At 42.7% G+C, this 126,149-nt stretch overlaps 1 protein-coding gene and 1 non-coding gene across 2 annotated transcripts; one reads left to right on the top strand and one right to left on the bottom strand.

Annotated features, from left to right (window-relative positions):
* Positions 31,703–121,642, top strand: BLM (Bloom syndrome RecQ like helicase). The gene is made up of 22 exons (XM_005694992.3): positions 31,703–31,801; positions 58,175–58,276; positions 59,501–60,201; positions 62,213–62,375; positions 64,891–65,009; positions 68,575–68,707; positions 69,634–70,337; positions 72,263–72,454; positions 73,897–74,015; positions 74,949–75,062; positions 77,844–77,942; positions 78,159–78,307; positions 86,825–86,931; positions 88,444–88,604; positions 97,331–97,526; positions 100,887–101,077; positions 105,372–105,519; positions 111,487–111,686; positions 112,146–112,338; positions 115,082–115,204; positions 117,200–117,401; positions 121,319–121,642. Exons 2-22 carry the CDS (start codon positions 58,179–58,181, stop codon positions 121,494–121,496), a joined length of 4,290 nt encoding a protein of 1,429 aa, XP_005695049.2. The 5' UTR covers positions 31,703–31,801; positions 58,175–58,178; the 3' UTR covers positions 121,497–121,642.
* On the bottom strand, positions 45,210–45,281 carry TRNAS-GGA. The gene has a single exon. It is a non-coding gene; the product is annotated as a tRNA-Ser (tRNA).

Genomic DNA, 126,149 nt, shown 5'->3' with positions numbered 1-126,149 from the left:
TGCATCTTTCTCCTCTTAGTTCTTGGTATGGGTTACACGGTGTCACAGCTTGAGCTGCCGTAACAAAATACCATAGATGGGGTGCCTCAAACAACAGACATTTCTTTTTTCACAGTTCTGGAGGCTAGAAGTCCAAGATCCAGGTGCCAACAGGTAGGTTTCATCCTGCAGCCTCTTTTCTTGGCTTGTAGAGGACGGCCACCACCTCCCAGGTATTCACCTGACTCCTTTCTAAAAAATATTTACTTCCCTCCTGGCTGCGCTGGGTCTTAGTTGCTGAGCCCGGGCTCTCTCTAGTTGTGGTGTCTTTACTCGGTGCACTGGCTCAGCTGCTCTGTGACATGCAGAATCTCCCCAGACCAAGGATCGAACCCATGTTCTCTGCACTGGCAGGCGGACTCCCAGCCACTGTACCACCAGGGAAATCCCTCACATGACTTCTTATTTGTGTGTGTGAGCAGGAGAGGGCTAGAGAGAGAGCTCTGCTGCTGCTTCTTCTGATAAGGACACTAGTTCTATCAGATTAGGGCTCCATCCTTACAATTTCATTAACCTTAATTACATTTTGCTTGCATGCTAGGTTGCCTTAGTCGTGTCCGACTCTTTGCGACCCCATGGACTGTAGCCTGCCAGGCTCCTCTGTCCATGGGATTCTCCAGGCAAGAGTACTGGAGTGGGTTGCCGTGCCCTCCTCCAGGGGAGCTTCCCAACCAGGGATCGAACCTATATCTCTTATGTCTCCTGCATTGGCAGACGGGTTCTCTACCACTAGCACCACCTGGGCCTCCATCTCCAAATATATACATTGGAGGTCAGGACTTCAGTATATGAGTTATGGGAAAACACAGTTCGGTTCACCACATGTGAACACCCAACCTGCTCATAATCTGATTTTCAATGCCACAGAGTAGAAAGAGTAGATTTTCTGTAGGTGCTGGAAATGGTCTGTGTCTGGGTGATAGTTATATAAGGCTATGTGTGTGTGTGTAAATTCTTTGACGTGTGTACTTAATATTTGTGTACTTTCACTGATTTCTTCTATTCTGTTTTCTATCTATTGACTTCTTCCTTTTTGGATTTATTTATTTATTTGGCTGTGTCAGGTCTTAGTTGTACCACTTGAGCTTCTCTCGTTGCTGCGCTTGGGCTTAGCTCCCGCCTGGAATGTGGGGTTTTAGTTCCCCCACGAGGGATCGAACTCGAGTTCCCTGCATTGGAAGGTGAATTCTTAACACTGGACCACCAGACAAGTCCCTGATTTCCTCTTTAATCTTTGTTATTGCTTTCTGTTTCCTTACCATAGACTTAACTTACTCATCTTTTTCCAATTTTTTAGAGTAGAAGTTGAGATCAGTGATATGGGATCTTTCTTCTTTTGTAACATAAGCATTTAGTGCAATGAGAACCCAGGTCCTTGATGACATTCCTGATCACTGGATCAAGCCTCATTTGAGGCCAGCCTAAATCCAGACTGGGGTTCTCAGGTTGTGCTAGTGGTAAAGAACCTGCTTGCCAGTGTAGGAGACACAAGCAACCCGGTTGGATCCCTGGATCAGGAAGATCTCCTGGAGGAGGGCGTGGCAACCCACTCCAGTATTCTTGCCTGGAGAATCCCCATGGACAGAGGAGTCTGGCAGGCTTCAGTCCATATGGTTGCAAAGAGTCGGACATGACTAAAGTAACAACATACACATACTCATTAAATTCAGACCAACAGTTCTCAACTCTTTCAGCATTAGAACTGCCTGTGCCTAGACCCCACCCTGGGCCAATTAAGTAAAAATCTCTAGAAATGAGCTTCAGTATGACTAGTTGTCAAAACTCCCCAGGTGAATCTAAGGCATAGCCAGGATTTTGAATCACCTCACTAGAACAGTGCTTCTCAAACTGTCTTGATAAAGGCAGTTTTGGTTTCCATTTCCAGTTTTATATATTTATTATCCCATTGACTGATACTTTCATAACATGCAGCAAAAATGAACCATATGGTTTCTAGATGTTTCCCTTATGAAAAGTGTTTCCTTTGCCTCGTAAACTCAGGCGCTCTCACTATCCTTTATCATTATCATTATTTCATTATCAACAGTGGAGCAAAAGAAGTTTGTAGAAAGATGACGTAAGGGGGCTTCCCCAATGATCCAGTGGTTGAGGGTCCGCCTTCCAGCGCAGGTTCAGTCCCTGGTCAGGGAACTAAGATCCCACATGCCCCAGAGCAACTAAGCTAACGCGCTGCAACGCTCACCGCAACCAAAGACCCCACATGACTCATCGAAGATCCTGAGTACCACAGCTAAGACACAACGTAGCCAAATAAAGAAATTTTTTGAAAAGGTGATGTATGAACTACAGGCTGTTCAAGATGGCTGTTCTCTTGCTGTCTGTGTATCTTCAGCTTGACCAGTCCCTGCTTCATCTACACCCTATTCACATGACCATCCAATCCTCTTAATCACAGGGCTTAATCAGTAACTGCCTTCATGCTTGCCCCCCAGCCCCAGCTGCTGGTTTCCTCGGTAACTGATGAGCCAACCTGATATCAATTCCCCCTATAACTGGTAACCTCCCCTCTCCCTGCTGAATTTCAAAGACTGCTGCTGTGTCCTGCTCGCCATCTGCTATACACGGTGGGGTGTTGCTCCATGACTTTGCTTTGGACGCATAAGATACCCTGTTCAACCCATCACTGAAGTCTCTGTCACTGTCCCTGGGCTCTTTCTGCTGTCTCGCAGCTGGGCAATTACAAGGCTTGCCGGCCTGCCGAGTGCAGCCGAACAGATGGCCGTGCGTGTAGCTGCTTCAGCAGTGTAGTTCTATCCCAGGACTTCACTGGCAGTCCAGCAGTTGACTCTGCACTTCCATTGCAGGGGGCGAGGGTTCAATCCTGGGTCAAGAAACTGAGAATCCCACATGCCATTGCAGTGTGGCCAAAAAACCAAACCAAACCCAAAAAAAAAATGTGGTTCTATCATTGTGGACCATTTGAGTCTATGCTTTTAGGAGCACTGTCTAGATCTCTTGGTTATGAGTCAATAATTGCTTTGTATTGTTTAAACTTACTTGAGTTGGGTTTTCAGTTATAGAGGGAGATTCCAACTGAAGCACCCTACCATAGACACATCCATCCATTCTGCCGTCACTTGCTCACACAGTACTCTCTCTTTCTAACTCTCTTTCCCACACAAAAGATGAAGTCATCCCAGACAATGGCTGTGGTTTCTTTGAAGACGACTGTGTGGTCACCCTGCACCCTCACCTTTCTGGAGCAGCTTTCCTACAGGACGTGAAGCGTCAGTCGCTCAGTTATGCCCGACTCCTTGTGACCCCATGGACTGCAGCCCACCAGGCTCCTCTGTCCATGGGATTTTCCAGGCAAGAATACTGGGGTGGGTAGCCATTTCCTTCTCCAGGGGATCTTCCCAACCCAGGGATCGAACTCCGGTCTCCTGTACTGCAGGCAGATTCTTTACTGACTGGGCTGTGAGGGAAGATTACAGGACCTTAGCTGAGGCCATATAAACTTCCTTTCCTCCACTGTTGATAATGCTAAAGAAAAAATGAGAACACCTAGGTTTAATAAGCAATGGAAATATCATTTTTTTAAATAAAGAAAATCTCTAAAAGCTGCACAATTGCAGATATGAATTTTGGCACATTTGCGTTGTTCCTTTTAATGTTTGAATTACCCCTTATGTGACCACAGGGAGCCTCTTCAGGTTGGCTCCTGCGTCCTTTTAATCCAGCCTCATGGTCTCTGACACCTTCCTTCCCTGCTCATCTGTCCCAGTCTTAGAGTTGCTGTTTCTTGGGATCCCTGGTTCCTTTCAGTGGAGAATGCTATTTAGAGACTAAGATCTAGGCAAGATAGATACACTTTTTAAACAAAGAAATTACATGAATTTCAAAAGATCTGTTTTTACCATAACCAGTGGTCTTTTCATTGTCAGTTAATGACCTGAAATCATCAGGTCACTCGGGATCTAGAGGGGTTTGGATTAAAGCAGTTTCTCAGCCACAAAGCTCGGAAGTGCTTTACTGTGGACACGGTCCTGAGCCTTTGTAGGGTGTTTAGCAGCATCCTTGGCCTCTACACACTAGATGCCAGTAGCACCCTCCCAGTTGTGACAACCAAAAATGTCCCCAGACTTTGCCAAATGCCCCTTAGGGTGACAAAATCATCCTCCATTAAACACACTAGATGCAATTCTAAAGAAAATAAGTCCTGAATATTCATTGGAAAGACTGATGCTGAAGCTGAGGCCCCAGTACTTTGGCCACCTGATGTGAAGCGTCAACTCATTGGAAAGCACCCTGATGCTGGGAGCAGAAGGGGGCGGCAGAGGATGAGATGGTTAGATACTATCACCAACTCAACAGACATGAATCTGAGCAAACTCCAGGAGAGAGTGAAGGACAGGCAGCTTGAAGTACTGCAGTTCACGGAGTCCCAAAGTCAGACACGACTTAGCAACTGAACAACAGCTATACAAAATTCTAATTACGGTGAATACAGCAATTCTACTTCAGTGTGTATGGAGAACATCAGCCTATGTCTAATATGTAACTCACCCACCTCAAATCAATTGTAAGAAATGTTCTGTCAAAAAAAAAAAAAAGAAAGAACCACTGAGTGGTGGCTGTGGCCTGTGGCTTCTACGGAAAACATCCCGAAACAAACCAGAGAATCTGGCCCGCAGTGTGACACGCGTGACAGCTTCCTGCCTCTATTTCCCCATCTGTCTTTTGGGACATAGGCTACAGGAATAAAGCAGCACATTGTGGGAAGCAATTTGACTTGCAAAGACTCATTGGCGTAAAGGTGAGGAACAGACATTGCGTCACAGGCAGCACCACCCCGAAGCCGCACGTCGGGCTTTTGCCAAACCTTGCTGAGACCGTACAGCTTTCTGAGTGAACTGCCTCGAGTGCCGAAGATTGCTCAGACTCCTGTGTTCCCACCAGGCCTCTTTTAATGTCAGCTTTGTTTGAGACCTTTCGTTTTACTGCCGCCGAGAGAAAGTCCCGTTTAATTCGTACCAGATGCTGAGTGAGTCGTCGTGAGTCAATACAACATCATCCCAAACCCACCAAAATGAATCATAAGGACAAACAGGACTTTTCCTCCCCGCAAAACGGTGACTAAAATAGTGTTTTGCTCTTTTAGGAAAAAAAAAAAAGAAAAAGTAACAAGGTTAAGATGAAGCTTTGGGCCCTGCTTGTGTAACACGCGTGTCCGTGGGTGTGAAGTGGTTAAACTGTGTGTCTCCAGCAAGACAGCGTATGGGGCCTCCAGCCCAGCCAGACAGAGGCTGGGGAGAGGGGATGAGACTTGGACATCAGGGGCTCTAGATGGGGTGTCCGGCGATGCCCAGAAACTGTTACGTAATCCTGTCTCCATCCAAGTGGCAAGGGTGTCTGAGACTCAGAGTTTAGGAATCTCTATCATGGAGGGGGGCTTGAGGGAACTGTGGAGGGTCTTTCAGGAAATAAGCAACTAGAATCTTCTGGCAGAGCCGACAAGATCCCTAACCCTTGTTTAGTCAGCCCTGCCTGTTCTCCAGATTCTGGGAACAGCAGTTGTATTACCTATGGGAGTCAGAGATTGTCTGTCCTCCCTGGGATGGGAGGGCTGGGCCCACCGAGACACTCTCTCCTGGACTCTGACCCTTGAATGGAGAGAAGCAAAACCAGAGAAGACGCAGGGGCTGACACACCCCCGTAGTGGCTGGATGAGATTCTCAACTGGGGCCTGCTTCTGTCCCCAAGACCTCCCTGGCTCCTGTCCTTTGCAGACTAGGTTCTTCAAGTTTCCTCTTTATTATGGGTTCTTGTTCAGTAGCTAAGTCACAGCCGACTCTTTGTGACCCCACGGACTGTAGCCTGCCAGGCTCCTCTGTCCTTGAGATTTCCCAGGCAAGAACACTGGAATGGGTTGCCATTTCCTTCTCCAGGGGATCCTCCTGACCCAGGGATTGAACCCATATCTTGTACACTGGCAGGTGGATTTTTTTTACCACTGAGCTACCTGGGAAGCCCTTTGTTATGGGAGGGACTCCTACCCTTCCAATGGATTTCCTTTGTGACAGGTCAGTGTCTGTTGCTTAACCAACCCAGCACCAAGTCACTGCTGTCAGAGGCACTGAGGGCTTCGTGTCCCACTCGGAATCTTGAAGACTCCCGTGGGAGCCTGAGCACACAGGCTGCAGAGCTGTGCTCGACGATATTCACAAGCTACAGTCAGGTCTCCCCGCAGTGAAGGCAAAATGAGAGCGACGGAGGCCGAGAGCTCCCTGCAGTTACTGTATCAACACTGATCAAGGAAGTGAATCATCACACGATGTCACACATATGTGGAATCTAAAATACGCCATAAATGAGCCTAAGTGCAGAACAGAAGCAGACTCACAGACACAGAGCAGACCTGTGGTTGCCGAGGGAGAAGCGGGGAGCACGGGGTAGACAGGTGGTTTGGGATTAGCAGGCGTGAACCACCGCATTTAGAATGGATGAACTGCAAGGTTCTCACCGGGAACTGTGTTCCATAACCTGTGATAAACCGTAACGGAAAAGGATGCAAAAAAGAGAAGGTATGTTTGTGTGTGACTCAGCCACTTTGCTGTACAGCAGAGACTGGCACAAACATTGTAAATCAGCTATACTTCAATCAAAATAAATACATAAGTAAAACTACATTTATCAAGATTTTTCTACTTTAAAAAGGAACTGCGTCATTGATGTGGGGGTGGTGAGGGACTCTGAGGTGGACTAGTGGACCGTAAGACCTGTGGCACCAGAAGAAGAGCAGAGAGCCCCTGGGGGCCCTCCAGGTGTCAGCAGTGCTCCGTGGGGGGGCTGGGCACACAGGCTCTGCCGCAGGACCCCCGAGCCCACGTGCCCCGCAGGGGTCTGTCTGGATTGTGCCTTTGGACCCGTACATTCTCTGGGTGTTTGGCAACCCTACCATGTGTCGGCTAGCTCCCCACTCCTACAAGCACTATTTCCATTCTCCATTCTTTCAAATCTCCATGGCCCTCCCATGCCTCTTACTCCCAGCAGAAGGTGAATTTCTAATTCCGCAGAAAAATTTAGACCCTCATATGGGGACTCTTTCAACTTCCCAACAGCAAACCTGCACGGTCCTGCCCTTGACCTTGCCCTGACCTGTGCTTTTTTGGATGAGTAGCAGCATGCCCGGCCTTGCACTAGATGAGCCTTGCTTGCAGCGCCTCCTAGAGGTGTTGCTCAAGCACGTCTCCAGACATTGCCAAATGTCCCAGGGGTATTAAGTCACCCAGGTGAGAATGCTTTTTGTTTGTTTGTTTTTAAGTATATATATATTTTTTTGTTTGTTTGTTTTTAAGTATATATATATTTTTATTTGGCCGCCCTGGGTCTTAGTTGTAGCATGTGAACTCTTGGTTGCGGCATGCGGGATCTAGTTCCCTGCCCAGGGATTGAACTCAGGTTCTCTGCATCCAGAGCTCAAAATGTTAACCGCTGGACCCCCAGGGAAATCTCTAAGTGAGAACTCGACCCAGAACAGCCACTGGCTGCTCTGTCTCGAATTTGTAGCCCACGTCGGCCCCACAGGAAGTGCACACACAGAACCGACCTTCACCTAACCTCTCATATAGAGCACTCTCTAAGAGCCAGGCCACTGACAGCCAAGCCCCCGATGTAGGCCTCCTCCCCGGGTTCTAGGGACCACACTTCAAGTTCTCCAGTTGGCCCTCTAGCTGATTTCAGAAAACAAGAAGTACACCCCCACCACCACCACCACCACCACCACCCCCGCTTCTCTCCACAGTAAAAGCCTCTCTTCCAGAAATCTCCTTCGGAGGGTCTGGTCCTCTCTGGGGCTTTCCATCCATCCTCTTTATAAGCTGGAAGTGGGCGGTCAATATAGTGACTCAGAGCTAGTTCTCAGACATTTCCCTTTCCAGTCTGCTGAGGGGGTCTAGTATCCCACGTTGGAACAGTGGGGCAGCTGCCTTCCTTGCGGGGACCTCAGCCAACAGAGTGGCAGAGAGAGCTTGTAATAGGTTTAATATTATTATTAACATCCTTGTGTTCCTTAGAAATGCCTTCTCTCTTCCTCTCAGGATCCTTTCTCACTTCGATTTATTCAACCTCTACTTCCTGATTGGAACCTTCTCACTGACATTTAAACAGCTTTAAGTCACTGCCATTAAAAAAAAAAAAAATGCTTTGACCACAAAGCTCCTTGCAGCTACCACTCTAATTCTCCTCCCCTTCAAAGCCAAACTAGTGGAAAAGCTGTCTACACCCACCGTCTCCCTTTCCTCACCTCCCACTCTTTCCAGTCTGGCTTCCACTCTCATCAGTCCCCTGAAACAGCTCTCGCCAGCGTGGTCAGCGACTTCTGCAGAGCTGAGCTGAGGCCGGAGTGCAGGAGGCTGACCTGATCCCACTCAGGACACCGGCCATAAGAACAGTGGCAGGGGACGGTTGATGCTTGGCATTACCCGGGGGGAACCACAGATGACAGAACGGAACTTCTGAGATGTTCTAGAAAGAACATCGGGCCATGAGTCCTGGGAAAGCGCGCCCACCTCCTTGCCCTCTTTCATTCGTTTGGTCTTGACTGAGCATGGCTTGAGTCAGGCCCTGAGGCAGGCACTTATGTTACACTTTGAAGGGTCCAGGTGTGGTCTCTACCTTCACGGAGATACCCATCTATTTAGGGGAGTGGGAATTAGTCAAAGAGTCATGAGAATACACCATGACAACCTAGACATTTTATAGAGGAAAAATACACAGTGTGGAATGATAGGATCTGATCTCACTGGAAGGAAGACGTGAAAAGAGATTTCGAGGCTGAGATCAGATTGATGGGCAGGAATTAGCTAGTCCAGGCAGAAGGAAGAGGGAGACGTTAAAAGCATTGGGAGAAACCAATACAGCATGTAAAGCACTTATCTTCCCATTTAAAAATAATTAATCAATTAAATTTTAAAAAGGTTTGGGAGAAAGGGACTTCCCTTGTGTTCTAGTGGCGAAGACTCTGCACTTTCGAGGCAAGGGGTGTGGATTTGATCCCTGTGTCAGGGAACTAAAGCCCACATGCCATGAGGTGCATCCAAAACAGTGTTAAAAGAAAAAAAAAGTGTTGGAGGAAAGGAGTAAGAACAATGTTCCCCCCAGAGACCAGGGAATCGCCTCCCCCAACCCAGAAACTGGAAGCGGGTGGGGGAAGGGGGTGAGACACGCTGGAGAGAAATTAGATTTTTGTCTCTGCCTCAGTCTTTGTGCCATGACCTTCTCCTGCCTCATTCTAGGGACTTTGGCCCTCTGGGCCCCCTATATGGTTAACCCCTTTTATTCCCTTTTAGCTCCCAAGGCTGTGTGTTCATGGCCTGGCTCCTGCCGGTTCTCCTATAACCTGAAAGAGTTCCACACAGGCCTTACCCTCATCCCTACCCACTTCTTCCTTGACGTTGTCTCCCAGCCTTATAGACTACCACTCCCAACACATCTCCAATCTCAGAAATCTCCCCCAGGGTTTCAGGGGGTGTTTTTGTTTTGTTTGTGGCTGCTTTACTCGGCAGCAGGATTTGGCTCCCTGACCAGGGATCTAACCTGTGCCCTCTGCAGTGGAAGCTCAGAAGCTCTAAACACTAGACTGCCAGGGAAGTCCCAGGTTTATAGTCTCATTTGCCCAATGGTCAACTCCATGCAGACATCCTGCCACCATTTCAAACACAGTGGATTGTAGTTTTAAAATGTAACCTTCACTTTTGTTGAAAGACATATAGACAATAATGTAACATCACCTTTTTTTTCCCAACCGTGATTAATAATGTGGGAGGAAACAGACAGAACAGGCTCCATCTTGAAAGCAGGACTCCATTTTGGGCTGGACTGTGGACTTGAGCTATATGCCCAGTATCTATGGAAACGACATACCAACTGGAAAACTAGACCTCCCGGATGGAAGAACCTCAGGGCTCAAACCTAGACTCTCCATTGCCTAAAAGAATACCCTAATTATCTGTGTAACCAAATAGAATCATAAATCCTATTATGCTTATTGGGGTATGACCACAGGCCTATTGATCATTTTCCACTGTTAACTACCTAGGCTTAAGGCATATGAATCACGGGTTAACGTTGATTGTATATTTCTCTTCCTTTGTTCAGACTAGTTTCAGGGAATTTGGGGAGGTGGGTTTGGGCACGTACACTTAGGGTATATAAGGTTTTCACAAAAATTGGTTGGGGTCCTTGGCTAAGAGGAGACTCTGCCTTGGGCCCGCCAGTGTAATAAACGGCACTTCACTATCTGCATCGTCCTTCTGAGTGAGTTTGTTTCCCGGAACACGTGGCTACAACAATAAGACAATCTTGAACAGAACTTGAGAATTTGACCCAGACCTACAGAAACTTGGTGCAGTTGTTGAGTCATGAATAGCCTTTCTTTACCATGATAAAGAAGCTGAAATTAAACAAAGAGCTTTGATTAGCTGATTAATCAAGTTGGAGCAAGCTCCCAGTAAAGCTAAATTTAACTGTATCCCAAACTGCAGACTTCTTCTTTTATGATTTCTTCCAACTCAGTGTAATTGGATTGCTCATTCTGGGTGCTGGTTATGTGAGGGGGACCATTGTACTTTTCTGTATATGTTTGAAATTTTTCATGATAAAAATCTGAAAAAGAAATAATATCTCTCTCCTAAAAAAAAAAACAAAAACTGGTCTTAACTGGCTGGTTAGCACTTATCTGAACATAATCCTTAAACTTCTGGTTTGAGAGAATTGCCTGGGCTTTCATGAGCATGCTTTTTGCAGGAAATCATGTGCTATGAAACATAGGACTGTGCACTGAAGCTGCAAATGACATCATCAATGAATTATTTTTCCTTGTGCTCCTTTTCTTTGTTCTTCTAACCATATGTGTATATAAATGTGTGTGTGTGTGTGTGTGTGTGTGTGTGCTCTGAGAATTTCTGAGCAGGAGGAAGTGGTTCAATCTGCTTGTCTATGAGCAGCTGTTGGCTTTCAGAATAAAGGAGTGACTCTGCCTCCTTTCTGATTCACATGCAATATGAAATTTGCTTTCATCCACATCTAAATTTAGATGCTTGTCTTCTCCCCCTCTAAAACTTAATCCTCTTCCCCATAACACTGTAGGAAAAAACCTTGGCTTCACCATGGTGTTTAGGTTAAAGGTACAAGAGGAGTTTAAGTGTAGAGTGCAAGAAACATCACGGAGAGAATGCAAACTGGCATGGAAACCTGATGCAGGGGAAACTGCATTTGATAAAGACGCTGCACAGCCTCTGCAGGTCTCAGGGTTAGAATGGCAGGGCTCTAGAGCCTAGCAGTTACGGGCATCATTGTGATACATCGAAGAACTCAGCCCTCCCATTTCTTCAGCCATAACTTTTATCCTTTCCCACACCTTCCCCACTCCTAGCTTCATTTTCACAGAAAAAGACAATCTCTCTCGGCCAAAATCTGAACTTTTAAATATTACCAGTTTGCACATTTCACCCGCTTTGTTTACATTTTTATTTCGACACAATATGAAACGTACAGAAAACCTGTGAGAACAGCGTGAAGGAACCATGGCATAGCCTTTACCCTAGTCTTACTTTTATTTTCCCTCTATTTTTCTTTATTGCTAAGTCTTGCTGATTTTATCGATTTCATTAATCTTTACAAGGAAATAATTTTTGTTTTTCTCTCTTTTTTATTGGCTTTCTCTTTCACTGACTTCTGCTCATTTTTATCAAATTTCCTTTCTTCCTGCTACTTGTTTTTCTTTAAAAATTTTTTTTATTGGAGTATAGTTGATTTACAATGTTGTGTTAGTTTCAGATGTACAGCAAAGCGAATCAGTTATACACACACATATATCCCCTCATTTTTAGATCCTTTACCCCCGTAGGCCATTACAGAGAACTGAGTAGAGCTCCCTAGGCTTTATAGTAGGTCTTCATTCGTTATTAATTTAATATATAGCAGTGTGTATATGTCAGTTTATTCCTGTTACTTTGGATTTAATCTGTTCTTTTTCTAGCTACTTAAAGTGGAAAGTTAGATTATTGTTCGAAACTTTTCTTCTTCTGTAATATAAGCATTTAAAGCTATAAATTTCCCTTTAGGCATAGCTTTAGCTATATCCCACATATCATGATATGTTGTACTAGCTTCCGGTTTAAGATATCTTAAAATTTCTCTTATGATTTTTTGATTAGTAGTGTGTTATTTAATTTCCAAATACTTGGGGCCTTTCTAGATTTCGTTTACAACATAGTCCATAAAATATCAGTGCTTTAATATTTATTTATGTTATCATGCAGCATATGGTCTATCTCAAGGAACATTCTTGTGTCCTTGAAAAGAAACATCTGTATTCTGCAGTTATCAGGTATAGTGTTCTAGACACAGAAATGGACAGAAGGAAGACAATGTTAAGATACAGGGAAGACAGGCTCCAGAGGGAACTAACACAGCCAGCACCCGGATATCACACTTCCAGCCTCCAGAACAATGAGAAAGTAAATTTTTGTTGTGTAAGCCACACAGTCTGAGGTACTTTGTATGGCCCTGCTAGCAAAGTTACATAGCTACTGAGTGCACGTATTTAGGATTGTTAAATCTTCTTGATGGATTGAATCTTTAATCAATATTAAATTTCTCTTTATATTTAGTAGTATGCCTCATCTTGAAGTCTACTTTGTCTAATATTAACATGACTCTACCAGCTTTCTTTTTTTAAAATTAAATTATTTTTTAACTGGAGGATAATTGCTTTATAATAGCGTGTTGGTTTCTGCCATATGTCAACATGAATCAGCCAGAGGTATACATATGTCCCCCATCTTCTTGTGTCTTCTTATTTTTGTTTCTATTTCACCTTATTATGTGTATTACATACATATGATGTATTTTTCCATCCTTTTACTTCGGCTTTATCAGTGTCTGTATGTTTAAAGTATATCTCTTCAGACAGCAGAGATTTGGGTCATTTGTGTCCAATTTGATAATCTCTGCCTTTTAATGGAAGTGCTCAATTCATTTTACAACTAATGTAATTATTGACATGGTTTGGCTTAAATCTACCATCTTGCCATTTATTTTATATTTGTCCTGATTTTTGTTCTCCTGTCTTCAATTAATTAAATATTTTTAGTAGTTTATTTTATTTCCTCTATTTGCTTTTTTAGCTCTACCTTTTTGTACAATATTATCAGTTTAGCTCTAGGGGATTACAATATATGCTCTTAATTCATTACATTCTGCAAATCCAAAGACTTCTTTTCAGCAGCGTTTCAGTGACATTTTTTGTTGGTAAACTTTGATGTGTATCCCAAGCTTCTGTGGCAACATGGTTTATCAGGGGTGGTTGCTTTCTTAAGCTGGGTTCCTAAAAGCACATGTTGAAACAGGAGGGAGGTACAAATGATTTATTAAGGAAGTGTTGCCGTCCAAAATCTTGGCTTTCTCTGCCCACCGAAGCCGAATGAAAAATACGGAGACAGAGTTTAGAGGAAATAGAAAGGTGGCTTTTATTCTCAGCGGGCGGAGAGGGGAACGTGGTAGGTCCATGCCTGAAGAACTGTGCGCCCCGCCAAGAGAGGTTTAGGGGCTTATATAAGGCAAGGGCTCGCAGTCAGGAGAAACAAAGGTGATAGGATCTTGATTTCTTCCTCTCGCATTGTTTCAGCGACAGTCATAAACTGGTGTCAGTTTACTCAATTACAGCAACCCGGGAACTGAGTCTGGCAGTTCAGGGGCCCTGCCGCCTCCCTTCTGATATGCAATTACACAGGGAAGGGTGTTGTAAGGATAAGCACCAGAGAGGGGGTGTATTTAGCAAAGAGTCAAGGGAAAAGAGATGTGAAGTGTGGCTCCTGCAGAGTTAGGGGGCAGAAGAGCAAAGTTAGTTACAGACATGCAGAGTTAGGAGCGGTTAAAGTTACAAAGAAAAAACTAGGACTGTTCAGGCCTGCTCGCTGTTCTCTTATATTCTTTGTTCTCAGGAAAGGGAAAGAGAAAAACTCATTCCTCTTTTTCCCTTTTCACTGCAACAGAAGTGCTCCAGGGAAAACAGGAAAGGAATGGGGAAAAGAGGTACAGAAAGGGAAGAAGCCAGGAAGAGTATGATGTTGGCCAAGCCCCAGCTTCAGCCTGATCCAGGGGGCAGTGCTGAAGGGTAAATTACACCTCACGTAGTTCATCCTTCTTAAACAAGAGATCTGTGCGTTCAAACTCCTGAACCAACCAGTAGCATGGACCCAGCAGGGAGAAGAACACAAACTCTCAGGGAATTCCTGTTCTGTTTGTATGGTGGTGTTCAAAGTAGCCCCCATAGCCCAAGGGAGATCCTCTGAATGAAGTCGCAGTTATAAGCCATTAGATACCCAAGGCACGGAAGCTGGAGGATGACAAAATAGAAAGGGTGAAAGGAATTGATATTGTGGTTTATAATAAGAAATATATATTTGATCTTTGACCCTGTTCCTGGCGTAGGACTCCGAAAATCCTTGGGACTTCCTATGTGATAAAGACATCATAAAGGTGTCTTTTCAAGTTGTGTTAATGAAGTGACTTGGGAAGCTGTTGGGTCATCTAAGGATGAGCTGGTTGCCAGGGGAACAAACTATGTGATTAGAGGTTTTGAACTTTGAGTTCCACCCCCCTGACCTCCAGAGAGGGGAGAGAGGCTGGAGATTGAGTTCAATCACCAATGGTCAATGATTTAATCAATCATGCCCAGGTAATGAAGGTTCCATAAAAACCCCCAAAGGACAGGATTTGGAGAGTTTCTGGGCTGGTGAACATATGGAAATTCAGGGACAGGTGCTCAGAGAGGGCATGCAAGCTCTGCACCCTGCCCACATACTTTGCCGTGTGTATCTCTTCTATCTGACTGTTTCTGAGTTATATCCTTTTATCAAATACTGGTAATCTACCAAATAAAATATTTCTCTGGGTTCTAAGCTGCTCTGGCAAATTAATGAAATCCACGAAGGGGGTCATAGAAACCTCTGATCTTGAGTGATTGGTAGGAAACCCAGGTGAAAACCTGGAATTATGATTGGCATCTGGGGTGGGAGAGAGTCTTGTAAGATTTAGGCTTAAACTGTGGTTATCTATTTTTAGGTAGGTAGTATCAGAATTGAGTTGAATTGTAGGACACACAGCTGATGTGGAAGAATTGCTCGATATATGGGGGGAGAAAACACACATCAGAATTAGAATCAGAGGGACCCAAGGGGAGGTAGGTGAAGCACCAACAGCATTTGCTACAACAGGACAGTTATGAACGAAAGGCCCTGACAAAATTTCCAAAAAAAAAAAAAAAAAAGCTTTGCACAGCTTCAGCAGAAAGTCAGTTAAACATGATTTCTTTTCAGTGTGTGCCTCTGGGAGCATAGTGGGAAGTTTCATGGGCCAACCCATTAATATATCAAGATGAGAAAGTCTTGCCTCTTTGATAACCACTCATGTTATACTCCCAAGAACTAAGAGCAAGATCTAGGCCATCTGACTCAGGTTTCTGTGTATATATTGGCCAACATAGTTTTTAAGATACTATTTTGTCATTTTACCCCCTTGAGGAATCTACAGTGAGAGTTGACAGTTAAATTCTTGCTGTTTCTCAAAGACTTCCAGTTTGACCAATGAAGTGTGTGTTCCATTATATTAAATAATAGTAGTATTTCAAATCTGAGTGTGGTAACTTTTCACAGCTCTTTGATGATGGAAGTATATTATATTTTGCATGTGGTGATATCTCATGAATATATATTTATGTGATCAGCATTTGTTCATCTGGATGAAACCAAACAGAATGATTCTGTAGTGGATTGTCCCCTCCAATTATATCCTTAAAAGTGGCTGACATGAAAGTACTACCACTCACGAAACATGTTGGAACACACTGATAACGTTTATCAGACTTCCTTTACCATACCCCACCGCTTAATTCACGTGAGCCATCCCCACCGTTTATCTTGCCACTAAAGTGAAGATTCTTGGGCGCCATCAAGTGGCCATCTGGGGAATGAAGGTGAGCTGGTTGAAGACCATTTGGCCTCCACAGATGTCCCTGTAAACTTGGAGCCTGGTTTCAGAGCAGAGCAACATTCAAGAAAGTTAAAGCTTCCGAGGAGCCAGCTGAAAAGTGAAGGAAATAAAGCCATGGCCCAAGAAGAAAGAAAATGGTTGCAGTAGCCATGGCATTTTGACTTGGAGCACCTCATAGGATTTCTTTAGAAGACAGGTAGAAGGCACGGAAAGTCATTAATCTAAAGACACTTGGAGACTTTTCTTCACTTTGTTGCTTTCCAGTTGGCCACAAATATGAGCAAAGTCAGCTGGAACAAATAAAAACATTGGCAGATTTATATGAAGGGTGTGTGATTTGAGGAAAGCAGTCAGTTCATCACTTTTGCAGACGTCGCACATCCAAGGGGAACATCGAAGGGGAAAGAGCACTGAAACCAATGAATAGATCCATCAGCGTGAAAGTCGACAGTACGCTGTCCTTCCATCTTCCTCCTCTGCCCTCCTCAGCCCAGATCACCGTCACAAGAAGGTGGCTGCAGTTCCAAAAGAAAATGACTCTTTGGGGTCTATAAGGGGGAATGAAGAAACTTTTCTCAGAAAGTTTCCCCAGGAGATTCCTCCCCATATCTTACTGGCAGAACTGTATCCATATTGGCTCAATCCCCGTTCGGGGGAATGGTACACAATTAATCAAGATTTGCCCCTGGACTAGGAATAGTGGTAGCTTCTAGGGGAGGAGGGATGTGTATAGAGATATCTGCAAGAAATCAAGATTCTGTTAACAAAAAAGAGGGGAGAAGGGTTGTATAAAGGCAAACAGGTATGTTTTCAAAAACAGTAAGACAAATACGAGGTTTTGAATATGTTGGAGTTGGAAGTGAAATTGCTGGATTTAGCTGCTGGGACAATGTGTAAGGGCAAAATGACCAGCCAAGATGAGTGAAATGTAATACTAACATACTTGGACAGTAGATAGGAATTGTATTTTGGTTTTCAGAAGGAGTGCTGTACCTGAAGAGGAGCAGACCTCTCCCCATTTAGAGGTAGTCATGGACAGATGTGAGAGTTGGCTCATAAAGAAGGTGGAACACCGAAGAATTGATGCTTTCAAACTGTGGTGCTGGAGAAGACTCTTGAGAGTCCCTTGGACTGCAAGGAGATCAAACCAGTCAATCTTAAAGGAAATCAATCCTGAATATTCATTGGAAGGACTGATGCTGAAGCTGAAGCTCCAGTACTTTGGCCAACTGATGGAAGGAGTTGACTCATTGGAAAAGATCCTGATGCTGGGAAAGTTTGAAGGCAAAAGAAGAGGGTGGTAAAGAATGACACGGTTAGATAGCAACCCCAACTCAACGGACATGAATTTGAGCAAACTCCAGGAGATAGTGGAGGGTCGAGGAAGCTGGTGGGGTACTGTCCCTGGGGTCACAAAGAGTCTGACACGACTTAGTGACTGAACAATGAACAGCAACAAAGACAAAAACAGGAGACTGCAATGAGACAGATGTCCTAGTCAGTGTCTATGGTTCTGGACAGAACTCAGGCTGGAGGCACATCTGGTGCCACCGACTGTACAGAGGATTATAACAGCAATGGGAACTTGTCTCCATTAGTCTTTGTACAACAAATGCAAATATTGCTTTTTAATGGCAGAAAAGAGTGAATTGCTTACTATAGAATCAAGGGTACCTAATGCATAGGCTGAAAGGACTTGTTTAAGGGAAGAAAATCCATTTAGATTTTAAGACCTAGGTAATTATTTAATGTGGTTAGCTTGAGTTATACGCAGTAGAGGTTTTATATTTGAAGTATAATTTAATATTTACTGTCAGCAAAAGCCAGACATGTCTAAGAAGGTATGCATTTGTGAGACTGTGGTGAGCCCGGGTCCCTTGAGGATGGCTACTTCCCTAGAAGGAAATGAACGTCTCTCTTTTTTTACTGATTTGTCATGTCCAATTAATGGGCTTGGGACAGGCATAATTGTAATTTATTTTAGAGTCTTTGTGGCCCTTGACAGCACAAGACGAAAGAGAATAAGAAATCTCATTTGGGCCTTTTAGTGAGGAGGAGGCCAACAGAAGGCTGTTAACATATTGGATGAGAACAGTTTCCAGGAAACGTTACATTATTTAAATCACTTTTAAGAACTAATACAGGAGTTGCAGGCTGAAACTGCAGATTAAACATTCACATCTAGATTCATTCCCTCTAAAACTCCTGCTAAAATCATAGTAATTTTTTTAAACTACAATATATCCACAAAGATGAGAGAACATCTTTAGAGAACTGCTGTCTTCTCTAAGACAGCAGTAACAACATTTTGGAACTTAGACAGCAGAAGAGGAATGGTGACTTTTAGCAGATCCAGGAAAAGACAGGTCCTGGACTAGTAGTGGGAAAAAGTGAAAACCAACCCAGTTAATATGGAATTCTGAAAAGGCACAGCCACTGAGAGAACCAGGTATCTCTGGAATTGGGAGTAAAGAAGTGTATAAATTAATGAGGATTGGGCAAAAGCAGTTTGAAAGATCCCTAGATTCCCCTACCCCACTGCATATATTTGGGGTGGATTCCCCATTACTTCACTCCTTATGACCATATTTTCTTTTAATTCCTTGAACACACTTTGTTTTAGGTTTTTGAACGTATTTATAATGATTTCCTTAAAGTCTTTGCTAAATTCAGCATCTGGGCCATCTTGCGGTCAGTTTCTATTGACTCTTTTCTGTTGTTTTTTACTATGGTTCACATTTCCTTGTTTTTGTTTTTGACATATGTAGAAATTTTAGACAATTTAATGGACACTGTGGCTGGTACATTTTAGAGGCTCTAGATTCTGTTATCTGCTTGACTTCTAGTATCTATTTTACCCTTAACTTAGTAGCAGTCTCTCTCTGGAAAGCCTCAGGTTGTCTTCTCGTATACATGTGCATCCCGGGAGCCAAGTATTCACAGGGGACCCCTGCACACACATAGACTTTTGCCTCCCCCACTCCGTAGCAACATCTTTGTCAGGGCCATGACCTGTAGCCTGTAGCTGTTTCAACAACCCTGAGCTCTGATCTCTGTCTCTTCAACTCAGCAAGGCATTCCTACTTTGCTAGGACTTCAGCTTGCTGTGCTGTGGTTGAAAACTGTTTTCCAGCAGAGAACAAAAATGATTTGGGGGCACATCTAATGAGTTTCCCTTCTCTCAAGGATCAGTGGCAGGTACTGGCTGTTGTCCAAGGCAAATGAGAATGGTTGCCCATATTTTTTTGTCAGTATTATGGTTGTTTATGGGAGGGAGGCTAATCTGGTACCAAAGATTATATCATAGCTGGAACCCTTCCTTACCTGATATACTTTAAAAAATGAATTTCTTTATTTGGCTGCACTGGGTCTTCGTTGTGGCAAGCAACTTTACCTGTGACGTGCGGGCACTTAGCTGTGGCATGTGGGCTCTAGTTGCTCAACCAGGCATCAAACCCAAGCCCCCTGCATTGGGAACACGGGTTCTTAGTCACCATACCACCAGGAAAGTCCCTTACTTGATACATTTTTATTTATTTCTTTTATCATCCTTCCCCTCCACTTCATCAATTTAAGCCAGTTCTGTGTTTATTGGCTCAGAGGAAAGATAAAGTGATAATAAAAGCAGAAAACACTAGTCCACAAATATAGTCAAAAAAACTCAGCCTATTGAGAAGGTAGGGTGCTCCAAGGAGACCAGACAAAAGCCCCGTAAGCCTTAAGCAGGGAGAAAGAGAAATGAGAGATTGATTTCTAATAGCAATAATGAAGTGCGTTCAAGAAAACAAAGTCCTGGGCTTCCCTGACAGCTCAGTGGTAAAGAATCTGCCTGCCAATGCAGGAGACACGGGTTCAATCCCTGGTCCGGGAGGATCCCACATGCCGTAGAGCAGCTAACCCTGTGTGCCACCACTACTGAGCCTGTGTTCTAGAGCCCTCGTGCCACAACTACTGAAGCCGGTGTGCCCAAAGTCCGTGCTGTGCGACAAGAGAAGCCTGAGCACTACACTGAGAGTAGACCCCTCTCGCTGCACCAGGAGAAAGCCCAAGAGCAGCAACGAGCACCCAGCGCAGCCAAAAAGGGAGATAAGCAAAAGGTTTGCAAAAATAGTCGAGAGCACCATCGTATCTCTTTATGGAGAGCTTTATATCCCTGATCTCATTTAAGCTCCCTTCATTTAATGAAAGTCCTTTACCTCATACTCCCTCTGATGCTTCTTCTGACATACAGATGTACCTGCTTGAGGAAAAAATGCTAATAAAAGTGTACATTTACATTTATTATGCTAAGGGCTTTATGTCACTTAATCTTCATGCTAAAGCTATGAGATATATACTATTACCTTCATTTTGCAAATATGAAAACTGTATTTCAGAGTTAGACAATGAGTGTGATTTTTAGACTCAAATCCACTAGAAGCTTTACTTTATATTACTTGCAATCTGTGGAAGAAAACTAGGTCCAAGAGTCTAGTAGGAATGTCTGTGATAGGATTCACAAAGTGAGTTTACTTACAATTTAAGTAAACAAATTCCCTTGTATCTGCTACAACAAACATTCAAAGATGAAATGAATAATCTTCTTGGCTAAATATTGTATGCTGGGAAGACATCAAACAAAAACTTTGTAGTTAGCATTGTTCTTTCTATTCCTTTATCTTTTTGTACTTTCGTTTGGATATTTTCAATTGGCCTGTCTTCAAGTTTACTAATCTCTTGCCTCTGCTGCGTCTGGTCTGTTGCTCAGCACATCTGAATGCTTCTTTTCAGATATTGTTAATCCTAGAATGTTCATTTGGTTTTTATATATTTACATATTCTCTGTTGAAAGTTCATAGCTTGCCACCATTTGTTCTTTGATCCTCTTATTTTCTTTAACATATTTCAATGGTTATTTCATTGTTAAAATTTATTTTATTGAAGTATAGTCGCTTTACAATGTGTTAATTTCTGCCATATGGCAAAATGATTCAGTTTTATGTATATACATTCTTTTTCACATTCTCTTCCATCATGGTTTATCACAGGACATTGAATATAGTTCCCTGTGCTATGCAGTAGGACCTTGCTGTTTATTCATTATATAAATAATCATTTGCATCTGCTAATCCCAAACTCCCAATCCGTCTCTCTCCTATCCTCCTCTACTCCTTGACAACCACACATCTGTTCTCTATGTCTGTGAGTCTGTTTCTAGTTCATAAAAGTTTATTTGTGTCATATTTGAGGTCCAACAAAGGTCTGTCTAGTCAAAGCTATGGTTTTTCCAGTGGTCATGTATGGATGTGAGTGTTGGACTGTAAAAAAAGCTGAGCACCGAAGAATTGATGCTTTTGAACTGTGGTTTTGGAGAAGACTCTTGAGAGTCCCTTGGACTGCAAGGAGATCCAACCAGTCCATTCTAAAGGAGATCAGCCCTGGGTGTTCATTGCAAGGACTGATGCTGAAGCTGAAACTCCAATACTTTGGCCACCTCATGCGAAGAGTTGACTCATTGGAAAAGATTCTGATGCTGGGAGGGATTGGGGGCAGGAGGAGAAGGGGACGACAGAGGATGAGATGGCTGGATGGCATCACTGTCTCGATGGACAAGAGTTTGGGTGAACTCCCGGAGATGGTGATGGACAGGGAGGCCTGGTGTGCTGCGATTCATGGGGTCGCAAAGAGTCGACAAGACTAACTGACTGAACTCAACTGAACTGAAACATAGGTGATATTATATGGCATTTTCCTTTCTTTCTGACTTCACTCAGTATGATAACTTCCTAGTCTATCCACGTTGTGGCAAATTGCATCATTTCATTCTTCTTTATGGCTGAGTAGTGTTCCAATGTATATATAGGCCACATCTTTATCTGTTCATCTGTCAATGTGTTTGGTTGCTTCCATGTCTTAGCTATTCTACATACTGCTGTCATGAACATTGGGGTACATATATGTTTTTGAATTATATTAATAGTTTTTTTCTGAATATGTGCCTAAGACTGTGATTGCAGGATCATATGACAACTCTATTTTCAGTTTTTGGAGGAGCCTCTGTATTTTCTGTAGTGAAAATATGGCTGCACCAGTTTATATTCCCTTAAATGCTTATTTTAAAGTCCTTGATATCCAGATCAGATATGGGTCTACGTCTATTGCCTCGTTTTTCCTCTTGATTGTCAGTTGCATTGTCCAGCTGTATTAGTTTCCCACTACTAGTTAATAAATTACTGCAAATTTAGAAGTCTAAGACAACAGTGATTTATTATCTTATAGTTCTGGGGGTCAGAAATCCAAAATCAGTCTCACTGGGCTAGAGTCAAGGTGTCAGCAGAGTGGGTCCCCTCTGGAAACTTAGGGAAGAATCCCTTTCTTTGTCTTTTTCAACTCTGATGGCCACCTGCATCCTTAGGCTTGTGGCCCCTTGTCCACATAACTCCAAACTCTCATATCCATCCTTTCACCTACTACTGACTCTGACCTTGTGATTTTTTAGGGCCCACCTGGATAAGCCAGGATACTGTCTCCATCTCAAGATCCTGAGTCACATCAACAGAGTCCCTGCAGGTTCTAAGAATTAGGACAGACACATCTTTGGGGGGATATTGCTCAGTCTACCATGCTGGCTTTTTCTATGACTTGTAATTTTTTTATCATATGCCAAATATTGTGTATGAAAGAATCACAGGCACTGAAGTTAACCATATTCCCCACTAGTGTGCGTGTGTGTGCTCAGTTGTGTCGGACCCTTTGTGACCCCATGGACAGAGGAGCCTGGCAGGGGTTCTTCAGGCAAGAATACTGGAGTGGGTTGCCATTTCCTACGCCAGGGGATCTCTCCAACCCAGGGGTCAAACCCACGTCTTTTGTATCTCCTGCATTGGCAGGCAGATTCTTTACCAATGGGGTCAGCTGAGAAGCCCATTTTCCCCTGGAGGGTTGACTTCTCCTCTGTTAGACAATATATCTTAAAGGGATGGAGGCCTCAATGAAATCAGGAACTGAGCTGAGTTGGGGTGAGCTGCAGCTTTCGTTGGATTCAGTCCACCTCTGATTTGTTATCTTGAGTGTGAGATCTAGCTTGTGTTTTTGCAGGCTCTTCTTCCCAGTGAGACTCCACCCTCCAGTTACCAAACGACTGCGGACCTCATGCTACCTTTCCAGCCCAGGCCCCCAGCCAGGCCTTACCCCAGCCCCACCATCATCACCCCTAGTCCCCCTGTCACTCAGCAAATATCCCGTAGGAGAAAGAGCCTCGCATCTAGATTCTAGTCTATAATAGGAGCCTGAGCGGCCTCAATCGTTCAGTGTAAACCAAACCCAACCTTTAGCACGGCAGCGACTCAGGGAAAAAATGACCAACAATCTCAGCTCATCTAGAACGAGACCTTCCTTCTCTGCTCCTACTGCTCTCTGAAGTCTTTTCTGACTCTTTTTTTAATGCATTTTGGCTGTGCTGGGTCTTCGCCGCTGCTTGGGCTTTCCTCTAGCTGCGAGGAGCTGGGGCTACTTGCTAGCTGCAGTGCATGCCTTCTCACTGCAGTGGTTTGTCCTGGTGTGGAGCCCAGGCTCTAGGGCGTGGGGGCTTCAGTCGTTGCCACTTGTGGGCTCAACAGTTTCTGCACTTGGGCTCTAGAGCACAGGGCCAGTAGCTGCAGTTCACAGGCTCAGTTACTCTGAGGCATGAAGGACCTTCCCGATCGAACCTGTGTCTCCTGCATTGGCAGGTGGATTCTTTATACTGAGTCACCAGAGAAACCTTCTGATGTCTTTTGAATTGTGAGTTTTGTAATTTATCCTTTTTTTTTTTTCTTTGCAGTTGTTGCCACACAAATGAAGACCTACTGATACTGACTACCTCCTACACAGAAGCAGAAGTTCTTTATGGATAACATTGAATATTCTCGGAAGAACTTCGTAGTTACCACTGGGTATCTCAGAAAGCTTCTTGCATCTCCTTAGCAAACATAACAAAAGACGGACTATGCATAGCTTTAAATTTAATTAAGATCTTTTCCCATCTACTTGGTCTCTTGACTGTGTTCTGTTTACCTTGCTCCCAAGTGGTTAGAACTGTAAATATACTTATCTTACATACTTTGAAAATTTAATGTATTTGGTATAATAGGATTTGTTCTTACTAAGGCTTTTACAATACCATTGCAACCTATAGTTTTTATTTTAAATTATGTAATTAGTCCTATTAAAAGGTAACAATCCCAAATGTACAAGTGTAAAAAGATATGAAAGGTTATATAGTGAAGCTATGGAAGCTGCTATTTTACGCCTAGCATGTATAGCTGAGGCCACACATGGCCCCTAGCACTGGCTGCTTGGAAAATGCCCCTAGGTGGAGAGGGGTTGCTGTTTTCTTAGACTCTGCATTTGTCTGTTTAATGTCTACTAATCACAAGGCCAAACGAACAGCCAAAGTTGTCTAGCTCTCCTCTGGGATCTAAATCAAGGCCAGGTACCAGACATTTAGGGACAGCTCCAAAGCCGTAAAGTTCAAAAGAATTCTTTAAACTAGCTGATCCTAGACTATTGGGCTGGAAGTTTCTTAGAACTTCTTTGCTAACCCAATATTTTCCCTGATGGACCTGCCCTTTCCTGGAGAAACCCTGGTAAAGGCTTTGACTGGGGCATCCCCTTGTTCCTTTCTGACTCCTGACCAGATCTGGTGCTTCCTCATATGGCCCCATGGGATGTTTCTTGGGAAACATAAGTAATAAATGCTTCTTCGAATGGCATGACTTCTTTTCATGCCATCACTCAGTCACTTCCAAAAATTAAAATTCTGCAGTTATAGTCGAGACAAGAACTGCCATTGCCGAACACCAGCCTTGTGTATATATGTGTGTCTGTGTGTGTGTTAAAGCACATGTGATATAAACTTTACTACTCTGACCATTTCTAAATATACAGTTCCATGGCATCAACTGCATTTGCATTGTTCTGCACCCACCACTACTGTGCAGCTGAAGAACTTATCACCACCCCAAACAGAAACGCTGCCTATTAAACAGTAACTCCTTACGACACCCTCTCACCCCCAAATCCTAGTAACCATTATTCTACTTTCTCTCTCTGAATTCTAAGTACCACATATAAGCGGAAATCATAGAATATTTGTCCTTTTGTGACTGACATTTCACTTTAGCATAATGGTTTTGAAGTTCATTCATCAGTTCAGTTCAGTTGCTCAGTCATGTCTGACTCTTTGTGACCCCATGGACTGCAGCATGCTAGGCTTCCCTGTCCATCACCAACTCCTGGAGCTTATTTAAACTCATGTCCATCAAGTCAGTGATGCCATCCAACCATCTCATCTTCTGTCGTCCCCTTCTCTGCCTGCATTCAATCTTTCCCAGCATCAGGGTCTTTTCCAATCAGTCACTTCTTCACATCAGGTGGCCAAAGTATTGGAACTTCAGCTTTTAGCATCAATATTTTCAATAAATATTCAGGACTGATTACCTTTAGGATTGACTGATTCAATCTCCTTGCAGTCCAAGAGACTCCCAAGAGTCTTCTCCAACGCCATAATTCAAAAGCATCAATTTTTTCGCACTCAGCTTTCTTTATAGTCCAACTCTCACATCCATAGATGACTACTGGAAAAACCATAGCTTTGACTAGATGGACCTTTGCTGGCAAAGTAATGTCTCTGCTTTTTAATATGCTGTCTAGGTTGGTCATAACTTTTCTTCCAAGGAGCAGGCATTTTTAAATTTCATGGCTACAATCACCATCTGCAGTGATTTTGGAGACCCCAAGATAAAATCTGTCACTGTTTCCATTGTTTCCTCTTCTGTTTGCCATGAAGTGATGGGACCAGATGCCATGATCTTAATTTTCTTAATGTTGAGTTTTAAGCCAACTTTTTTCACTCTCCTCTTTCACTTTCATTAAGAGGCTCTTTAGTTCTTCTTTGCTTTCTGCCATAGGGTGGTGTCAGCTGCATATCTGAGGTTATTGATATTTCTCCTGGCAATCTGGATTCCAGCTTGTGCTTCTTCCAGCCCAGCATTTCTCAAGATGTACTCTGCATGCAAGTTAAATAAGCAGGGTGACAATATACAGCCTTAACATACTCCTTTTCCTATTTGGAACCAGTCTGTTGTTCCATGTCCAGTTCTGTTGCTTCTTGACCTGCTACAGATTTCTCAGGAGGCAGGTCAGGTGGTCTGGTATTTCCATCTCTTGAAGAATTTTCCACAGTTTGTTGTGATCCACACAGTCAAAGGCTTTGGCATAGTCAATAAAGCAGAAGTAGATGTTTTTCTGGAATTCTCTGGCTTTTTCAATGATCCAACAGATACTGGCAATTTGATCTCTGGTTTCTCTGCCTTTTCTAAATCCAGCTTGACCATCTGGAAGTTCATGGTTCACATACTGTTGAAGCCTGGCTTGGAGATTTTGAGCATTACTTTGCTAGCATGTGAGATGAGTGCAATTGTGCGGTAGTTTGAACATTCTTTGGCATTGCCTTTCTTTGGGATTGGAATGAAAACAAATTTTTTCCAGTCCTGTGGCCACTGCTGAGTTTTCCAAATTTGCTGGCATATTGAGTGAAGCACTTTCATAGCATCATCTTTTATGATTTGAAATAGCTCCACTGGCATTCCATCACCTCCACTAGCTTTGTTCATAGTGATGCTTCCTGAAGCCCACTTGACTTCACATTCCAGGATGTCTGGCTCTGGATGAGTGATCACACCATCGTGGTTATCTGGGTCATGAAGATCTTTATTGCATAGTTCTTCTGTGTATTCTTGCCACCTCTTCTCAATATCTTCTGCTTCTGTTAGGTCCATACCATTTCTGTCCTTTATTGTGTCCATCTTTGCATGAAATATTCCCTTGTTATCTCTAATTTTCTTGAAGAGACCTCTAGTCTTTCCCATTCTATTGTTTTCCTCTATTTCTTTGCATTGATCACTAAGGAAGGATTTCTTATCTCTCCTTGCTATTCTTTAGAACTCTGCATTCAAATGGGTGTATCTTTCCTTTTCTGTGAGAGTTGGACTACAAAGAAAGCTGAGTGCCGAAGAATTGATGCTTTTGAACTGTGGTTTTGGAGAAGACTCTCGAGAGTCCCTCGGACTGCAAGGAGATCCAACCAGTCCAGTCTAAAGGAGATCAGTCCTGGGTGTTCATTGGAAGGATTGATGCTAAAGCTGAAACTCCAGTACTTTGGCCACCTCATGCGAAGAGTGGACTCATTGGAAAAGACTCTGATGCTGGGAGGGATTGGGGGCAGGAGGAGAAGGGGACGACAGAGGATGAGATGGCTGAATGGCATCACCTACTCGATGGACATGAGTTTGGGTGAACTCCAGGAGTTGGTGATGGACAGGGAGGCCTGGAGTGCTGCCATTCATGGGGTTGCAAAGAGTCGGACACGACTGAGTGACTGAACTGAACTGAACTGAACTGCATTTTGGACTCCTGTTGACTATGATGGCTACTCCATTTCTTCTAAGTGATTCTTGCTGACAGTAGTAGATATAATGGTCATCTGAGTTAAATTCACCTGTTCCAGTGGAAGTCAAGAGATACCTGGAGTAACAGGCAAATTTGGCCTCGGAGTACAAAACGAAGCAGGTCAAAGGCTAACAGAGTTTTGTCAGGAGAATGCACTAGTCATAGCAAACATCTTCACCCATCTTGCCTTTTGAGATGGCAGAGTAGAAGGACATGCGCTCATCTCCTGGGAGAACACCAAAATTACAACTCGCTGCTGAACAACCATCAACAGGAGAATGTTGGATCACACCAAAAGAGATACCCCATGTCCAAGGGCAGAGGAGAAGCCCAAGTAAGACAGCAGGAGGGGCAAAATTGCATTTAGAATCAAACCCCATACCCACCAGAGATGATTGGAGGGCTCTAACAAACCAGGTGAGCACCAGGACACAGAGACCCCACAGAAACTGAGCCAGAACTGTGTTTGAGTGTCTCCTGTGGAGGTATGGGTCAGCAGTGGACTGCTACAGAGGCAGGGGCTCTGGGTGCAGTAGGACTGGGTATGGCATAAGCCCTCTAGGAGGAGGTTGCCATTAACCCCACCATAGAGCTCCCAGAACTTACACAGGACTGGGGAAACAGACTCTTGGAGGGCACAAACAAAAGCTTGTGCACACCAAGACCCAGGAGAAGGGAGCAGTGCCCCCACAAGAGGCTGACCCAGACTTGCCTGTGAGTGTTCAGGAGTCTCCAGCGGAGGCATGGGTTGGCGGTGGCCTGCTGTGGGGTCGAGGGCACTGAGTGTGGCATTGCATGGACCTTCTGAAGGAGGTTGCCATTATCTTCATTGCCTCCACCATAGTTTGGCCTCAAGTCAAACAACAGGGAGGGAACACAGCTCCATCCATCAACAGAAAATTGGATTAAAGATTTACTGAGCATGGCCCCACCCATCAGAACAAGACCTAGTTTCCCCCTCAGTCAGTCTCTCCCATCAGGAAGCTTCCATAAGCCTCTTATCCTTATCCATCTGAGGGCAGACAGAATGAAAACCACAATCACAGAAAACTAACCAACCTGATCACATGAAACACAGCCTTGTCTAACTCAATGAAATTATGAGCCATGCTGTGTAGGGCTACCCAAGACAAACGGGTCATGGTGGAGACTTCTGACAAAATGTGGTCCACTGGAGGAGGGAATGGCAAACCACTTCAGTATTCTTGCTTTGAGAACTCCATGAACAGTATGAAAAGTTCATTCATGTTGTGGCATATATCAGAAATTCATTCCTTCTTAAGATCGAATAATATTCCTTTGCATGTACAGACCACATTTGTTTATCCATTCATCTGCCAATGGACACTTGGGTTCTTTCCACATTTTGACTATTGTGAATAATGCTGCTATGAGCTTTGGTGTACAAGTATCATTCTCTACATAAGAGCCAGAAAGAATTTTCTAAAATGTAAATTTATTCAGTCCCTTCCTTCATAGAAACCTTCTATGGTAATGGTGAATTAAACCGCAATGAGAAACCATAGAATAACTACAGATAGCTAAAATGAAAAAGATTGACAATTCCCAGTGTTGGCAAGGATGCAGAAAGTAAGAAACTCATATGGTGTTGGTGGGAGTGTAAAATGGTACAATCACTTTGAAAACAAGTCCGTTTTCACCAAAGTTACTCCATGACTCAGAAATTCCATTCCTAGATACTTACCAAGAAAAATTAATGCATTTATTCACAAAAAATGTATACAAAGGCATCCATAGCAGCTTTATAATAGGCAAAGGGAAAAAATTAAAATGCCCATCAGCAGATGAATGGATAAACAAACTGTACTGTGTTCATACAACTGCAGACTGTTGTTAAAGAATAATTTTAAAAATCTAGTTTAATCAAGGCTCTCACATAGATGTAAAATGAATGTATCAAAGGTTTTATTAATATTTAAGTCATTAATTATTGAGACCCAGGAAGATATTAATGAAGTTCAAAGAAAAGTTCAAAGTACTGCAGGCAGGCACATAATAAATAAGGAATAATGAAATGTTTTACAAATAGGTGCAAAACCTGGCAGAACTGATCAAACCCACAGTGCAGTAATAAAATACATTGCACTGAACACAATTTGCATTTCTGTACACAGTATTAGATCTTTAAAAACACCAAGTTATTTCCACGACAATGAAAGGTATGGAACACTCATCAAGTCAGATATCCCCAAAGGGTGTGCTAGCAGCACCATGGTTTCACTGGATACTCAATTTTTAAACCATTTCAGAGCTCATGTTTTTAGACCATTTCAAAATTTTCCCGTTTTCCTCTACGTTACACAGTAATAAAAGAGAATGAACTACTGGTACACACACATGTGCAGCTTGAAGATACTATGTTCAGAAAAAAAAAAAAAAGGCAGAAATTAACTCCACAATGGAAGTTCCACAAGAGAATCTTTGGGGTGCTGGAAATGGTATATAACTTGAGTGGTAGAGATACATTTATTTATATATATGTATACATAGCTATATATATATATAAAATCATTGATTTTACTCAAGAGTAGTACACAAACGTCTCCCTATCTCACTTGCTATTTGTTTTCAGCGTGAAGTCCAAACTGAGGTGTGTCATCTGTTTCCTGTAATGCGTAATTTCTATTTTCCCCTTTTCTGATAGTTTCTTAAAGCTACCTTACATAGCTTTCCGTCTCCCGGCCTTTGCCTACAGATCATACATGCTATTTATCACTCAGCTATCAGCACACCTTTTGAAACCCTCACCTAACCTGACAAATCTGTCCTCCTAGTTACCTCTGTAACATAGGTCAGCATTGTTACCGCTTGTGTTGTCGTCATAAAGTGTACAAGTGTCTGCCTCCTCGAAAGATGTCTAAACGAATGTATGCTCCTTAAGGACACTCTCCAGGGTCTGGCACAATGCCTGGCACTGGACAAGAGCATAAAGTTGAAAGACAGTGAAGAAAAAGGCGAAAGGAGAATTCAGGCAGTGTGTGGTTTAGGCGATTTCAGCTGAGCGTCAAACTTTATTGAATTCTGAGAGAGGATCCTACTTGTGGAACCCTTTGAATTTAAAAGTTACCGCTTTATTCTTTTGGTAAATTATTCACTCTTTGTTCTTTATCCCTATCCTGCTTCCTGTTTGATCATTTTGGTATTAAAAGTCTGCTTGGCTGACTCTGCTTTTGCTTTTTTCCTAGAGTAATTCAACAGCGATGTGTTCTGATTGTCCCATTCGGCTTTGTTTCTGAACATTTAAAAAACAGATTTAGATAGCTAATGGGAAGCTGCTGTATAGCACAGTCAGCTCAACTCTGTTCTCTGTGATGACCTAGAGGGGTGCCCTGGGGGTGGTGATGAAGGAGGGAGATTCAAGACAGAGGGGATATTATGTATACATACAGCTGATTCACTTTTGTTGTACAGCAAAAACACAACATTGCAAAGCAATTATACTCTAATTTTAGAAAATGGAAAAAAAAAAAACCTAGCAGATTTCACTCACAAAATAGGACTGAAACAGATTTTTCAGTTTTTTTAAAGGAGAAATAAATTCATTTCTTTAGGAAGTAAAGAAAATCTGGCATCAGAGGGCCCACAGTCCCCTGATGGAAAAAATCACTTGGAACCTCAGCACGGGTTTTCACTCAGCTACTGCACATGTCCCTGCATGCATCTGAGTTTGACACCCTTTTGTCCATCAGTGACAATTTCCAGTTGCTCACTTAGAACATACTGTGTGGGGTAGAGGCCAGAGTTACAAAGCAGGTGGAGAGGACAGGAATCAAAGTCTCAGAGACAGAACCAAAAAGACCAGGGCGCAGAGCCTTGGTGGGGCCTATGGGAACTCGAAAATCTCAGGCTCCCCTTAAACGCAGGGGTTTTCAATTCAGCCACAGTCGGGTTCCAGGAGCCTTTCTCATTGACGGCCTTTTGCAACACACTCTGTAACTCACTGAAAACGAAGGACTCTGCCAAGGCCGGAAGCCCGGGGGATTAACTGTAGTCATCTGACCTCGAATTCCGGGCTTTGATTGGGCTTTGCGAATACGTGCCCCTCTCGGCCCTGTACGCGCATCCCGCCCCAGCAGCCCACGGGGCGGGGGACAGGTTGCCACCGAGGGACAGTATTGGTCGGCTTCTTCGGGACGCAGCCAATCGGAATGTGTCGGCTTCCGGCGCGAAATGAGCTGGCGCGCGGTCCCCGGGCTGTGGCAGCGACGCGGGTAGTTTAGATCCTGGTTCCGCCCGCTTCCAGAGTGTAGGAGAGGTGAGTTCCCGCACACGCCGACTTACGGGTTGTCCGCCTGGCCCAGCTCCGTTCCTGGCTATCCGGCCCAGGGATGGAGAGGGAGGCCTCTCCGGTTCCTCCCGTTGTCTCCCTCGGTTCAGCTAGGCCAGAGTCCGGAGTCCTCCAGTCCCGCGAGCGGCTTGAGAGGAGATTCTGATTCGGATACAGAGACCCGGGGGCGGGGGATAACTTTACCAAGCTGTCCCAGGGCGTCGGGGGCAGAGCCGGCCTAGCAGCCACTATGTTCTTGTTCGTGTGCTCCAGTGCTTGCCCTGATGCCTGGCACAGAACAGTCACTGTCTAGATGCCTGGCACTACCTCGTTTCTCTACCGAGGGAAAGCCAAATCACTGTACTTTTCTAAATGGCCTCCCACACGCATGAGCCAGGCAGTGGTGTTTTGAGTGTCTGTACCAGGTGCCCGGCACCTCTTTATCTTAACTGTAGCTTAACCCCAGCAAAGGGAAATGGTTAAGGGCACAGACTGTATCAGGTTTCCTGAGTTCAGATGCTGGCCTCTGCACATACTAGGTCTGTGACTCTCCAACTCTTAAAGTACCTCAGTTTCCTTCTTATATGAAGGAGATAACCTATTTTACATCTTGGAGGTTTTGTTAGTATTGAACCGACTTAATGCTGTATATGCCAGTAAATGCTTCACACAGTGCTTACTACTTAGTAAGGGTTCTTTTATCACCACCCAGAGAACTAGATAGGATTGTTCTCACTTTAGCCATTGAGACTAGAGCACAAACCAGTGTCTTTGTGAAAGGGCGTTTGGTTAAATGCTAGAGATAGGATTTGAATTAAATTGAACTGCCAGACGGCAAAACACCTTGTACAACCGGGAGATTCCTCCTGTACCCCTTAGTTGCCCTTAGGTTACTTGCGACTTTGGATGTCTAGTGGCCTGAAATGGAGCAGGTACCTGACAGCTTGGGCTTCCCTGGTGGTAAAGAATCTTCCTGCCAATGCAGGAGACATGGGTTTGATCCTGAGGTTGGGATGCCCTGGAGAAGGGAATGGCAACCCACTCCAGTATTCTTGCTTGGGAATCCCATGGATGGAGGGACTTAGCTTGGCGGGCTACAGTCCATGGGTTTGCAAAAGAGTCAGCCACAAGTTACGGAGCAAAACAACAGCCTGACAGCTCCTGGTGCCACCAACGTGGATAAATAGCACTCCTGTGCCCCTGTCAAGAGTAAGGAACAATTTATGTAACTGATTCGCTTTCTCATACAGCAGAAACAAACTCAACATTGTAAAGTAATTAGACTTCAATTAAAAAAAAAAGTTAAGGGACATAGTGAGAGAGGCTAGGTGAGAAAGCTGAAATTGGAGAAGGAAGAGGCAGAGTATTCTGTGTGAAATAATAAATAGAATTAAATTGAAACAACATTTAGTTAGCCAGGCTGCTAACTGTCAAAAAGTAACTTACAGTCTAGTAGGAGGAGAGGAAATTTCTGAATCTTGAATCATTTTCAGCGTCAGTCCCCATGATAACCACCTTATGCATAATATGTCTCATCCTCCCAGCAACCAGGAGCTATTGCCTTCATTTTACTGATGAGGAAACCCAGGATTTAAAAATTGGAGAAAGACTGTAGTATTAGATGTGCAGTAAAAGAACAGTGTGCAGGGAAATTATACACATCCACTTTAGGATAGTCACAGTCTCTGGAGAGGAAGATAGGGGAAGTGAATAGGATTTTAAATATATCTGAATCGTTTTATGCCTTTAAAAGAGAAATAGGATAGAGTTTGGACTTTCCTGGTGGCTCTGTGGTAAAGAATTCGCCTGCCAATACAGGAAATGCAGGTTTGATCCCTGGTTCTGGAATATTCCCTTGGAGATACCCACTCCAGTATTGCCTGGGAAATCTCATGGACAGAGGAGCTTGGCGGGCTACAGTCCCTGGCTTCTAAACAACAACAGGACAGAACTTAAATTCTTAAATTTGGTTGGTGGGTACATGGGAATTGTTCTATTTTCTGTAAATTAAAAAAAATTTTAAGGAAATATATAAAATTAAATGTAAATACTATATTAAATATAGTTAAATAAAGTAGTACTAGTTGGAGAAGGAAATGGTGACCCACTCCGATACTCTTGCCTGGAAAATCCCATGGATGGAGGAGCCTGGTAGGCTGCAGTCCATGGGGTCGCAAAGAGTCGGACACGACTGAGCGACCTCACTTTCACTTTCACTTTCCTGCAAGGAGAAAGTGCGAAGTCTTAACCACTGGACCAGCAGGGAATAGTCCTGTTTGTCTTTCTCTCCAACCAATAATTTATTATTTTTCTTGCATATGTTAGTAATGCCCTAATTTACTTCTAAGGTTAGGAGAGAGACCTTTGATGTAGATAGTAGGTATTTTGGAGAAGGCAATGGCAACCCACTCCAGTATTCTTGCCTGGAGAATCCCAGGGACGGAGGAGCCTGGTGGGCTGCCGTCTGTGGGATCACACAGAGTCGAACACGACTGAAGCGACTTAGTAGTAGCACTAGTTAACTATATATTTTAATATGTAGTATTTTTCTTTGAAGTAGAGTTGATTCACAGTATTCTATTTGTTTCAGGTATACAGCATAGCATTTCAATATTTTTGCCGATTCAGTTCAGTTCAGTCGCTCAGTCGTGTCCGACTCTTTGCGACCCCATGAATCGCAGCACGCCAGGCCTCCCTGACCATCACCAACTCCCGGAGTTCACTTAGACTTGTGTCCATCAAGTCAGTGATGCCATCCAGCCATCTCATCCTCTGTTGTCCCCTTCTCCTGCCCCCAATCCCTCCCAGCATCAGAGTCTTTTCCAATGAGTCAACTCTTCGCATGAGGTGGCCAAAGTACTGGAGTTTCAGCTTTAGCATCATTCCTTCCAAAGAAATCCCAGGGCTGATCTCCTTCAGAGTGGACTGGTTGGATCTCCTTGCAGTCCAAGGGACTCTCAAGAGTCTTCTCCAACACCACAGTTCAAAAGCATCAATTCTTAAATGTTATTGCCGGATAATGGTCGAAGTCCACCCATATTGCTGCACATGGTGGAATTTCATTTTTTTTTATGGCTGAGTATTATTTATTTCTGTGTGTGTGTGTATATATCACATCTTTATTCATTCATCTGCTGATGCATTACTTTGATGTTCTGGCTGTTGTAAATAGTGCTGCTATAAACATTGGGATGCGTGTATCTTTTTGAATTAGTATTTTGATTTTCTCTAGATACATGCCCAGAAGTGGAATTGCTGGATCATATGGTAGTTCAGTTTTTGAGAAACCTCCATATTGCTTTGCTTGATGGCTGCACCATTCCCATCAATAGTATACAAGGGTTCTCTTTTCTCCACTTTCTCTCCTATATTTATCGTCTGTAGGCTTTTTGATGACAGCCATTCTGACTGATATCTTGAGTCAGATATCACTGATATTGTGAGGTGTTATCTCATTGTTTTGACTTGCATTTTCTCTCATAATTAGCAGTATTGAGCATCTTTTCATGTACTTGTTAGCCATCTGTATGTCTTTGAAAAATGTCTGTTTAAGTCTTCTGCCCATTTTTTGATTGGGTTTTTTGTTTACTCAGCACCACTTGTTGAGGAGACTCTTCTCCATTATATATTGTTGCCTTTTTATTATAAATTAATTGATCACAGGTGTGTGGGTTTATTTCTGGGCCCTCTATCCTGGTGCATTGATCTGTGTGTCTGTTCTTATGCCAGTACTGTGCTGTTTTTATTTCTGTGGCTTTGTAGTCTAGTCAGAAGTCTGGGAGAGCAATACCTTCAGCTTTGTTCCTTTTTCTCACAACTGCTTTGGCAGTTTGGGGTCTTTTATGATTCTGTATGAGTTTTAGAATTATTTGTTCTAATTCTGTGAAAAATTTCATGGGATTGCATTACAGCTGAATGTTACTTGGGTTGTATTTTGTATTTATTCCGTTTGAGGGAAGGAAGGATAGAAAAAGAGGTCCATGGATAACTGCCGAGTATTTTGAGGAGCAGAATGCCAAAGCCGTTGTGGGTCTCCGTTGCCTGTAGCTTGGTACGTGAGGCCCTTGAACAGTCTCCTCTAACCCTTGTTGGTCCACGCCAGTCTTGGCACAGACAGTGCACTGACTACTCTTCACAGCTTCCACCCTGTCTGAGAGGTTCCAGTTGTCCTTCAAGATCCAATTCAGTATTCTTTGGAAAGCTGCTCCATGATTTTCCTGAATTTTACCTTCATCTGGGAAGTCATAAGACTTTTAAGAAAAGACTTTATTGTAGGGCTTACCCCATTCCATTATAATTATTTATTGGCATGTCTATTTCCTACTTGTCTAGAAGCTCATTGAGGGTAATAATTATGTCTTGCCTGTCTCTGTCCTCTAGTGCCTCCTACAATCCCTGGCACAGAGTGAAAATACAAGTTGAAATCAGCTAGTGGAAGTTCTTGGCATTGTGACGTAGGGACTTTGTTCTTAAAGAATAGCAAGGAACTATTGAGTTCACTTTATCTAAAAAGCCCTATATCTTAATGAACCATGTTCTCAATATCAAGAAGAAACTTTGCAGTCATAATCCGTCTTTCACTCACTTCAGCTGTTTTTATTTTCTCATGAAATTTAAATTTTAAAATTTCTAAATAACCTTAGTGTATTCATAATTTGTTCCACGTAGCTTCTCAGTCTTAGTGGTTGTCATTTATCTTGTAAATTATCACCGTATTCCATTCTTCTTCTTGTTTTAATAGGTGTGAAATGTTGCCTCATGGTATTAATTATTAGAAAAGTTGATCAGGGCTCCTCCCTGTAGCTGCTGCGTCGGTATCGGTGGGAGCCCCAGCTCGAGCTTGGTAATAAAAATTCTCTTGCTTTTGCATCAAAAAAAAAAAAAAAGTTGAACATTTTTCCATAAGATTATTTTGTATGTGTATATTTTGGTTAACTATTTATACTCCCTGATCATTTGTTCTTTGGAGCTTTGTGTGTTTTTAATATTAATACTTTGTTATTTGTTGCTGTTTTTTCAAAAAACAATTTGTGTGTGAAAGTAGATACATTTTTTAAGTACACTGTGTGTGTATATATACATATAAAGAATATAGAGTTTAACTTTATATTAAAATTATGTAAATGTAAACAATAATTATAAAACTGTAATTACATGAAGAAATGTAATATTTTCCCTCATCATAACATCCTCCCTACACTGGAGATAACTATTTCCCTGTTTTTTATAATAATAATTTTATTAACTTACCCATGTATGCACCTATAAGTAATGTAGTTAATTCAGTTTTGCCTGGTTTTGAACTCAGTAAATGGCTTGATGGTTTATGTTTCTACTTTGTCTTTCTTCTTTGATTCAATGTTATGTTTGTGAGATCCTTCCATATTGTAGATACAGGTTTTCCTTTTCTTCTTTAATTTTTTGGCCATGCCATGTGGCATGGGTGATATTAGTTCCCCCAGGGATAACTAATAGGAACCTTTCTTTGGAAGGAATGATGCTGAAGCTGAAACTCCAATACTTTGGCCACCTCATGCGAAGAGTTGACTCATTGGAAAAGACTCTGATGCTGGGAGGGATTGAGGGCAGGAGGAGAAGGGGACGACAGAAGATGAGATGGCTGGATGGCATCACTGACTCGATGGACATGAGTCTGAGTGAACTCTGGGAGCTGGTGATGGACAGGGAGGCCTGGCGTGCTGCGATTCATGGGGTCGCAAAGAGTCGGACACAACTGAGCGACTGAACTGAACCCCAAAATGTCAGCGTCTCAGAATGAAAGCAAGTGTTAGTGCCCCACGTAGGCAAAAGGACCTTATTGGCTTAAGGGATCGTACCTGTGCCCTCTGCATTGAAAACATCGAGTCTTTACCATTGGCCCACCAGGGAAGGCGCAGATAGAGGTTTTCTAATTTTTAAAATAATTTAATGATTTATAATAAAAGCTTATTTCGTTGCCATAGAATATTCTGTTGTCTGATTGTGCCTCAGTTTACCCACCCTGCTTTCGATGGCATTTGGGCTGGTTTCCGAGTTTGGCTGTTAATGTTGCTCTGAATGTTCTTGTGTATACTCCCTGCTGCACACGGTCTTTAGTTTGTGTATAACTAAAAGTAGAAGCACTGGGTCTAAGGGTATGTATAGGCTTTACTTTTCTATCTGAAGCCAAATGGTCTTCAGAAGTGGTTGCACTCCTACCAGTGTGTTAAGACTTTTCATTGCCCCACATCCTTTCTAGTATTTGATACTGTGATTTTGTTTTTGCCTGTCAGGTAGGTGTATGTATTTTCTTAAGGTTTTGGTTCCCTGGATTATTAATGAAGCTGAGCACCTTGTATTTATGGACTGTGTCCTCATTTTTAAAGTGACTCTTCAAGTATTCTGTCTTTTCTGTGGAGTTGTCTTTTTCTTGTTTTATAGGAGTTATTTTTACATTCCACATAGTTGTTTTTGTTATACCTATTGCTGATATCTTCTCATCTGTGGCTCTTAAAAGTGGATTTAATATAATTTTAGTCATTTTTAAACATTTTTATTATGAAAAATTTTTTGAATTTTTATTTTATATTGGAGTATAGTTGATTAACAGTGTTGTGATAGTTTTAGTTGTTCAGTGAAGTGATTCAGTTATACATAGACATGTATCTATTCTTTCTCAAATTCTTTCCCCATTTAGGTTGTTACATAACATTGAGCAGAGTTCCCTGTGTTATACAGTTTGTCCTTGATGGTTATGCATTTTAAATATGGCAATGTGTACACTCCCAAACTCTTAAGTTCCTCTCCTCCACCCTACTGTGAAATAATATATATTTCATGGGAAAAAGTGCAGAAAACATCCATGTAAACTGTGTTGTTGTTTAGTCGCTAAGGCATGTCCAGCTCTTTTTTGTGACCCCACGGACTGTAGCCCACCAGGCACTATCTATGGGATTTCCCAGGCAAAAATACTGGAGTAGGTTGCCATTACCTTCTCTAGGGGATCTTAACAACCCAGGGATCGAACTTGCATCTCCTGCCATTAGCAGCTGTGTTCTTTACTGCTGAGCCACCAGGGAAGCCCATAAGCTTTGTAGGAATGAGTTAACATAGTAGGCCTGAGAATTATCCTTAGAAAGACCTGCACACAAGATTGGCCCTTGACTGGTGTCTAGGAACTCAGCTTTTGGAACCTTTCTTAAGCTGATAAAGTCCTTTTGCCTATGTGGGGCACTAACACTTGCTTTCATTCTCAGAAGCTGACATTTTGGTGTTAAAGGGTTCCTATGTGACCAGCCCTAGATAAAGACCCTAACCATTGCATCTCTGGTGAGTTCCCTAGGGCAGAAGCATTGCGCACATGTAGCTACGCTTTCCTTGAGAGAGAGCATGCTGTCCAGGAGGGAGAGCGTATGTAAAGCCAGTATGGATTCCTACAGACTGGCGTGTCTTTTCCCCTTGCTGATCTGATGGTGTGTCTTTACCGCCTGTTGTAATGAAACTTAGCTGTGTGTTGGGACTGTATGCCGGGGATCCTTCATCACTGAACATGAGGGAGCAGCCTTTGGGGACTCCACCGACAGCATGTTAATGATATGTATCAAAGGAAACACATCTGTACCCATGTCCCAGGTTATAACATTGCTAGCACCTTCAAAAGCCTCCTCTCTGCCCGTCTCATCCTCATCCCCAAAGAGAACAGTCATCCTAACTTGTGTGCTACTCAGGACCTTGCTTGTGCTTGCGTTCAGTCGTGTCCAACTCTTTGCAACTCCCTCCACTGTAGCCCACCAGGCTCCTCTGTCCGTGGGGTTTCCCAGAAAAGAGGACTGGAGTGAGCTGCCATTTCCTCCTCCAGGGGATCTTCCCAACCCAGGGATCTAACCTGAGTCTCCTGCATCGCAGGTGGATTCTTGACCACTGCGCCACCTGGGAAGCCCAATCAGGATGTTATTTTTCTTTATTTTCAGGTGTCAGGTCCTGAAAGTGCAAGTCGCTCAGTCATGTCTGACTCTGCAATCCTATGGACTGTAGCCTGGCAGGCTCCTCTGTCCATGGAATTCTCCAGGCCAGAATGCTGGAGTGGGTTGGCATTCCCTTCTCCAGGAGATCTTCCCATTCCAGGGATCAAACTCAGGTCTCACATATCGCAGGCAGATTCTTTACTGTCTGAGCCATCAAGCAAGTTATTTTAAACTAGTTGGCACACAGAATATTCTTAATTAAAATGAAAGTTCAGTTTTTCTTATCTTTATCTTTTTTGTTAGTGCTTTTTATATCTTGTTTGATAAATCTCTTGGTGGGTGATTATAAAATTATTCTGTATTCTTTCCCAGAAACTTTATTGTTTTGCCCTTTACATTTAGAGCTGCAGTTCACTTGAAAATGATTTATGTGTGTGGAGTGAAGTAGTGTTTAAATTTCATTTCTTCTCATGTAGATCCAGTGCCCCGGCCCCATTTACTGAAAGACTCCTTCCCTAGTGTTCTGCAGTGCCACTTTTGTCTTAAATTAACTTTCTGTATATTGCCTTGCTTGTGGATTCTTTAGTCTCTTTAGACCAAAGAGAGACTAATCTATTTGCCTATCCTTGCATCAGTATCTCACTGTTTTTAAAGTAGGTTTTAGTAAGTCCTCATATGTCTGCTGGCGCTAGTCTTCTGACCCTGTAGGTCTTCCAGAGTGTCTTGGCTATTTTTGGAATTTTGCATCACCATGTAAACTATACATTCATCTGTTAAATTCCTTCAAGGGGAAAAAATAGAATTTTGATTAGAGTTGCATGAAGTTATACATCAGTTTGGGGAGAATGGGCATCTTGATAGTGTTGTTGTCTTCCAGTCATGACTATGATTCAAATATTTGTTTACTCCTTGTGGGCTTCCCGGGTAGCTCAAATGGTGAAGAATCTGCCTGCAGTGCAGGAGACCTGGGTTCGACCCCTGGGTCGGGAAGAGTCCCTGGTGAAGGGCATGGCAACTCACTCCAGTATTCTTGCCTGGAGAATTCTTTGGGTTCTCAAAGAGTCCTTTGATTACTCCTTGATTTCTCTTAATAATTATTTATAATTTTCTGAACAGAATCATAGACATAGTTTGGTAGATTTATTTTTTGGACTTAAAAATTTTTATGCCATTGTAAATGGTAAGCTTTCCTGAAATTTTGTTTATTGGTGATATATAAAAATAGAATCAATTTTTGTGTGCTGACCTCACATCCAACAGTCTGCTTAAACTCACTGCATTTGTTTTCTGCTGTAACGAATAACCACAAATTCAGTGGCTTGAAACAACACAGGTTTATTATCTTACAGTCTGTAGTCCCAGAGTTGAATGGGTCTCTCTGGGTATTGGTGTTCCCTGTGTTCTTTCTGGAACCTGTAGGGAAGAATCTGTTTCCTTCCCCTTTACATCTTCTTGAGGCTTTCCCCCTCTGTTAATCTGAAGATCTTCTAGTTGTTCTGTATACACAGTTGTGTCATTTGTGAATGTTAATGCTCTTGCTTCTTTCCAGTCCTCCTGTACTGTTGATTTACTATTCTTGCTGTTCTGCTTTGGCTTCAGCTTCCAGTGCACATCATACGGAAGTAGTGAGAGTGGGCATCCCTGTAGTGTTCTGATCTACAAGGAAAAGCTTTCTAAATTTCATCCCCCTGAATGGAGGCTTGTTTATTTTTTAATTGTATATCCCCTCTGTAGGGTTAGGGAAGTTCCCTTTTATTCCTTCTTTGATAAGAGTTTTCATAAAGAATGGATCTCATTGTGAATGGATATTTATTTGATTTTACCGTATGCTTATTCTGCAGCTCTTGAGAAGAATCATAAGATTCTTCTGCTTTAATAATTTGATTTTTTGATGTTGCCAACCATGCATTCCTGAAACAGTGTGACTTGGTCGTAGTATATTTTTTACATGACTGGATTTGGTTTGCTAACATATTGTTTGGGATTTTTTGCAGCTACATTCATGCATGAGAATTGACTTGTAATTTTTCTTGTTAACTGCCCTTGCAGAATTCTGTACCAAAATTATGCTAGTTTCATAGAGTTGGGAGGTTCAGTCTTTCTGTACTTTGGAATCATTCATAAAATTAGGAATTTTAAATAAAGTATTTAAAAATTAGAATATTTTATTGTCATAAATGCTCAGAAGAATTCACCAGCTCTTGGGTGTTGATAGTATCTTTATGGGTAGATTTTTAATCACAGATATTTCTTTAAAATAACTGTAAGGCTGTAGGCTTTCTGTCTTTTTGAGTGAGTTTTGGTAACTATGTTTGTAAAGAAATTTGTCCCTTTCATCTAAATTTTAAATTTCTCTGGCTCAAAGTTGTTCATAACAACCTATTATTATATTTTAATGTCTATATTATATGTGATTGAGTTTCTTCTTTTAGTCCTGATAGTGAGTTATGCGTGCCTTTTCTCTTGTTTTTGGTAAGTCTTTTTACAGAACAAACCTTGTTTACTGGCTGTATTATTTGTTCATTATTTTGGCTCTTTATAATTTTCTTCTATGTTCATTGGACTTATTTTGTTTTTCACTTGTGAAAATGAAAAACATATGAGATAGAATAGTTAAGGCTCTGCATTTCCCTGTAATTGCATCTTTAGTTGCATAGCACACGCTTTTTATATGTAAACTTTCATTATTGTTCAGTTCAAACATATATACTAATGCCTACTCTGTTATCTTATTTGATGCATGCTTTTTTGATAAGTATATTCCTTTATTTTCAAACATAAGGATTTCCTGGATCTCTTTCCTCCTTTCTCTTTGTTTTACTTTGAAAAATTAAAGTAATTTTTATGGGAAAATTGTAGGATTAGTCCAGTAATAATGTACCTACTCAAGTGTGCATTTTACATTCATAAAAATAGTTCATGTTATCAACCTTAAAAATAAAATAGCTATTTTACTGGCAAAATGAACTTATTCAGGAATGGCAGAGGAATTGTAATTTAGGACATGCAAACTATAGCAAACTGCAGGTAAGCCTAGAAAACATAGGAGAACAACCGTACTTTATATGGAAAAAGAAGTTGGAAAGGGATGCCCTGAACCCAAGACCATTGGAGGAAAGCAAGAGCTCAGAGGGGCTGAGTTGCAGATCTCATTGACTGTCCTGTTGCTTAACAAGGAGAAAATCGGGTGATAAAGTAAGCTTCCTGCCCAGGAACGTAAAGTAAGCTTCCTGCCCAGGAACGTAAAGCAAGCTGTGAAGGAAGGTACATGTGAGGAGAGCAACCCTTTCAAGACTTTGCAACTCTGTTTTCAGTGAAATTTCTTCCTTTTTTAATTTTTGCAATGTTTGGTCACAAAGAAAACATTAGTATTTCCCCAAAAGTACAAATATTTTGAACTGTTCTTATTCATCTGGAAGATTAAAAACTTTCTGTTAATGTACTGTTGGATACAAGGGAAATACAAATGGAAATAAAGGATTCTTGAAAATTAATGAAAACAACAAATCAGATTCTGTAAGACACATATAATGTAGTGATGAAGGGGGAATTTATAGCTTTAAAGCCATTATAAATAAAGGAAAGAAAATAGATGAACTAAATTGCAAGCTTGGAAAGTTAGAAAAAGGACAACAAAGTAAACCAAATGAAAGCACAAGAGGCAAAAATATAATAAAGACAGAGGCAGAAATTAATGAGATAGAGAACTGCAAAACACAATCAATCAAAATCTTGTATTTTGAAAAATTCAGCAAACTAGTAAACTACCGCCTAACTTAGGAGAATAGGAGGGGGGATTGGGCTTCCCTCGTGGTCCAGTGGTAAAGAATCTGCCTGCCAATGCAGGAGACACGGGTTTGATCCCTAGTCTGGGAAGATCCTACATGCCACAGAGCAACTAATCAGTGCGCCACAGCTACCGAGCCCACGCCCTGAACTACTACTGCATGCCTGGAGCCCATGCTCCACAAGAGAAGCCGCTGCAGTGAGAAGCCCACGCACCGCAAGGAAGACAGCCTGTGTTCACCCCACCTGGAGAAAGCCCACCTGCTGCAACAAAGACCCGGTGCAGCCAAAATAAATAAATCAAGATTAAAAAACTAAAGAAAATGGGGGGAAATCGCAAATACAGAATGACAAATGGGGAAAAACTCACTGATAGAAAAGAAATTTTTTAAATTATGAGATTAATTTGCATACCTCTAAACATATTCGAATATTTATTTGAAATGAGTTCAGTTCAGTTCAGTTGCTCTGTCGTGTCCAACTCTTTGCAACCCCATGGACTGCAGCACACCAGGCCTCCCTGTCCATCACCAACTCCCGGAGTTTACTCAGACTCAACGTCCATTGAGTCAGTGATGCCATCCAACCATCTCATTCTCTGTCATCCCCTTATTCTCCCGCCTTCAGTATTTCCCAGCATCAAGGTCTCTTCAGATGAGTCAGCTCTTCACATCAGTTGGCCAAAGTATTGGAGTTTCAACTTCAACATCAGTCCTTCCAATGAACACTCAGGACTGATCTCCTTTAGGATGGACTGGTTGGATCTTCTTGCAGTCCAAGAGACCCTCAAGAGTCTTCTCCAACACCACAATTCAAAAGCATCAATTCTTCGGCGCTTAGCTTTCTTTATAGTCCAGCTCTCACATCCATACATGACCACTGGAAAAACCATGGCATTGACTAGATGGACCTTTGTGGCAAAGTAACGTCTCTGCTTTTTAATATGCTGTCTAGGTTGGTCATAGCTTTTTTCCCAAGCAGTAAACATCGTTTAATTTCATAGCTTCAGTCACCATCTGAAATGGGTAGAGAAATAGATTCTGACAAAATGGATCCTCATAAAGATTACAAGTGAAATAGCTCAATTTCCATAGGATAAAGTTTTGAAAGAACCACTTCATTGAAAACAAAAAGCATTAGGTCCAAATGGTTTCATAGGGAAAATTCTGCTAAACTTCAAAAGTCTAGGTAACCACAGTGCTAATAAATTGTTTCAGACCAATGAAGGGAAACTTCAAAAAAATCTTGTTAGGTGCTTCGTATTACAGTTATTGATTTAGTCATTTAGTCATCTGTCTCTTGTGTTCGTGCTCAGTTTTGTCCGACAGTTTGCAACCCCTTGCAGCCCCAAGGACTGTAGGCTGCCAGGCTTCTCTGTCCATGGGATTTCGCAGGACAGAATACTGCCATTTCCTCCTCCGGGGGATCTTCCCCACCCAGGGATCGAACCCTCGTCTCCTGCATTGCAGGCAGGTTTTTTTTATCACTGAGCCAGCAGGGAAGCCCCAAGTAATCTGTCTCTATTGTTATTATTATTATTACTTTTCACTCAGTCGTGTCTGACTCTTTGTGACCCCATGGGCTGTAGCCTACCAGGCTCCTCCCTCCATGGGATTCTCCAGGCAAGAGTACTGGAGTGGGTTGCCATTTTCCTTTTCCAGGGGATCTTCCCAACCCAGGGATCGAACCCGGGTCTCCTGCATTCCAGGCAGACGCTTTAACCTCTGAGCCACCAGGGAAGCCCTGTCTCTAGTTGTTATCAAACAGCTAGAGTGAAGTAAAATTCAGTCTTCTAGATGCTCCTTGAGTTTGCCTTTTTTAAAGCTGTTTTGTTGACCTATAATAAACTGCACGTATTTGAGTTATGATTTGATCGGCTTTGATATATATATCATCAGCACAATTGGGTTCGAGAACATACTCATCTCTGCCAAAAGTCTCTGCATGCCCCTGTGCCATGCCTCACTCCTGCTCCCTTTCCCCCAGTTCAGAATCTATAATATATGTAATCCATATATGAAACAATTTGAGCATCAGCATAAATAATGACAGTATAGATTACAACCCACTGAATAAATGAAGAATCTTTACTGATAGAAAATGAATAGGGGAGACAGGAAAGTTCTTGATAGTAGAATGCCAGCTACTAAATGGTAATGCCAACTGCTAAAGAATGGGATTAGAAAAACTTTCATTATATAATCATATTATTTCTTCAGGTATGAATCATCAATGGACATGAAAACAGTTTTTTTTTTTCCTAGATATCTTCTTATTGCTGATTTCTGGCTTAATTACAGTTGGTTGGAAGCATGTCATTATTATGTTAGTCCTTTGAGATTTTTTGAACCTTGCCTTGTGACCCTGTACAGGGTTGGCTTTTGTAAATGTCTGTTCTTGAAAAGTGTACACGGTGTAGTTGTCGAGTTTGTGTTATTCAAATTTCTGGATTGTTACTGATTGTTTAGTTACTTGTTCTGTCATTTACAAAGAGCTAATTTTAAGTCTATAATTGCAGGCTTTTTTCTGTTTCTACTTGTCATGCTATCAGTTTTGCTGCATGTATCTTTGCAGTTATTTTATGAGCCATACCAGTTTAAAGTAGTGAGTCTTCCTGGTGAATTGAATTCTTTATCATTTTATTCTTTATCTCTACTGAAGCTTTATGTCTTAAAATCTGTTTTCTTTGATATGAATATAGCCATCAGCTTTTTTGGGTCAGTTTTTGTATATTTTTTCCATCTTCTTGCTTTCAACCTTTCTATACACCTAATTTTTTACATGTGACTCTAATAGTCTGCAAATATTAGGTACCATTTAAAGAATTCAGATTGTAATCTTTTAATCAAAACAGTCTATTTACATTTATTACAATTTATAAATTTTTGGATTTAAATCTCCTACCTTATTTTTTCTTTGTATTATTTTTTTCCTCTTTTATGTGGCTTTCTTACAGGTAAATTTTTTTGTTTGTTTTTAATCACTTTTCCCTTCTAGATTTTAAGTTACATACTCTGCTTTTGTTCTTTGGTAGTTACCCTAGAAAGTGCAAATGCATATTTATATAACTTATGATAAGTTTTAAGCTTATCAACGCTTATTATACTCCTCGCAGACAATACAAGGGCCTTGGAACACATTCACTGTCTTTGCCTCCCTCATTTATGGGTCATCTGTTGTTGGGTGTTTTAACTATTTTTTTTTAACCCCACTGGACATTGTTATTTTGTACAGTCAAGGATTGCATAGCTTTAACCGAATGTTCGCCACTTTCTTTGTCCTTCAGTCTAGCTGTCATCCATCCAGGCTCGCTTTTCTGCTACATGAAAGTACATCCTTCAGAATTTCATCTAATGAGAGTCTGCTGGTGGTAAACTCTTGGTTTTTGATTATCTGAAAATATCTTTATTTTGCCTTGATTATTTTTTAAAGTTTTTTTTTTTAATGTGGGCCATTTTTTTAAAAGGTCTTTTTTGAATTTGTTACAATATTGTTTCTGTTGTCTGTGTTCTAGTTTTTTGACCACAAGGCACGTGGGAATCTCAGCTTCCTGATGGGGGAGCAAACCCGTACCCCCTACATTGGAAGGCGAAGTTTTACCCACTGGACCACCAGGGAAGCCCCTGGCTTGACTTTTTAAATAACAACTTTGTCAGATGTAACTCCCATACCATAAAGTTCTCCCATTTTAAGTGCAGAATTCAGAGGCTTTTAGTATATTCGCCTGTGCAGCAGTTGTCACACTGAATCTTAGAACAGTTTTGTCAGCGCAGAGAAGAACACCACACCCCTAGCCATCAAACCACAAGCTCACCAGCACCCCTGCCCCAGGCAGTCACTAGTTACCCTATAGGCTTGCTTGCTTTCGACATGTCATAGAAATGGGGTCATACCATCTGTTGTTCCTTGTGACTGGCTTCTCTCTCTTAGCATAGTATTTCAGCGCTCATCATCATTGTAGTGTTTATCAGCACTACCTTCCTTTGTATGACCAAGTAATATTCCGTTATATGGTTACCCACATTTCCTTTATCCATTCATTCATCAGGTGATGGGCATTTGGGTTGTTTCTAGTTTGGGGCTGTTATAAATAATGCCCCAATAAACATTCAGATACAAGTATTTGTTTGAATACCTGTTTTCAACTTTTTTTGAGTGTATGTCTAGCAGTGGAGTTGCTGGATCATATGATAACTCAGTGTTTAACTTTTTGAGGAACTGCCAGACTGTTCTCTAAAGTAGCTGCACCATTTTACATTCCTGCCAGCAGTGGATAAGGGTTTCACTTCACATCCTCACCAAAACTCTGTTTCTTTAATTACGAAAAGCGAAAGTGAAGTTGCTCAGTTGTGCTCCTCTGTCCATGGGATTTTCCAGGCAAGAGTACTGGAGCAGGTTGCCAAATGGAGTGGATTCCATTTCCTTCTTTCATTATAGCCAGTTTAAAAAATAACAGCCTTATTGTGATGTAATTTACGAGTCAATCTCAATTTTTGAGGGATATTTTTGCTGGGAAAAGAGTCCTAGCTTACTTTCAGCAGATTGAAAGATATTAATCCACTGTGATTGTCATTTTTTAAAATGGAAGTATAGATTTATAATGTGTTCTATTCCACTATCTTATGATTTCCAATTTTACTGAAGAGAAATCCATCCAAAACTCTATCCAAACATGGTATGATTAGGGGAAGTCCCTGGCAGTCCAGTGGTTAGGGCTCTACACTTTGAATGCCAGGGCCCAGGTTCAGTCCCCACAAGCTAAGACCCCACAAGCTGCTTGGTATAGCCAAAAAAGAAAAGGGGGAAAAAATACCCCACAAATGCAATTGATATATTTTGGTATGGATTTATTTTTATCTGTCTTGCTCAGAATATGTTTCCTTTCTTGAATCTGAAGATTTGTGTCATTCATTCTGGGAATGTTCCAGCTGTTATGTTTTCAAATATTCTGCCCCAGTTTCTCCTCTTTCTGGAGCTAGATTTATGTTAGACTTTCTTACTCTTACCTTCCGTGCCTTTTAACTTCTCATATTTTCCATCTCTTTTCTTTATCATTCTGTGATAAGTCAGAAACTATGAAGGATCTTACATTTTACCCTGTTTTTCAGCTCACAAGTTAGCCAGACACATACAGAGATGCTTGCACATGTACTGATGACACAGGACACCTGGATGAGGGATACAGATGGTTTATTATAGCAATACCTTGCATCCATTCCCTACACCCTAATTCCCACAAGGTGATGTGATAAGAGCTACATGATACCTGTGCATACAGTTGCATGCATTCCAGGAAAGGAACTCCAAAATTCAGAGACTATGAGCACTTGAGGGTTTCTGGCTTATCTTCCAGAGAGATTACTTTTTTACCTTGAGATGTAGGTAAATCTCCCCTGGCTGAGAGAGGAAGGGACCTTGAAGTTTATTATTCTGAATGGAGGGAAACATCTCCAGGGAGAGAAAAGAAAGGGCTTTATCTTTGCTACTGTGAGATGTCTCTGGGGAGTGTGTGACCCCAGACTGCTCCAGAGGAATACAGCCACCAAGGCCATTTGCTGCTTAACATGTCCTTTGCTCAGAAGGCTTGGACCATGCAGGAGTGTGAGAAATCCGTGGAGACAGATCCTGGACATTTTCTTCTGATTTTCCCCCCACGTTACTAATTTCCTCTTCAGCTCTGTGTTGTCTACTGAAACAATGCACTCGTTCAAAATTGGGAAAGGAGTACATCAAGGCTGTACATTGTCACCTTGCTTATTTAGCTTATATACAGAGTGCATTATGCAAAGTGCTGGCTGGATGACTCACAAACTAGAATCAAGATTGCTGGGAGAAATATCACAGATATCTAGATATGTAGATATATATTGGTGAGAAATATCACAAATATCTAGATATGTAGATGATACCACTCTAATGACAGAAAGCAAAGAGGAACTAAAGAGCCTCTTAATGAGGGTGAAAAGGAAAGTGAAAAAGCTGGCTTGAAATTCAGCATTCAAAAAACTAAGATCATGGCATCCGGTCCCATCAGTTCATGACAAATAGAAGGGGGAAAAGTGGAAGCAGTAACAGATTTTATTTTCTTGGACTCCAAAATCATTACAGTGATTGCAGCCACAAACTTAAGCTGCTTGCTCCTTGGAAGGAAAGCTATGACAAACCTAGTGTATAGTCAAAGCTGTGGTTTTTCCAGTAGTCATGTACAGACGTGAGAGCTGTACCATGAAGAAGGCTGATCACTGAAGAATCTATACTTTTGAGTTGTGGTGCTGGAGAAGATTCTTGAGAGTCCCTTGGAATGCAAGGAGATCAAACCAGTCAATCCTAAAGGAAATCAACCCTGAATATTCATTGGAAAGACTGATGCTGAAGCTCCAATACTTTGGCCACCTGATGCTAAGAGCTGACTCATTGCAGAAGACCCTGATGCTGGGAAGGATAGAAAGCAAAAGAAGGGTGTAGCAGAGGATGAAATAGTTAGATAGCATCACTGACTCAGTGGACATGAATTTGAGCAAACTCTAGGAGATAGTGGAGGACAGAGGAGCCTGGTGTACTGTAGTCCATGGGGTTGCAGAGTCGGACACGACTGAGCAACTGAACAGTTTACTGTTCTACAAAGTCTATCTGTTGAATTCTGAATTTTGGTTATTGTAGCTTTCATTCCTAAAAGTTCTGTTGACAAGGTCAATCTAAAGGTTGTGTTTACTGCAGATATTTTCAAGCTTGTCTTTTATTTTTGAAAACCTAAGTTTAATAGCTTTATACTGCTATGTCTGATATGTTTATTTCTGTTACAACTAATTCTCATTCCTGGTGCCTTGTTTCCATTTTGTGCTTGACTATTTCTGTTTGCTACACATTGTCTCGTGGTAACTATTTAAGGCATAAGGTAAAGGGCTTGTCCTCCAGAGACGTTTCTGCATTTGTTTCTGCCAGGTGCCTTGGGGTTAGGATTGCTTTAATCTAAATTCATGACTTGAATTTTTTTTAAAATATGTGATTGATTAAAATTGGGTTGAGAAGATTTTCTTGGGCTTGTGGTTTGAGGGTCTTTCCCACTCAGCACCTCACTAATTGGTAACTTTATTTGTAGATACCTGGGGATAGAGGTGGGGTTTAATTTTAGTTTACCTTTGCCCAAATGGTAGAGCCCTTTGGGGTGACGGTTTTATGGGGAAACAGTTCCCACCATGGTTTTGCCTTGACTTTGATTCTCTCCATCTTTTCCCTCCAAGGCTAGCAAAACTGATGTTCAAATTCTCAGAATTAGACAGCTGTCCTCAGGACAAAAACAACTGTCAGTATTCTCCTTACCTCTCTGGGTTCTCACTTTTGACTTGATCATTTTATCTTCTTGTCAGAGGTTTACTGTATATAATCATTTCTTCTTTTTTTTAACTTTATAAAAAATTATTTTATACTGAAGCATAGTTGAATAACAGTGTTATGTTAGTTTCACCTGTACAGCAAAGTGATTCAGTTATACATACTTACACATGTATCCTTTTTCAGATTCTTTTCCCTTTTAGGTTATTACAGAGTATCGAGCAGAGTTCCCTGTGCTATACAGTAGACCCTTGTTGGTTATCAGTTTTAAATAAAGTTGTGTGTCCGTGTCAATCCTGAGCTCACAATCTATTCCCCCAACCCTGTATTTAATAATTTCTTATTTTATCCAGCACTAATCTAGTAGGATCAATTGTCAATAAGCCTTTTCTGTAAGGGGCCAAATATTTTAGGCTTTGCAGGCTAGACATTCTCTGTTATAACTTCCCAACCATGCAGTATGTGAATAAACAGGCATTGTTGTGTTTCAATAAAACTTTATTTAAGAAACATAGGCTGCAGGCTGGTTTTGGCCTGTAAGTCATAGTTTTTTCAACACCTAGAGTATATTGTGTGCTCATTATGTTAATAACATTTGTTAAATATTGCTTACTTTCCTTATTTTGTTATGTTTCTCTCATTACACATGAAACATTATATTTTGGTTTTTCTTTTTCAAAGTTGAGTACCATGCTGTTTAAATTAGTTACACTTAATATGATTATAACTAGTGCTAGTTCCCATCCCAGTGTTATTTTGCATTCTTGCCTCATGCTTTTGTCAAATGAAGTGTTTTTGTTGAGTTTTGTGAAATATTCTTATGGCAGTTTAATTGGAATTATATTAAACTCACTAATATAGAAAGAAATATCTTTGCTATATTTAAACCTTTCTTTTAAGAATATGAAATATATTTCTTGATCCAAATCTTTCTTTATTCTTCCCAGTAATATTTGGTCATTTTCTTTATATCATGAAGATGTATGTCTTTTGTTAGGTTAATTGGTAGCTTAATGTTTTTCATGCTATTGTTAATTGAACACTTGTTAAAAATTATATTTCTAGTTAGTTATTACTATTACATGAGAATACATTTGACTTTTATGGATTTATATTTATCTTTTATTTGCCCACTTTCCTGAAGTTTTAATTGTCTGTTGTTAATGACTGATTTTCTTTGGATTGAGTTAGTATATAATCAGATTGTCTACATGTAATGATATTCTCATCCCTTCTAGTATATTTCTCCTTTTGCATATTTTTGCATTGGCAAGAATGTCCAGCGTGAGAGTGAAAATAAGAGAACAGTCTCATTTTTGCCCCTATTTTTAATAGATTCACCTCTGTTATAAAATATAAGATATTGTATTGGATCTTGATTTTAAGTACTTCTAATTTTATGTTTTAGTGTACCTGTTAGAAATGATTTAACAGACACCATTTCAAATATACATTGATAATACATACTGTGTGAATCCATATATACGAATCAAGAAATTCAAGAACAGGCAAAACTAATCTATGGTGATAAAGTCAGATAGTGGTTATATATGGTGTATATTAACTGGGAAAGAGCATGGGAAAGCATACTAATGTGCTAGAAATGTTCTATACCTCTTCTTAAAAGCGTTACTGCTGAAGGCTGTGGCATAGGAAAATTATGTCCTTGCTGCTGTGCTTCAGAATATAATTGATTAGAGGATGCCACCCTGTGAGGAATAACCAAAGAGCAGTGTAGCTTGAAAGTAGGGAAGGACACATTAAGATTGAGATGGTAAAGAATCTGCCTGCAATGCAGGAGACCTGAGTTTGATCCCTGGGTTGAGAAGATCCCCTGGAGAAGGAAAGGGCAACCCACTCCAGTATTCTTGCCCAGAGAATCCCATGGACAGAGGAACCTGGCGGAGCTGCAGTCCATGGGGTTGCAAAGAGTCCGACACAACCGAGCAACTAACACTACTACTGACTACATACTGACTGTGAATCCACGATATATCACTACAGTTAACAAAACATTTAGTCAAACATATGTACTATTAAGATGGTTAAATATATCTATCAAATCGTGCAGTGGAATAATGTTAGAAATCTTTATTATAGACTACTGTGGCTAGTTTTGATCCAGAAATCAATAAAGTATGGGAAATTTGCAGAAGGATGAGACAGGAACAGTAAAACCTGAGAAGGAATGTTAGGTCATGTAATGATGCCGTGGACCCTTTGTCCTGCTTGTCTTAAGGCTGAAGGTCGTAAAGTATTCTCCACTGGGACTTCCTTGGTGGCCTAGTGCTTAAGACTTCACCTTCCAATGTAGGGAGCATAGGTTCAGTCCCTGGTCAAGGAGCATAAGATCCCACATGCCTTATAGCCAAAAAATCAAGACATAAAATACAGAAGCAATATTGTAAGAAATTCAGTAAAGACTTTTTAAATGGTTCACATAAAAAAAATCTTTTAAAAATAAAAATATATATACCTTCCCCACTAAAAAAAAAAAATCAGGGTGGGGAATTCCCTGGTGGTCCAGTGGTTAAGACTGTCCGCTTCCACTGATGGGGGTGAGGATTCAATCCCTGGTTGGGGAACGAAGATCCTGTATGTTGTGCAGCATGGCGTGCACACACACACACACACACACGTGCAGCATGGCGTGTGCACACACACACCCCCCACCCACCCCCCACCCCCCCCAAGGCTCTTTGGAGAGATGCCTGATTCTGAGTCTGGGGCAAAAAGCTGCCACAAGAGAAGTCTGGGACATCTTTTTATTCCAGGTAGTAAAGAAGCTCTCAAAGCCTAACTTTATGTCAAAAGGACTGAAGAGCCAGTCCTGGTATCTGAGTGATCCCCTGGGCCCAGCAAAGAAACCAAGTTTCCAGAGTCTTGAAGGCAAGGGGTAACACCCCAAAATAGGGACACATTTTCCACTCTACCTTCATTGGCTAAGCTGCTGCCAAGAACAAAGGACGCATCTCCTGATAACCTGGCAAACAAATGCAGTATTGCCTCACAAATTGACTGCTTCTCTGAGGTACTGACTGGTGTATTTGGGGAGAAACTTCAAAAACAAGTTGAGGAGCATCTGTCCTTCTGTGAGACTGGAGAAATTCCACAAAAGAATCTGGGTGTCGTGACGGAGGCAATGGTTCAGGCAGAGGAAGCGGCTACTGAGATCACTAGGAAGCTAGAGAAACAGGAGAAGAAACGCTTGAAGAAGGAAAGGAAAAGGCTGGCTGCAATTGCCCTAGTATCTTCAGAAAACAGTCGTGCCCCAGAGGAGTATGAGGAGACAAGTGAGAGACCCAAGAAGAAGAAACAAAAGCCCCAGGAGGCTTCCTTGGTGGCTCAGATGTTAAACCGCTTGCAGTGCAGGAGACCCGGGTTCGATCCCTGGGTTGGGAAGATCCCCTGGAGAAGGGAACGGCTACCCACTCTAGTATTCTTGCCTGGAGAATTCCATGGACAGAGGAGCTGGCAGGCTGCAGTCCATGGAATCACACAGAATCAGACACAACTTAGCGACTATCACTAACGCTAACAGGAGGCTCAGGAGGCTCCTCTGGAAAATGGAATGGAAAACCTGTCTTGTCTCTTTTTCCAAACCCAAGAAAAAAAAAATCTTTTTCCAGGGAGTAGCTGGTCAGTAGTGATCTTGAAAAGAGGTGGCACTGGAAGTCTTCCCAAGAGGAAGAAATCTTTCCCCAAAAAGAAACCAGTTAGTGACCCCAAGAGTCAGGAAATAAGAGGGTGCCCAAGAAAAAAAGGAGGAGCCTCTCAGCAGTGGACCTGAAGAGGCTACTGCCAGCAAGAGCAACAGCTCCAAGAAAAGAAAAATCCCAGGGAAATTAGAATAGACATCTCCCTCGTGGGGCGTAATGTGTGGAGGTATTTCCCAGCCCATCCTCTAGAGCCCAATAAAATCAAAACTAAAGAAGCACAAAGGACTGAAGAGTCAAACTGGAAAGGCTTCCTCTGACCAGTTTTGAAATAATTTGAGAATCAGTAAGGGTGATAATGAGAAACCTATATGCAGGTCAGGAGGCAACAGTTAGAACTGGACATGGAACAACAGACTGGTTCCAAATAGGAAAAGGAATACGTCAAGGCTGTGTATTGTCACCCTGCTTATTTAACTTCTATGCAGAGTACATCATGAGAAACGCTGGGCTGGAAGAAGTACAAGCTGGAATCAAGATTGCTGGGAGAAATATCAACCTCAGATATGCAGATGACACCACCCTTATGGCAGAAAGTGAAGAGGAACTAAAAAGCCTCTTGATGAAAGTGAAAGAGGAGAGTGAAAAAGTTGGCTTAAAGCTCAACATTCAGAAAACTAAGATCACAGCATCTGGTCCCATCACTTCATGGGAAATAGATGGGGAAACAGTGGATACAGTGTCAGACTTTATTTTTGGGGGCTCCAAAATCACTGGAGATGGTGATTGAAGCCATGAAATTAAAAGACGCTTACTCCTTGGAAGAAAAGTTATGACCAACCTAGATAGCATATTGAAAAGCAGAGACATTACTTTGCCAACAAGGTCTGTCTAGTCAAGGCTATGGTTTTTCCAGTGGTCATGTATGGATGTGAGAGTTGGACTGTGAAGAAAGCTGAGCACTGAAGAATTGATGCTTTTGAACTGTGGTGTTGGAGAAGACTCTTGAGAGTCCCTTGGACTGCAAGGAGATCCAACCAGTCCATTCTGAAGGAGATCAACCCTGGGATTTCTTTGGAAGGAATGATGCTAACGCTGAAACTCCAGTACTTTGGCCACCTCATGTGAAGAGTTGACTCATTGGAAAAGACTCTGATGCTGGGAGGGATTGGGGGCAGGAAAAGGGGACGACCGAGGATGAGATGGCTGGATGGCATCACGGACTTGATGGACGTGAGTCTGAGTGAACTCCGGGAGTTGGTGATGGACAGGGAAGCCTGGCGTGCTGTGATTCATGGCAAAGAGTCGGACATGACTGAGCAACTGAACTAAACTGAACTGAAGGGTGATAATTACATTGAATTGAAACATACCTAATGTTTAATCCACGAATTTATAATGATACTGAGGAAAAAAATTGACCAATAGAGGTTACCAGAGAATTAACTCATTATATTGAAAACTAATAAAGGGGAAAAAATCCAACATTTATCCTGTCTTTCCTATGTGAGCTATGCTGCTGGGTAAAAAAACAGTAGATCAGGGTACGTTTCTCTTGGTAGAAATAGTCCAGCTAATGAACGAAGAAGGAATGACAGAATTAAAACATCACTATTTTGAGAGGTTGGCTTCTGGAATGGCGAAGTGAGGACCCTGGGATGTGTGTGCAGATGAAACAATATTGGATGAGCTGACAATTTTTGATAAGTGTTGATAATGAGTACATAAGAGTTCATTATACCTTTCTGTCTACTTTCTGGTGTTTATTTTGTAACAACTTTATTAAGATAAAATTCACATAGTTTTTCAGTGTTTATTAGTTGGGCTTCCCAGGTGGTGTGAATAGTAAAGAACTCTCCTGCCAATGCAGGAGACATCAGAGACATGAGTTTGATCCCATGGGGAAGATCCCCTGGAAGAGGGCATGGCAACTCACTCCAGTATCTTGCCTGGAGAATCCCATGAACAGAGGAGCTACAAGCCATAGGGTCTAAAGAGTTGGACATGACTGAAGCGACTTGTTTAGTCGCCAAGTCGTATCTGACTCTGTGACTCTGTGGACTGCAACACACCAGGCTTGGACACGACTGAAACTTCTTAGCATAATTAGTTATTTTACTGAAGGCATTTTAAAGGAAGAAAAGGCAAACATCATTTTTCCTTCCAGGGAAGGGGGAGCAAAATCGATACTGTAATCATCTTCATCAAGCTCAACACATGAAGATTTCTTCCACTGAACTTGCTTCCAAGTTTTTCCTTTTTTCACTATTATCTAAAGTGCTGAACTGAACTGAAAGTACTTGTTAAACATAGTTTATTTTAATAATTAGTGAGTGGACTCTGATATATGTAAAAGTTCATATTTCCGTGAATATCACTTGGTATTTTTAGCCCTTCCTCCTAAGCTATATGGCATAAAATAAAAGAAGATCTTTGATAAAGATAAAATGAGAAAGAAGGGTTATAGCTCTTCACTCAAATAAGAATTGATTACTGCCCATATATTCTGCTATTCCCTCCTCATTTGGCCCCAGTAATTTTTTTAAAATAAATTTGTTTATATTTAATTGGAAGATAATTGCTTTACAATATGGTGTTGGTTTCTGCCGTACATCAACATGAATCAGCCATAGGTATGTATACATGTGTCCTCTCCCTCTTGAATTTCCCTCCCACCTCTCACCCCAGGCCTCAGTCATTTTTAAAAATTTTTATTTATTTGGCTTCACTGGGTCTTAGTTGTCACATGGGGGATCTAGTTCCCTCAGCAGGTTTTGAACCCAGGCCCCCTGTATTGGGAGCTCGGAGTCTTAGCCACCAGATCACCAGGAATGTCTCCAGCCCCCTTAATTTTAGGACGGCTTAACCTACACATTGATGGTTAATGCTTGTGGGGGTGGTGCTCAGTTATGTCCAACTCATTGTGACCCGATGGACTGTGGCTTGTCAGGTTCCTCTATCCACGGGATTTCCCAGGCAAGAATACTGAAGCTGGTTGCCATTTCTTCCTCCTGTAGATCTTCCCAACCTAGGGATCGAACCCTCATCTGAATCTCCTGCATTGATAGTTGGGTTCTTTACAACTAGCACCACCTGGGAAGCCTCTAAGCTACATATTATCCCAGGAATTAGCTCAGCAGTGTCTCCATTTATATGCTTGGTAAAAGTATTCTTTCAGGTTGAGACTAGATGATTCCAAAGCACAGCATCTTGCTGGTAAACCGTTGCTCTCACTGACAGTGCTCATCTTTCTTTTCCCATTTCCCCCTCGGGCAGAGAACTTAAAGTTACTCCTTTGTTCTTTGGATTTTCAGTGTGCTTTGATCATTTTCTCACACTTCTCTCCCCATTTGCCTTCTCTCTATTCTTCAGACCTAGGCCAGGTCCCCTTTTCCTAATACATCCTTCCCTAATAATATCTTTTGTGCTTTTTTTTAGCATTGGGGGGAAACCAGGTCATTTTGCTATTTAAGTGAGCCTTCAGTTAGTTAAAGATTATGTATTTCAAATGTCACCTGTTTTAAATGTCAAAACATTTTTTTGACCAAAAAAATCTCATTACTCTGGGCACAGTTGGAACAGTAAATATTGTGATTAATGCAAAGCGTGTAATTCCACTGATATTTTTCTCCTTCATTTTTTAGGATCATGGCTGCTGTTCCTCAAAATAATCTACAGGAACAACTGGAACGTCATTCGGCAAGAAGGCTTAACAATAAATTGAGTCTTTCAAAACCGAAATCTTCGTAAGTACTTTAGTTTGCTTTCATACAGGCACCAACACTCAAGTGAAAAGAAACATCTCTTACAACTCTTTCATTGTAGAGATGAGAAAATGAAGCTGAGAGGGTCAGTGGTTTTCCCACTTGCAAAATAATAATAGAGCATGTTTTTGCAACGCCAGGTAAGGAATTGTTCAGCACCTTTGCACAGTTTCTAGCACATGATATTTGCTCAATAAATATTCGTTGAGTGAACAATGAGTCTTGTAAATATGAGCAAATTGGTATTTTTTTTTTTTTTTAATTTTTTTTTGGCAGTGCTGGGTCTTCATTGCTGTGTGGGTTTTTCTCTGTTATGATGCATGGGGGCTGCTCTCTGGTTGCAGTACACGGGCTTCTCATTGTGGTGGCTGCTCTTGTTGTGGTTCCTGGGCTCTAGAGTACAGAATCAGTAGTTGTGACATCCGAGCTTAGCTCCTCCCTGGCCTGTGGGATCATCCCAGACCAGGGGTCGAACCTGTGTCTCCTGCATTTGTAAGTGGCTTCTTTACCACTAAGCCAGCGGGGAAGACCCAAATCGGTATTTTTAGCATCTTAATATAATTTTATGTTCTTTTCAAAAACCATTTGTAAGGAAACTCTAGCTCTCCAGTTCTGTTCTTTCCTTCAAGCTGTATTCCAAAGTCCTAACAAGACCTAATGACGTATAGCCCTCATTGTACCCTTAGCAGGTTCTGGGCACATTCTTTGTGCTTGACTTTAAAGTGACCATTGACCTTCATGTCAGTAAATCCAGCAGATGTCCAGGGGCCCTTGCCCCTTTCACCTGGCTTTCAGATTTCAGCATAGCTGGAAGTTTTTAATTGTTTTCCCCATAAAACTTTTATCAGAGTCGCAACTAGTAGTCACGTTTGTGTCTCTTCTCTTCTTTGCTTCTGCTTTCCCCCTCTCTGGAGAGGTTGTTAATTAAGGACTGTGAGCCTGAGAGGCAAAGTAATGGGAATGGCCTGGATAGTCTCAAAGCTGAGTGAGGAACTCCTGAATAGGAAGGATCAGAGCATACAAAGCATAATGTAAGTTTCCTTACATATTTAAAGTCAGAGAGGCATATAGATTCTTTGCTCATTTGGGATACAATGAAGGTAAGTCATTATATAAATTAGTAAAAAAAAAAAAAATCAGATATTGTATACTTTCTGGGTTTGTTAAAATTAATCCATCTAATTCAGTTTTTCGATTCTTTTTCAGAGGTTTCACTTTTAAAAGGAAAGTGCCTTCAGCCAACGATGTCTCTGTAACTAGTGTGTCAGTGGCAAAAACACCTGTGTTGAGTGATAAAGATGTTAATATCACTGAGGCCTTTTCCTTCAGTGAACCTTTACCCCATACCACCAATCAGCAGACGAGGACCAATGATTTCGAAAGTGCTCCATCTGGACCGCAAACTAGGAGAGTTGGTTCAAAACCATTATTGCCAAGTTTGTCGCAGGCTCCCCAGGAAGTTTCATGTACAGCCCAGAACACACCGGTTATAAAGCAGTCCCACAATGCTACTTTCAAGAAATTAGAATTTAGTTCCTCATCAGATTCTCTTATTCCCTTCAATGATTGGGATGATATGGATGACTTTGATACTTCTGGAAATTCTAAAGCATTTGTGACACCATGCAAAAACCACTTTGTAAGAGTAAGCACTGCTCAGAAATCAAAAAGGTCTAAGAGGAACTTAGTAAAAGCGCAGCTTAATAAAACAAATACAGGGAAGACTGATTTGGCTCCCTCCTCCTCTGAGAGCAAGCAGGAACATTTGACTGAGAAACAGGAGGATGACTCAGAATCATTAAGTAGTGATGTGATTTGCATTGATGATGACCCTGATTTCGAAGAGCTGATAAATGAAGATACTCAGGAAAACCACTCGTTAAAAACTCATTTGGGAGCGGAAAGAGGTAAAAATTATTATTTCATTTCCATAGGTTGATTGTATTAGTTTATTCAAAGCTAGACATTGGAAAGAGTAGCAAATATGATTTAACTTTTGTCATTGGGATATATAGAGGTGCTTATTGAACCATCTGTTGGCCACGTTCTTGCATACTAAGGGAATGAAAGATTTTATTCTGCTACTGCTGCTAAGTCGCTTTAGTCGTTTCCGACTCTTAGTGACCCCATGGACTGCAGCCCACCAGGCTCCCCCGTCCCTGGGATTCTCCAGGCAAGAACTGGAGTGGGTTGCCATTTCCTTCTCCAGTGCATGAAAGTGAAAAGTGAAAGTGAAGTCGCTCAGTTGTGTGCGACTCCTAGCGACCCCATGGACCGCAGCCCACCAGGCTCCTCCATCCATGGGAGTTTCCAGGCAAGAGCACTGGAGTGGGGTGCCACTGCCTTCTCCATTATTCTGCTAATACAGTTTTTATATTAGCAAGGATAGTTCTGTGTTTTAAATACGAAGAAATATGTGGAGAATATAATGCTTAATGGAGAAATTACTGTGATATCACATGTGGAATCTAAAAAATAATAAATATACAAAACAGAAGCAGGGACATAGAAAACAAACTTAATGGTTACCAAAGGGGAGAGGGAAGTAGGGGGGACAAATTAGGAGTATGAAATTAATAGATACAAACTACTATACATAAAATAGATAAGCAATAGGGATTTATTGTATAGCACAGGGAGTTATACCCATTGTCTGGTAATGGCCTGTAATAAAATCTGCAAAAAACTGAATCACTTGGCTGTACACCTGAAACTAACCCAATATTGTAAATCAACTATGCTTCAATAAAAAGAAGAGACGGTTCCATAGAAGTTCAGGTGGCTTCTTGATGGTGTGCTGAGTAGTTGGTAGTAGAATTGGGATGTAAAACTAAGCCTTTGTGTTATGATTCTTTTATGATTTGCACTACCTAACATTGATGAGCAATACAAGATAATCATGCTATTCAAGTATTATAAATTACATTCAACTAGTTTTCTGTTTAGGTCTCATAGTTATTAGATGTGTAGCACTTAATAGCTGAGATCAGCCATATGTGGAGGTAACCACCGTATGAAATAATTGTAAATATGAGACTAATATTTTTAAACACCTGAATCCCATCAAGGTTACTGCAGGGTAAGGGGGGACTGAAAAGTGACTGATTATAAGCAAGACTATAGTCTAATCAAATGTGTTACTATTTATGAAGAGAAAATTTGGCAAAAGGTAAACTAGAGAGCAATGATTTGGCAGTTTTCCCACATAGTTGAGAGACAGACATTTATTCTGGGAGACTTAGTTAGGAAGACGCCTTTGGGATAAGGTAGACATAGTTTATCGGCATCAACAGTGGTACTTGTATAACCCTCAGGCTTACTTACTGTACTTTACTCTTATTTAAATATGAATGAAAAATAGAGAAATGAAAGGACTGATACTAAATATGAGTTTCATAACTTAACTGGAGACAGTCATGAAAATCCTTAAGCAAATCATCAGCCTCAATCCAGCTTTTGTTTGACTTAATCCAGTTGATTCAGTCATCTTCCGTGAAGAAACAAGCCAACATTAGCATGTGAAAGCAGAGAACTCATACAGTACAGAGTACTGCTAGTGCTTTTATCTTATCCAAAGCACTGCTTTTAAGTGCTCACACCCTGTGCTTTCTGGCTGGTTAATATTAAAATAACCTACACTTATCAACTATTTTACTTTGTTTTTTAAACTTTTTATTTTGTATTGGGGTAGAGCCAGTTAACAGTGTTGTGATGGTTTTAGAGGAACAGTGAAGGGACTCAGCGATACACATCCATGTACCCTTTCCCCCCACCAGCTCCCCTCCCATCCAGGCTGCCACACCACATTGAGCGGAGTTCCCTGTGCCGCACAGTCAGCTCTTGTTGGTTGGGGGATTTGGGGTGGCATGTACACACTGCTGTGTTTAAAGTGGATAACCATCAATTGTTTTACTTTAGGTAATTGTGAAAAGAAGAAAAACTTGGAAGAAACAGAATTACATTCAGTTGAGAAATCTTCATGTGTTGAGCTCATCGAAGATGATTATGACATAGATTTTGTCCCACCTTCTCCAGAAGAAGGAATGACTTCTACCTCTTCGTCCTCTTTAAAATGCTCTAGGTAAAACAGTTTTATTAACTAATAAACATTGTTTCTGAGATAGCTAAAATAATTTTAGTTGTGTAATGTCACCTCAGAATTGACTAATTTCATGCTCCTGCAGTTTGTTTTGTATTCAAATGAACACATCAAGAAATTCCGATTTATATACATTTTATTTAATTGTTGGCATTCTAAAACTACATAGTCCAATTATCATTAATTACATGGCACCTCCAAATGGTTTTATGTAGTTGGTCTCGATATGTGGAATGTAGCCCTAAAGATACTGATTTCCTAGACCTGAAATGACCCCAAACTAACACCTTTGCAAAGTGACTTTTACTAAGTAAAGTGTCTTTTCTTCTTCTTTAAAAAATTTTTCTTAATCCAAATATTAATAGAATTGACCATTGGTATTTGTTAGTCACTGAATTTTGATAAATTTGTGACATGATTGTGATTAATTGGTGCTGTTACGGGAAAATAGAGAATCCACATAGTTCATTAACAGCTTAAAATACTAATAGTCGTTGTTACCGCCATACTCCAGCCTAAATCCACTCAGTTGAGAGGTCTGATATACTATGCTGCTAACCATATTTTGATGAGAAACAAATCCCTCTAGTACATCACCTGAAGGAAGGAAGGCAGACAGGAAGGAGGTGTTTATCTACATAAGCTGGTTTCTCTGGGTTTTTGTTTTAACAGGTGGGTTGAGACATTTACAGAGGTGGGAGAGGGTGAAGCGTGATTTCTATTTGACAACAAAACAGAAAAACTCCAAAAGTTCCCCTTTTTCATCTCCCCCATAAAAATGCAGACAGAGTTGTGGGGAAAAAATTCAGCAAGAGTTCACATAGCATTATTCAACAGCATTCTTATTTCTCAAATGGGCTAAGATCCAGTGTAGGGTTATTTCAAGTGTGTATTGCACAGATAACATTGTAGCCACTCTAACAGGATATTGACTGATAGTCTTATAGTCCAACAAACCAAACATTTTCTCTATCCACATTGAGTTTTATTATTTTTATTTTATTTTTTTAATTTCAGTATAGTTGATTTGCGATATTGTGTTAGTTTCAGGTGTACAGCATAGTGATTTAGGGTTTGTACTTTTTCTTTTTCTGGTTATACTCCATTATAGATTGTTACAAGATATTGAATATAATGCTCGGTGCCATCCAGTAAATCCTTGTACCTTGTCTATTTTGTATATGAAAGTGAAAGTGTTAGTTGCTCAGTCATGTCCAATTCTTTGAGACCCCATGTACTGTAACTTGCCAGGCTTCTCTGTCCATGGAATTTTCCAGGCAAGAATAGTGGCGTGGATAGCCATTCTCTTCAGGGGATCTTCCCAGCCCGGGGGTGGAATCGAGGTCCCCTGAGCTGCAGGCAGCTTCTGTATGAGCCGCCAGGGAAGCCCAGTCTGTGTTTGCACCGCACACTCCTGACTCGTTCCTCCCTCTCCCTGTCCGCATCGTTTGTTCCTTCTCTATACCTGTGTGTGACGTTTACATTGCCGCAATCAACATGTTGCTATTATTTTTCAATCTGCTTTTCTGTTGACATTATTTTTAAAACGTTTTCCATATTGTCACATAGTCATTATTTTTATTCCTCTTAATGGCTGCATGATTCAGTGAGTTGTCATACCACAATTTAGTATACTTTACCTGGATCTTCAGCAGTTGGAACTGCAACCTTGTATACATATTTGTATATGTTATAAAACTAAAAGAGGATTTTCACAAATGCTTTATGTGCAGTACACACTTTGTTATACACATTTTGTTATATTTTATTACATTTTAAAGTGCTGATTGTGACTTCCGAACTTATTTCAGAGATGTAATGGTTAGAAAATATATAACAAAAAGGAGAACGTGTTTTTGTATCTCCTGTACTCCTAAACCTCTTTAGCTGGCCCTCAAAATCCTCTCTCTGCAGACCCCAAATTATCTTTACAGCTTTATCTCCAGTTATGTTCTTATGGTAACCCTAAGCTCTATTGCCTAATGAATCTCTATCCTGCATAAGCATTAGCTTTCTTTGGATTGCCATAGTATCCTCTCTTTAACACTTATTTAATACTAATTTATTTTGTTACTTTAAAGTATTTTTTATATCCAGCCAGAATGACCATGATTATGTGTGTTAATATCAGGGCCAAAAGATGGCAAACTTTGAGGGCCAGCTAGGGCTTCCCAGGTGGATCAGTTGGTAAAGGAGTCACCTGCAGTGCAGGAGACGAGGGTTCAATCCCTGGACCGAGAAGGAATGGCACCCGCTCCAGTATTTTTGCCGGGGAAGTTCCCTGGACAGAGGAGCCTGGTGGGCTGCAGTGCATGGAGTCACGAAAGAGTCGGACACGGCTTAGCGACTGAACCGCCACCTACACTAGAGATGCAGAGACATGTTTCTCTTTTCTGTTACGTAGTGTCTAACCAGGTGTGGGAAGTACTAGAGGGAGAAGGATGCATTTGGTCTGGTCTGTACTCTGTGATCAGTTTAATGTGTTTTTAATTTGTAGTATGTTGAAGGATCTTGACACCTCTGACAAAAAGGATGGTCTTAGCACATCAGACTTGTCAAAACCCAAGGAAATGGCCACACAGCAGCCTAATCGAGAAACCAGCACAAGCTGTGAAGGTACAAAAGTATTTTAGACATACCACATGTTGTAGCTGCTTACTTTTGAAAACAAAGTAAGGTTGTATTCTTAGCCTGTGACTGTATAGCATAAGATGATGAATCTGTAGTTTCTTTTGATCTAGTAGTGAATTATCCGTAATAACCAACTACCAGCATTTGCTCAAATAACTCCGAAACTCAGAAACTTGTTTTCTCACCAAATGACTCTCTAACAAGTAGTGTTTTTAGAGTATAAGAGGAATTTTTTTCTCATACTGCAACAAAATTTTGCCTTCCTGTAGCTTTAATCTTTGTGAGATAAATGTGAAGTGCCTAGAGCTAAATATTAGATCTTATATCTCTTTTTTTATAGGTACTGATTTCTAGACCATCCTCCAAGTTCTCTGGGTTTGGTATTCACTTAAAGTTTAATACTTTTTGTTTGCTTGATTTATTTCTAATTCATTTTTAAGTTTTCTATTGAATATCTAGTATAAATAATCCAATAGCACCTAAAGGCTTTGAAAAACTGCTGTGTCTCCTTCCCACTCCTGATTTCTGTTTCCCAAAGGCTTTTTCAGACTAGAAATTTGTTTCCTTCTAGTCTGAACGAAGGAGCCTGGTAGGCTGCAGTCCATGGGGTCACTAGGAGTTGGACGCGACTGAGCGACTTCATTTTCACTTTTCACTTTCATGCATTGGAGAAGGAAATGGCAACCCACTCCAGTGTTCTTATCTGGAAAATCCCAGGGATGGGGGAGCCTGGTGGGCTGCCATCTGTGGGGTCGCACAGAGTCGGACACGACTGAAGTGACTTAGCAGCAGCAGTCTGAATTTTTCCTGGTATTATTCCTTTTTGTTTTCTTCTTTTTGTTTCCTCTTTTCTCTTTCACTCTTCCTGGAACTTCAGCTTTTGGACCATTAGACCTCCATTAATTAACTTTTCTGTTTTTTTTATCTCTTGCCTTTTTTGCTTTCTGAGAGATGTCCTTGGTTTTTAAATTAACTCTTGCATGGAATTTTTCATTTCTATCAGATTAATTTCCAACAGCTGTAACCTATGAGTATTTCTGTAATGTTTTCTTCTATTCTTATTTGATGGGTACTATACTTAGGGGGTGTGTGAATGTGTGTTTGAGAGTTGCTGTACTTATGGTGTGTGTGTGTGTTTGCACACATACATGTGTAGTGATCTCTTGGTATGGTTCCTGATTCCTCTGAATTTTTGTTTCTTTTCATCTCTGAATTTATTGTTAAAGATGCTCCTGAAATACCAGATGTAGGCACTCTTCTAAGTGCCGTACAATATTAATTAATTAATTTAATCCTCACAATGATCCTTTAAGATAGTGTCTATTATCCCATTTTACAAATGAGGAAACCAAGGCACGAGGTACCAGAGAGCTAAATAATTACTCACGGTCGTAGAGTTTGACAGCAGCAGAGCTGGGACTTGAGCCCAGCAGTCCTGAGGCCCTTGACTCTGCACTGGCAGCCGCTGCACCGTGCTGCTCCTGCGTCGTCAAGTTTCACTGGGGAAATGGTTGGCTAAGATGAGAGCAAGGACAGGGTCCTACACAGTGTCCTTAGCAGCCTCCCTCTCAGCTGACAGCAGTCTGTTCATCACCACCTCGTGTTCATCTTGTTACAAATCTGCCTTCAGACTGTGTTTCTCTCCTTTGTCCCTGGAGATGCGAAAGACTCGCTCAGTTGACTCCAGAATTTGGAAGTCTGAGGCAGCAAGAGGAAAAAGGGGGGCCACTGGCTCTAGGGATTGCTGACCTTGTGTGCAAGTCTCCCTCTTCCACTCCTGGCTGGTGACTGTGCCAAAGTAGTTCAGCCTCTTTGGACCTCAGTTTTTGTTCCTTCTGTTAAATGAGAATAGTATCTGCCTTGCCTGGTTGTTGTCAGGATTCAAGGTAAAGTGCCCCTTGCACTGCAGGCCTTCAATAAATGGGGGCTTTTGTTATCTGCCAGTCTACTGATCCTTTCAAAAACAGAACTACGTTGAGATGGCTGTTGTATTTTTATGAACTCTTGCGAACTCTGTGATTGTTTCCTCTTTTTCTTAGAGCTCACAAAGCAGCCATTTGATAACATGTTCTAGAATTTTGCCTTGAATTAACTTTAAGAACACCAGCCTGTAGCTTTTGGCATCCCTTTAGAATTTTTTTGAAAATTAGAACAATGTTTGACTGTCTTCACTCTCCCTTCAACTCTCCTATTAACTAGACGCCTCATGTATTAGTGAGACTTTCTTTTGCAGGTTTCCTTTGTACTCTGAGGTGTAATCTGTCTAGACAAAGAGACTTGAGCTCCTTTCCAATAACTGTATCTCTGAGCCTGTCTTGGTTTTCATTTCCTTTGGACTGCTGTTTATCCTCCTCTTTCCAATCCAATGCCCGTTCTCCTTCCAGAGAAGACAGATGTCGAACAGGAGCCCAGTGAGTGCACTTGTACCACTTCATCCTTCAGGACTCTGTTTACGTCAGTCGCTAGTGAAAGTCCTCACTCCCAAGGCGTTTCCACATGGACATGCAGGTCCCCTCATCGGGGTCGTGTCCACACCCCGTGCTCATCTGTCCTCGCTTCCTCTCCTTAGACCCTTCAGCTAGCTCCCTCGCTCAATAATTTGCCAGTAACCGCCTCTGCTTCTCTGATTGTCTCTGAGAATACTGTTGCCTCTGTAGCTGCCTAAACTGTTTATTTCACCTGAACACCTTAGGCCCCAGGGGATGGTAGGCATGTTTCTTGTTACCCATTGCTCCCCTAACCCATTTTTTTTCCATTGCTTCATCTAAAGCCACCCCTCCTCTGACATCTGTTTCTTGGTTACACAGCTGAAATGTCAGTGTGGAGCAGGCTGGCTGGATTCACATGTCCGTACGGGTGTTAGCAGGAATTTCCCTCTCTCACACCTGCCTCTCACATCTCCCCATCTCAATCTTCCGTCTCCCTCCATCTCTGCTCTCTGCTTTCCCTTCCATTGGCCTTATTTTCAGGCTTGTGTTTTCCCTCAGGGTGGCAGAGTTGGCCACCTGCAGCCAGTCCAGCTTGTTGAAGAGAGAGGTCCTCTTTTCCAGTCAGTCAAAAAACTCTCAGATCTAATTCTCACTGAACTGCCTCACGTCACATGCCCACTGAGGAGTTGGGGTAGGGGGAGGGTGGGAGTGGTCTCCAAAAGGAAAGTGTAAGTGCCATGCTGTTAGGGAGCTCTGGTTGGCAGGCAGACGAGAGCAACACGTGGTGTTCTTACCTGTCCAAACTGTATGACGTACTCTGTGTGGGCATGGTGAGATTTACATCTGAAAAAAAGAGTTAAAAAAAAAATCATAAAACTTTTCTATCTTACTGCAACCTTGGTTACCTTATAATAAGAATTAGCAGGAAATGAAACTATAACAATTTTGAGCTCTCATGATACAGATTAGAGCCAGTCTGATTTCAGAGGCAGATAATGGGAGAATATTATTGTTCAGAATCCTGTTTTTAAGCTACTTCAGGTGTTACATGCAAGGCTGTCAAGATTTTAAGTCTTTTTTTGTTGTCGGTGAAAAATATTCATAGCATAATTACTTTGCAGCTAGACAGACATGTTTGCAGCAGCAGCTTATCCATGTGATGGACCGAATCTGTAAATTAGTTGATGCTGTTCCTGATGATGAGCTGAGAGCTTTGGATTGTGGGGACGAGCTGCTCCAGCAGCGGGACATAAGGTATCTTGACTTCTCTCATTCTGGATCTGATTGCGTTTCCACCGACATTGTAAGTGTCCAACATACAGGGCAAGATTGCCAGGCATTCTGCCCCACAAATTGTGTAGCATACTTATCACTGTCATTTTTTTTCTTTTAATTCTATGTTTGGAATATAGTTGATTTACAATGTTATGTTAGTTTCAGGTATACCAAAAAAATGACTTAGTTTTACATATACATATATCTATTCTTTTTCAGATTCTTTTCCCAAACATGTTATTACAGTTTAGGGCTTCCCGGGTGGCCCTAGTGGTAAAGAACCTGCTTGCCAATGCAGGAGATGTAAGAGACACGGGTTCAATCCCTGGGTCGGGAAGATCCCCTGCAGGAAGAAATGGCAGCGCACTCCAGTATTCTTGCCTGGAAAATGCCATGGACAGAGGAGCCTACTGGACTACAGTCCATGGGTTCTCAAACAGTCAGACATGCCTGAGCAATGAGCACACACATGTTTTACAGAGTATTGAGCAGAGTTCCCTGTGCTCTGCATTAGGTCTTAAATTAATTTACTTTTTCAAACTGTTCCTTTAGCATTTGTATTCAGATTTTTAAGGTTGGAAATATTTTGCCAGTTTGGCATGAAAACTAAATATAAACTTGTGTGTACCCTACCATTGCCAGCCTGTTGTTTAGTTGCTAAGTAATGTTTGAATCTTTGCAACCCCATGGACTGTAGCCCACCAGGCTCCTCTGTCCATGGGATTCTCCAGGCAAGAATGCTGGAGGAAGTTACCACTTCCTCCTCCAGGGGATCTTCCCCACCCAGGGATTGCACTTGTATCTCTTGCATTGGCAGGCGGATTCTTTATCACTGAGCTACCAGGAAAGCCCACAGCATTGCCAACTACTCGTCGTTAACTTGGCATCCTGTGTTCTCTCTTCAGAAGGAAACTCCTAGCTGAAGCGGCTTTTGATCCCAGTGATGCCAGTGTTCTTAGCTCCATGTGGGGATGTAGGCCTGATCCCCTAGAGAGCCCTGTGGGGGACTCGGCCTCTGCTTCCTTACCTTACGCGTTTCCGAAGGGTGATTCCTGTCCTGCAGGGAATGCTGTGAAGGAATTCACTCTTCCACTCCTCCCCTCAAATTCCTTGTCCACCCGGGAACGTTTACTGACTCCTCCCCTAGGAAAGACAGGAGTCTCAGCCACCACGAAGAGTCCCTTTGAAAGACCGCTATTCAGTTCCCATTTACAGAAGTCCTTTGTAAGTAGCAACTGGGCTGAAACACCGAGGGCAGAGAAAAGAAATGAAAGCCCTAATTTCCCAAGAAATGTTCTCACAAGCACGGCTGTGAAAGATCAGAATAAATATACCACCTCCATAAATGACTTGGAAAGAGAGCTCCAGGCTGCTTGCGAGATTGACAATTTTGACATAGATGACTTTGACGATGATGATGATGACTGGGAAAATCTGATGCAAAATTTAGCAGCCAGCAAATCTTCCACAGCTGCCTACCCACCCATTAAGGAAGGTCGACCAGTTAAATCAGTGTCAGAAAGACCCTCTTCCGCCAAGACAGACTGCCTTCCAGGGGCATCTACCACTCAAAATAAAAACTTCTCAGAGTCAATTCCGAATTACCCTGGTAAGTTTACAATAAATGGAATGCTTATATTTTCTCTGACAACAAAACTGTCCAAAATAGGAATTGTACAAGAGAAACCATAGCAAATCATCATTGCCTGAGAATGACATTGTTTCTATGCAGATTTCTGCTGATAATATGAATTACAAATCACAATTTCAGAAGCAAGTTGCTCTTTTGTCTGGGTACCAGCTGTAGTTTTGTAAAATGTGTAATTATAACCTATTGTAGTAAAGCTCTAAAAGTCATTACAAGTGTGCTTTGCCTTTAACATTTTTTAGTCCCTAAAACAATAAAGCTCATGAGGGCCAAGTTTTTAACAATTTGGGGGATGGATAAAAAGCAAAGCTAAATTTATGTGTTAAAAATGTCATTGTGTGTATTTTTAGAATCCTGGATTGATAAGAAATGATGTTTATAAAGCAGTGGAACAGGTTTTATGTCAAAATACTAAAATTTACGGCAACCTAAGAAGCCAGAAATTTCTTAAGTCAGTCAAATTATTTTTTTGGTCTAGGATCATTTTAATCGACTCAGCAAATATTTCCTGAGTGGCCACCATGTGCTATGCTCAGGTCCTAGTGATAGATGGATAACGAAGAGTTCCTATCTGCTTGGAGCTCACAGTTTAGTGGGAGAACATTTTGGAATAGTGAAATTAGCCATTGTAAAGGCTGCAGAGAAAAGCCAAAATTAATTTTGAAACCTTACATTAACCTTATAAAGTTATCAAAAGGTGGGTTTTTTTAAGTTTATATGTGTATGGTTTTGTAAAGTGCATTCCTCCCTATTTTTGCCATTGATGACTTAATCCCACAGAGGTTGTTCTTACAGCTATGCTGTTGACCTTTAAAATAACCATTAATGGATTTATTTCTGTCATGTTTAAGTGTGTCATGCTTGGTTATTCGCAGTTATCTTTGAGACGGTTGAGGGCTGGGGTGAGAGGAACTGCCAGAGCTGGAGTGAGCACTTTTTGTCCTCTGTGGGCACCCACCCAGAGTTGCGACAGTGAGGGGGCAGAAGAGGGGGCAGAGGCGAGTGACATGATGGAGGGAGATTCATAGGGAGCTAGGATAACTCTGAGCTTTCAGACCCGGTGGCTGAGAAAGCTGTGACACCGTGAACAGAAAGACAAGTCAGGAGGCAGAGGCAGATTTGGAGCAGAGCTGAGGAGGGCTATTTTAAGGCTTGCTGAGCTTCAAGTGTTGGGAAGTCATTCAGGCGGAAGTATCTTGCAGACAGTTGGAGGTGCTTGCAGCCCTGGGACTTAGGAGGGCGTCAGTCTAGTCTTGAGAAAGAGATCTGGGCATTCTGTGCACATCAGCGATGTTTAAGGTCAAAGGACTAGAAAAATTCCAAAAAGAATCTACTGAGCCCAGTCCCAAGTGTCAGAGACTCCCAAATTTCAGGGACAGGTGGAGGAAATGGAGCCAGGAAAAGGAAGTTAAAGTGAGTAGAAAACCCAGGACTGTCTTCTTTTTTTAAAAAAATATGTATGTATGTATAAGACTGTTCCGGGTATTAGTACCACATGCAAACTCTTAGTTGAGGCATGTGGGATCCAGTTCCCTGACCAGGTATAGAACCCCGAGCCCCTGCATTGGGAGCACAGGGTCTTAGCCACTGGAACACCAGGGAAGTACCCCCATGATTGTCTTGAAGTTCAAAAGAGAAGGAAGAGAGAATATATAGGAGGGGTAGGTGCTGTAAAAAAAACAATCAAGGAAAGATTTGAACTTGTCCCTTAGGAAGTCTCTGGTGGCCTTGACACTGGGCAGCAAGGAAACCCTGATCAACAGGTAAAGAAGGGTGTGCTGTAGCAAATCGTACACCAGCGATTGTGCAGGGCAACGGGTTAAAATGCTAAAGCTTACTGGTTACAATAATGCCCTGATTTCTCTTAACATTGATTATTTTCTTAGACAAGATGGAGCAGAATTTAGCATCCAGAAATCCGAAACATGAGCGTTTCCAGAGTCTTAATTTTGCTCATACAAAAGAAATGATGAAGATTTTTCATAAGAAATTTGGCCTGCATAATTTTAGAACTAATCAGCTAGAGGCGATCAATGCTGCACTGCTTGGTGAAGACTGTTTTATTTTAATGCCCACTGGTATGTATTTTTAGATATGAATTGGCAGGAATCCATTGGCAGATGTTAAATGAAAGCCCTTTAATAGAAATAAAAAGAACACCTACACCAAATTTCTATCATTTAGGGGCCTCTAACCCTCCCATGCCACAGTTGGGAAAGTATATTACTTCATATCCTCTGTTCTGGTTGTTGACATGATAACATTTATTGCCCTTTAAGATCCTCATCTCAAAGCTCATTGTGTGGAACTGATCGAGGATTTTCCTTTGGGAATTTTTCTTTTTTTCTAGTCTAAATTAGCCTGGAACAGGAACAAAAAAATTACTGTCAGAGACCACAACCACTTCTGGTAGTTTATTTGGCACAACCTCGTGTGGCCTGGTGGTTGAAATCATTGGCTCTGGAGTGATGCCCTGGGCTCAAAACACAGCTCTGCCACTTATTAACAGCGTGGCCGTGAGCAAGGCTCCCCCAAACCCAGGCTCCTCGTTTATGCAGTGGGAATAATACCAAAGCACCCACTTCACAGAGTGTCATGAGGATTAAGTGAAAAGCCTGGAACATAGTTCTTTCTTGTTTTCAGTTTTGAAGAGATTCAAGACTTTTCATTGTGTTGTTAAAGTGTATAACAGCTATTGAGTGATTTACAGTCATCCAAGTAAGAATATTAAATCAGCCATTAGGATAAGAAGCAGGGGAACATTGTAAATCACCTATGCTTCAATTAAAGAAAAGAAAGCAAGTCGCAGTGTGGGACGTTGGGGTTTCATTACTTACGTCTAGTCTTCCCTCTGCCTCTTACTTGCCTTTGTTGTGACCTCCAGCAATCAGTTGTCGCCATCGTCATTAAATAGTGTTGACTGGGCACTGAATTTTCTCAAACTGATCTTACATTTTAGATAGTGTTGGTTTGTTTAGTCAGCAGCTTTCCATACTTTATTAACTTGCCGTTCAGTGTGTGTCTTCTGTTTTGACTCCAGTTTGGCACTGCAAAACTAAAGCTGGAGAGGGAGGGCCCTGGCATTCTCCTTGCCCAGCAATCTGAGGCATTGGCAGTTTAGTGGTGGAATTCTCACCCTCCTCATCCAGCAGTTTCATTCAAGGCTTTCCAAGACCCTCTAGGGTTTCAAGGGGGCATTTTTCAGGGTATCCTTCTCAAGTAGACTTTTAAAGTATTTCTGATGCATTTAAGTTTCTTGCCCTGATTCTTGCTTTTGCTATCATGTATACCTATATAAGATTGTCCTAAAGATAATTTTTATGCATTTAAGTTGCCCACATACTTTGGCTCATTCAAATATGGCGTATTTTGGCACCGTGGAGAATATCACTTGGTATCTTATTAGTTAATTACTTTAAATTTTATATGTCATTTGCATTGTACATTTTGCTTTCATGCTCGCAACACAGAACTTGACGGATTTTTTTTTTTTTTTTTTTTTTTTGGTCATTTCCTTTAGGAGGTGGTAAAAGCCTGTGTTACCAGCTCCCTGCTTGTGTTTCTCCTGGGGTCACTATTGTCATTTCTCCCTTGAGATCACTTATAGTAGATCAAGTCCAAAAGTTGACTTCCTTGGATGTAAGTTAAAACACTACCAATTATAATAAAAACACTAAGAATAGCATAACTTAAAAACAGTTATATTTTAGTACTCTGGGTAACCTTTTTTATTAAATAGTTCATGAACTATAAGACTAAAGCACAGCAGTTATATTAGGTTGTTACATTTAAGTACAAGTCTTTGGAAATTCTGGTACAGATGGCTTTCTAGAGTTCAATCTGGTTTTACTCTGGAAGAACACATTTTAGTATGAACCTTTAACCTGTATTGCTGATGTAAATTTGTTTTTTCTAATATGGAAGAATTTCTTTTTATACTACTGTCAGATCGGCTTAGTTCTCACTCCCTTAATATCTTAAAATGCACACACGTGCATGCCCACACACGTATGTCCTTTTTCCTCCTGGCTGAGGTGAAGAAAAGTTTATGAATGCAGTCTATTAAATCCTACATACTGTGATCAAACAGAACTCTTCTCGGGGTTATGAACCATCACCCCTCAACAAGACCACTGCTTTGATTTTTCTTCCCAAAGATGTCTCAGTACAGAGATGGTAGCCATTGTTCAGCTGTTCATGAGGTTGTGGTTCTTTCAGTGTCGTTGTGCATTAAAACCCGAAAGACGCATTTACATGAAAAAATAATATGGCCATACATTAGAACTGGAATCTCTTAGATGATGAATTCACATTTGTCTTCCTTACAAATCTGAAGAGCTAAGAAAGTAAAGAAACAGGGGAAAAGAAAAGGAAATAAACAGTGGGAAGACTATATGACTTACGGTTAACAAGGGTTTTAAACAAATAAGTACTGATTATTATGTTGAGATTCTCTTCTCCTTTGACAGGTTTGATATGTGACTTACAAAATATTTATAAACCTAAAGATAAATGTAAGCTTGAGTCAGATTAATGTGTAAAATTTAAATTGTTTACTACTTTTATGCTTAGATCCCAGCTACATATCTGACAGGTGATAAGACGGACTCAGAAGCTACAAGTATTTACCTCCAGTTATCAAAAAAAGACCCAATTATAAAACTTCTGTATGTTACTCCAGAGAAGGTTTGTATTTCTATCATTATTTTAAAATATGATATTACAACTATTTTAGAAAAACAACCCGTTCTCCTTACCAAGTAAGGAAACACCAAGTCTTTCCCTCCCATGTTTCTCTGCTTTACTTCTCACATAGGATATTACACACTAGTCATCAAAGGTACAGAGGTCTTTGCTTCCATCAAGTGGTCCTCTGGGACACCAGCTAGGGGTCCTACAGTTTACCTCAATTCTGACACTACCTACCCAGAGACAGTGTCAGACCCCACAGGTTAAGGGCTCAGTCCCTCGAGATCACCACTCTGCTCCAGGCGCCAAGCCACAGGTTACCCACAACTTCCGTCTGCCTTAGCTGCAAATCTGAGGTTCCTGTGACCTCCTCCTGCTTGAATTCAGTGACTTGCAAGAGCAGCTTAGAGAACTCAGGGCCTTCAGATAAACAGCTAGATGAAGAGGTATGTGAGGCAGGTCCTAAGCACAGGAGCTTCTGTCCCTGTGGAGTTGGGGTGTGTCAGCCCCCAAGCATGTGGATGTGTCTGCCAACCTAGAACTTCTCTGAACCCTGTACTTTTGGAATTTTATGGAGGCTTCCTCACATAGGTATGATCAATTATAGACTCCATTTCTACACTGACTCCCTTCTCTGGAGGATGGGAGTAGGACTCCCAGGCTTTTAGTCCTGGCGTAGTCTTTCTAGTGACCAGTTCCCACCCAGGAGCCCAACCAGAGTTGCCTCAATAGGACCAAAGGGGCTCCCAGTGCTCTTGTTGCTTAGTTGCTAAGTCGTGTGCAACTCCTTGTGACCCCATGGACTGTAGCCTGCCAGGCTCCTCTGTCCATAGCATTTCCCAGGCAAGAGTGCTGGAGTGGGCTGCCGTCCCCTCCTCCAGGGCATCTTCCTGACCGGAATCGAACCCCTGTCTCCTGAACTGTAGTCGGATTCTTTACTGCTGAGCCACCAGGGGGGCCCCAGTGCTCTAACCACTTAAGAATTTACAAGGGTTTCAGGAACCCTATTCCAGGAACTGGGAGCAGGGACCAGTATATTTTTTTCTGTTATCTCATTAAAGCCCACTAAAATACATACGTTTTTAAATTTTTGACGTAATTTCTGATGCGTTTAGTGTAAGAAGTCCTCTATAACTTTCATTGAGAAACCCACATGGTAACATTTCATTGTAACTGCTCTATCATTCTTTCTCTGTTTTTCCCTTAAATATTTCAGAGTAAGTTGCAGACATGATATCCTTTCAACCGTAAATACTTCATTGCATGTCCTAAAAACAAGGACTTCTCAGTACAATTAACAAAATTGGAAAATATTAATTGCTACAATACTGCTACTTTATGAAACTTTATTCTAATTTCACTAGTTATCCCAATAATATCCTTTATAGCAAAAGAACTTCCTAGATTATCCATTTGCTTCATGTCTCTTTAAACAATTTCTGTCTTTCATGATCTTGAAAAGATCTTGGTTGAGTGAAAACCAGTTGTTTTGTGGACTGTCACACAATTTGATTTTATATTTCCTCTTGATTAGATTTGCATTGTTCATTTGGGGGGGAATATCACAGAAGTGGTGATATGTTCTCAGTGCAGCCTATCAGGAGGCATTTGATGTCAATTCATTCTGTTATTGGTATTGTTAACTTTGATCATTTGGTTAATATGCTGTCTGCCAGATTTCTCCACTGTAAAATTACATTTTTTGTTGTTAATTTTTCATTACAAGAATAAATGTAATTTTTTTGCAATTGTAGCTCTCTTATTGTGGAATATTCTGAAACTGTGTAAATACCCTGTGTCTGATGAGACTTTGACTTGAGCTTTATTGTCCCCACCAGTTGTTATTGTAGTGGGTGCCAAGTGATGAGTCTTCTAATTTAATTGGTTTTCTCCTGTGAGGACAAGCTTTCCATTTTACCCACATATTTACTTATATCGATATGAAATCATGAATTCTTAAGTTAGTGAGTGGGTTATAATCAGTCACCGTTGTGTGTTTCGATGTTGTAATTGTTCTAGGTTTGGCCGGTGGAAAAGCTCCATCACTCTGGCTCCTGTGTCCTTCCAACATGTCTGTCAAGACATGGGTGCCAGATATGGTCACTGCTCCTGGGATGTCATTGTTTCTAGACCCAGTTATGGACTGAGCTATGAAATATACATACATACAGGCTTGTGTGTACAAGCGCATGTATATGCCATGTGCTACCAGGCCTCCCGGGTAGCACAGTGATAAAGAATCCAGCTGCCAGTGCAGAAGACATGAGACGCAGGTTCAATCCCTGGGTCCCAAAGATCTCCTGAATGAGGAAATGGCAACCCACTCCAGTATTCTTGCCTGGAAGATCCCATGGACAGAGGAGCCTGGTGGTCTACAGTCCATGGGGTCGCAGAGTTGGACTCGACTGAGCATGCACATGTGTGTGTATATATTGTACATATGTTTGCATAGTATTCCCCCAAACAGCATGCACACGTGCAACACATGTCTGTAACCCTGTCACCAGGATAAACATGTGGTGGCTCCCAGATACACTGAGGCAGGAAAACTGTTTCAGAAGCACTGACCTAATACATAACTGTTTGCTAAATGTGGGTGAGCATTCTAGAGTGTCTCATCTGCTATTTTCTATTACTTTTTCTAATTCAGTTCGTAGATTGAAATCAGAACCAATTTTATGTGGAACTTAAGTCACAGTGGAACTTAAAGACAACCAGATCCTTACGGTGATGTGTTTAAATGGTTTTAAATGTCTGACTAACATACTTCCCATCTAGGTCTGTGCGAGTAACAGGCTGATCTCTACTCTGGAGAATCTGTACGAGAGGGGGCTCTTGGCACGTTTTGTCATTGATGAAGCGCACTGTGTGAGTCAGGTAAGTACCGTTCTCTACGTCTTGACATACCAGTAAATACATACCTCCAACAGTATCTAGATCTTGAGTGCTGAGAGAAAAAATATTGATTGAATTATTCTATTTCACTGAAGAAGAATGTGGTTCTTAATATGTGTATTAAATGTATGCTTTATATAAAGAAGATCCAAGTAGTCTGAAAAGCAGTACTGGTTTGTTTGTTTTTTTCCCAACTAGTGGGGACATGATTTTCGTCCAGATTACAAAAGAATGAATATTCTTCGCCAGAAGTTCCCTTCTGTTCCAGTGATGGCTCTCACTGCCACGGCCAACCCCCGGGTGCAGAAGGACATACTCACTCAGCTGAAGATTCTCAGGCCTCAGGTGTAAGTTGTCAAAAGTTATTCATTTTAAAACCTGGGGCCATGGTTCCCCGATTGCTGCACAGTAGGATCACCCCAGTGCCCGGGGTGTGTGCCTGCTAAGTCATGTCGGTCGTCTCCAACGCTTTTCGACCTTATGGATTGTAGCCTGCCAAGCTCCTCTGTCTGTGGGACTCCCCAGGCAAAGTGGGCAGCCGTTTCCATCTTCAGGGTGTATTTCCATCTCCAGTGCCAATTACATCAGGATTTGAGGAGCTGGGGCCAATATGTATTGTTGTTGTATTTTTAAATTTTTTTTAAATTCCCAGGTGATTCCAATGTGCAGCAGAATTTGGGAACCAAGACCCTGGGGCTTTTATTCAATCACTGAAATTAAAACTCTTATCCCAGTACCAGTTTTGGAAGTAGGGATAAAGCGCATGCCATACCTGTTAAACCTTAGGATCGTCTCAGTAAATAAATTAGCTTTTATTTATCCAGTTTTGGCTCCTGTGTATTCTAGAACAGGGGACCCCAACCCGGGACCACAGACTGCTGCTACTGGACTGTGGCCTGTTAGGGACTAACAGGCTGCACAGCAAGAGGTGAACCGTGGGCAAGTGAGCAAAGCTTCATCTGTATTTACAGCCACTCCCCATCGCTCCCTTTACCTTCTGGGCTCCACCCTTCAGACCAGCGGCAGCATAGTAAATGTAATGCACTTGAATCCTGAAACCATCCGTGCCCCCCAGCTCCTGTGGAAAAATCATCTTCCAGGAAACCAGTCCCTGGTGCCAGAAATGTTGGGTGGGGACTGCTGTCGTAGAGTGTATATAATGAACGGGACAGACAATGCTGCTTTGTCATTTTCCTCTGAAGTCCCAACTATATTCAGGATATCGAAAACGGTCCAGAAAGTATATGTAGTGGCTTTTTTTTTTTACTTTGTTTTCATCTCAACAGCAAAGTGCTTCTGCTTGCCACCATTTGACCGTGGCAATGGCACCCCACTCCAGTACTCTTTCCTGGAAAATCCCATGGATGGAGGAGCCTGGTGGGCTGCAGTCCATGGGGTCGCTAAGAGTCAGACACAACTGAGCGACTTCACTTTCACTTTTCACTTTCATGCATTGGAGAAGGAAATGGCAACCTACTCCAGTGTTCTTGCCTAGAGAATCCCAGGGACGGGGGAGCCTGGTGGGCTGCCCTCTATGGGGTCACACAGAGTCGGACACGACTGAAGCGACTTAGCAGCAGTAGCAGCAGCATTCGATGACGAAAACTTGTATAAGAAAATATCCCCAGTATAGGTTGCACTGAGTTGTTTTGTACCTCTGTATGACTTTGTAAAGACAAGTACATTCTCTGACAGGTTCCATTTACTCAGCAAACATTTATTTAAACAGCTGTTGTCTACCAAGGTTAAAATATTTTTTCCTTCTGATTTATTAGTGGGTGCTTTGAGATTGAGGAATATCTGAGGGAATAATGGCTGCTAATGTATTAGGGTGAATTTTTAAAGCTTGGCTCACTTGGAAATAAAGAAAATAACCTGGCTCTATAAATAATATGATCAGTAAAGACAACAGCAGCATTTTGGTGGATTATGAGAAGAACTCTTTAAGTGCCATATGTGGGGACAGATGTGAAGGTGGTATTAGTCACTCAGTCATGTCCAACTCCTTGTGATTCCATGGACTGTAGCTGGCCAGGCACCTCTGTCCTTGAAATTCTCCAGGTAAGAATACTGGAGTGGGTAGCATTCCCTTCTCCAGGGGATCTTCCCAACCCAAGGATTGAACCTAGGTCTCCTGCATAGCAGGCAGATTCTTCACTGTCTGAGCCACGAGGGAAGCCCTAGTGTGAAGGGGTTTGAGATTAAGATAGCTTCAGAGACCTTTTGCAGATTAAACTGGCATTCATAAGCCCAAGAATTTTAGAGTCTTCAGAATTTTGTGCAGGTAATCACAAAAACTGGAATGCAATATTTTAATTTCACTTGCAGAGGAGTGTTTATAAAATTTGGGAGAGAAAAAGATCATTTCTTCCATAACTGATTTATATTACAACATTTTATATTTAAGATGTCTTATAAGTTTAGGTTCTAGTGAAGAACTCACATGCTGGAAATTTGTTTCTGCAAGTCTTCCACTGGTTTATAAAATCCTTTTTAAAAAAAAGTGTTTTTTAGCATTTTTCCAGCAATAGATATCAGATACAATCTACTATTCTTTTAAATCAGTAATATTAATTGCCAAATATCCATAATTAAGAGAAGTGATGCAAATTCAGTTCACCTTTTGAATAGCTTTTTGGAAGTCTCGAATCTGTGTTTTTTGAGTAAGCATTGCACATACAGGCCCAGAGGCAGACACCTCTAATATGTTCTCCCAAGGATGTGTGGGGGAGATCTTGGAAAAGTCATGGATTGTACATTCCCTGAGTCTAGCATGTGGTGCCCTCTGTATACTTGGCACTTGGTAAGAATGAATAAATGAAACATATGGAAGAATTTTGGTAAATGTGGGTAAAATATGAAAATTTGGGCTGGTCTGTCGACTCCTTTAATATATTTGGTGCTTCTATATTTGGGAGAATTTAAATCCCTGAGTTGGAAGTAAAAGATTTTAACCAACACTTTGTTACTTTTTTATTTTTGGATCTTCTTTTCTGTCCATAGACCCCTTGTTTGGATTAAATTTCCCCACTGCTGTGGTGTCATGGCCCTGGTGAAGACAGGTGCCCCTAGGGTTGAAGCCATGGTCCCTGCTCTTTTCTCCTACTGCCAGTCTGTGATAACATTCTTCGTCTTTGGGAAATATGAGGATGGAAATAAAATTGATTGGCTTTATCCCTTTTCTTCGGGGCCTTATAATATGAACCGAGAAAGAAAAATAAGAGATAGACATTTATGCAGTTAATGTAACAAAGAATACTGTTTCTCTTTCAATTTCCCCATAAAATTTTACCCTAAGGTAATGTATTTTTATGCATGAAGTCTTATTGCTTACTCTGTCATATTTACTTGAAAGAAAAACATATATATAAATTAATTGGTTTTTTAAATTTCCTATAGTAAAATTTTCTTCCTAACTGAACAAATGAATTATATATATAACATTAGTAGTATGTGACTGATCAGAACAGCTTAAATACATTTTTGAAAATAATTCTTATGGATAAATTTTGATGGAGAATGTGTAACTTAATGAGCTAGGACTTTTTCCTCAGTACATTTATCTGTGGATCAATCAAGTCAGTTCATATTTCTTACTTTTAGAGGTATATTTTATAGCATTGAGAATGTTGCTCATGTAAGCATTTAGATAGGAATGGGAAGCATTTTATTCTAGCATTAATGCTCAGTTATTTGAATTCCTCCTGATATATATGCCAGAATTATATAATGATCTGTCATCGAAAATTATTTGTAATGATCTCTCAGCTGACATCTCAATTAAGTCCTCCAAATTTTGTGAAAAGGGAAGAATTTGGAACCATCTGACTGGCAAAATAAGTCAGATCATTATTTATTCACTTTACTTTTTCTGGGAAATGAACCTTTAAAAATATGCTTTACCCAACTTTTCTAATGGCTCTTAGATATTGTTGTTACCCTTTTCATTCGAATGATTCCTTTATCCAGGAGTTGGGGAAATCAAAATACTATTAGCTTCAGTACATCTTTTCTAGTATACTTTTGACATATGTTTTTATTCTGTGATATGCTTTTAAATAATAGTTTTGTCAGAACTTTATGGCTGCCAATTAGCTCTTTCAAAAAATGAGACATGACTACCATGAAACCTAATTGGCAAAGCCAGTTTTCATTGCAAAAACAGTTGGCCAAACTAGACTTATTTTCTTACATTAAAAAAAAAAAATTCTGACTTTGTTTTTCAAGTCAGATAAACTACTTAGTACATATGCCCATGACAGTGCCTCAGTTCCAAAAGCAGCGAGAGCCGAGCACAAACTGACCCCATTTCCTAACATCACTTAGGATGGCTAGAGCTTGACACCCTGGACCTAATAGTATTTACCATTTCAGTGTCTACACCGGTATTCCCTCGGTGAAGATATTTTGGGATCCAAAGCTTTTAAAAAAAAATATATTGAGACACATTTGACACACCACAGAATTCACCCATTCACGGGTTAGAATTGACTGGTTTGTTTGTACTTTCACAGGTTGTGTGCCCCTCCCCCAAATCTAAGTTTAGAGCATTTTTATCACCCCAAAAGAAACCTAGTGTCACCACCCATTCTCCCCTTCCTGTTTCTGCCCTGCTGCTTCCACTCAACATGCTTTCATGGTTCATCTGTGTTGTAACATATATCAGAATTTCATTCCTTTAAAAAAAAATTATTAACTGCGCCAGCTCTTAGTTGCAGTATACAGGATCTAGTTCCCCAACCAGGGATCAAACCCAGGCCCCCTGCGTTGGGAGCACAGAGCTTTAGTCAGTAAACCACCTGAAATTCCTTCATTCCTTTTTATGGCATAATAATCTTTGTTGAATAGGCATTTCACATTTATTTATCCAGTTATTAGTTGATGTGAACTCTAATTAGAATATCCGTTAATTCCAAACATCCCATTTCCAACAAGCCAAGTAAGATTTGTTATATGTAATGAACTCTTTAAGAGATTTAACTTTTTCATTATAACAAATTGTGTGAATACAGTGGACCCTTGAGCAACATGGATTTGAACATAGGCATAGTAACCTTCCCATACATGTTTTTGTGTGTACCTGTGTTTTCATTTCTCTTGGCTATATCCCCAGGAGTGGAATTGTTGGGTCATATTGTAACTATTTTTAACCTTTTGAGAGCTTTCACCAAAGTGGCTGCACCATTTTTCATTCCCATAAGTGAGATAGTGGATTCCGATTCCACCAGTATGTGCATTTGTCTCCCCTTTTTTGACCTCAAACTTTTTTGTTTAATGCATAAAACACCGTTCTGAAATTAAATGTAATGTGTAAAATGTAGGGGAAATCAGTAAGGCCATTCTTAGGTGTAATCATTTCAGCATTCCTATCGGTAGGGAGACTCATGTAGCATTCCCAGCTTAAGCCCTAATCATATCAAGTTTTTAAATTATCTACATCATTTGTATTCCTGGGCAGTTCTTTTTATGCCTAAATTTTATCAAGACTGCAGTTTCCTTTGCTGTGGCAGTGATTATAAATAATTAATTGAGAACACTCAGAACAGTCTATGGGTGCATCAAGTCTCTCATCTACCGTCTTGCCGCAGTCTGCCGCACATTCTTCTGCCGTTGCAAGCACTGAGAGATCTCTGGGTGTTTCGTACATACACGTGAGGTCTTAAGAGGGATGGATCCACAGTATTGTTGAGCGGTCGTCTCACAAGACGCTGTGCACGATGCGTTTCCTGACAGTAGGAGCGAAAGAAGCCGGTTTCATAAAGTGAGCGGCAGCGTCTTTCCCGCCACTTTCCTGTCAGTGTGTCTGAAATCAGATCATCCCAATGGAGGCCAGAATACTTTTTTCCTGATGTTGTTCTTTACTCTTAACAGAAATGTGTAAAGCACTGAGAGACAGGAAGCCCTACCCGGGGCCTCTGGTACTTAGATGAGTGAAAGTTGCTCCTACACCCATACTGTATTTCAGCCGTTTTGCTGGGAGGTTTTTACATCTGGGCCAGTGCGCATGGTAAAGTTGAGAATGGCTGAAAAGTAAAGTTTGTTTTTCAAAAGTGAGAGACAATTGTAAAGGGGAAAAAATGGGGCAGGAGTATCTGAGCAGAAAGGGCTTTCCTAGTCGCTCAGCGGTAAAGACTCTGCCTGCCTTGCAGGAGATTTGGGTTCTGTTCCTGGGTCGGGAAGATCCCCTGGACAAGGAAATGGTAACCCACTCCAGTATTCTTGCCTGGAGAATCCCATGGACAGAGGAGCCTGGTGGGCTCCAGTCCATGGATTCGCAAAAAGAGTCGGACACAACTTAGCAACTAAACAACGATGAGCAGAAAGTCCTGACTACCAGCATTCTCAGATCCATCTTTTCTTCTTTGTCTTTAATATTCTTTTATATATTTGGCTGTGTCAGGTCTTAGTTGTATCATGCAGGATCTTTTGTTGTGGTGTGCTAGGGCTCAGTACTTGCAGCTCAAGGGCTTAGTTGCCCCACAGCATGTGGGATCTTAGTTCTCCCACCAGGGATTGAACCCATGTCCCCTGCATTGGAAGGCAAATTCTTAACCACTGGACCACCAGGGAAGTCCCTCAGATCCATCTTCTAAGGAAAAATTCATACATGTGAAAACAGGATCTGGAAATTGATTCCTGTAAGATTATCTTTGCTCATGTACCTTTAGAAAGTCTTTGTCAACCCCTAGGGGTATACATACCCCAGATTTAGACCACTGATTTGGAAGAAGTTGAGCAGTGGTTTAGAACTCTGAAAAGAGGTCTAAGATGGGAGTGAAGTTGGAACTCGCAGGCTTGATATTTGGATGCTGTTTAAAGCGGTGAGAGTGCAGTCCCTGAAGAGGATAATACAGGGGAAGAAGAAAAGAGCCAAGCGTTTTGGGAGCTGATTCTCCTGTAAGTGGGGAGAACCCCCACAGGTGTGAGAGCTGATAGAGGGTTTGTTAAGGCTAGCAAACAGCAGACAGTGACAAGAAAAGGTAAGAGAATGAGGTCTGACAGAAGACCAGGGCAGGTACCAGATGCAGTTGATTTCCGTCGCCTGCTGTGTGGCCATCTTATCTGCATAGCGGTCCCCTCAGGAACATGGCTGCCTCACATGTGAAGCATCCTTTAGCCCTAAAATTAAGGGTTTATCTTGACATCAATGGCAACCAAACCTGGACCCATCTAGCTTGAACTTAAATACAAAGACAGAAAGGCAGTGGTTTTAGTCCCCGTCTTTCCTTCCTCTGATCCCTACCCCCTGTGTATAGACCACCTCCTTACCACAGGTTATTGCAGTTCACGATCTTCGTTCCCTTTCATCCACCCAGGCACTGAGATGTCTTCATTCTCTAACCCTAACTGCTTAGTTCATGTTCTCTCTCCATGGGGCCATGTTGAAACCTGGCACAGATTCAGGGTCTCCCCAGGGCCAAGGGGAGATAAACAATTCCATCATCCTTCTCCAGTTTCTAAAAGCTCTGATAAAGCAATTTTGGTAGAATGGTAATGCCAAAAGCCAGCTGGTTTGGGGCACAAGAGAATTCTGGGAAACCTGCCTTTGGAGGGAGAGAACAAAGTGGGACGCCAGCTGCAGTGGAGCGTACGGAGGGTCAAGGGAAGCTTTTGTTGTTTGCAGGATTGGAAGGTCCAGGTACCGACACAGAGATAAAAGGGAAGAGTTCACAGAAGAGACCAGAGCGCAAGCAAGGAGATAATGGAGAGGTAGAGCTCACAAAGGAGATAGGGGACGTGGGGGACCAAGAGCGAAAGGCCGGAGGACGAAGAGCACATCCGTCTCAGAGTCAGTCATGGCCCTCTGAGCACAGAGCAAAGGGCAGTGATCAGGGTCTGCAGACTTCACGTCCTGGGGCTTTGCAGCCAGCTCTCCTCTCTTGGTGTGCATGCGTGCCTAGTCGCTTCAGCTGTGTCCGACTCTTTGCCACCCCATGGACTGTAGCCTACCAGGCTCTTCTGTCCATGGGATTCTCCAGGCAGGAATACTGAAGTGGGTTGCCACACCCTCCTCCAGGAGATCTTCCTGACCCAGGGGTCGAATCCACGTCCCTTGGCATCCCCTTCATTGGCTGGCAGGTTCTTTGCCACTACCACCACCTGGAAAGCCCCCACTCTTCTGTGCACAGTTAGAATTTGGGGATGTTGGTAGCCTAAAGTTATGTATGGTTTCTCTATGAATTTCTTCATCTTTTAAATAATATTTTAACATCTCTGCTTTTAATCTACCTTGTTTTTGGAACCTGGGCTCCTGTCTTTTCTGCATATTTTTTTCTTTTGCCATCCTGCTGATTGTCATTGAGTCCCGTAGACATACCCTCCTTATCACCATTCTTAATCTTCAACCTAGCTTCCAGCTGTGTTTCATTATGTAAGTTGCCAGTAGTTACATTCACTTTAAGACAACTTGATGATTAGGTTTGCACTGTAGAAAACCAGTGCTTAATTTTTTTGTTTTATAATTTTGTTCATTTACTTATTTTGGCTGTGCTGGGTCTTTGTTGCTGCGAGAACTTTTCTCTAGTTTCAGGGAGTGGGGGCAACTCTCTAGTTGTGGTATATGGGCTTTTCATTGCAATGGCTTCTCGTTGTGGAGCATGGGCTGGCCCTAGGGCGCCTGAGCTTCAGCAGTTGCAGCTTCCAGACTCTGGAGCGTAGGCTCAATAGCTGTGGTGCGCAGGCTTGGTTGCTCCAAAGCATGTGAGATCTTCTGGACCAGGGATCAGACCCATGTCTCCTGCATTTGCAGGTACATTCTTTACCACTGAGCCACCAGGGAAGCCCAGTCAGCGTTCAGTTTTTGAAGGTGGCTAAACCTATGTTTTCTCATAATAGTGAAATTTGATGTTTCTGACTTCTTTTAGGTTTAGCATGAGCTTCAACAGACACAATCTAAAATACTACGTGTTACCCAAAAAACCTAAAAAAGTGGCATTTGATTGCTTAGAATGGATCAGAAAGCATCACCCACGTGAGTACAGCCTTATGATGAATTATGTCTAGAAGTGATGTGTCTTTTTAGTACCACAGTTGAATATATAAAATCGTGCATTAAGCATTTCTTTTCTCGTCATGGTAGCACTAACTTGCTGTTTATAGTGCAGAATATTGCAACTCTTTCAGTTCTGAAAATTAGAAAACCTCATTTGGTTTGCTAGCAATAACCCCTGATAAAAAGCCTGTTAAATACCCCTCCTACACACCTGTATCATTCGTGGTTTCAGGCTTTCTTCTGGCTGCCATCAGTGTGTGAATTATGCAACTCTGTTCTAGTGCTTCTCCCCAGTGTGTCTGCCTTTGAGTCCTGTTAACTAAAATGAGACCAAAATTCGTGGTAGTTTTCCATGTAACCTCGTAGGTACTTTTCCATGGAGCACTTTTTGTTGTTGTTGTTAAACATCTCTATTTTATTTTTTTAAATTAGTATACGAATTTGTTTCAGTAAATCAGACAGTACAGAGATAGGTCAAGGAAAAAGTCAGTAATTTCCTTTTCCATACCCCTACCGCCACCCCCCCGCCACCCAGGGAGCTAATATAAATAGCCTTTGTATGTATCTGTACCTTTGGCTCTTCCACAGAGAGATGTCTTTTTCTTTACTGCCTTTTATTTTCCGATTTTTAAAAATAACGTACATACAAACGGCAGTAAATATAATACAGTGAAGAGAATTCAGAAAGGAAGGGAAGAAAGACTCAAAAGACAGACCTTACCATAGGACAAGTTAAGTTACTGTTACCATTTTGGCTCATTTCCTCCCAGTAATTTCTGTGTGTATTTTTCTTTCCACTAGCCTACTGTATATACAGTGTTTCCTACCACTTACCTCTTTTAAATCTTAAACATTTTCTCCTGTCTTTTTAAAAACTTAGAAAACGCTGAATGATTGCTTGTAATTTTCTTTCTTAATTATGTCCTATGTTGGCCCTTAAAATTTTTTTTTAATCTTAAAAACTATAGGGCCTTCCCTGGTGGTCCAGTGGTTAAGACTCTGCACTTCCACCTGCAGGGGGCCAGGGTTCATTCCCTGTTTGGGGAACTAAGATCCTGCATGCTCCACAATGTGGCCAAAAATTATAAACAGAACTTCTTAAATAAGTCCTTGGGTCACTTTATTTCTTCGATTTGTTTCCCAGAAGGAAACTGAGTCAAAAGGAAGGAGAATTTCTAAGGCTCTTGATACATATTACCAGATGCTTTCTACAAAGTCTGTGTAGGAGCGCCTTCCTATTGTATAGCCAGTGAGAAACAGAGCCAGGGTGCCTCCAGGTCCATTTGGAGGAACAGGATTGCAAGTCAAATCTTGTCATTTCCAGCACATGTTATTCCTTGCTTGATTTATTCTACCTATGTGATTCTCCGCTGCTGTCAGAAAACTGAAGGTCTGTTTACAGCTCAGACAATTCTAAGAACATCATGTAAGTTAGGTCGCTGTTTATGTTACATGCCCTCATTTCACAAGACTGTTTTGGTTTCTTGGCAGATGACTCAGGGATAATTTACTGCCTCTCCAGGAGAGAATGTGACACAATGGCTGAAACATTACAGAACGATGGCCTTGCTGCCCTGGCTTATCACGCTGGCCTCAGTGACTCCGCCAGAGATGAAGTACAGCACAAGTGGATTAATCAGGATGGCTGCCAGGTAACATCTATTAACATAAAGGAAACAATGTTTTACAGTATATAAGCCACCTTGGATGGAAAATTGTTTTTACCTTAAAGGTAGTAAACATCAAAATAAGGTGGATTTAAAAGATCTTTGAGACATCTAAAGTTGCTTTTTCTTTCTTAAATTAAAAAAAAAAATTTTTTTATTGGGATGTAATTCACATACCATAAAATTCTCCCTCCCAAAGTTTACAAGTCAGTGGTTTTTAATATATTCACAAGGTTGTGCAACCATTACCACTGTCTAATTCCAGAACATTCCATCATCCCAGAAAGGAACCGCATATCCACTAGCCATCACTCCCCACACCCCCCAACCCCCAGTTCACTAATCTATTAACTACTATTAATCTGTCTCCGTAGAGTTTCTTATCCTGGACATTTCATACAAATGGAATCATACAGAATGCATTCTTCTGTGACAGATTTCTCTTACTTATCATGTTTTCGAGATCTATCCACATTGTAGTGTGTATCAGTACTTGACTCCTTTTTGTGTCTGGATAATATTCCATTGTATGAGGTACCATATTTCTTATCTGTTCATCAGTTGGAAGACATCTGGTTTATATCCACTGTTTAACTCTCACGAATAATGCTTCTGTGCAGGTTTTTATGTAAACATATGTTCAGTTCTGTTGGATAAATACCTAGGAGTGGAGGGACTGCCCTGGTGGTCCAGTGGGTAAGAATCCGCCTGCCAGTGCAGGGGACACGGGTTCCATCCCTGGTCTGGGAAGATTACACACCCCTCGGCGCAACTAAGCCCACGCACCACAGCTACCGAGCCTGTGCTCCGGACCCCTCAAACTGCAACTGCTGACGCCCTCGAGCCTAAACCTGTGCCCCACAACCACAGTGAGGAGCCCAAGCCCCACCACGAAGGGTAGCCCCTGCTCACCACAACTAGAGAAAACCCGAGCACTGCAACAAAGGCCTAGCACAGCCAAAAGTAAATAATCAATTAATTTATAAATAAATACCTAGACGTAGAATTGTTTAGTCATATGCAAACTCACTGTTTAAGGAACTGCCTGTTTTCCAAAGCAATTATAAAGTTAGATGTTCCAGCAATGTGTGAGGTTCCAATGCCTCTACCTCACCAACACTAATTATTGTCCTTTTTTTAAGCTCTATCCATCCTGGTGGATGTAAAGTGGTATCTCATTGTGATTTTACTCGCGTCCCCTAATAACTAGTGATGCCGAGCATCTCCTCCCCATATGACAGATTTGTCACCCCAGTGGATCAAGGAAGAAGCAGAAAACACTCTAGAAAACACTCTAGGCATCCCATACTGTCACTTGGGTAGATCCCTCTGCATACAAGGATGAATCTGAGAATGACTAAACTTTTTTTTTTTGGAGCCCCAAAATTTTCAGCTCATAAAAAAAAGAAATCATTACCCTGAAGATTCAGAAAGAAAGTAACTTTTGAAATTATTTTCTGAGGGAAAATAAAAGGAAGTCTTAGAGGATATCAACTTAATATCCTTAGAAAAATTTAAGAAGACTTGTATGAACTAGAAACAGTTAGCCATAAGAAGATGATATGAAAAGGCTGACATGAAGGGAAAAATAAAAATTCCATGTATGCAAACAAGAAAATGCAAGAAAAAACAAAACAAATAGGATTATATATCAAGACACACATGGTTCAATTCAGTGCAGACATTTTGAATCAATGATGTAGTGAATAACTTGAGAATGTAAAGGGAAAAAGAAACATGAAAATTGAAGGAATAAAAAAAAAAACAAAAAATAGTGGGGTTTTTTTTGCCAAACAGAAAAGTGTTTGGCAACAGGGAGTAATGTTCAGCCTAAAAATAATAAGTGTACCCAAGAATGAAATCAGGAGAGTTGAGTCAATAGAATAGTCAAATGTATTATAAATAAATACATAATAAATATATAAGAAATTAAGAGTCATTTCAGAATCACTGGGGGAAAACTTAGATAATTCAGAATATTTGTTTGATTTACAAAATTGTAAGAAACTGTGGGCCTTAGAAAGCATCACTACGAACAAAGCTAGTGGAGGTGATGGAATTCCAGTTGAGCTATTTCAGATCCTAAAGATGATGCTGTGAAAGTGCTGCACTCAATATGTCAGCAAATTTGGAAAACTCAGCAATGGCCACAGTTCTGGAAAAGTTCAGTTTTCATTCCAATCCCAAAGAAAGGCAATGCCAAAGAATGTTCAAACTACTGCACAATTACACTCATCTCACACGCTAGTAAAGTAATGCTCAAAATTCTCCAAGCCAGGCTTCAGCAATACGTGAACCGTGAACTTCCAGATGTTCAAGCTGGTTTTAGAAAAGGCAGAGGAACCAGAGATCAAATTGCCAACATCCGCTGGATCATCGAAAAAGCAAGAGAGTTCCAGAAAAACATCTATTTCTGCTTTATTGACTATGCCAAAGCCTTTGACTGTGTGGATCACAATAAACTGGAAAATTCTGAAAGAGATGGGAATACCAGACCACCTGACCTGCCTCTTGAGAAACCTATGTGCAGATCAGGAAGCAACCATTAGAACTGGACATGGAACAACAGACTGGTTCCAAATAGGAAAAGGAGTACGTCAAGGCTGTATATTGTCACCCTACTTATCTAACTTATATGTAGAGTACATCATGAGAAACGCTGGGCTGGAAGAAGCACAGGCTGGAATCCAGATTGTTGGGAGAAATATCAATAACTTCAGATATGCAGATGACACCACCCTTATGGCAGAAAGTAAAGAGGAACTAAAAAGCCTCTTGATGAAAGTGAAAGAGGAGAGTGAAAAAGTTGGCTGAAAGCTCAACATTCAGAAAACTAAGATCATGGCATCCGGTCCCATCACTTCATGGGAAATAGATGGGGAAACAGTGGATGACTTTATTTTGGGGGGCTCCCAAATCACTGCAGGTGGTGATTGCAGCCATGAAATTAAAAGACGCTTACTTCTTGGAGGAAAGTTATGACCAACCTAGATAGCATATTCAAAAGCAGAGACATTACTTTGCCAACAAAGGTCTGTCTAGTCAAGGCTGTGGTTTTTCCAGTAGTCATGTATGGATGTGAGAGTTGGACTGTAAATAAAGCTGTGTGCTGAAGAATTGATGCTTTTGAAGTGTGGTGTTGGAGAAGACTCTTGGGAGTCCCTTGGACTGCAAGGAGATCCAACCAGTCCATCCTAAAGGTGATCAGTCCTGGGTGTTCATTGGAAGGACTGATGCTAAAGCTGAGACTCCAATACTTTGGCCACCTCATGCGAAGAGCTGACTCATTTGAAAAGACCTGATGCTGGGAAAGATTGAAGGCAGGAGGAAAAGGGGACAACAGAGGATGAGATGATTGAATGGCATCACCGACTCGATGGACGTGAGTTTGAGTAGACTCCGGGAGTTGGTGATGGACAGGGAGGCCTGGAATGCTGCGGTTCATGGGGTCGCAAAGTCGGACACAACGGAGCAACTGAACTGAACTGAAAAAATTGTATTCGTTAAGATAAAGAAATAGGTTACTCTACAAAGAATGAGAAACAGATTTGCCTGAGGCAGTGTCACTAAATTAAAAAAACAGAAACAGACTATCTCTAGAAGGCTGGAACTGAGGGGTTTCATGCTCAGCTTATTATTTATGTTGAAAACAATAGAATGGCTTTTTCAGATATTTAGAAGTTCAGAAAATACTGGTTTGTCTTCACTGACATAACTATAGATGGCATTCTTTCCAAATTAATATATAACTAATCAAAATTGCACTGTTTTTTTTCCTTTGATGAACTTTTTTGAAAGTTTGCCTGGATGAACATTCAAGTGAAAATAACCAAAAGAATTTGGCAAGAAAATTATAACGCATGAACACTGCCTTTGCAATACATTATAGATCAATGAAACAGAAATCCAAAAATAGACTAGAAACATGTAAAAACAGTATATGATAAGGAAGGCATTTACAATTAATTGGGGAGCTTCCCTGTTGGCTCAGTGGTAAAGAATCCGCCTGCCAGTGCAGAAGACATGGGTGGTCTGGGGAGATTGCACATGCTGTGGAGCAACTAAGCCAACGTATCACAGCTACTGAGCTCATGTGCTGCAGTGCTGCAGCCTGCATGCCCTAGAACCCGTGCTCTGCAACGAGAGACGTCACCGCAGTGAGAAGCCTGCGCACCGCAGCTAGAGAGTAGCTCTCCTCTCCACAGCTAAAGAAAAGCCCGCACAGCAGCACAGACCCAGGACAGTCGAAAGGAAGTAAATTAATTACAGTCTAAAATTAACTGGGGAGCCCCTGGAGAAGGAAATGGCAGCCCACTCCAGTATTCTCACCTGGAGAATTTGATGGACAGAGGCCTGGCAGGCTATAAGTCCATGGGGTCGCAAAGAGTCAGACAAGACCGGGCACCCAGCACAATCGGGAAGGGAAGTTTATTCAGCTTGTGGCACTGGCTACCTGATGGGGAGAATTATCCTGAGTCCTCATATCAAAATTAATTACAGGTAGGGACTTCCCTTGCTGTCCCATGTTGAGACTTCACGCTTCCAAAGCAGGGAGTATGGGTTCAATCCCTGGTCTAAGAACAAAGATTCCACGTACCACGTGACCCCCCCCAAAAAAAAATTACAGGCAAATACAAGTACTGATATTTTTAAATGTGGAAGAGAATCTAAGCTTAAAAAGAAACCCTACAGGAAGTAACTGCTGTAAATGATTGAAAACCTAAACGACTAAACAGTTCTGTATCTATAAACAAAATCGAAAGGCAACAGCGAACAGGGAACTATATCTTCAAAAATAAAACATAATGAAGACCTTGTAAAAATGTGATAAGAGGAGCATGAGTCTCAAATAGTCAGTTACCCGAGGCTGTCGGGAGACAATCGGAAAGAAAGAAATACACATCGGAAAGGGCTAAATACAAGTTTATTTTAAGTGCAACTTTACTAATAATTGAATTAACATTTAAAACAGAGATTTTTACTTTCTGTATTAGCAAACTTTTATTAACTGACAGGAACAGTGTTGTGAGAGGCAATTTCCTATAGTAATCCTGAGACCCTTTCTGGAAAACAATATGATGGACTGTACTCAAATCTGAAACAGGTGTGGAATTTACTTTAGTGTTATTTTTAATAATAAATGTTCTGAGACTGTGATTGCTTATATTGCAGTACATTCCTGCCATTAAAAATGGTTTATGAAGAATTTTTTAATGGTATGAAAAGGTTGGAATGTTAACGATAGATGAATGCTGGAAAAAATATAATTCAAAACTGTGTAATCTCAACCATAAAAAAATCGGATAGAAAATTGATAAGAAAAAAGAAATCAGTCAATTTGTTTGATTTCTTTAATTCTTTATATATATGTACGTGCTCAATTGCTCAGTCATGTCCGACTTTTTGTGACCCCATGGACTGTGGCCCGCCAGGCTCCTTTGTCCGTGGAATTCTCCAGCCAAGAATACTGGATTGGCTTGTCATTTCCTACTCCAGGGGATCTTCCCAACCTAGGAATCGAACCTGAGTCTCCACCATTGCAGGCAAATTCTTTACCACTACACTACCTGGGAAGCCCCTTTATATTCTACAATATACATATTTTTATATTTAAACACTTTGATCAATTAATTCAGTTTTTTCAATCTAATTGTTTCTGCCTCAGAGCAGCTAATCCTCATAGTCAAGGTGTAATAACCAACTGGGCAGCCTTGATCTTAATAGATTTGTGAGACAGAATAAAACTTGATTGTTTTTCTTCACAAAGAAATGATGGTTCCCTGAAATTTTGAAAGCCACACAGATATAAAGAAGGAATTATCAGTTCAACAAAGCCAGTGTTCCCAGTTACGAGAAGTAGAGAGGCTCAGGAAGAGGGGGTGTCATTGTCACCTCGGGAGCCTGCGCGCTCCCTGGAAGGGCTGTGCCGAGCAGACCCTGGGAGGTGCACCCAGGCTTTCTGGAGACCTGTGGGCTGGCACAGCTCGCTCCACAGCCTCTCCACCTGCTCTCCCACCTCTCGAGGCTGCGGTAGACCTTCCCTTTCCAGGGAGACTCACCTTTGATCACAGTGCCGTAAATTTCAGTGGGTGGATAACCTGAAGAACAGCCGTCGGCGCTCCCGGTGTGGGTGAGCGCTCTGTCGGCCCTCCGCATGCTCCGGGCTGTGCTGTTCCTGGGTCTGGTACTCACAGTGACTGAAATCATGTCTCTAGCCTCAGTCTGGCTGCCACATCGTCCAGCTGTTTTTTGAAATACTCTTCTTGAAGTAGCAATTCATCTTTTTAGGTCCTAAAAAAAGGCTTGCAGCTTTATTTGTGTTATGTAATTTTGCCTGGAGATCCAGTGTCTTCAGCTGGGTTATAGGTCCTAAATTTGCCATTGAAACAGATAGGCTTGAAGATGATTTTTTACTAAAAACTGATTTATCAGGCTCCTGAAATTTAAGTGCCACTTTGCTTCCACTGAGTAACTTGCATAGGCCAAGATCCACAGTCTCTAGTCTTTTTTTCTTTTTTAGTATAAATAACTCTCAGAATTTTTGCCCATCTGAGTTCCAATAAAAAAATTCACAAATTTTGACCCTGAAACCAGCTGATGAGTAAAAAGAACCGGTATGGGATCAGCTAGAAAAACGGTTAGTAAGCCCTGGAGCAGGTGAGAACACCACTGTTCCTGAGCCACTGGAAAAGCTAGCAGCAGTGGCCCCGACATCCCAGCCCTGGGAACTCCCAGAGCTTCAGAGCAGCATGGTTACCAGGGCATTGTGGGTATCATGGCCGTGTGAGCACTGCTCTTGCACATCCACATCAAAAAAATGAGAGCGCAAATAGTGGCAACACATCGAGAGGCACCTGCCGTTGACCCTGGCTCCTGTGGTGATGACGCTTAGTCACGCAAGCAGGGGCCCGCCACACCAAGCTCCTCCCTGCCTTCTTGGGTCTGAACAGGGTTGCAAATTAACAACACGAAAATCTCTAATTCAGCTCAGTTTGTCGCTTAGTCGTGTCCAACTCTTTACGACACCATGAATTGCAGCACGACAGGCCTCCCTGTCCATCACCAACTCCCGGAGTTCACTCAAACTCATGTTCATCGAGTCGGTGATGTCATCCAGCCATCTCATCCTCTGTCGTCCCCTTCTGCTGCCCCCAGTCCCTCTCAGCATCAGAGTCTTTTCCAGTGAGTCAACTCTTCACATGAGGTGGCCAAAGTATTGGAGTTTCAGCTTTAGCATCAGTTCTTCCAAAGAACACCCAGGACTGATCTCCTTTAGAATGGACTGGTTGGATCTCCTTGCAGTCCAAGGGACTCTCAAGAGTCTTCTCCAACACCACACTTCAAAAGCATCAATTCTTCAGCGCTCAGCTTTCTTCACAGTCCAACTCTCACATCCATACATGACCACTGGAAAAACCATAGCCTTGGCTAGACAGACCTTTGTTGGCAAAGTAATGTCTCTGCTTTTTAATTTGCTATCTAGGTTGGTCATAACTTTCCTTCCAAGGAGTAAGTGTCTTTTAATTTTAAGACTGCAGTCACCATCTGCAGTGATTTTGGAGCCCCAAAAATAAAGTCACCCACTGTTTCCACTGTTTCCCCATCTATTTCCCATGAAGTGATGGGACCAGATGCCATGATCTTAATTTCTGAATGTTAAGCTTTAAGCCAATTTTTTCACTCTCCTCTTTCACTTTCGTCAAGAGGCTTTTTAGTTCCTCTTCACTTTCTTCCATAAGGGTGGTGTCATCTGCATATCTGAGGTTATTGGTATTTCTCCCAACAATCTGGATGCCAGCTTGTGCTTCTTCCAGCCCAGCGTTTCTCATGATGTACTCTGCATAGAAGTTAAATAAGCAGGGGGACAATATACAGCCTTGATGCACTCCTTTTCCTATTTGGAACCAGTCTGTTGTTCCATGTCCAGTTTTAATTGTTGCTTCCTGATCTGCATATAGGTTTCTTAAGAAGCAGGTCAGGTGGTCTGGTATTTCCATCTCTTGAAGAATTTTCCACAGTTTATTGTGATCCACACAGTCAAAGGCTTTAGCATAGTCAATCAAGCAGAAATAGATGTTTTTCTGGAACTCTCTTGCTTTTTCGATGATCCAGCGGATGTTGGCAATTTGATCTCTGGTTCCTCTGCCTTTTCTAAAACCAGCTTGAATATCTGGAAGTTCACGGTTCACGTACTGCTGAAGCCTGGCTTGGAGAATTTTGAGCATTACTTTACTAGCGTGTGAGATGAGTGCAACTGTGCGGTAGTTTGAGCATTCTTTGGCATTGCCTTTCTTTGGGACTGGAATGAAAACTGACCTTTTCCTAATTAGTCATGCTCAATAATGAAACCAAGTTATTAGAATCTTGTATAGAGTACATTTCAAAGTAAAAGAGAGGAAGACTTCTTGGTGATCCAGTGCGAGGGACACGGGTTTGATCCCTGATCTGGGAAGATTATATGGGCAACTAAGCCCGTGCGCACCTGCTGAGCCCATGTGCTGTAACTACTGAGCCCGCATTCTAGATCCCAAGAGCGGCAACTAGAAAAAGCCCAAGCATAGCCATGAAGACCCAGGGCAGCCGAAAATAAATAACAAAATTACTTTTTAAAAAACTAAGTAAAATAGAGGATGAAGCTTTTCAAAGCATCTATTATTAAAGTGTTCATTCAGATGCATTAAGAGCCTCACTGGCTTTTGCTTTTACGTCAGGTTATCTGTGCGACAATTGCCTTTGGAATGGGCATCGACAAACCGGACGTGCGCTTTGTGATCCACGCCTCCCTCCCGAAGTCTGTGGAGGGTTACTACCAAGAGTCTGGCCGAGCGGGAAGAGACGGGGAGATCTCTCACTGCATACTCTTCTACAACTACCATGACGTGACCCGGCTGAAGAGGCTTATCCTGAGTAAGCTGAGCTCCCTGGGGGACCTGTGCTGTCCCACTCAGTCCCATGACTGTCGTCCACCCCCGCATCACGGTGCTTTTGGTCCAGTGTTCCTTAAATTAGAGATGCTTACGTAGATATGGAAGTTTTATTTTAGGTCATCTTTATGATAAAGATGTTGTTCAACATGTTGAAGACTGGAAAATTTCCAAACCAGGTCTTGAATGCAGTCCAATCCTAAGAAATAACTCTAGTTACTAATTTCCTTTGTATCCTTCCAGGCCCATTTTCTGCCTGGATCCTTGTATATAACATATATTTCAGACATGCAGAAAAGTAAAATGGAAAAACTAATGAGCTATCATGTACCCCCATCCAGGTTAGGAAATAAACCCCCTATAGATAGAGCCCTCTCATATCCCATCTCTTGACTTCCACATTGGAGTTAAACAGTATCTTTTTATTTTTAATGATTTTTTAAAAATTATTTTAAAATTGCTTTACATTTTAGGCAATATCTTATATTTGATACTTTCTTTCCCAAATGCAGGTATTTCACAGTGTAAATGCTATTATATTATGTGTGTTCCCCACGCCCCCCACCACCGCCCCGAAGTATTGTTGAGTCATTCAGGTGCACAACACAGGGATTTAAAGGTTATTCTCTATTTATAGTGAAAGAAAGTGAAGTTACTCAGTCATGTCCAACTCTTTGTGACCCCATGGACTGTAGCCTACCAGGCTCCTCCATCCGTGGGATTTTCCAGGCAAGGGTACTGGAGTGGGTTGCCGTTTCCTTCTCCAGGGGATCTTCCCGCCTCAGGAATCAAACCCTGGTCCCCCATATTGCAGGCAAATGCCTTACCCTCTGAGCCACCAGGGAAGCCCACTCTATTTATAGTTATATAAATGTGCTTTATTGACCAGATTTTTTTCTAGTCAACACCAGGGTGTAACTGTGATTTCAACTAGTACACATAGCTTGACTATATAGAATTCTATAGAATCATTCCTTGTTTATTGAACCGTCCCCTTTTAATAGATAAGTAAACTTGCCTGTTTTGAGACCACTTTTGAAGGAACTCTGGCAAAGATACTGAGTGTGTGAAATGACGCTTACCAAGTTCTGTGCCAGATAATGTTGACCTGTTTTGCTCATAACCGGTAGCAAGGGCAGGGTCCTAACCATTGGACTGCCAGGGAATTCCCAACCACTGGCTTTAGAGATAGAGTTAGTCCGAAGAGAAAAGTGAACTTCAGGAAGGTTTTGTAATTTGCTCGCAACGGCAGCAGCAGCGGTAGCAGAGAGAGGAGTCATGGTGATGATAATGTTTTCTTAGCACTTACTTACTGTATGCCACTGTCTTGAATGCTTTATGTACATCACTTAATGTTCACAAGATCCCTAAGAGACACTACTCTTACTCTCCTCATTTTACAGAAGAATTTCCTCGAAATACAGAGCCAGATAAGTGGCAGAGCCCTGGTGGAATCCAGGTTCATCTGAATCCAAGAGTCACCTCCCTTGCACTATACCAAGATCATTCTCAGTGAAAAAGTGAAACTTTTAAACTTAGTGTGTCCAAAAAAGTGAAACTTTAAAACTTAGTGTGTTTTTGAAAAGAACCTATATTAAGTTAGGTCCAAATAATTTAGTAAGTATTTAAACCCTAAATACTTAGAAGTCATCTGAGAAAAATAATACTCATAAAGCAGAAAAAAAATTTTTTTATTTCCTTTTTAACAAACCACAGTTGCTTATGAATGAAAATTATGAACATGTTGTTCTCAAACCTTGGAATCAGAATAGACACTACCACCCTCATTTCCTGTTTCAGGTTGAGTTTTTTGGAGGTAAAGACTCATTTGAAAAGACCCTGATGCTGGGAAAGAGTTAGGGCAGGAGGAGAAGGGGACGACAGAGGATGAGATGGTTGGATGGCATCACCGACTCAATGGACGGTTTGGGTGAACTCCGGGAGTTGGTGATGGACAGGGAGGCCTGGCGTGCTGCGGTTCATGGGGTCGTAGAGTCGTACACAACTGAGCGACTGAACTGAACTGGACTGAATTGTGTTCATTAGCAACTGCCAAAGTTTTAACTTCACAATGTCATTTAGAGGAACTTCCTTGGTGGTCCAATAGTTAAGACTCTCTGCTTCCAGTGCAGGCGGTGAGAGTTTGATCCCTGGTCAGGGAACTAAGATGCCACATGCTGCCTGGCACGGCCAGGAAAACAAAAAATTAAATAAAAAACAGTAACAAGATCATCAGAAGGAAAGTAGCACATCATGAGAGCTTCCCTGGTGGCTTAGTGGTAAAGAACCCACATACCAATGTAGGAGAGGCAGGTTCAATCTCTGGACTGGAAAGATCCTCTGGAGAAGGAAATGGCAACCCACTCCAGTATTCTTGTCTGGGAAATCCATGGACAGAGGAGCCTGACGGACTACAGTCTGTAGGGTCACAAGAGTTGGACACAACTTAGTGACTAAACAACAAACTTATTGTGAACTAGCCCAAACTTGTTGTGTGTGTGGAGTTCAACAGATGTTAGTTGTTGCTGTGTTTCCCTCGAGTTTAAAATATCGACCAGCAGCCGTGTGCACTCGTTGCAGCACCCACCCTGGCCTAGGAGGTCCTTCGCACACAGTTTCAGAACCAATGGCTTCACCACTTTGATCTCAAATACTCCAGAAGATGCGCAGCCCACTGCCACAGCCCCAGACCCTGCTCACTCTGGATGCTAGGTTTAGTTCATGCTTGTCTTGATAAACGTAGTAAATATAGTTCAGATAGTTACCATTGGGAATAATGAAGAGATGCAAAATGTTTTCAGCTACTCCTGACAACCTGTGTTTATTCCTGTAAAACTAGATTCTTGGTTGTTGTTGTTTGGTCCCTCAGTTGTGTTTGACTCTTTGCAACCCCCTGGACTGTAGCATGCCAGGGTTCCCTGTCCTTCACCATCTCCCAGAGTTTGCTCAAACTCATGTCTAGTGAGTTGGTGATGCCATCCAACCATCTCGTCGTCTGTCATCCCCTTCTCCTCCTGCTTTCAGTGTTTCCCTGCATCAGGGTCTTTTCTAATGAGTTGGCTTTTCGCATCAGGTGGCCAAAGTATTGGAGCTTCAGCTTCAGCATCAGTCCTTCCAATGAATATTCAGGGTTGATTTCCTTTAGGATTGACTGGTTTGATCTTACTGTTCAAGGAACTTTCAGGAGTCTTCTCTTGAGATAATCTTGGAGATGAACATAAACATTCAGTTAATTATAATGTAAATATTTAGAATTATAGGAATCTATTTTAAATACTTCTGTGATATATTCAGTTTTTCTACCTTAATAAGTATGTTTTACTGTGTTCTTCATCTCTTTTAGTGGAAAAAGATGGAAACCGTCATACACGAGAGACCCACTTCAATAATTTATATAGCATGGTTCATTACTGTGAAAATATAACAGAATGTAGGAGAATACAGCTTTTGGCTTACTTTGGCGAAAATGAATTTAATCCTCATTTTTGTAAGAAATACCCAGATGTTTCATGTGATAACTGCTGTAAAACAAAGGTAAAATAAGCAAGTTTTAAATTCTTTGTAATAAGGAAATTGCCAAGATTTTCTTTTTCTTCTCCTAATTTAGAAAAGTTAGTACAGGTTAGACTGCAGTAAAGTCGGCCCTAAAGAGTTTAACAAGGAAACAGTGGATTCCTCCTCATGTTATTTGGAAATAGAAACATTTTGATAATAATTCTCATACCCTTAGAATTGACATACCCTTAGAATTCAAAGCCTGTTTAAAAAATATATACTGTACCTGTTTCAGTGATTATAGGATATTTTAGAGATGTCATTAATCTATAAATTTCCAAAAAGATCCAATATGGGCAGCTAGAATAATTTCCATTCAATTGTAATTACATTTAAGCATCCCATTCTCAAAAGGGTTATAACTAGTATAGTTATGTGTTTGAATTCAGATCAATTAGATTACTCTGTAAATTGGTTTTAAAAAACTATAAAGAATAATAGCAATAGCTTCGAGATGAGTTTGCTATCATCTCATAAAAACAACCTTGGGAGGTGGTTAAATTCAATCCTTGTCTTCTCTACTTCACAGTTTATGGAGCATTTTCTTGTTTTATGTATTACTTGAAATGTCTGTGCAAGGTGCTAGGGATTCACAGACAGGAGAGACAGACATGTTTGTGTTCGTATCGTTGTGATACTGTGTCATAAGTCCAGTTACAGATAGGCAGCACTAGCCGAGCAGAGGGCAATTTACTCTCTCTCTCTGGATTCCCGGCCATCTCCACCCACCACGCCCCACTCTGTAGATGTTGCTAATCTGTTCACTCATTCAACAAATATTTGTTGAGTGCCTGCTCTGTGATAGACACTGTTCTAGGAGTTTGGGATATATCACCAAACAACATATGAAGATCCCTAACTCTTGTGGAGCTCACTTTCAAGCAGAGGAAGGCTGAATAAAGACAATATACGTTATAAGTACATGTGAAGAGGGAAATTGTTGCTGTTCAGTCGCTCAGTCATGTCCGACTCTTTGAGACCCCATGAACTGCAGCCAAGTTACCCTGTCCTTCACCATCTCCTGAAGTTTGCTCAAACTCATGTCCATTGAGTTGATGGTGCCATTCAACCATCTCATCCTCTATCGCCCTCTTCTCGCCCTGCCCGCCTTCTTTCCCGGTATCAGGGTCTTTTGAAGAGGGAAGAGCCTTGGTGAAAAGTACAGCAGTATAAGGAGTCAGGAATGATAATGGGATTCAGGCGGCAGTGGCCCTAGGAAGTCCTATTACAAGGATGAGAGGGGAGTTTAGCTGAGCAGCTCTCAAATATGGGTATTCTTGGCAGGAGCCAAGACGAAAGGCCCTGGGTTGGGGATGTGCCTGTATGTTTGAGAGATAGCAAGGGAACTCACAAGCTTGCCCGGGGCTAAGAGTTAGTCAGGGGAAAGGTAACAGCCAGCCATAGCATTATCTGGAGGGCGGAGAGACTAGCCAAGTGGAGCAACCCTCAGCAGAGACCTATTGGCAGGGAAGATCAGGAGTTTGGCCTGGGGCACAGTGAGTTAGACGCTCTTAGATTCAGGAATTCTGAAAGGAGGCTGGTGATACCATAACTAGGAGTGGTTGGCCTGGGGGTTGGATTGAAAGTCATGAAAGCAGATGCAATCTTCAGTGGTTTTTGTTTACATGGAAAGGAAGAAAATTACAGCCCTGGTACTTCAAGAGCCAGAGGAGAAGAGGAAGAATTAGGAAAGGAGACCAGAAAAGAGAACAAGTGAGGCAGGAAGAAGAGCAAGGCAACTAAGTGTGGAAGAGCTTCCGGGAAAAGGGAGTGCTCCCTGGTCACGCACTGCTGCCAAGCCCCGCATCATAAGGACCAAGACGTCCCCATGAACGCAGCCCCACAGAAGTACGGGACCTGGACATGACCAGTTTCAGTGGAGAGGGGCCGAGCTGTGTGCTTATGGAAAATTCTTTCAAGTTTTGTTTCAGGGATGAACAGAGAAACAATAGCTGCCAGGGGAGCTAGAGTCAAGAAAAGACAGGAGAAATGCTGTAGTTGTGTGCTGAAAGGAACGCACCTACGGAGGATGGAAGCCGATGTGTGTGGAGGGAAGATGTGCCGCAGCAGGGTCCCTGGGTTGGCGAGCGGGGCTGGGAGCACGTCGAGGGCACCAAGGTGGGTTCAGACAGGAGCCTGGATAGTTCATCTGTAACGACAGATGTAGAGGAGGGAGTTTGCGGAAGCTTTCTTCCCGCCGATTCCGTTTCCTCAGCAAAGTAGGAAACAAGGAGTGTGCAGGAAGCAAGAGTGTGAAATCAGACAGGGGCCACAGACTTACCTTACAGGGCCTGAGAGCAGACATTCCAGGCCTCGTGGGCAGTCTCTGTCCCAGCTACTGAGACATTCCAGGCCTTGTGGGCAGTCTCTGTCCCAGCTACTGAGCTCTGCCGTTTTAGCCTGAAAGGGGACATAAAGCACAATAAATACAGCGATTTCCTGTGGTCGTATTTTGATAAAAGTTGATTTACAAAAGCAGGTGTATAGCACATGGGCCATAGTTTGCTGACTCCCATTCTAAGAGAATGGCAGAAGGATAGACCACACATGTGTCATGATCACCAAAGGGTGCACTTGAGGTCTGTGGCCCTGTGTTGAAAGTGAAAGTCAGTTCAGTTCAGCAGCTGTGTCCGACTCTGCGACCCCATGGACTGCAGCACGCCTGGCTTCCCCGTCCATCACCAACTCCTGGAGCTTGCTCAGGCTCATGCCCATCGAGTTGGTGAAGCCATGAAGTCAAAAGTGAAAACAGCACAGTTGTCCGTGTGTTTCTCCAGCCAGGTGTAGCTACAGGCATGAAGTGGCGGAGAGTGGGATGTAATGTGTCTGTCAAACTAGGAGACATAAGGGCAAGGGAGTTGAAGGTGGTGTGTGAAAGATGGTGTTACAATTTTTAAAAAGAAGAGAGAGATTGGCTCTGGGATATCAACTGAATATCTTAGTACTTAGAGAACATCTAAGGGTGTGGATCAATGGCTGGGCAGTCCCGGTGGATTGTTGGAGTCAGCATAGTAGCTGGCCAGAGTTTGAAAGATAAGAGGTGATGGTCAGAGAACAGAGCGTTGCTGGTATTAGTAAGACTAAGGTAGTGGGTGTGACCATCAGAGTGAGTGGCCGACATTTGTGGAGAATGGGATCATTAGAGCACAGGAGATCGAGTTGCCCAAGGCCAACACGTGGGAGAATCATTTCTGTGTACTAAGTCACCAAGAATTAAGGCAGGAGTCAGGTTGGAGAGAGTGATGGGGGCACTCTCCCGTGACAATGCCAGATAGAGCCTCAGAATCACTACCAGTTGTTAGTATAGGATGAAGAACCCGCCTGTCTCCAGCACTGTGGGGTTGAGCAAGGATTAGCAGGTAGAGGGACTGCTCATACAGAAGCACGATGCCGCTTCTGAGAACTGCAGGTGCTCGGCATTGCTGTGATGTGACGAGAGTAAAACATCACATAGAAATGGGGGCTTCAAGAGGAAGGCGGGGGGGCTTTCCTGGTGGTCCAGTGGGCGAGTCCACCTGCCAGTGCAGGAGCCTCGAGTCCAGTCCCGGTCCAAGAAGACCCCACATGCTGCAGATCAGCCACGCCCGGGCTCCACAGCCACTGAACCCTTGTGCTGCAGCCACCGAAGCCCACGCTCTGCAGCAAGAGTGGCCGCCGCAGTGAGAGGCCAGCACGCTGCAGTGAAGAGGAGCCCCCCCTCACCAAGCGCAGCTAGAGAAAACCCACAGTGAAGACCCGGCCAAGCCAAAAAAGAGGATAAAAATAAATAAAGTGCAAAGAGCAAAGGGAAAAAGTGGTTGGCAGAGTTTGGAGACGACTGAGGGCTATGAGAAAGGAAACTGACTGGAAATAACAAAAAGGATTGACTGTGGCACCAGAGACCCAAAGGACATCAGAACTCACACATTTGCATGGTTAGACAATGGTTTCATTCCAGAGGTCACCATACAGTAAGTGACAGAGAGTATGAAGGATTTGGAGGAAAAAGGCTGTTTCTACCCGCAGAGCGCTTTCCGATAACTAACTGTGGACTAATGAAATAGGTGCCGTAGACTGCTAGTCGTTCTAGACGCAAGGTTAGTCTGGAAACGCAGAAAAGAAGGACACTCGCACCTTGCTTAGTTTTGGGTCTTGGTTTTAGTATGGAAATGGCATGTTGTGGGACTATTTCAGTTAGTATTAAACCCTAGCAATCTAGGTATTATCTTAATTATAAAGAGAACAATAAAAGGTAATAAATAAATGTAAAAAGGTAATCTCTTTTTATTCATAGGACTTTAAGACAAAAGATGTGACTGATGATGTGAAAAATATTGTAAGATTTGTTCAAGAACACAGTTCATCTCAGGGAACAAGAAATGTAAAGCATATAGGTCCTTCTGGGAGGTTTACTATGAACATGCTGGTCGACATTTTCTTGGGTAAGTCAGCTGTTTTATCGTTTGAATTACATCAATTAAAATTGAACATTAAAGAAGTCATTACAGCTACATAGAAACACCTCTATTGTCATTTTCTTACTGAATTTAAGGGCTTTAGAATAAAAGCCTTTTAGAGTAATGAAAGAAGCCATTTTATGCATTATAACAGTTGTTTTTATAGAGTTTATATAAGTCACTAAAATGAGTTTTCACAAATGAAAAAAAAATAAGAAAGCTCATGCAGTTTCATCTGAGTGAGTGGGCTTCTAGTTTGGGACGGCAGCTTGAGCATTAAGTATCTGTCTTCTTTTTTCTTCCTTGAGGGCCTTTTAAAATAGTAGCGAGGAAATAGAAGGAGGATTCAATCCATAACAGCATAGAGAACCACAAAGAGACCATTATCAGATTAGAAGTGTTAAAAATCTTTTACAAAATGGGTGGAAGCATATTGATAGATGGAATGAAATTCGATAAATCACAGAGCGAATAAATGTAGGAGAAAGCAACGGCCAAGGGACTGTCAACCAGGCGGAATGCCATTGTCACCAGGCCCCAGACCTGGAGGCGTAGAGGCCTAGGGGTAGACGTGAAAGCAGGGGAGCTCCAGATAGAAGGGGACAGTTGGGAGGAAGTCTGCTCACAGGAGAACTGCATGGAATACCCCCTGCAACCAATTCTAGAACAGAGATAGACTGCCTGAGGAGCAGAAAGACAGCCAAGCTGGGGCTACCCAGCACGTTTACCCTAAAACAAACCTGATGACTGGACATCCCATTTCAAGGGAGGAATTTGGGGGGAAATAGATGTCGATACAAAATAATAAGAAATCCACTTTAAAAGTCTGATCTGGTCCCTGAAGAGTAAATATAAATAGATAGTCAAGAAAAGGCCAGAGGCCTCCCTGGTGGTCCAGAGGCTAAGATTTTGTGCTCCCAGTGCAGGGAATCCGGGTTCGATCCCTGGTCAGGGAGCTAGAGCCCACATGCCCTAACTGAGAGCTTACATGCCACAAAGAAAAAAGAGAGAAAGGCCAAAGAAGTAACATATTTGATCCTGGGGATAGAGATAATTTAGAAAATAGGCAGTACTCCTGGGGAGACAGGAAGGGGAACTCTTCATTAGTATCTTCACGAAGACAAATAATAATAGAATGTTATGATGTCTTGGATGGTAAAGAATCCACCTGCAGCGCGGGAGACCTGGGTTCGATCCCTGGGTTGGGAAGATCCCGTGGAGGAGAGCATGGCAACCCACCCCAGTATTCTTGCCTGGAGAATTCCATGGACAGAGGAACCTGGTGGGCTGTAGTCCATGGGGTCACAGTCGGACATGACTGAACAACTTTCATTTGTATGGAAAAGAAAGAAAGATGGAGAAAGAGCTGTTAAAAATTATAAATGATTGACAAAGTAAATTTAGTAGAAAGGCTGGAAGACAACATCAAGAAAATTTTCTGAAGACCTCAGCAAAAATATATGGAAAATGTGAGAGAGAAAATACAGATCAATTCTTAGGAAATGTGAAATCTGACAGAATTTTGAAATAGGAAATAAACCAACGGTAAAAGGAAATTTCTCAGAAAAGGAAAAAAGCCTTAATTGCCCACTGGGGGAGTTCCCTAGTGGTTAGGATTTGGCACTGTCACTTCCATGGCCTGGGTTCAATCCCTGGTCAGGGAACTGAGGTCCCACAAGCTGTGTGGTGTGCCAACATTTAAATTAAGAAAAAAAAAAAAAAAAAGCCTGCTTAATGCAAAATAAATGCTTTATAAGATGACATTTAAGAATACCAAGAGTAAAAAAATAAAAATAATTAAAAAAAAGAATACCAAGAGTAAAGAGATGTTAGGGAGGAAAAGCCTTTTCTCCATTCTCTTACAGTTAGGGGAGGCAGATTAGCAAGAGAAAGGACAGATTTAATCAGATATGTAATGGGAGTTCATGGAAAATGTGACTCAAAGGAGCCATTAGAATCTGAGGCTTAGCTACCATTTTAATAGGGGAAGGAGAGGCAGGAAGGGTTAGGAGGAAACATGATTTGGGGAGTAGCGGGGGCGGGGGGACATAAACAGGCCCTTAGGAGAAAGATGGGGGGGGGGGTAGGGGGGATGTGATCATTTTTGTAACAGTGTCTGGGTGTTGCATGGAAAGTTTTCACCTCCGATGATGAGAGTCAGTCTTCTCTGGTTGCTCCGGGGCTGGGGCGGGGGGTAGGATTTAAGACAGTTGAGTTCTTTGGGGAGTGTCTGCTTTTTGGCAGATAGATTTCAGGAACTCAGATACCTTCTGCTCAGAATAGTTTTGATGCCATTGTGGCATATTCTGAACCCCTTCAGAAATACTCCCAAAAGCTTTGGAAAGAAAGAAACAACCAAAACGAAAAGGACATCATATTAATACCAGCAACCCTGGAGACTTGCAGGCAAAGAAGATGATGTGATCTATACCATAAACAGGAACAGACCCATGGGTCCAGGGAGAAGAAATCCCAGAGTCACAGTAAGCAGTCTTTACAGGCGTGCTCAGTCAGTCAGTTGTGTCCAACTCTTTGCGACCCTGTGGACTGTAGCCCGCCAGGCCCCTTTGTCCGTGGGATTCTCCAGGCAAGGATACTGGAGTGGGTTGCCGTGCCCTTCTCCAAGGGCTCGTCCTGAAGCAGTCTGTACAAATTGTTAACAGAAAGTCGGAAAAATAAGTCCCAAGCAATATAGAGAAAGAACAAGAAATGAATTTGTTTTTGTTTTTGATGACGGAAAAGGCCACAAATGTTACTTCTCAACAACAAAAGGAGAAAGGCACTTAGAAACTCCGGGGAAAAGATTACAAGAGAGCGGAGGTCAACTAGAAATGAAGGAAGTGGCCGTACCGTTTTGCGTAATTGATAAAATGTACAAAATAATCTGTCTGGATACAGTGAACATCCTCCTTAGTTGCACAAGAGTCAGGAGTTCTAAGTGGGAAAGGAAGCTTGTCCTAATCTAAACACTGCTGATAAGCGGCAGTCAACTTATAGACTTCAACGCCGTTAGAGAACAGGACAGGATATAGTTGTTAATCCTGGTGACGTAAGAATGAAAGTGCAGTAAGCAAAAATAGGGATTTCCCTGGTGGCACAGTGGGTAACAATCCGCCTGCCATGGCAGTGCAGGGGACTTGAATTTGATCCCCGATCCAAGAAGATTCCACATGCTGTGGAGCAACGAAGCTCAAGCGCCACAACTAAACCTGTGCTCTAGAGCCCTCAAGCTGCAACTATTGATCCCATGTGCGTTAGAGCCTGTTCGGGCCTGTTAGGGCGTGGGTTCAGCCCTAGAGCCTGTGCTCCACAAGAGAAGTCACCACAATGAGAAGGCCATACACTGCAACAAAGAGTAGCTCCCGCTCGCCGCAACTAGAGACGCCTTCGCACAGCAGTGAAGACCCAGCAAAACCAATAAACAGATAAAAGGGGAGTATATGGATGGCTTGGAATGACAGCAGAAGTGTGGGTTCCATGAGTGGCAACCACCAGAAGAGCTGAAAACAAGCCATTTAAAAGTGATTGCCTTGGGGTTTCCCTGGGAGTTCAGTGGTTAAGACTCCACGCTCCCATTGCAGGGGCCGGGGTTCGACCAGGGACTGGGGAACTAAGATCCTACATGCTGCATGGCACAGCCAAAAAAAAATTAAATTTTTAAAAAAGCGGTTGACTTGGAAAAGAGTGAGACTAGGGAGGGGAAGGGTAGAATAGAGGAATGTTGCTTTTAATTACAAACCCTCCTGTACTGTATTTTTTCCTATGTACATGTATTACTTTAAAATCTATAAAGCAATTAAACAATGAGTAGCCTCCACTGGAGAAGGGAGATGGTTTGCTCAGTTTCTAAGCTGTTTCTTCTGGATCCACACAGTTCTCAGGACAGAGCAACTTTTAATGCTGGACCCCCTTTCTGGATTCTTGCCTTCTAGTTTGGGAGCACAAAGGGTTGTAGGTTAAGCAGTTTATTATAAGAATGATACATAATCATTCTACATTATGACATGTAGAAAACTGAAAAATACAAACTCCAGAAAACAAAACTACTAATATTTCAATGTGTTTGCTCACAGTCACATATTTATCATATTGAATGTATAGTTCCTATCATTTTTATTTAATCATATAAGCATTTTTAAATTATTTTACTCTCCTGAAGTAGTATTATATTTTATCACATTGATGAAATATGTTTAAATAGTTTTATTTTAGGACATATTGGGTTGGTGAAAAGTCTGTTAGGGGTTTTCTGTAAGATGTTACAGAGTTTTTTGGCCACCTCAGTATTTTTCTAGTGTACATAATGGTGTGATAAATAGCCTTGTAAGTACACCTTCACCTGCATCTCTGTTTGTAGCTTCCATGTAGGGTCCTAGAAAGATTGCTAAGTTAGACATTTTTCTGACACATGCTTCAGTTTCTCATCAGCTCTTATATGTTTTTAAGAAAACTGTTTATGTTTCATCCAGCTTTCTTAGTTACCCTCAGCACTAGTACTGGGTTCACGTCACCCCGTCCTTTATCAGAGCAGTAGTCCTTTATGTCCAGATCACTTGAAGAAGTAAAACTTGGATCATTCAGCATCTGTGACCAGAAGCCATCTGAAATTTACAGTAACATAATTATTTGGAGCTGTTACAATAGAGCTAAAGCCTTACAAAATCTAGCTGTTAATTCTGATTGTAATCAATGTCACCTTCTTAAGTGGTGGTGGATTGGTTGCTAAGTCTTGTCTGACTCCTGCGATCCCATGGAACTATAACCCATCAGGCTCCTCTGTCCATAGCATTTTCCAGGCAAGAATACTGGAGTGGGTTGCCATTTCCTTCTCCAACCTTCATAAATAGATTGTTATTAAAGAAAAAATAACGGTGCTTATGATTTTAAAAAAGACACTTGTCATTACAGCAGCTGGGATGTGAAACCAAGTATCCAGCCTGGTGTGGAGCTCTCAGTCAGCCCCCGGGGGAGGAGGGAAGTACATGGCCTCATGGAATGCTATGCTCTTGTTTTGGAGTTTATCTAGGTTTCATCTGTGAGGATGACAGAATGTGTAGACTTAAATGCTTTGATTGTAAAGGAGTAGCACTTTCATCGCAGGATCAGAGATAATCTTTATAAAGTTGATTGTCAAAAAATTTTTTTGGAACTAGATCAACAATGCATAGTTATCCTAATACAGCGACAGTGATGTGAAGCTAAAGTTAAAGTTGACATAAACTTTGTCTTTGATTTGTTTGCTGTCATATAATTTTATAAGCTGTATATGCAACATCCTAAAATGACCAACTTAATTCTGTTGCTGTGTTTGGTCAATACCTGTTATATAAAGAGAAGTACATGAAATAATTTTAGAATTCTACTCAAACATTCCTACTTTATGGAAATGAGTGTCTGTTTGTGCCATGGGTTTTCCTGAAGAAGAGCTGTCTATCCCTTTATCCAGACCTGTGCATAAATGACTTTTAAACATGTATAAATATATTTGGCAGCACTGGGTCTTAGCTGTGGCATGCAGGCTCTTCACTGTGGCTCCTGGGCTTCGTTGCCCCGTGCCATGTGGAATCTTCGTTCCCCAAGCAGGGATTGAACCCATGTCCCCTGCACTGGAAGGCAGCTTCTTAACCACTGGACCACCGGGAAGTCCCCATAAATGACTTTTTTTAGCGTCTTTTGTTACAGTTATGGTGAAAGGGAAAGTCGCTCAATCATGTCTGTCTCTTAGGGACCCCATGGACTGTAGCCCGCCAGGCTCCTCTGTCCATGGAATTCTCCAGGCAAGAATACTGGAGTAGGTTGGCCGTTGCCTTCCGTAGGAGATCTTCCCAAGCCAGGGATCGAACTCAGGTCCCTGCCTTGCAGGCAGATTCTTTTCCATCTGAGCCACCAGGGGAGCCCTCAGTTATGATATACTTACATTTACTAGTCTAACTTCTTATACCTTCTTGCCAGGGAGTAAGAGTGCAAAAATTCAGTCAGGAATATTTGGAAAAGGATCTACTTATTCAAGACACAACGCCGAAAGACTTTTTAAAAAACTGATACTTGACAGGATTTTGGATGAAGACTTATATATCAATGCCAATGACCAACCAATTGCCTATGTGATGCTTGGAAGTAAAGCACAAACCGTACTAAATGGGCATTTAAAGGTATGATTCTTTAAATGTTGATTTTATTATCTCCCAAAGAGTAGATAGAAGTGTTTTACTGCGAGTTAAAGTGTCTTTTCCTAAGCTGATGAGCTGATGGACATTGAGCTTATATGTACCGCCCTATATGAACGTATTTTGTTCTTCTTAGTTTAGAAAGAGATCTTAAACTTGAGCCCAAGTAATGTCATACCTGTCAAAATGAATCATATGGGCTATCAGATCATTAGATTATCATATATTCATTAAATAAACATTTATTACAAAGCTTTTCTATGCTCTCACTGGAAATATGAAGATGGAGAATGGACAGCCCCTGTTCCCAAGAGACTGACTATCTACTTGACATAGAACTACCCACCCTCCCCCCAAGAAATGTAATTAAGCATTAAATAAAGCCTCTGTTTGGCTACAAGTATGCACACACCCACTGCTGCGCTCTGTTTTTCTCTCACAAAGGTAGACTTTATGGAAACGGAAAATTCCAGCAGTGTGAAAAAACAAAAGGCGTTAGTGGCAAAGGTGTCTCAGAGGGAAGAGGTGGTTAAGAAATGTCTTGGAGAACTTACAGAAGTCTGCAAATCTCTGGGGAAAGTTTTTGGCGTCCACTACTTTAATATTTTTAATACCGTCACTCTCAAGAAGCTCGCAGGTTGGTATGTCTGTGTCTCCTGCTGTACAGCATAAATGAATGGGCCAAAAGTTAATCTTGATAAAGAACTCATCAAGAGCATAAGTATATATCAGTCTTTTTCATCTCTGAATTGAAAGCTCAAACAATTTAAACTCATTCTTGAAATAAAATATATTCTTGAAGATAAACACAGTACTTTGTTCTTCAGACATATGGTGTTAATATAATTTAAACTTGTACTTTGGTTTAATGCTGCATGTTAAGATATGGATAATTGTAATTGCTAATACCGGTATCTGTTACTGACTTTACGTGCATTGCTTGCCTGCCTTATGTTTAACGAATTATGCACACGGTTTTGTTTTGTTTTCGTAAAGACCTTAGCTTCACATTCCTAAAACATAAGTTCCTTATGAAAAGAGATTTTGTTTTATGCTTCTCCGAATCCAGACCTAGCACATGGCTGTGTCTTAAGTATTTTGTGATAAATACTTGCTGACCTGAATTATCCCCATGGCTTCAGATAGCTCCACCCAAAGTTCTCATAGTAAAGTCCCTGGAAAATAAGTTGGCCAGTAGTTGACTGATGATGAGTGTACATTTCCTTCCATGCTTATCCTTTATAAAAACCCATAATCACCGCCTTCCCTCTCCCATTCCCACTCTGGCCACCATAGGTCATTATAGTATCTCATCAACTCTAAGATGCCACGTTGTTATTTTATGGACTATTGAGAAAAAAAAAAATTCTGCTAGTTAATGACAGAGTACTTTTAGTAAAGCCTGACTCTTCTGAATCTTTTTTTTTTGACTCAGCTGTTCATGTCATTGTTTTTCCCTCATGTCATCAGGGACGTTAGTGATACAGCCTTTTCAGCACGTTCCACTATATCCCCCCAATTTTATCAAAATCCCCATCACCCCTTCCAATGTGATGGTGGTGTTTTCTTAATGATACCAGAAAGCTGTCCAAGGCCTTGCATACGTCTCTTAGCAACACAAGTCATGTAAAGCACTGTTGCCTACAAGAAGCTATGAAATTGTCATCTCCTCCAGAACAAATCATTTGCTTTGTTAATGCCACATTTATTCCCCATTACTCCATGTCTGAGCTTTTTTGCATTCACAGTCGTTTTCTTTTTTTAATTATTATTATGTTTTTTCTTTTTGGCTGCACTGGGTCTTTGTTGTGACTCAACCCCGCAGCATGTGGGATCTTAGTTCCCTGACCAGGGATCGAACCCGTGTCCCCTGCCTGGAAAGGTGGATTCTTAACCCCTGGATCACCAGGGAAGTCCCCACATCATTTTCTCAGTGCTTATCCCAGTCTAGTCTTGTTGAAGACATTTCACGTGCAGTTAAACTTAACATGTGAGGAACCAGCACCGCAGTGGTGGTGGTGACTGATGCTGTAACTATGTTCTCACGTGCATAGGCGGTGACAGCCACTGGACAGCTGCCATCTGGCCATCTGCACTGGTAAGATGCAGCTTGACCTCAGGAATGCCAAAATGCAAAAAAAAAAAAAAAAGTGTGTATCTTAGAATCAATAGAATGTTGTATTTCATTCCTAGGTTCTCAGTGAAGTTTCTTAACTAGACTCCTTAACTCCAGATATAAACATGATACTCATTTTAATCTTCTAAGTACTCTTTAAAGCTCCAGCAGTTCTTCAGATAAAGTACAAGCTCTATCAGGGATTTGCATTTCTTTTTTTTTTTTTTTTTTTTTGCCACATCCCGAGGCATATAGGACCTTAGTTTCATGACCAGGGATCAAACACTCACCTCCTGCAGTGGAAACACAGGGTCTTAACCACTGGACCACCAGGAAACCTCCAGGGATTGGCATTTCTCCTTGTGTCCCTAACTTTATCTTCTGCTAACCCCCGGTCTGTCCCACAGGTCTGTTCTTTTTCTTGTAAATGTAGAAACGATGCGAGAATCACGGATTTGAAATCCACCCTTTGTTCAACTCAAATGTGGGGATTACTCACTTGCTCCCCGTAGCCAGTGCATCACTAAATCCTACAGACCTAGCCTCCAAACCAGGTCCGGATCTGCTGCTTCCCTCCATCTAGTTCCTAGCATCCTCACTTGCACCTGAGCAGCTTCCGCGAGGCTCCTGTTTCTCCTCCTTCCCTTACAGTGCGTTTTGCATACAGCAGCCAGAGTGGTATTTACGACGACAGACTTGTCTAGCTGTAAGACTCCTGTGCCTTCTGGGCTCAGAGGACTCTCAACAGCCTGCTTGCCTCGCCCACGTGCAGAAAGGCTGGAGGAAGGACAGGTTTGGGTTGAGGGGGCAGTGAGAATTCATTTGAGGCTTTACTGAGCAGAAGATGCAAGTCAGGAATGCAGGGGAGAAGTCAGAGGTGGAAGGAAGCACAAATGTGGGCCTTCTCTGCAAACAAAGGATCCCCATAACTGCAGCTAGACTCGTCTTTGTAATGCGAACCGTGGGTGAGAGCAAAGACCGGATACCCCCTGACTCTGCTCGCCCCAACGTCCTCGACCCCCTCCTATTCTCTGCCCTGACCACGCACCTTTGCTGCTGGAATGCGACGGTGGGCTCCTGCCCTCTGGGCCTGTCTGCTGCCTCCGTTGGCACTAGCTGCCTTTGTAGAAAATTGGCCCATGTACCCAGCGCTCTGCAGTCAGTTGGCACTTAACCCACAGGCGCTGAATGGGTGAATGAGCATAAATCCAGTGGGTTTTCTCTGGGTGGTAATTTAAATTTCTAATTTTATGCCCATGTACAGAATCTTTATCTTCTGATCCTGAGGTTTTGCTTCAAATTGATGGTGTTACCGAAGACAAACTGGAAAAATATGGTGCTGAAGTGATTCCAATATTACAGAAATACTCTGAGTGGACATTGCCAGGTTCAGTATACAGCCAAATATGTGTTTTCCCAAAAGCCTCTTTTAATGTTACGCAGTGCCTCTCGCTGGATTAGAATTGTGTGGTTTCTGGGTTGCGTCAGTGCTTCCTCGTCACACTGACATCCAAGCGTTCGGAGCAGACCCCGGTGGGGTGCCAGGCACTTCATAGAGAACACTGGTGCTCAAGTCCCCTGGGGGTGCCAGTTAGCAGACCTGCTAATAGGACCCAATGGGAGGCCTGTGGGCCCAGCATTTGTTGATTCTGTTAAAGCAAGCGCCTGAGGACCCTGGAGCCCCTGGGTGCCGGTTGCAGATTGGTCAGCATCCCCCTCTGTGATCCTTGGCAGGCCACGAATAACCTTTTCTTGTTTCACTTTCCTTATCTGAGGAAGGAACGTGTTATCCGACAAGCATGTCTAAAGATTAAGTTGAAATGTTTTGGAAAATGAACATGTAGCTGGAACGCTAGAGCCTCTACTGTCACTAGTGTTGAAAGGCGCTGCCCGAGCGAGTGCATCCTTAATGGACGTTCCCAGAGGTTGCGTGAGGCCTGTCGTGTAGCACCTCTAATTACAAAGCTCATCACGTGTACTTCTCACCTCAAGCGATAGAAAGTGTGGATGCAGGGGAAATCGAGAACAAAGACTGTTGTGGGCGATAGGTGCAGGGTGCCTGGCTCCAGGGTATTGTGATGCGTCCGAGCCAAGTGAACTGTTCTGTGACTCCAGTCCTTCCCAGGGCTGAGGGAAATGGAGGTGGGGTGAGAAATGAGCAAGTCGCATTCTGTCTCTCCACAGTCATTTTTATCCCTTGGCACGATGCAGAAGAGTCAGGTTCTCGTTAATTCTTCAGTATGGTCATTATTCCATAAAAGCCTTACTTCAGACACATTGAACTCTTGGTGGGAACTTAACGCTTGGTTAGTGCAGCACGTTGTTTGGAAGGGTATTTTACCCATGTCAGACAGGGCCACTCTGCAGAAATCGCTGGTGATGACCACTCCCACTTACTGAGGGAGAGATGCTGAGCCAAGAGCTTTGCCCGTTTTGAGTCACTCAGTTCTTATACACCTGTTTTATTTTTGACCATACCATGCAGCTTATGGGCTCTTAGTTCCCTAAGCAGGGACTGAACCCAGACCCACGGTCAGTGAAAGGGCAGAGTCGTAACCACTGGACCGCCAGGGTCTTCCCCACACCCATTTTGGAGGTGGAAATGGGCAAGGTTTTTCATTTTGCTGAAGTCGCACGCTGGAATGACTGCGCTCTTCACCCTTCCTACCACACAGTGAGGCAGGGCAGCCTGAGGGTAAACCAGGCCAGCCCGGAAGTACCTTCAGAAATGAAGACCCAGTCACTGTTGGTGGGAAGATTTCAGGCTTTGGGAGTGCCTTGGATTGCAAATACCTATGGAAATTACCATCTTCTTTGCAAATGTGTGCTTTGTACAAGCCCATTTCCTGCACAGTATGTGAACTATTAACAGCTATTATGCAAAGGAAAGTAAAATACTGTCTAGAATTTTCTGACACTCACTACTAAGTAACTATCACTCTAAAGCTGAGGTGCGAACATAGTCATGTTTTCCTTACATTGGGCTTGTCTTTTTCAGCATATGTAAACTAATAAATTGTCTTTTAGTTCGCACTTTCTACTTTTCGGAGAGCTTAACAGGATTAATGGCACAAACAATAGCAGGGACTCGGGCTGCAGAGAGTGAGCTAATAAACCTGACGTCTCTAGTTAAGTTAGAGAGCATCACACATTTTCTTAATGAATTCCGACCCCCCATTCTTTAAAACTGAATTGCCATTGATGACTGTGGTCCTTGTGAAATAAAAGAAGAGCACGGTTCTTGTGGGATGGTTGAACCCAAGTGGCGGGATGCTCCGGGAGAACAGCAGGGCCTCAGCTGAACTGCACCCTGTGCTGTGCGTCTGCACGTAGGCTCATCAGCACAGCAGCACCAGTAAATGTCTGCGTTGTCCGTTTGTAGCTGAGGACACCTCCCCACGGAGAAGCCCCTCCAGCAGCAGAGGCACCGGAAAAAACACTCCTGAGGAGTCGGATGAGGAAGCATCCGTATCTTCTCGCTACTTTGCAAACGAAACCAGAAACGAAAGAAAGAGGAAAAGGATGTCAGCCTCCCAAAGAGCCAAGAGGAGGAGAACTGGTTTCAGTGGTTCCAGGACGAAAGGGTAAGTTCTGCCACCTTGTCTGCAGTGTTGGGTGGAGGGGAGAAGCAAGCGGGGCTGCCCTGCTTTGCTTTGAGGTGTTCATTAAAATAAGCCGTTGTTCAGTGTTGCCTGGTCCAACTCGTGGATCAGGATTAAGCTCTGATCCAAAACAAAAATTTTTTTTGTTTCAGATTTTTATATCTGCTCCTAGGTTGACTATCACTGAAGTTTTCTAGTTTGTAAAAAAGCTTCTCCAATTTTGACCTTACCTTCAAAGGGGGAAATTTTTTTTTTTTTACACTTGCACTGAAGAGACTTTTCCACCTAAAATACTGTAAACCATATTGTTGTTGTTTAGTTGCTAAGTTGTGTCCGACTGTGTGCAACACCATGGACTGTAAGCCCGCCAGGCTCCTCTGTCCATGAAATTCTCCAGGCAAGAATACTAGAGGTAGGTTGCCATTTTCTTCTCCGGGGGATTTTTCCGACCCAGGGATCAACCTGCATCTCCTGCTTGGCAGGCAGATTCTTTACCACTGAGCCACCAGGGAAGCCCGTAAGTCATACGCTAGCTGAATAAACAAAAGGGTTTTGTTTCCTCACGACTCTTATGATCCCGCCAGTACTTGCTACACCGCTTTTATTGCTGCAGCCTCTGCAGGGCATCCATCTGGAGGCCCCGCACAACCCCTGTCATTTGGTAACAGCCGGGAGGCCAGCCTCCCGAGCTTAGCAGGGAAGCAGAGAAGAGGCGATGACTGGAACCCCCCAGAGGTCAGTCCAGCCCTGCCATCTCCCTGTTCCCACGTCTGCCTGGCCCCCGGGCTGGGATGCCCCAGCGTTGGGGTGCTGTCTGCTCACCAAGGCAGAACAAAGCATTGCCGTCAGGTCCAGGGTGATGATCTGAACAGCGTTTGTATTTATTCATCATTTCCCTGCTCTTTCCCATCTTCAAGAATGTCCTCTGCCCTCACCTTCTAGGTCAGGTCTGGTGGGATGGCGACCCTCCCATCGGTGTTAACAGAAACCTAGGAAGAGGGAACTCAGTAAGCTTGGGCAGGCTATCATGTTTTCCTCGTGTAGTTTTTCTACCTCTTTTCCTTCCGGGTTAATAAAGACCAAAACTTGAGTGGAGAAGAGAAAAGAAGGCAGTGTTAACAAGCTGTCATTTTCTCCTTAAGTCTGCAAACAAACATGTTGTATGTGCTAATCCTTCTGTCGGGGGACAGAAATTAAAGACATTAGTAAATATTAGTTTAACTTTCTGGGTTTTATTTATCTATTTTAATTATATTTAAACTTTAAACTTCACCCGTTTATCCTACACCCCATCCCATCCATGCCTCTTGCAACCACCACACCAGTCTGTCCTCTGCACCTATGAACTTGGTTTAAATATTCGTATATATTTAGGTTCCATCTATGAGAGAGCTCATAGAGTATTTGATTTATTTCGTTTAGCCTCACGCCCTTGAGGTCCACACGTATTGTAACTAGCAGGATTTCATTCATTTTTATGGCTAAGTAATTTCTGTGGGTTTTGATGTGCAAGTGACCCACCAATGCCCTTCCGTGGGGACGTTTTCTTAATTTCTTCACTTATTTCCCCATTTTGGGAAACACTCATTTGCACAGGCGCTCACACAGAGTAGAAGACCTCACAAGGCCTCTGTCCTACTCCCTGGGACTTATGCTGGGGACACTGGGGCTTCCTGAAGCTTCCCCTGGGGAAGGCGTGTGCACCCCTGGCCTGTTCCCTTCTCACAGGTGGGGCCGGACACTGGCTCGCCCAGGCCTGCCCGGATCACTTTCACTGCTGCACATGGTCCTCGGAGATTCCATCATGACCTCTTCTTGCTGCCCTTTAGAACAAAGCAGACCATTGTCTCCCTTAGTGTTGTCACAACTGTTGTTTTTCAGAGGGAAGCACTTTGCCCTGTGGCCTGGAACCTAAGCTAGTAAGGGCCTTCCCTAGTGGCTCAGTAGTAAAGAACCTGCCTCCAGTGCAAGAAACACAGGTTGGATCCCTGGGTCGGGAAGATCCCTTGGAGAAGGGATCTCACTTCAGCATTCTTGCCTGGAGAATCCCGTAGACAGAGAAGCCTGGTGGGCTGCAGTCTGTGGGGTGTCGCAAATACGCCTTAGTGACTGAACACAGCAGCACAGAGAAACTCACTTGTCCCAAAGCCAGCACAGTTTTGATGCTGGTTTTTAATTAGCCTGTGTGTTTACGGCAGGATTCTCTGCTCGTCCCTGCCGGTGAAAAGCAGCAGTTGTGTAATAGTGCTTTACCCTGTAGCAGCCTCGCTGTCTCCGTGCCCAGTTCTCCACATTTCCACTGACCCACTCTGCAAGGTGGTGGCTCCCCACATGTCCGGGCCGCTCACCTGGCTGGGGCCCCGAGCGGCCACGGGATCAGCGTGGCTCCCTGCCAGCGCCCTCACCTCCCCACCCTGCCCGCAGAGTTTCACATCTTCCAAACAACACACAATGCACTGGTTGTGTTCTGGGCCCTGAGTGGCAGTGAAATGGATGGCTCTGGTGAAAATGGAGGCTGCTGTTGGCAGATTCATTCTGTAAATCAATATCAACAGCAGGGTTTTCTCTCGGGACTTAATTTCTCAGCAGGAGATCAGCATAGGGAGATTTAAGGCTGCTTCTCTGCTAGTTTTAGCAGATCTTTACCAGTTCTGCAGTAAAACTGCCCTTGAGCAAGAGTTTTAAAATGTTGAAAAACCACTTTTCACTCAGCCCCACCAAAATATCATCAGCAGACTGATGGCCCTACCACCGGGCCCTCTAAGGCCACCTGAGTGCCCTAATGACCGGAAATTAACACGGGGCAGGAATTCAGCCTGGCTGCAAGGCGACAGGAAATACTGGTTTAGGGACAGGCTTCTATGGCAAATGCTGCCTGCTGTTACCCTTGTAAACAGCTGGCCCTGTGATATTTTTTTTTTAACAGTTTATTCGGTGGGGAGAGAAAAGCTGTTATCTTCAGATCAGTGGGGGAAGTGAGGTCTGGAAGGCCTCTGTAGTAGACTGTGGCAGGGGCTCCTCAACCTGTTTTAAAGGTAGTGAGTGGAAGGTGAGAGCGGGCAAACCTTGGAGTGTAGACAAGCGAGCAAGCCGCTGGCAACAGGGTCCGATGAAGACATGGCAGCCCCAAACTGCTCCCGCCCAGAAACCACGTCTGCAGCCTGCCCAAGACTGGCGGGCCTGGCCTGGCCAGGAGAAGGCTCCCTCTGCTCCACGCCACCTCCACCCGCCCACAAAGCTCCCTTCCTCCGGGCTGTGGGAGTGCAGTCATTCCACCATGCCTGTTGTCCAGGCACTGGGGCCTTAAGACGAGGTGCTGTCACTTTTTTGTATGGTTGGAGTAGGTGGGGAATGAGAGTCTCAGCTCAGATGTCTGGAGGGATGGGTGGAAAGACGAGAGGAAAGAGAAGGCAGCTGGGGTTGGGCTCAAGTCAGAGAGGCCTTGACATTTTAGGAACACACGTCTAGGACAAGTTTGTGTAAAGGGCAGCAGTCCTTTATGCCTTGAATTACAAAGGAAACTTACCTCACCCCAGGGCCATCATAGGCCAGAAATGGAGACACATGTCATACCAAGGGAAAGCATGGGTTATAAAGTGCATGCAGGTTAAAGGGCTTCCTTGGGGGCCCAGTGGTGAAGAACCTGCCTGACAAGCAGGAGAAACGTGTTTGATCCCTGGGTCAGGATCCCCTGGAGAAGGAAATGGCATCTCACTCCAGTGTTCTTCCCTGGAGAATCCCATGGACAGAGGAGCCTGGCGGGCTACAGTCCATGGGGTCGCAAAGAGCTGGGACATGACTGAGCAGCTAAACCACAATAATGCAGGTTAGGAGAAAAATGACTGTTGACTTTTGGTTTTATTTGACATTTTAATTTTCTTTTCTTTGTCACATTTTAGAGGGTCCAACACTTGCCGAAGGATACCTTCTAAAACTAAACCCTCCAATGTAATCAGACCCAGTTCCACTTTGCCTGGTTCTCAAGCAGCATCAGGAGTCAGTAAGAAATTGGGGATTATGGCTCCACCAAAGCCTATAAATAGACCGTTTCTGAAGCCTTCATATGCATTTTCATAACAACCGAATTTCGATGTACATAGATCTCATTTCTTGTTTGTCAGCACCTGACCATCTGTGAATATAAAGCTGTTAGTTTCGTTATACCATTTGTAAATTTTTACCCATATCTATTAATGTTTAAATAAATGCTCGGGGTGACAGTTCTGGTTTTTTTCAGTAAACATTTTCTGATTTTCTTTTGAAACACATGCACAATTTGCTGCCACTGCAAATGCTGTGGCCGTTGTTTCTCAGAATGTCTGAACCAGCAGCTGAATCATCTCAGTGAGAGAAATCTCAAGCACGACATGAAACACAGAAGCCAGAGGGAAAGATTCAAACGGGACAGCGTGAGACTGTGGAAGACAACATAAACAACATTAAAACGCAGATGACAGAGGAAAAGGGGAGAAAACGCATCACACAGCGTCAGATCCATAATATATAAAGAGTACCTATAAATCATTAAAAAAGACGAGCTAGTAGAAAAATGAGCAAAGGATGTGAATAAGCTGTTCTCAGAAGAGGAAATGCAGACAGCCCACAAATATGTGAAAAATGCTCAATCACCTCTGTTTAAAATATCAGTTAGAACAACAAGTTGCCGTTCATTTGCCTATGAAATTGTCAGCCCTAGATGATAAATCTGGGGTCTGCAAGAGAAGGGTCAGAAGTTCTCTGTGAAAACATGTATTAATACTGGTGTCTTCCTTTAGCATCAAAGAAGCCTTACTTGTCAAGACCCTCCCTGAACTGGCTCATCAGCCAGAAAGTCTTACAGTGGGATTTTGGCCCTTCTTCTTACAGTTCCAGCCCCTCATTTTTGGAGACTTCTTTTCTCAGCTATCATGTAATCTTGGTGACACCTGTTGGGTACCCCACTTCTTGACCTCTGTCAGGAGGATAGAGCTGGGGAGCCCTTGCCCTGGGCCAAACTTGTTAAAGAAGGAGTTGGCTGGGAGTCTGTGACCTTGGCCTGGAGACGATGCTGAGGCCAACCCTGCACCCACCCCGAGGGGTCGCCCTCGGAGCTGCATGCCTACCCCCTACCACTGAGGCCTTGGGCCTTCATTTAATGGAGGAGACTGGGAGGCAGAAGTCTGCTGAGGGGGCCATGCGCTGTTAGCTCCAGATGCCTTCCAGAGCTGACCTTTTCAGAAAGCACTTTTCCGGCAAGTCCCGACTCAGGTGGCCGGAAGAGCCTCCTTGGGGTGAGAGGAGGAAGTGGAGAACAAAGTAGCCAGTGGTCTGGACTGCAGGGTTCCTGTTGCTGGCCTGAGGCCTCCCTGCAGAGCTGGCCGTGCACGTGGGCATCTAGCAGTAGGTGGCCCCTTCTACCTGCAGCAGCTCTGGCTTTGGGGACAGAGGGGATGAGGGGGCAGCCTCCATGCAGAGTGTGCCACACACTGGGCTGCTTCCCAGCTCTGACCTCACTCATTCAGTCCTCTACTGGGCACCTCTGTCCGGACTCTGAGCTAATTGTCTTCTCCGCAGTGCCCACTCTGCCTTCAGGGGCTCCCAGGGCAGTGGAGGGGAGGGGGCAGGTGAAGGTGCTGCCTGGGGGCCCTGGGGTGAAATGCAGAGGCTTTGAGCAGGGCAGCACCACCCATGCCTGTCACCGAGCTCAGAGGAAGAACTTGCAGGAACCTGGGGCCTGGAGACAGGGTTGCCCGGGGTCAAGGGGCGGAGGCAGGTCCCACACCCACCTTGCCACCTCGTTCAGAATGCTGGGTTGGCACAGGTTCTGGTCAATTTCTCAGTCCCCAGGAACAGCCGCAGGAAATGCAGGCAGCCTCCTTAAATTCTTCCTGGACCTCCCAGATAGCACAGCTGTGTTCATACAGGGCACCCTCAGAGAACAGAAGTACACAGGCTTTCTCTGAACCAAAACTGGGACCTCTGGCAGAAAGCAAAGCCGCTTCAGGCCAGGTGTTGGGAGGGGTCCTCCATGAGTACCAAAGACCACCACCTGGGGGGAGGGGAGGGGACAAGTCCACAAGGGAGTTGCAGCCTAGGACCCTTCACTGGCCCCCCTATCCCCAGGGACAGGTTGGCCTGAGGATGGGGCAGTGCTGGGGCCGCACCGTCACCCTGCGGGAAGGCACAGCAAAGACTGGAATCTGACTGTCCAGCTGCATACATGCCTTTCCTGGCCCCTCCCCATGAGGACCCCCTCCAGAAAGTGACAGGTCCCTGCTTCCCTTCCTTCCCTTCAGTGAGCCCCCTTCCTCACTGAAAGAGAACAAACACGGAGAGCCCGGTTTATGCTGAGGGCTGCTCAGGCATTTTCGCATAACTTAATGGCCTCCTTTAATCCCTCAGCTCCGATACTGTGACCACCTGATGTGAAAACAGCCTGATGCTGAGAAAGAGTGAGGGCAAGAGGAAAAGGGGACAGCAGAGGACGAGATGGTTGGATGGCATCACCAACCCAATGGACATGAGTTTGAGCAAACTCTAGGAGATGGTGAAGGACAGGGAAGCCTGGTGTGCTGCAGTTCATGGGGTCACAAAGAGTTGGACAGGACTTACCAACTAAACAACAACATTCCCTCCACCAGCCTGGGAGGCAAGCACACAGGATCAGCCTTTATGCAGAAATTGGAATTCAGAGAGGTTATGTAATTGCCCAAATGCACACAGCTCAGAAATGCTAGTAAGTAGGGTAACATACGTCTCTGTTTGCCTTAGGAGTCCCAGTTGGTATCTGCTGCCCTGGTGTAATAATAATTAAGACAACTCCCTTTCAATTCTTGAAAGTGCTCTAGTTTTGATGCTAAATTATAAGGAATCCAGGTCTGTGCTCTTTCCCTGGACAATCCAGCCTCCTCTCCAAGCCCGTTTTCCCTCCCAACCCCCCAAGGACCACCCTAGGGCTCAAGACTTCAGAACCTTGGGGCAGGCTCGAGGCACAGAAGCAGCAGAGCTTATCAGCCAGCACAGTTGAACTGTGGGTTTTCTCCAGAAGAGGAAGCAGAGGCTGTGGTCCAGGCCCCCTCGCTCTGCTCAAGACACTGCCTCTCTTTCCTACAGCCTGGAGCTGCTCGGAGCCCCCAGGGCCCACCCTGTGCTGACAAGCTTGCTGGGTCCCCAACCCGGCTCTCCTCTGAGCAGCAGTCTGGGTTGGTGGTGGGGTGAATCTCAGTGAACTCTGGGGCTCCCACCCTGGTGGATGCCTCTGAGCAGGGGGCCATTGCCCCTGGGCCTTCAGCGGAGACCCCAAGAGGTATCACTTTTCCCTCAGGAGAGCAGTCACATCCCCCGCATGGCTGCACAGACAGGACTTGGAGAAGCAGGCTGGTGGGACATGCTCGGGGACCCCAGCCTCGACCAGCCCCTGCTAGGTTCCCCGGGCCATGGACCCAGCCCCGACTGGCTAGGCATCAAGGGCTTGGCTTCTGCAGCTGTGCCAGGCATCACCCGAGCAGCTCAGACCAGCACCCTTGGCCTTTAGAAAGCTCCTGCTTTTCCAAAAGCACTTACTCTCCTGTCCTCTCCACCCCCAGCACAGCTTTCCTCAGCCAGGCCTCTGTTCCCTGTCGGCAAGAGAGAAAGGAAGGAGGGAACAAAATCCCGCGGAGGCTGGAGTGGGCCACGGGCCTCTGTTCTGGGCAGAGGACAGAGGGCAGGACGAGAGGCTGGGCAGAAGCCTGATATTGAGTCTGCAGACCCTCGGGCAGGGAGGCGTTTCCCAAGCCGGGAGGAGGGTCCGAGGCTCGTCCTTGCTGCTCAGAGGTGTGGGTGATGGGGTTTTGGTGTCATCACAGCTCAGCTGCTGGGTGCCCCATCCCACAGAGGCTGTGGTGACCGTCAGTGACTAGGGTGGCCCCTCAGCCTACTCCGGATATGGAAGCCCCCACAGCGGGCCTCCGTCTGTCCCCCTGGGTCCCCCACACACGGCCAGGGACTGGGCCGCTGGCAGGAGCCTCAAGCCCCCACAGAGGTCGGGGTCCCCGGCCCAGCTCTGGGTGGGAGCAGAGCACGCGGGTCCCCTCTGAGAGGCAGGAATGAGCCACACACCTCTGGGCAGGCGGTGGGCATTGGGACCTGGTGGTCTTCACTGCTCTCGGGAGGAGAGGTCTAGAACCCTAGCCTGGAAGGAGGCATGTCTGAGAACGAGCCCTGTGGCTGGAGTCCTGCTCACACCCAACACCCTTCCCCAGCCAGGGCCCCAGGCATCTTGTGACCCGAGGGACAGGGAACCCCATCAACCTCAAGGCGGAAGTGTGAACGTCTGTGGCGGCCGTGGTTTGACAGTTACAGCCGAGAGCAGGCCGCCCTTCCCAGCCCCAAGGGCCGCCACCTGCAGCTGCTCGCGCTCCGCCACGGGGGACCGAGGCGGGGGGGGGGGGGGTGGCGGTGGGGGACCACCATCCACTCGTCGTCACCGCTGGTCCCGGCTTCCAGCCCCGTGGCCCCGCTCGTTTCACACGCGCTGAGTGACCTTTGCAAGCCCGATGGCCTTCCTGAGCCTCAGCATCTCATCTGCATGGGAATCGTTAACAGCCTCCCTGCCGCCCAAGGTGGTGATAGTATCCTCTGGTCAGAGGCCCCACAAATGTTTGCCGGTCTGAAACCAGAGACCCAGGCATGGCCATGGTTTTCGGCGATTTCACAATCAGAGAGGGAAGCTGTGCTTACTCACCCCTGGGGAAGGAGAGGAGCAGCAGC

The sequence above is a fragment of the Capra hircus genome, chromosome 21 (assembly GCF_001704415.2).
Source record: "Capra hircus breed San Clemente chromosome 21, ASM170441v1, whole genome shotgun sequence".
NCBI classification, from domain to species: domain Eukaryota; kingdom Metazoa; phylum Chordata; class Mammalia; order Artiodactyla; family Bovidae; genus Capra; species Capra hircus.
This window is presented reverse-complemented; position numbering and strand designations above follow the sequence as displayed.

Excerpts from the sequence above, each read along its gene's own strand:
- BLM (XM_005694992.3), top strand. The coding sequence starts at position 58,179 with ATGGCTGCTGTTCCTCAAAATAATCTACAGGAACAACTGGAACGTCAT. Across the intron at positions 75,063-77,843 it reads TGTATGTTACTCCAGAGAAG|GTCTGTGCGAGTAACAGGCT; the intron begins GTTTGTATTTCT and ends CTTCCCATCTAG. Across the intron at positions 78,308-86,824 it reads AAGATTCTCAGGCCTCAGGT|GTTTAGCATGAGCTTCAACA; the intron begins GTAAGTTGTCAA and ends GACTTCTTTTAG.